At 39.1% G+C, this 131,424-nt stretch overlaps 15 protein-coding genes across 16 annotated transcripts; 7 read left to right on the top strand and 8 right to left on the bottom strand.

The window, feature by feature from the left end:
• Positions 1-5,736: 5,736 nt before the first annotated feature.
• LOC128470703 (phospholipase A2 inhibitor gamma subunit B-like) lies at positions 5,737-10,598 on the bottom strand. The gene is made up of 5 exons (XM_053452611.1): positions 10,466-10,598; positions 8,583-8,699; positions 7,779-7,928; positions 7,233-7,376; positions 5,737-7,064 (listed from the first exon to the last, which is right to left on the bottom strand). Exons 1-5 carry the CDS (start codon positions 10,515-10,517, stop codon positions 6,871-6,873), a joined length of 657 nt encoding a protein of 218 aa, XP_053308586.1. The 5' UTR covers positions 10,518-10,598; the 3' UTR covers positions 5,737-6,870.
• Positions 10,599-13,115: 2,517 nt separating this feature from the next.
• Positions 13,116-32,209, bottom strand: LOC128469745 (uncharacterized). The gene is made up of 16 exons (XM_053451544.1): positions 32,095-32,209; positions 31,363-31,476; positions 30,135-30,281; positions 29,346-29,507; positions 28,587-28,694; positions 28,202-28,321; positions 26,972-27,118; positions 25,060-25,203; positions 23,792-24,001; positions 19,378-19,518; positions 18,982-19,052; positions 16,069-16,156; positions 15,183-15,299; positions 14,403-14,552; positions 14,050-14,190; positions 13,116-13,445 (listed from the first exon to the last, which is right to left on the bottom strand). Exons 1-16 carry the CDS (start codon positions 32,168-32,170, stop codon positions 13,312-13,314), a joined length of 2,070 nt encoding a protein of 689 aa, XP_053307519.1. The 5' UTR covers positions 32,171-32,209; the 3' UTR covers positions 13,116-13,311.
• On the bottom strand, positions 18,418-22,558 carry LOC128470702 (phospholipase A2 inhibitor and Ly6/PLAUR domain-containing protein-like). Its single transcript, XM_053452610.1, has 5 exons — positions 22,450-22,558; positions 21,184-21,300; positions 19,945-20,094; positions 19,378-19,518; positions 18,418-19,052 (listed from the first exon to the last, which is right to left on the bottom strand). The coding sequence occupies exons 1-5, from the start codon at positions 22,517-22,519 to the stop codon at positions 18,847-18,849; spliced, it is 684 nt and encodes a 227-aa protein (XP_053308585.1). The 5' UTR covers positions 22,520-22,558; the 3' UTR covers positions 18,418-18,846.
• A 2,938-nt stretch (positions 32,210-35,147) lies between the features above and the next one.
• LOC128470706 (phospholipase A2 inhibitor gamma subunit B-like) lies at positions 35,148-37,968 on the bottom strand. The gene is made up of 5 exons (XM_053452614.1): positions 37,843-37,968; positions 36,860-36,976; positions 36,400-36,546; positions 35,948-36,088; positions 35,148-35,436 (listed from the first exon to the last, which is right to left on the bottom strand). The coding sequence occupies exons 1-5, from the start codon at positions 37,889-37,891 to the stop codon at positions 35,237-35,239; spliced, it is 654 nt and encodes a 217-aa protein (XP_053308589.1). The 5' UTR covers positions 37,892-37,968; the 3' UTR covers positions 35,148-35,236.
• Positions 37,969-40,090: 2,122 nt separating this feature from the next.
• LOC128470701 (phospholipase A2 inhibitor NAI-like) lies at positions 40,091-43,669 on the bottom strand. Its single transcript, XM_053452609.1, has 5 exons — positions 43,516-43,669; positions 42,684-42,800; positions 42,012-42,158; positions 41,391-41,531; positions 40,091-40,380 (listed from the first exon to the last, which is right to left on the bottom strand). The coding sequence occupies exons 1-5, from the start codon at positions 43,616-43,618 to the stop codon at positions 40,181-40,183; spliced, it is 708 nt and encodes a 235-aa protein (XP_053308584.1). The 5' UTR covers positions 43,619-43,669; the 3' UTR covers positions 40,091-40,180.
• A 5,837-nt stretch (positions 43,670-49,506) lies between these two features.
• Positions 49,507-56,042, top strand: LOC128469977 (phospholipase A2 inhibitor and Ly6/PLAUR domain-containing protein-like). The gene is made up of 5 exons (XM_053451794.1): positions 49,507-50,036; positions 50,753-50,872; positions 51,200-51,346; positions 52,230-52,373; positions 55,670-56,042. Exons 1-5 carry the CDS (start codon positions 49,997-49,999, stop codon positions 55,855-55,857), a joined length of 639 nt encoding a protein of 212 aa, XP_053307769.1. The 5' UTR covers positions 49,507-49,996; the 3' UTR covers positions 55,858-56,042.
• A 9,585-nt stretch (positions 56,043-65,627) lies between these two features.
• LOC128470357 (B-cell receptor CD22-like) lies at positions 65,628-71,854 on the bottom strand. Its single transcript, XM_053452233.1, has 12 exons — positions 71,731-71,854; positions 70,814-71,176; positions 69,825-70,181; positions 69,175-69,465; positions 68,723-68,977; positions 67,888-68,127; positions 67,523-67,613; positions 67,243-67,303; positions 66,992-67,101; positions 66,654-66,717; positions 65,807-65,952; positions 65,628-65,764 (listed from the first exon to the last, which is right to left on the bottom strand). The coding sequence occupies exons 1-11, from the start codon at positions 71,783-71,785 to the stop codon at positions 65,836-65,838; spliced, it is 2,004 nt and encodes a 667-aa protein (XP_053308208.1). The 5' UTR covers positions 71,786-71,854; the 3' UTR covers positions 65,628-65,764; positions 65,807-65,835.
• A 2,081-nt stretch (positions 71,855-73,935) lies between these two features.
• LOC128470595 (sialic acid-binding Ig-like lectin 12) lies at positions 73,936-77,393 on the bottom strand. Its single transcript, XM_053452479.1, has 7 exons — positions 77,285-77,393; positions 76,464-76,826; positions 75,762-76,118; positions 75,143-75,221; positions 75,006-75,048; positions 74,492-74,566; positions 73,936-74,266 (listed from the first exon to the last, which is right to left on the bottom strand). The coding sequence occupies exons 1-7, from the start codon at positions 77,337-77,339 to the stop codon at positions 74,135-74,137; spliced, it is 1,104 nt and encodes a 367-aa protein (XP_053308454.1). The 5' UTR covers positions 77,340-77,393; the 3' UTR covers positions 73,936-74,134.
• Positions 77,394-80,392: 2,999 nt separating this feature from the next.
• LOC128470458 (B-cell receptor CD22-like) lies at positions 80,393-84,871 on the bottom strand. Of its 2 annotated transcripts, none has more exons than XM_053452351.1 (6): positions 84,771-84,871; positions 83,388-83,750; positions 82,628-82,984; positions 81,771-82,067; positions 80,824-81,081; positions 80,393-80,673 (listed from the first exon to the last, which is right to left on the bottom strand). In XM_053452351.1, exons 1-6 carry the CDS (start codon positions 84,811-84,813, stop codon positions 80,402-80,404), a joined length of 1,590 nt encoding a protein of 529 aa, XP_053308326.1. In that variant the 5' UTR covers positions 84,814-84,871; the 3' UTR covers positions 80,393-80,401. The 2 variants fall into 2 exon arrangements, with proteins under 2 accessions (XP_053308326.1, XP_053308327.1); XM_053452352.1 differs by having other exon boundaries at positions 80,570-80,720.
• Positions 84,872-88,341: 3,470 nt separating this feature from the next.
• LOC128469744 (B-cell receptor CD22-like) lies at positions 88,342-92,466 on the top strand. Its single transcript, XM_053451543.1, has 8 exons — positions 88,342-88,387; positions 88,623-88,991; positions 89,447-89,731; positions 89,918-90,178; positions 90,537-90,633; positions 91,286-91,367; positions 91,846-91,929; positions 92,183-92,466. Exons 1-8 carry the CDS (start codon positions 88,345-88,347, stop codon positions 92,306-92,308), a joined length of 1,347 nt encoding a protein of 448 aa, XP_053307518.1. The 5' UTR covers positions 88,342-88,344; the 3' UTR covers positions 92,309-92,466.
• Positions 92,467-96,861: 4,395 nt separating this feature from the next.
• On the top strand, positions 96,862-103,590 carry LOC128469743 (B-cell receptor CD22-like). Its single transcript, XM_053451542.1, has 12 exons — positions 96,862-97,138; positions 97,500-97,796; positions 98,171-98,434; positions 99,075-99,335; positions 99,658-99,912; positions 100,359-100,622; positions 100,970-101,239; positions 101,523-101,616; positions 101,993-102,056; positions 102,153-102,277; positions 102,393-102,456; positions 102,794-103,590. Exons 1-12 carry the CDS (start codon positions 96,862-96,864, stop codon positions 102,929-102,931), a joined length of 2,373 nt encoding a protein of 790 aa, XP_053307517.1. The 3' UTR covers positions 102,932-103,590.
• A 3,142-nt stretch (positions 103,591-106,732) lies between these two features.
• On the top strand, positions 106,733-107,635 carry LOC128469741 (free fatty acid receptor 3-like). Its single transcript, XM_053451541.1, has one exon. The coding sequence runs from the start codon at positions 106,733-106,735 to the stop codon at positions 107,633-107,635; it is 903 nt and encodes a 300-aa protein (XP_053307516.1).
• A 4,246-nt stretch (positions 107,636-111,881) lies between these two features.
• On the top strand, positions 111,882-112,844 carry LOC128469740 (free fatty acid receptor 2-like). The gene has a single exon (XM_053451540.1). It carries the CDS (start codon positions 111,882-111,884, stop codon positions 112,842-112,844), a length of 963 nt encoding a protein of 320 aa, XP_053307515.1.
• Positions 112,845-116,412: 3,568 nt separating this feature from the next.
• On the top strand, positions 116,413-117,369 carry LOC128469739 (free fatty acid receptor 2-like). The gene has a single exon (XM_053451539.1). The coding sequence runs from the start codon at positions 116,413-116,415 to the stop codon at positions 117,367-117,369; it is 957 nt and encodes a 318-aa protein (XP_053307514.1).
• A 6,714-nt stretch (positions 117,370-124,083) lies between these two features.
• Positions 124,084-129,619, top strand: LOC128469738 (free fatty acid receptor 2-like). The gene is made up of 2 exons (XM_053451538.1): positions 124,084-124,094; positions 128,647-129,619. Exons 1-2 carry the CDS (start codon positions 124,084-124,086, stop codon positions 129,617-129,619), a joined length of 984 nt encoding a protein of 327 aa, XP_053307513.1.
• The last annotated feature ends 1,805 nt before the right edge of the window (positions 129,620-131,424 follow it).

Below are 131,424 nucleotides of genomic sequence, written 5' to 3'. Positions count from 1 at the left end.
ATTGCAGTCCGGGGAGGCTGGTCATGGGGCTGCATACTTACCTGACGTCACATTGCTCCGCCTAGAGCAGGGGCGTCCAACGTGCGGCTCGCGGGCCAAATGTGGCCCGCCGAACTTCGTGGTGCGGCCCGCGTGAGTGAGCAGGACCGGACTGGTCGTCCTGCTCACCCCCGCGTTCTGCCAGTCAACATGAAATGGTATATTACATGTGTCAGAATTTGGTTTAACAAAAAAAAAATGGGCTGCTCAGTCTTAAATGTCCGTGCCTATTTTTTGTCCCAGTCCAGGCCTGGTGGAGATGATCTATATATTATTAAGCGGTGCATTATTTCTGGCTTGGGGCAGCAGGTCTGGGGGGACAATCAGGCCCTCCGGTGTGCTACTGCTCAATGGGGATATTACAACTGGCCCATTTATGCTATGGAGGCTGAGCTCAGATCATGGAGCACCAGGATATGACATCATTTGTCACATTTTTCCTTATTGAGGATGGTGGCCAATGAGGGGGTGGCTGGGGGGTTCTAAGCCACGGGTTCTCAATGCCCACAGTATATACACCTCTGGGGTGCATGCATTTCAATTCAGTTCAAGTTCATGACTTAGTTATACAAAAAGGTGTCTTAGTTTCATTTGGGCCGTTGAATTATATGAGACAAATACGTTTCATTTCTCCAAAGTTCAGAAGCTCTGTGAGGAAGTGCAGCATTTACAATTATGCATCAAAGAAGGCTGGCCACAAAAGAGCTAAATCTTTTGAGCAGATGTTTACTCTCATCTATAGCCTGAGGACTTCAGTTGTGAAACTTTCTCTGTGGTTTCAGCACACTTCAGTTATACAAAAAATGTGTCTAGTTGTTATATTAAAATCTCTGAGGTTACTTACAAGAAATCGAAACTTTTAATTTTCGATTCCCTGAAGTTCAGAACCATCACCAGTAAAACGGAAACTTTTCAAACGTTCTAAAGTGTAGCATGTACAATCATGACCTGGTTTAGGAGGACAGATAGCATCAGGTAGACTAACCATATTGTATTTCCTTTACTTTGATATATGTTCATCACCATTTACAAAACATTCCGGTACACCCCTGTTAAACGCTAGTCTGCACCCCTATCTCATTTCAAACACCCCCCTGAATTCTTATTTTCGGTCAGTCATTAGTACAATATCGTTACATTATACAATAAAACCCCTCCAATGTAAGATTCCACAAAATAATTTATGAGTCTTGAAATTTTGCAGACAGTGGTCAAGAAGGGTCAAAAAAACAAGCCGAGGTCTGAATAAACACCAAGAAGACACCAAAACAAAGATAATACTCACTAGCCCAACGATTGGGTGCTGTGGGGTAAAAGCCAGGGTTTAATTACTCAAATTTGGTGCCAAATGGGAGATTGAAAAACCAACAACCTGTTTTGGTTGTGCCCAGGGGTATAATCCCACTTCTGCCACCAAATGTGACGGGAGGTCCTGTACCCCGACTGGATACACTCGCCAAACGTTGCTTCAAACAGTTCCAGTGAATTATGGCTAAGACCCTGTCAGGTACAGGGCAAGGTTAATAAAGATCTAATGGATCCGGGTGACACACGGGTGGGATTATAATCCTGGGCACAACCAAAACAGGTAAACACAACTGAAGAAGGAGTTAAAAGTCCACTGCAGCCCTGGTTCCGTGTTTGGTTTCTTCAGCCGAGAAGTACTGATCCTGAAAGGAAGTGCAGCTTGGGACACGTGTATAACAGAAAGACTTTGGAGGATATTTAGAGTCTGTGTCAAACATCATTCCGGATAAAGTGGGGCAAAAACATTGCAGATTATGCCGTGTTTTTGAAAATAAAAAAAATTTCTAAAAAAAGTTTTCTGTGGTGAGCATATAAATACCATGGGTGGGACATGGAAGAGAAGAGATCAAAAGTAGGCAGATCTTTAACGGTGCCCTAAGTTCCTGCTTTGGGGTTCAAGACACCCAACTCCTTGGGGAACCTAGCAAACACTATTGGGGCCAAGTCCTTAATGTTTTCAATGGTGACACAACTCGATAGTTAACCACTGACAAAAAAAACCTCATCTCCAAAGCCTTATTGGCACAAGTTTCCCAATAGTTTTTTTGGTGAATTGAGGAACTTATGGAAGTGGTGAAAGTATTTGTTAGCGACCCATCATTCGGAAACCGAGAAGAGAAAGGTAGCAAAAAGATACTGATGTCCTCTAAGAAAGGAACCAGCCCTTTTGGATGGAATCCAAGAACAGATAGATTAGTGATAGCAATACAAGACGCAACGAGCAGCACACGCATGATAAACACATTCATATTTCTGCTTTTCGCAAAGAATAAAGTTTGGAAAACCGATGGAACCATGAAGCACATTGCGATAAGATTCCGTTGATATAATTGAATCCTTTACTATAAATGCATCCTTTTTCAAAATCTAAAATAGAATTCAGTGAGCAAACCGTAGAGTATTTCCAGATCATATTTCATGAACCGGTTAAATTTTTGTTGAGGAAGTACGAATTATAAAGAAAACATCATCTGGAAGCCTTGATGGCATTACTAATTCATGTCACTCAAATGTGGGGTGGATGAATGATGCTACAAGTGGAGCTGTGAAATCGCGGTAAATTAATTAAGCAAAAGAGATTTTTGTGCACATCCAAATAAGAGTGTGGATGACAATTATTTCTTCCAAACTCAACCGATTTAATTGGTAGGATTCAAACTGCATAGCATTTGTCGTGATGATGTCATAAAGAAAGTGTTCTCATTGATCAAAATAAATAAAAATCACAATATTAGTAATGTATTTAGAATTTTGCTAAGATCACTAAAACAATTGCTGGTAATGAAGAGGTTGTGTAGTATTTAGTGCTTGGGATGTCTTTCAGAAAGATTAAGCAGCATTAAGCATGTAACAAACTTATTTAATTTAAATATTTATTTTGATTGCATTAAGTCATATTCTGCCGTCAGATCTGGCTGCCTAGTCTCTGCTTAGAGTCTTAGAAATGAAAAAATATAATATATATATAAATAATTTAATGTGTAGAAAAAACTTTGTTGACAAAAAGACAAAAAAAATGTATTGATCATGGGCACGTGACACCAGACCGTCAAGTAAAGTCTTTAAGTCTTTATGTATTTTTATGGATTTTGTTGGATTTTTTTTTTCCGCGATATGAAGCGCGGGAAGTTATTTCTACTCGTAATGGGTTGTTTTGGCTGGAGACATTTACAAATGAACTCCAGATTCACGGTAAACGTGAACCGCTCTTTTTGGTAAGTTCTGATTGGTCATCATCTGATTGGTCGACCCATGAGGAAGTGTAACGCAGAAAAGTTGAGAACACTTAGCATGTTTATAATTTTTATAACCTGGATTATATTGCCGCTTACTAAACTTTAACTTCAATCATTCATCACCTCCGACCGACCTTGAGAATATTGTTTTTACTCGTCAGATGAACAAGTATCAACCATAACAAAAAATTATTTATTATTATTATCAGGGGAGGGCTGGCAGCCTAAGGCCTGGGGGGCAAGTCTAGTCAAGTGGCCCATTGCGCCACCAAAGCGGCTGCGAGCGACATTGATAGCAGTCACTCCACTGGCGCCTAATGAAGTTAAAGCGGCCGGCGTGCACGCACCGCGACGCCCAATAGCCGTGCCTCAGCTCTTTATCCCACCCCTTTTAAGACGTGGGACAAAGAGCTGAGGAATGGCCATTGGGTCTGACTACTGCATGATGCAGGGGCGTACCTAGAGTATTTGGCACCTGTGGCAGATCCTGTATGTGGCACCCCCCCCCCACACACACATAGTTTCTATGGTTAGGCAAACATTGAAAGGGGTACAGCAAAATTGTTACCATTATATACTGAGGCACACATTGACGGTGGTACAGCATAACTGTTATCATTATATACTTAGGGATTATGCTGTACCACCGTCAATGTGTGCCTATACTTTGAGCCAGACACTGACAATACTGCAGTACAACCCCTATCACTATATACTAAGCCAAACATTGATGTGGTGTAGGCCTAACACTTCAGTGACTGGCTTAGTATATAGTAGGGATGCACCGAAATGAAAATTCTGGACCGAAACTGAAAATTCAGCATTCATTTGGCCAAAACCGGAAAAAAAAAAAAGTTTAAAATACTTTATTAAAAGTAACACACCAAAATTAGACAAAAAAAAAAAATCAACAATATTAATATATATATATATATATATATATATACATATAATTAACAGCAATCACAATCCTATCATGCCCAAGTTCTAGCATGTACTGGCTGACTTAGCATGATAGGCGTGTGATTGCTGTTTGCAACCATATATATCTATTAATACTGTTATTGAATTATTGGACGAAAAAAATAAAAAATTGATAACAGCAATCACACTCCTATCACACCTAGACAGCCTCCCTATGCCATGCTATCCCCCCACACTTCCATGCAATCTGAAACCCTCATTCACAAACATTCATCATAAACTACAGCACAACACCCATCACTCTCACACACTTACTAATATTTTCCTACCTTTCCTCTGGCACTGTCACTTTTCTTCCTCCTCTTCATTGTTCCTCTTCTTCTTCCTGTTCTGTGTCCTGTCCTTCCGGTGCGCGGAAGATGGTGGGCGCACCGCCACAGTTGCCGCGCGCACCGTTTTTGGAGGCGTGCCGGCACCCCTCAGTGAGCGGCACTCCAGGCGGACCGCCCCCCCCACCAGGTACGCTACCGGCACGGCGGCCAGTCCCGGTGGCAGCCGCTTAGTTTTTAACTTTGCGGCTGCCATGAATGTTCGTCTGCCAGCCGCCTGGCCAGCCCGCCGGTCCGGATTCAGGACGGCCTGGGGGGCAATTGCCCCCCGGCCCAGCCCGCCCCTGATTATTATAATATTGTATTTTTGCCATGCCCCTCTCACCCTTACCTGCTCTCCCCAGCTGTCCTCCTTCAGTGCAGGCCTTCCAACAGCTCCATGGAGTAGGCCAAAACTGCGGCCTAAAGTTCCAGCAAACCCCAGGGAGGACTTCCAGGTGTTGCTCAGACATCAACATAATGTTGCACACCTCTGGGGGGGGAGGTGAAGCTCGCCTCCACCATCAACTCTCCACCAATAATGTTCACACACATACATAGTGTACCGGGTGCTGTGGGATCACTCCTCTTTGGCAACCAATCCAGTGAGGAGCTTGTTCAGCACAGGGGCGGAGTAGATCCCTGCAGCGCTATAAAAACCCCTCAGACTGTGACCACTTTACAGTTTTCCAGAACTTTGGGTTCTGTATGTCCTTGGACTCCAGATTCCAGTTCTTTTCTGCTCGTCTTGCTAGATACTCTCTTTTGGATTCTCCGTTATTTGATCTTTGTCTCTCCTTTTGGACTACCCCGCCCGTCTGTTTCTTGAACTACCGTTTTCTCTGATCGCCGCCGGCCCCTGACCTATTGGACTGTTCCAGACATTGTTATGGACTATCCTCTGCTCTTACGCTCCAAATCCAATCCTGACTATTTTTTCTTTTGTACGAATTGTACTTGAGGTATGGAGGTACAGCTCCTGGTATATGTCACTGCCAAGCACCCCAATTTATTCCCGGAATGGCATTATAGAGATAAAAATGTTAATGTTTGCTGTGTTCTCTAACAACATATGTGAGAAGTCACGGATGTCCCACATACATCAAAGGTCACTTTAACAATGATATAAAAAAATGAATAGATCTTGTTTTAAACAAACATTTAATAATAATAAGCAATACAGTGATGCATCAAGTCTTTTAAATCAAGTATTTCAACCAAGACGTGCACATTTTTCAACATAAAAATCAGTAATTTATAGTAGGAAAAATAATTATGCGGAAAAAAATAACAATAACATTGAAAATCATGTTGTGTGATGACGACAAAAGCTACAAAAATTCCTGGCATATTTGATGATCTGCCAATCCCCCCCGCCCCTAGTACAGCAACCATGATATAAATAGTCAGAGTAACGACGACCCCCCTAAGGAACCAAATCAGACTTCAGCGGTCTTTTCTTTTTAATATCAGAACCACATGAACCAGTTTAGGGGAGAAACGAGACAACAAATATAAGGATTTTTTTTCGGAATTCAACTTGATTTACATTATTGTCGCTCCTGGAACACTGCCTTTCCATCTCGTTTTTACTTTGTTGGCCACCGATACCATATGGGTATGGATGTTCTAATTCCATAGTCGGAGAGCTACTTTTATTCTCTGTCTTTGGAACTGACTAGGGATGAGAACCGACCCTGGCGACCAAGGTCCAAGAAACCGTGTATGTTTGCCGTTGGATATTTGTGACATCATGCTACGTTCTGACATCACTTGCCTAGATTTTTGTAGCGTGCGACCTCGTGTATCCAGCAGGTAGATGCACACAGGGAGCAATAAAGATAAGTGGAAGGCACTAGCTTGCCATTTTTAAAGGTGTGCTCGATGGCCACTCTAGGCTTTTTCTTTAGATTATCTTGAGCTGACAATGGCCCTTTGTGACGTACAGTTAAGTAAATAAGATACATAACGTTACCTCATCTACAACCAGGGGATGACTAAGCGGTCCTGGCACTTTAAGGCCAGCGGCTGCCAAATGACATAAATACAAAGGCTGGTTGGATGTTACATTCTGGACATTTGCCCGGCTTCTTGAATGGCCAGACTGCCGACAACTCACTGATTACTCAGATTACGCCTCCTGCTCCATTTATAATTCAAAGGCCGATCTTCCACCTTCTCCCTCTCTCAAAATAAAAAAAAAACATTAGAAACATAAAAGCGATTTGTGAATTGATTGAATTCCGGAAGCAGCGGGGCCATCATTTTTTTAATTTTTAACACAGGAGTTTAGTCAGCACAATACCAAGAAGAAGGTTAAGGAAGACCCCGCCGAAGACGCCAACGCTTCCGCTGGTGCACTGAAAGTTTATGTCAACGCTGATCTGATCAGTTGTCACAGCCTGTCTCCCGAGATCGCAGATGCTTTTAGTGGCGCATCCACGTATTGCCGTAGAACTTGATACGGATCCTGTCGAAAACAAATACTGAATATGAAATTATCACAGAGACACCAATCTAAGACGAGACCAAGGACTGACTAAGGATTGAGTCTTTACAGCAGGAGAAATAGACGGGGGCCGGATGGGGCCGATCTGCGGGGAAGTTCTATGTTTGGAGGAAAAGTAATGTTTTTTACCTGTTGTTATTTTTGTAGTTTGAAGAAGACACATGTTTTCGTCTCCGGTGCACTGTATGGTATCACTCGTGTAGCACCATACAGAGTTTTGAGAACTGCAACTGCGACAGACCAATCCGTTGGTCTTATTATTATCAGCCGGCACTTTAAATAAGGACATCACACAATATATTAATAGTATTTTTGGGGGGGTTTTGCACCTTTTAAGAGCAGAAATATTCAGGAGCTGAATGTTCGTAAAAAGATACAAACATAACTACATTTTAAAAAAAAGGGAAAAATAAGTTTAAAAAAAAAAAAGAAGAAAATAATATAAAATGACCAATGTACTTTTTCATAAAGGAAAAAAGTAAGCTAAAATGTAAGATGGCATAAAGATAAAAATGGAACACATTTCTTAACAAAAGGAGCAACTAAGCTAAAAAATAAAATAAGATGACATAAAAATACAAATGTAACTATTTATTATTTAAAAAAAAAAGGAGAAAAAAATATAAAACATATTAATAACATACAGAGAGATTAATATTAAATCTTGATGCTTACGTGCGGGTAGTGAAGGTAAGCAATTGTCGGTAGAGCAGCAGCTATAGCCGATTCTTACGCGGCTGTTTTGGGCAAATCCCATGCTTCCATTAAAGGTGCACTGCTCCTTGAGAAAGCAGTCTCTAGAATATTCCAGGGAAGTAACCCCACCTGTTCATTACAGATGAAATGATTATTGTTAGCGACTTCTCCATTCTCCAGGGCTACTTTTAGAAGCCAAAACTTGCATAGCTTGAAGCTAGAGCAACGGGTGTTATACCGCAGTGGTTTTTTATATATATATATATATATTAATCACAAAATACTTAAATATGCAATCATAGCAATGAAGCACTTTTGGGGAAGCAGGCTGTCCCTTTAAATAAAATATTATTTTATACCCTCTGTTTACTTTCTGATAATATCACAAAAATACACATTTCCAGGTCATTTAAGGTGGAGGAAGGAAATAGGGCAAAATATATGCCCTGTTATGTTATGGGAAATGAGAAAAAAATGCTATTTTTTGGATAGAGAAGACAATGCAAACTCTAAAAAAAGATGAAATATATTCATATATTTTGAGGTGTAGTTGGAAGGTGCAGTTATGATGCCCCTTTTGCGCATGTGCAAACATTGATGAGAATAGCAGGCCAGTGGGAACCATGGGACTGAATCGGGTGTCTTGTCACATATTCTCAAATCTATAGCCTTTACTTGGACTTCTGTTCCACCAGCTCATTTTTATTGTGGGGTCCCCACGTCTGACACACACACACTGACACTCATGCCGTGTGTAGACCAAGTTATTGGCCTTGAACATACCTTCAGTAGTTAGCGTGTAGGACACTCCACAGACTTGGTCGGCAGGACAGGTGATGCTGGAACCGGTGCAAGAACTAGTAGTCGTGTTGGAACACTTTGTACAGGACAGAGAATAGCCTAAAAAAAGATAAACATCTGGGTTTTTCTCAACATAACGCACTTTTTTTACTTTTACAAACATATATATTTGAAGCTATAGGGTGATCTGTGATGCCCCTCGGTCTATACACAGAGCTAGGTATATCAGATACGATAATTCAGTATTATTTCACCCCTTGACTAAAGTTTATTAAGGCAGTCGGTTATTAATCAGGGTTCTATCCCTTTAAAAAGGATGCATGCACTTAAGTTTTACCTTCCAGAGGCTGAAAGGGACTATGGAGTAAAGTTTGCAGAGGAGTTCAGTGTTTCGACTTACAGATGTCACTGCATATCTCCAAGCTATGCTGGGTTTTGCAGGACAGTCCCCGTTTCTAGACACCGTCTTACAAACTGCAGACCACGAGTTAGTAAATGCACTTAAAGAGACACCGTCTTAAATAAACGCAAACTCTAAGTAAAGCTAAGTAACAATGTTACTATACCAGAAATTATAAGTATCAAATGCCCCAAATAAAATACAAAACGCCGCAGCTTTAAGCCCACTTAGAAATCCTATGGGAGGAGTGGGCTCCCCAATCTCTCTCCTTTAAATGAGCGGTCTAGTGTCTCATATTGCCCCACCCATGAGGAGGCTGAGGGTGAGTATAGCGCTCATGCACTTTTGTGAGCAGGGTCTGTGTTCAGCTCACTTATCTACCGCCCTCTCAGTAAAGTAAAACTTCCTTCCGTTCCATCTCAGCCTCTGATCCTCTAGTGTTAGATTCCGGTAACTTTTCTCCTCCTTTGAAATAAACGTCCCTCCTGTCCTTTGTTAAACCCCTTTATGTATTTAAATCTTTCTATTCTGTTACATCTATTTTTCTAGTAGTAGGACACGATCGAGAGAGCTCAGGGCTTAAAGATCAACCCACCATAAATAATTAAATAGCAATCCTCCCTTAGCCTGTAATAGAAAAACTATAGAGGTACAAAAACAGAAAAAACTAACAAAAAAAGACTCTTGCAGTTAAATCCGGCTAAATATGTGTCAAATGGCACCGGACTGAATATTTGTTTAAGTGAAGAAAGTCAAGAATCCAAATTTTTTTTAAATTCCTTTTCTAATTCTCAAAAATTATATATATATAGACCGATCGTATAAAATATAATATTTCAGAATAAATATTTTTGGCGTTAATTGTATTAAAGGAACATCAATCTATTAAAGTTTAGGCAGTGTTTGAATAGTTTAAAAATACGTTATAAGTAAAATAACAATATTTACTGATACTGCCCCTTTAAGAGACTTTATTGCTATTGTTAGTGCTGTGATAAGTGTTTCTAATGTTGGCTTTCCTTTACCCTGGATGGGCCATATGCCTATCCCATGCATGTATATATTCTCTTACGGTATTAACCTCTACCACTTCAACTGTTCCATATAGCTACCTCCCCCCTCAGTAAAGAAAATATTGTTTTTGAACATGGTCAGAACAATAGGGAACTTTTTCTCCAGTTGTAATTTTTTTAATTCTTTCTTTTGAAAAAAAAAAGTTTCTAGATTGGCAATTTTTTTACTACAAATGGTACAAAAAAAAAATCTATTATTGTTTTTATTCTTCTTCTTCTTATTATTATTATTATTATTTTATTATTATTTAGCAACATATTTTAAGACCTTTACAAAATGATTAAATCAATTTTGCCCCCCCCCGTATATTTCTTTTTGAACAAATGGAGAAGGTTTAATATTATCTCGTAATAATTGTAATTCAGTGTTTGCGTCGCGTTGATTTACTTACATGTGGATATGAGAGCGGACAGGGTGCAGAAAAATCCAAATACAGATCGCATTTTGAAGTTAGGAGAGTCGGTAAAAGCACTTGGTGATTTTCAAGTTCACGATGACTCCTGGAGAATTGAAGTGGATTATTATATACCGGTGTATATATATATATATGTTAGTGTGGGTGGGGAGGTGGGAGAGGAGGTGGCCTAAGTGGGGGTTCAAAGTAGGAAAGGGTTAGAGGGAGTAGCTGTGTGACATCTGAACTCGGAATGTGCATCAGCTCTGTTGAAGAATAAGCGTGCATTCCAGGTGTGGCTCGCTCGAAGGTGTATTTCGAGTTCTAAATCAGTTAGAAAATTTGATTTGATTTGGAGACGTGTAGCTTGAACTCCCGCAGGATACCGTGATATTTCATCACTGAGAACATAACGCGTGAACCTAAAATATATTTTTAGCGTTTGTGAAATTTTAAATCTTAAAAAAAAATATATATATATATATATATATATATATATATATATGAGTCTGTCGGTTGACTATTAAGGATGAGTTATGCAAAATCAAAAAATCTGAAATTACTTTTGTTTTAACTAGAGGAAAGACAAGGAGAAGCAACATGGTGGAGATGATGTATATATTATTAAGCGGTGCATTATTTCTGGCCTGGGGCAGCAGGTCCGGGAGGGACAATCAGGCCCTCCGGTGTGCTACTGCTCAATGGGGATATTACAACTGGCCCATTTATGCTATGGAGGCTGAGCTCAGATCATGGAGCACCAGGATGTGACATCATATCCTCTTTTTCCTTATTAAGGATGGTGGCCAATGAGGAGGCGGCTGGGGGGTTCTAAGCCATGGGTTCTCAATGCCCACGCTATATACACCTCTTATGATTTCCTTATGAATGATAGAAGGCTGGCCCCAAAAGAGCTAAATCTTTTGAGCAGTTGTTTGCTCTCCTCGATAGCCTGAGGACTTCAGTTGTGAAACTTTCTCTGTGGTTTTAGCACGCTTCAGTTATACAAACAAGGTGTCTAATTGTTAAAATTTCTGTTAAAATGTTTAAATTTCTGAGGTTACCTTCAGAAAATCAAAACTTTGAATTTCCCTGAAGTTCACAAGCATCACCAGTAAAATGGAAACTTTTGAAATGCTCTAAAGCAGGGGCATCCAACGTGCGTGAGTGAGCAGGACTGGACTGGCCATTCAAATCGGCCGCCCAGCTGCGAAGTTCAAAGCGGCTTTGAACGCGGCAGGCCCGCAGAAGGTGTTCCTCGTGGCAAGGAAAGGGACATCACACCAGAGGAGAGCAGGAAAAAGTAAAAAAACTAAAATTTAAGTTTTACCAATGGACATGACAGAAGTGTAATTTCTGCTAGCTTTTGCTACTGTGGCTGCTTGTGCATGATAGGAGTGTCATTGCTATATTAAATATATATGATTACTAATAGCGATCACACTCCTATCATGCTCAAGCAGCCAGTTCATCTGGGTATGCCTGGGCATGATAGGAGTGTGATTGCAGGTGACTCCGCTGGGTTTCTGCGTCCCCTTGACGGAGCAAGAGACGCTGCTGAGCAACACAGAGGGAAGTGGCAGGGCCCCTGCGGATGATTATTTCCGGTGGGTTTTGTTTCGTAATTGTTGCCAAATTAACCCTGTATTGATATGCATTATAAAGCTAAAAGGCCATATTTTTTCTCAGTGAAAAATGAGTGCGGCCCACGCACACACATACATTTCTGATGAAGTGGCCCACTTCAGAAAAAACTTGGACACTCCTGGTTTAGAGTCTTAGAAATGAAAAAAACATTATTTTGACACGCAGGGCGCCTCAGGCGACCTAGCCATTTTTTTCTTGTTTTACCAGAATAGCAAGTAGCAACCTGGTATTAAGGAGAATTGTATGAGGGGTGTGTATGTAAATAGGTATCACACATGTCAACCTATAAAGTAAAGCATGGGAGGTTGTGCCAAAAGAGCAACTTACTTTTGTGTGTTTTTTCTTTAATAGGGAGTTTGGGCCACACTTTTGTGTGTTTTTTTTTTTAATAAAAATTTAATGTGTAGAAAACACTTTGTTGACAAAAAGACCAAAAAAATGTATTGATCATGAGCACGTGACACCAGACCTGCACGTAAAGTCTTTATGTAATGTATTTTTTTTGTATTTTCTTGGATTTTGTTTTTGAGATAGCAAGTGTGAGATGTTATTTCTTTCTACTCGTAACGAGTTGTTATGGCCGGAGACATTTACAAATGAACTCCAGATTCATGGTAAACGTAGTAAAATCTGATTTGTCATCATCTGAATGGTCGACCCATGAGGAAGTATAATGCAGAAAAGTTGAGAACACTTAGCATGGCTTCTATAACTGTTTATCCTGGATTATATTGCTGCTCCCCAACTGTTACTAAACTTTAACTTCAATCATTCTTCACCTCCGACCGACCTTGCGAATATTGTTTTTACTCGTCAGATGAACAAATATCAACCATAACTAAAAATAAGGACTAATTAATATATGGCCTTCTATAAATTTCCTTATTTTTTATAAGAATGACACCAATTTTTAATCTGATTTTCGTTGTTTACGAATTTCTCACATAGATGGTTGACTAACCAAATGCCAAATATTTTCTGGGACAAAATGACAATAATGTTTTTTTATAATCGTTCTATTTAATTTGCAAAATCACCATGAACATTACACTAGTTTTTGAAATTCACAATTTCACTTGAAATCACACTTTTAGTATTAACAATTCAACTGTATATTATAACACAGGATTTTACCATTTATTTTTTTTAACCAGTACGATTTCCACAAATACTGGAAAGGAAATCAGAAAAGCCCCTTACCAATATTTTGTTCTAGTGCATAAGAAACTATAATCAATATTGAAACCGCCACTTGCCAAAGACTGACTTCCGATGCTGCAGATACTTTTTGTGGAACAACCGCGGTAGGATGTCTGAACATTAATAATTCCTGTAGAAAATAAAAAAATAACATTTTACGAAAATATATTAATAATCAGAAAAATAGTAAAAAAAGAGATAAACAAGCCAATAAGTGAACGGTTATGATTGAGGTACAATTATTTCAACAAATCATGACTTAACCCGACATTCGTACCTGCAAATATGTTTGTAATTTTTGATGGTCAAAATTGAATATTATTGTCAAAATAATTCAAGTAGTTCAGTCTTTGACAAGCCAGTAAAGGAAATGCGTGAGAAGGCATAATTATTGGGTGGAATATATTAAAATTTTTTGTAGTTTATACAAATTTAGCTATTTTGGGTCGCTGGCAAAACACTTTGACCAAATAGGTGGCTAGTTTGCGATTTATTAAATGTTTGGGCCAATGGACCTTTGCGAAGAGTGGTTAAATGATGTGACAGGCGGTAATTTCACAGTCGCCTCTTCCATTGTATTCAACTTGTTCAGAAAGTATTGGCGGTAAATTTTGTGACATTATCTTCATGATTGACTGGGACAGAAAAATAATTTGCTTTCTGAAACAACTCAATATGACACGGCATGAAAGAATCACCTTTTGTAGCATTTACAGGTGACAGTTCACGCTTACCTCTCAGTTTTGTGGACTGGAGAAGGCACATGTTTTCATTGCCTTTGCAAGCTATGGTGTCAGTGCTGGAACACCAGCTAGAGTCGACGCTGTAGCAGGTTCGACAAGACAGTCCGTTGGGTTCATCGTTGTTCTCGGGTACTTTGAATGAAGACAAATTATGAAATTTTGTGACCCACAAGCTTTGAGTGAAACAATATGCCGGAAAACCTAAAATTCTATGGAACTGTGTTTTCAAAATGCTAATGATGACAATGATTATACGTGTAAGGTAAGACAGACTATTAGTAGTGCTACCAGATGGTTGCCTCCCCCTAGGGCTTGTTTCCCTTCAGGGTGCTAGGAGCACTTACGTTCTGGCAGTTCTGGGACACAGTCATCAGTGAAGCAGCAGCTCATCACCATCTTTACTTTGGTATTAGTAATAGCAGTCACACTTCCTTGCAAATCACAGTGTTTCTTGGGCAAACAGTCTCGTGCATAAACTTTAAGTTCGGTTGAATCTGCAAAGAGTATGCGAAAGAACATTATTCTTCTACTAGAAGTAGTAGAAGCATGTCCAAAAAATGGTTATATTTTAAGGCAGGAGGAAAGAATAACGTTTGCTTGGAATTTTGTTCCCTATTGAATTTTTATTGGAAAAAGAAAATGGTCTTTACTAGTTTTCTGGAAAATTAAAACAAATAGTGACTCCTTTTAGACATCTCTAGTAGGTACCATATTATATATGAAGACACACATTATTGTATATGTTATGTAACCTCCGCATAAAACTACCCTAATGCATGTTGTTAATTAGGTGGCAACTGCATGGCTTCAGTTAAAAAATGAAAAAACTTTCAAAAAACTCCCAAATTCTAAAAAAAAATAATAAAAAATAAAATTTCAGTATAAAAAAAGCCAAATTTGCATGCATAAAAAAATGAATAACAAGTCTGAAAGTTTGCACATTATTTGACTTCACTTTTAAATTTTAACCTGGAGATGAATTCTTCCGACGATCTTTGTTTACAGGAAAAGCTTTGCTTCAAAAGACAGGCCGATACATCTGAGCTTTCAAGATAATCCGTAAAACTTTTTAAAGACAAACATGTTTTGCAATATTTATTTTAAAATAAAAAATAGCACCATACTTGCAGTTGTTACGGTATATGAAGCTCCACAGGCTTCGTCGGCAGAGCAAGTGACGCTTAAGCCATCACATGATTGAGTACCCATTCCGACACATTTTTGACAAGTCAGCGAAAAAGCTGTAGAAGAAATATTAGAGAATTAATGTCTGCTTTGGTCAATTTTCTGCTACTTCTATAACAACTATATATTTTCAGAAATGTAATTGAAATATAATAATTAATTAATTCCGAATTAATCATGCATCAGCCACAATGGCCACCAAAGTTAATTAGAAACCAAAATAAAGAAACCATATAGCCTTAAAATTAAATCCTTTTTTTTTTTTTTTTTTCGTTTTTATTTTCCCATTTTGGATGGAAAAAAAAAATAGTTTTTCATAGGAAAGTTTGTATTTCAACAACTAAATTATTCATTTGTCATTCATTTAAACAATTTTGAAATTCTTATAGTCTAAAACATTTATCCTTGTATTAATTAAAAAATATATATTCCTTAGCCCATACACAGTGGCTTAACAATCCGTTTGGTAAAGAACACAACAGAACTTACCCAAAAATTTTAAAATACAAAAATAATTATTTAATTATTTTTATACAAAAAAAATAATTACAAATACAATAATAATTAATTACCAAAACCCTGGCTAGGTCTCTGAGTTTTACCAAAAATTTGGTAAATTATTATTATTGTTATTATTATTATTATTACTATTATTATTATGAGAAATAGTTTTAACTAAACAGTTGGACAATTTTCAGTCATGTTACTTTTGCCCTATTTTCTCATTTTTTTACTTTAACCTTGATCATTGCTCAAAAAATGTAAAGACCCTAAATCCAAGCCCCATTTAGGTTTTGTTCTTTTAAATAGAATAAACCAATGTACCTGTATGAGCAAACACTGAAAAGATACACAGCAATCCAAGTCCGGACCTCATTGTGAAATTATTCAGTAGGTAATACTTAGGATGGTTCTAGCTGGAGCCTCTTCTACTATAACGAGCCTTGGAATTTATAGTAGCGCGAGGTCAATAAAGGGGGATGGACACATGTTCAACATTGTGAAAAAACCCAAAAACAAATAAATCAAGGTTCACAAACAGAAAATCAAATAATGTACTTTACCTGGATAAGGTTATGGACATCAGCACGGTACAAATAAAACTTTGGCTCATACTAGTGTATTCAGGGTTATCCATTTGATGATGAGGTGCACCAAAGGGGCTGATACAAAGTATATCTTAGCAGATCTGGAGCCGCCATTGTTGTCAGTCATGTGATATTGTGGGTGATTTCCCCTGCTTAATCACCACACCACACTGAGCTGATGCTTTATGGCAATGCTAATGAAGTCCGTTCCTCCATAGACTGTCATTAGTCAGAGAGTCTGGCTGGGTGATTAAGACTGAGCCATTCTATTGTTTCACACAGGAAGTGTGATAAGGAGTCGGGGGGGTTAGTAGATTGGGGGTCAGATAACAGAACGAGAACTCATACAAACGGGGCAAAAACTACATCTGGTTTAAAAACGATACAAACGATAAAAAACGTTTTTGAAAATTTATTTTTAATCTGATACCAGAAATAAATAATAAAAGAGTGAAAGTTCCCTTTTTAATTTATCTCTTGTGGTGTCACAAGGCAAATACATTGTTTGCCATAAGGGACAACCGGCTTCAAACTTTTGCCACTGTGAGGGGCTAGAAGACCACACGGGTTGTAAGTCATCACTTATTTCCACTGGTTTTCAGTCTATTTTGACATTTCGCTTAAAAATAGAAAAGATATCGAAACAAAGAAATATCTTATGTAGCATTTTTTGCCCAAACCAATATGTCTAATGTCCTTGTGAACAGCCGATCATAAATAAATACACATTATTTCCAAAGTACGCAATATAAACAATATGAACTTTGTATTTTTCCCTCAGAAACATTCTAATATTTGATTACTGAACGAAAACAGAGGCATTGCACTGGATGCAATGACCACACGATTACGTCCTACGATATTTTCCTGTGGTTCTCACTGCCAACTGATCTTAGGAGAGTTGGCGGGAGTAGGGTAACAAGGGGCACAAAGAGGCTTTTTCTACAGGCTTCTTTGAACCAATATAACTACACATAGATCTGGAGATAGTGACGGCAGATAAAGAACCAATTGGTGCATCTCGTCTCCTTTTTTTTTAACCCCCTTTTAGTTATTTGTGGAAATTTACAACAAAGAGCTGTCAATCAAAAAGAGAGAGAAGATGCCAGATGCTTGGTGGGAAATTTGTTCTAGAACGTTTAGACGTTCCCTCTTATTGAAAAGGTCTTGTAAAAGAAAGTATTCATCAAAGCTGCCTCCTTCAACAGTGTTTGTTAAACTATTCCATTTATGTCGAGCAGGCTGACCCAAAACCGGCTTATCCAGCTATAAAATGAACTGGATTGTATAAAAGAGTTTAGAAGGGAGAAGCCCTACTAACCCTACTAAGATGATTCCTATACCAGTCCATTCTGTCTATTATTTCCCCCCCGTTTCTCTTTTCCGATGGTCTGCCATCTTCTATGATGAGATAACACAACTGGGATATTATAAAACTGTCTCACAAAGTCAACACTCACTAGCCATGTTGGTACCATCTCAAGGGCGGTTTCCACCATTACACCATTATATAAGAATGTTTCATTTTAGTTATTTATGGAGACTTACAACAAAGAGCTGTCAATCAAAAAGAGAGAGAAGATGCCAGATGTTTGGTGTGAAATTTGTTCTAGAAAAGGTCATGTAAAAGAAAGTATTCATCAAAGCTGTTTTCTTCTACAGTGTTTATTAAACTATTCCATTTATGTCGAGCAGGCTGACCCAAAACCGGCTTATCCAGCTATAAAATGAACTGGATTGTATAAAAGAGTTTAGAAGGAGAAGCTCTACTAACCCTACTAAGATGATTCCTATACCAGTCCATTCTGTCTATTATTTCCCCCGTTTCTCTTTTCCGATGGTCTGCCATCTTCTGTGTTGAGATAACACAACTGGGATATTAACAAAATGTCTCACAAAGTCAACACTCGCTAGCCATGTTGGCCACCACACTCAGGTACCACCTCAAGGGCCGTTTCCACCATTACACCATTATATAAGAACGTTTCTATTAAAACCGAGAAAACTGGATTTCCACCCCTTTGCCCGGAAAGGAACGTCTCCAGATCCATGTCTTGCGATGACTTTGTTAAGATTTAAGTACAAATTTGACATTTTAAAAGTGGAAAATCCCACAGTTTATTATAGTTACACAACATACTAATTGCAACAGTAATAACGCAACATCTACAGGGAGATTTGGGTCATCAGGTGGTTAGGACAATAACGATATCAACCAGAAGTTTTACTAATAGAATTTGTTCAGTTATTTATAGTTTTGAGCAATTTGTTCTGTTTCTTGTTTTGGTGTGTTGTGAAATGTCTCCGAAATCTACGTCTGTAACCCGTATTCTAATTTATTAACAGGCATACAAATTGATAAATATATTTATGTCATTTTCGATATCCATATCCAGAATTCAATCAAAACAGCATACATTTTTGAAAATTATGAGAGTAAAAATTTGCCAAAAGTTTAGAATGCAATCTTTTGCCCAAGTTTCTGTTTAGGCACGTATAGTGATGAAGGGATTTGTCAGTGGCTAGAAGTAAACATCATTTTTATCAGCACAAGGGCAGCAACTGTTTGAAAGAAGAAGTCACAATACAGACCAAAGCCGCTATTAGTACACGAAATCTTAACATTCACGCTTATTCCGTCGGTAATTACAGATTCATTGCCGATATTGCAAATACTCTGAGTTGCGCAACCACGGAGGACTGACTGTTGTGTCAATGTTCCTGTGGACAAAAAAAATATTTATTGTAGATTTAATCAGATTGAAACAGGGTATCCTGTAATATATTACCCGAAAAATCGAATGAAAAAGTGCCCTGAAATTACAAAACCTTTTTCTTTGAGTGGGAACCAGATTTTTAATTTTCGTTTAATTTTTAGAAGTTTTAATTGTAATCTGAAAAAAAAGATTTAAATTTGGGAATTAAATTAGAAAATTAAAATGAACAGTGTGAAATAAAATGATGGATCCGATAGCGAAGTTTGGCGCCTGGAGTTTGGTAGGTGGAAGGATCCGGGGTATTGAGGCCAAATCCAGTGTTTAAATACCTGTCATGGAGGTTATTTGCAGGATGCACTTGGTCTCGTTGCCGACGCATTTCATGGTCTCTTCGGTGTCGCACCATTCAGCGTCGTTGGCTGTACAGGTTTTGCAGACCACTCCGTTAGGCTGAGTGCTATCATCTGGCACTTTACGTGAAGAAGAAGATCACAGTGTGAATTATCCTCATTACAGTTTTATCCATTTATAATATCCCGTGCTAAAAAAACCAATATGGACTTTGTGGGGCATTAGTGTTTTGGGATTTTTTTTGCTTCACCCTTCCATGCCTTGGTGTTCCGCTAGTTGCGGTTTATCAGCTGTGCATTCAGGCCTTCTGCTCAACCAAAGTCACCGCAAACTTGATCCTAGCAGAACGTGGAGTGTTAGGATGGACCATCAGAGAGGAGGGAGGCCTTCTACATGGTGCCGAGTGAGACGTGCCCAGGTGTCCTTATCACCCCTCTACACCATGCTGAGAGCCGGGATATAACATTGTGTCCCACCTCCCCACAAGCTATAGCCATTCGGGCCAGTAAGGGGGCTGTTAAGCTAGGGGTGCTTAATGGACTTACATACTGGAGCCGGTGGAATGCACCGGTCTGTGTCGCAGCATGAAATACCCTTTCTGGACTTCATTGTACGGCTGCTGAAACTTCCGGGGGCATCACAATAGTGCTGAGGCATGCACGTTCTGCCAAAAAACTCATTCTTCTTGATTCCACCTGGAGAGAGGAAATAACCCATTATTATTATTTTTATTATTATTATTATTATTACTATTATTCAAATTAAAAGACACACCATTAGGCAGTGATAAGCATGAGTTATTGGCAAAATATTTATTTGTTGCTTGTACCAAAAATTCTCACTATAAAGGGGCAACTGGGTATTTTATTTTCTTAAAATTTGCAAGAGTCTTCTGCCATAAGAGTTTTTTATGAAAACTTTTTGTTTTCTTCCACTGTTTGACCTGTGGTCACAAACGTTTGTATACTTTTAATACAAAGGACCGTGAATTTAGAAATGCATAGCTATCTATCACATGCACCCATGCATGCGCTTTTGCTTTTGGGTCATCACTCAACATCATGCAAGGATATGTTGAAGAGATGAGAGGGATGAAAGAGACAGCTGCCCCGGTGCAGCAAGGTGAGGCAGAAGTTGAGTTTCCCGGAGGCAGTATCCCTGCACCTCCTGCTTCTTTAAGCATATATGATGTGAGCGTGTGGTGGTCCCCCAACTCCCCAGGCACCGGGAGCCCTGGTTAGATCTTTGTGCTCCTTGGTTGCTTCTCGGAAATCCAATGGACTCAAAGGTCTGAAGAATGCCCAGAACCAGATTTATCTTCTCTGCGGGCCTAGGTATACCACAGGCAGCTCTACTGTAGCCCCTTCTGTCCCTCGGTCCTCAATGCTGCACGGCGCTCGGTGGAAATAATTTATGGCAAAGCCGGGAAGATCAGTGACCTCCATTGTAACCATTGCATTGAACAAAGGAACTCCAGGGAGGCTGATCACCCATATGAGGGTGAGGGGTTGCTTATCTCCCTGGACCTGCTGCCCTAGGAGTAGTTGACCCAAAATATGCCATTCTACATGGCGAGGGCAACACACCAGTCACACTAACATCTATCATCTGCAACCCTTGTGAATTAGAAATCTGGTGTTGCTTGTTTGCTTACCTGTGTGTGTTGTGATGCACAGAATACAACTCATGTTCATTTTGTGAGCACTGCTTAATAAAGGGGATATTTTCTCCTATTGTTTGTTCGGAGGAGAACATTTTAAGCCTTTCTGTGATAATGGACATACCTTCGGTGCTCACCGTGTGGGTAGATACACAGACTTTGCCAGAGGGGCACGTTACGTTGTTGCCAGTACAGAATGTTGCCCCTTTAACCAGACACACTGTGCACGACAGACAATTGCCTACAAAGTAATGATTGATAGAACATTATACTTTTGTATATTTGTGGATTCATCAATGATTAAACTTCTCCAAACCGCTTTTATGAAGGCTGAGTGTTACTTTATAATTAACCCCTTTTTAACCAAATACATGGAAGGATTCATCAAATCCTGTCCATTCACTTGTCTGCCTCATCTCCTTGATGTTTTTCACTCACATATTACCGTGTGTAGAAAAAGGATATGGAATAACCAGATGATGAGGAGCTTGTGTGGCGTACACTATGATCTTGAGACCTTTTCTTTTAATTTTGCAAAATGCAGACTCTGTACGGTTTACATGTGGCTGTAATTTCTGATGGGTGTATTACTACAACGATCTAATTGTTATGTATAACTTCAATAACCTTTATGACAACAATCATCCTGCGGAAGAGCGTTAAGGAAACACCTGTATAGAGCTAAACCACAAGAGCCCCACTTCCATACTACTACTACTGATTCTCCACTGCCACCTACAGGTAGCAGAGTGAATCACACAGTAACCAAATATGATTAGAATCATAGAATCTGCTGGCAGATCGGCCCCCATTCGGCCCCCGTCTAGTCTGCCCTGTTTTTCGTGCTGTAAAGACTCAAACCTTAACCAGTCGTTGGTCTCATCTTAGATTCAGGAGCCATATCCCTATCCCATGCATGATTAAATCCCCTCTACCACTTTGACCAGGAGGTTTTTCTCCCCTTATATAACGCTACATTGACGTTCTTATATCAAGTTCTAACCTCTATCATGTTGATCAGTATTGCTTCGGACCTAATGAAGGGAGGATAACTCTTGAAAGCTTGTCTTTTAAATATTATGTTAGTCCAATAAAAAAGGTATCACCACATACTCTGCAATACTCATGTCTACTTGACATCATGTCTACTGGACTAATACGGCTTCACCAATTTACATTATATCTAGATAGATAGATAGATAGATAGATAGATAGATAGATAGATAGATAGATATGTGAATTTATTAAGTGTACTGATCTCCTAATTGTAATATTTGCACAATAAAGACAAAACCTCTTCAGGAAATAATTACAATAATTGTTGAATGGCTGAAAAACTCAAATTACAAACGATAATCCTTTGTGCCCCCCGTAATGCAAGCGGACTTACTTGTTTTTGCAAGAGCCAAGAACGCAAGAAGTATCCCAAGACTGGATTCCATTTTGGAAGGATTCCGCATAACCTTGTATGAATTAAAGTTCAAATAATGAGACCTCAACCCTCAATGGTAAATATTAACTAGGCTTTCTCTTATACCAAATAAACGCCAAGGGTGGGGCCAAGAAACACGAACCAGGGAGCGAAATGTTAATTAGAACCTTTAAACTTTGAGAACGAGCAAAACATGTAATTTACAACCAGTAGTTATACATTTCTTAAAATGAAGCGAGAAATCTTAATAGACAATAAAGAAATATTTCAACATTTATTTGGGAAGTTCGGGTTGAAAGAAGATCTACTTGAAGTAACTCAAGGGATATGCATGATACGTGATAAGTGGTTGGAGAGAGTCATGTTAACTTTTTAAAAAACAAAATATAAGAACTTAATAAAAATCCATATATTGGCCATATCTGGTAGCAAACGAGTCTAGACATCTCAAGATGACTTTTCAATACCGAAGAAACGAGTTTGAATGGGAATCTACGGTTCCTGCCTCATCATCTAAATCTTCCAAAGTTTTAATTCTTGCTTACCATTTTTTATTATTTTTGTGTTATTTTCTTTATTAATGCTTATGAAGAGCTCCATCCCATGACTCTTATATTTCCACAGATTCAGATTTTGGCAGGGTCAACCCATCCCTTCAGCCTTTCGAGGTCGATAAATGAGTACCATCAATTGCGTAACAATTATTACTATTAATAACTACTATTAATTACTTTTACTTAGCTTTATCATTTATTATAAATCAATAAAAAAATACATAAAATTTCCTGGTCGAATTGGAGTCTTCAGGTAAATATTTCACACACGTTAAGCAGCATTTCTCTCCAAATTTTCATCGGTTACTCAATGTGGAAATGTAATTTCTTTAATATTTTGGATGACTCCTCGGCAGAGGTGACCTCATCTATGACAAGCCCAACGCATGGACTCTTTGAGAAACATAATCTACTCAAGGAGCAAATAGCATTTGAGACGAAAAACATTTAGCGCAACATGTATTTTATAACAAGTAATTGTACTTTTATTAAACTGATACAAAATATCCTAAAAGATATTTAACACATTATTAAAATGATAATTTGGTAAATTCGAGTTGGCAGAAAGTACATTTGAATTAAGATAAATTAATTTATCTATATATAAAAATATATTATTTTATTTATTGATTCAATCGCTTAAGAAGAAAGATATTTAATATTTGATTATTTTATATCAAGCATCATTACAGAATGGAGCCTAAAGAGATTGACTTATTTTTACCTTTTTTTTTTTATTTTCTAGAATTTCTCAAACGCATATTTAATCAGCATAATTAAAGACACAAGTGTACATTTAAATCCATGAGAAAAAGCAGCACTTGCACTACTTTTTGCTGGGCTGCATTCGAATGTCATGCCCAGCTTTAGGCTACTGGTGTTCACAAAAAAGCCGCCAACTTCGCATACAGCGGGCGTGGAGCAACCAACGATCACCTCCTGATTGATCATGCCACCTGCCACAGAGAGTATGAGAGACAATTACATAGTCATCTAACTTATCCCCAAAAAGAGTGCTGAGGATTATAGGTGGTAGAGCCACTTTTGTGACAAATTAGGACATTTACTTAACTAAACCCATTTGCTATATCATATCATGGGACACCTGACCATTACACCAACAGGGACTTTGATGACATTGCATTCTAAATACATAGACATTAATATGTAGTTGGTCCCCTCTTTACAACTATAATGGCTTCCACTCTTCTGGGGAGGCCTTCTACAAGATTTTGGGGAGTTACTGTGGGAATTACCCCCCATTCATCCAGTAGAGCGGTTTTGAGGTCAAGCGCTGATATTGGACGAGACGCCCGGCTCACAATCTCCGTTCCAGTTCATCCCAAAGGTGTTCAATAAGGTTGATTTCGGGGCTCTGTACGACTGGTCAAGTTCTTCCCACCAAACTCATCCAACCATGTCTCAATCAACTTTGGGATGAGCTGGAACGGAGATTGCGAGCTGGGGGTCTCATCCAGCATCAGTGCCTGACGTCACACTCTACTGGATTCCCACAGAAACTCTCCAAAATCTTGTGGAAAACCTTCCCAGAAGAGTTATAGCTTGAAAGGCGGGGCCGACTTCATATTAATGTCTACGTATTTAGAATGTGATGTAATTAAAGTCTCTGTTGGTTTAATGGTCAGGTGTCCCAATACTTTTGTCCTTATAGCGTATTTATGATACACCAAGTCAAAATTGAAAAAAGAAAAAATAAAGTACAATTTTATAAAAAATTATATGGAAAACACAGGACTCACAATTCAACAGAGAAATATATATATTGCTGCATGTGCAGGGCCATAACATCCCAAGCATTAGAGGACTCCGAAGGATTGCATTTCTCCATGAAAGTGTTTCACCTTATAACCTCTTTGTAAGTAACACCTGAACCCTGAGTGTGTGAGGACCATATAAAGTAAGGTAATAAATCACTGACTCGGTAAAAGAGTGACTCTATATGATTATTTCATACAGGTATAGAGAGAATAAGGTGTAAGGAAATATACCACACCATTAATGATGATCCGTTGGTTTTTGGCACACTGAGTCTCGCTCCCTGTGCAGTATAAGTCTTGAGAAGGATCACAGGTCAAGGCATTTAAAGCTGAGCAGCTTGGGCACTTCACTCCATTTTTCTCAGAATTGTCCACTGGCACTACAAGACAAGAAGAAGGACAAAGAAAACCAATTATGACCACCAAGAGCATGTCATATATATGATAAACCAGTATCCAGATTAGCAAACTTGAAGAGCAGGTCGATCTGGATGAATGTAGCCCATGGAACAGAGGGCCTTGACTGGAGGAGGTGGGCTTAGGATAATGTGGTTAAGGGACATTGGAAGGTCCTGTATAAATAGGCCCTCCATTTTGTCATTTCTAATCAGTTTTTCTTACCTGAAATAAGTTGGGTGACCAGGATTCTTCTCATCAGTGTCACAGTGGCGGTGTTGGTCAGAGTACGGTAGAGGGTGGTGTTAATGACTTGTTGTGGTTTTGTTTCCCATACATATTAAAAGCTGTGGCCAATTTTTCTCCAAACAGTTTGTGTCCGTGTGTTTATTTGGTTGGAGCTAATGGTATTGAAAATCTGGGCCCACAAAATCAAAGATTCCTTAGTCAGGTACATTTTGTGATTTCCTATCAGATAAAGGAATTCTGGGCTGCCATCAGGTGGGTACAATCAGTACTTACATTTGGGTAAATCAAGCATCGGGAACCAGCCCCCATGATTTATCACAGGCCCCCTCATTGACCCTCGTAGCCCGTTAGCTTGGACTGCCCCCTTTTTTTGAACCTAGTGGCCCTATTATAAACATGAGGTGGGGCAGCAGGAGGAACATGGGGTGGGATAGTAGAAGAAGCATGGGGAAGGGTGGTGGAAGGATCATGAGATGGTGGAATGTCGCATCATACCTAAAAAATGACTAAAACTCATTTTCATATCTATGTTATGCAAACGTCAAAGTGGTTATACACAATAAGTTACTGGCTTTAAACCTTCTAATTTTTAACTCATTCTGCTTAAAGGTTTTAAAGGTGTGGAATAAAATAAAATGAGAAGAAATGGGCCAAAATGGTCTGGCTGGTCAAAGAGAAGAGACTCTCATGGATGACCAGGAAGCAGGAGGACATGTCATAGTAAACCCTATCATTTAATGCAGACTGTCATAAGAGCTGGTGACATTTCCCGGCAGGCCGTCTCCCCTGGAGCCGGTCTTGAGGCTGGCCATTCAAATATACCTGCCAATGCAGATGCAGGGACAAAAGGGGGTTTGTGCCATTTCAAGAGCACATCTCCCATTCAAAGTCCCACTGCACATTTGCCAGTCAGTTCCGCTCGATACGACAACATATGCGGTACATCGAGGAAGGACAGGTGAGGGAAGCAATGTTTGAATTAATTTTAAGTCTTCCCAGTCTTTGTAGCCAAACTTTTTGTCAACTTTTCCTCCCATATTCTTTGAGTGTCGAATCTACGCCAAGGTAGCTCAGACTTCTTAAGTTTCCTTCAACATTCAAACTGGGCTCTACCTCTGATGTATAACTGAGACAGCCCCTAATAGACTGACCAATAATTTCATTAAAGCTGAACCTTTTGGTCATGATTTTCTGATGTCCCTGCCATATGATGCACTCAAGCCTACAGGTCTTGACTGTGTACTTTGGTCAACTGAAACTAGATGATCGGCCCCTGGATCATGGATCCTGCTCATGAAATCACTAAACCCCGTGGACTGACTGTATATAAAATGGGTATGAAAAAGCGGTCAAAGTTGACGTATAAAACTGATGATTGAAGAAAAAGATGGTTTGAATGGGAGGTCAGAATACTTTGAATTAATTTTGGGGCTACAAATGAACTCCTTAATATAATAATTATATCAAACGCCTGATCATTAGGGGGTTATAATAAACACTTACATGTTGGCGGTGCTGGGGTACAGTTGTCACTGTCACAGCAGGATGTCGCCATCTTGAGTTTACCCCCTAAATAGCTGATACTTCCGGTTTTAGAACATACGCTCTGGGGCTGACACAATCTAGTGAAAGTCGAATCCTGTACATTGCCTGGGAATAAAGGAAAGTATTATTTAATGGAGTAGGTTTGGTTTGACCATTTATTTTTTCATTCATAAATCCTATCCATTCGCCTTTGTTTTAGTTCATTTTTCTTTATACGTTTATACGTTTTCGTGTACATTCACTATGGAACTAAGGAACTTTTTTTCTAATTATAAATTAAAAAAACATATAATGTGTTATTTTCAACCGAGTGGGAATTCCCTTTAACCCCCGAAAAAGGTTTTAATTCTGATAACGAATTTTAATGAAATTGAACTAAATACAGTTAAAACTCCTACATTATTAAATTTATCCCTAAATGTCTCCTTTAAACAAATCTATTCTAAAAGGACTACTTTACAGTTGCTCATGTTAATATTTTTTAATAACTTTTTCCCAAATACCCAAATCTATTAGTGGCTTAGAAGATATTTTAATCAACTAATCATCTGTAATTCCCGTCTTGATTGTTTGACCATTGTATGTATTTTGATTTTTTTTTTTTTTACTATTAGTTTGTTAGTTTATTTATTTATTACCACCCAGGGGAACAATTTTCCCCGTTAGCCAATTCGCCTTCCTCTTCCTCAGAGGAGTGAAGGGACTGAAGCGAGAACAACGATTCTCCAAAAAAAGACAGTTTGGGTTGCTTCCAGTGCTTCGAAATAAGGAGTTTGAGGACAATTAGAAGGTGTATTGTGAATGTTCTCTTATATATATTTAGTTTGTGTCTAGTGTTATGAAGTAATATGGTCAAAGGATCCAAAGTCTATGTCCGCCATCGTCCTGATGGTAGCTATAACCCCTGCCACAATGGTTGGATCAGAGAGCAAGACCACCAAATGTGAAGACAATCTCCTCTGATACATCGGATCTCCAACAGCGGTCAGATATGGTCCAATATGTTTCATGAAGTTTGTGTAGGACCCTATACAGCTAAGAAACATTTCTACAGAGATAATTATTACATTTACATTAATATTAATAGTCAATATATCATGTTGTTTTAAATTTTGCTCGTTAAATGGACAGATTTCTTTTAACATGAAGCACAGCGATAGTTTCTGGTCATCTACAAACGTAATCTACCTCTAGTGACAGACTGAAGTACGGATGCGCAGACGTAGCCGGTGGGGCAGATCACGCTGCTTCCAATGCAGAATGTCCCACTCGTATGGCACAATATGCAGGAGCGAGAACTCAGAGCGACTATAAGGAAAATGAAAAAATTAATGCTTTATGAGATGAATGCTTTATGACATTCCTCCTATTATATATATATATATAATATATATGTATCATATGTTCCATAGAAAGCCCATCAAATTTAATAGAAACACAATTCGAATGCAGAGGAATTGTTAGGCTAAGCTATCCCAACTCACCTATCAGCAGGTAGGTAGACATATAACCACCATGATGATGATAATAGAGTTTTTTAAATATATATATATAATGTTATCATTCCTTGTACCTGGATTTACAGCAGGGCACAAAAAAGTATAAGTAAGCTGTTTTCCATCAATGTTCGCAGAAAAGCTGCCTACATCACAGAGGCTTTGAGAGAAGCAGCCACGAAATGCTGATGTAAATCCTGAAGAAATTAAATAAGACATGTAAGCGAAATACCACAAAATCATAAATTATAAGCAATACAACAAAGTTCTCAAAGAAATGCTACTTAAAAGGACTATTGAAGAAAAACTACCAGGAAAGACCAAGGGACACAACATGTGCGGCTTGGAAGAGAGAATAGAGAGAGCGAGGATATGATGGAACCATTTAAGTGGATATATATATATATATAAGTGTGGAACCACGAATGTTTCAATGTAACAGAAGAGGTTCTAATTAGTTGGAAATACCTATATTTCTATACTTACTGGGAAAAATACTCCACCTGCTGAAGACAGAGGGACACATCTCTCTGTTTATTTTTTAGTATGAACCTCAACATCTTTGTTTACATTTTAACGGAAAAAAGGAAGAATAATTCATCTATTATGTGCATGAATTGACTGATCCAAGGTCATGTTGGGCCAATTGCCAGTGGGCTAATGGGACTTGGCCTAGTTTAGTTGTAACTTTCACTGGGTCAGTTTAGGCTCAGGTAGGACTCAGTATGGCTTGTAAAGTGTGAGGAAAGGCAACCTAGAGCCTCATATGTTCATGGTCACATTTAGAATGGGTGAATCCACCTGCTCAATTACGCAAACGGAGCAAAATAGAGAACATGCAAAGAAACTTGCAATACCGTTATTTACTGTCACGGTGTGTTGAGCGCACACAGTCTCTATCCCGGTGCATCGCAGGGTTGGTCCAGAATCACAAGTAGAAGAAGAAGAAATGCATGTAGGACACGTCACTCCATTTAACTGAGAACTATCAGGTGATACTGTGAACAAAATAATAAGAAAGATTTTACAAATATGCGTTGTACACATGTATGTGTTTGAATATGTATCTATAATACTCTTTTGCTTGTACTTTTCCTATATTCTTCAGAGGTAGACATCTCACTGTCATCTTCTACAACCTGTTCTATCAAGCTACCATCTTCCAACACGTCTATTCCATCCATGATCGCTGAGTATCTTATTTTTGTCAAGGTCGCTGTTTCAGTTCTAAGTTCCAAAAATGGATTCTGACATAAAACTGAGACTCGCCTTACTGAATTTACCAGTAATTTAATTATATTGGCCACCTGTAGTGTACTAAGAGTTGTGTACACTAAAACTACATTTGGCATAATGGGCATCTCTCTTCTCCCTCTTCTCTATCAATGGTCTCTTTCCTCCTTCAATCCACATAATCCAAGATTTAGTTATAAATCCGGTTTTCTCCTGATAAACTAATAATACTGTTGAATTCTAAATATGTGATGATGATCCCATCATCACATACCATATATCATATATCGTTGAAAATAGTTATGCTTAATTATAAGTGAGACATGCCATATGTGTCTGATAAAGGTTTGTCTGTGTTAAGGTGTTTGGAGAAGGTAACAACACACACTTACATGGTGTCAGCGTTGGGATACAGTTGTCATTGAAACAACATGAAGTCCAAAACTTGATAGTAGAAGTTAAAACGCTGATACTTCCAAATACAAAACACTTGCTCACTGGTTGACACGATCTAATGACATCTAAAACCGGGTTTCCACCTGTGAATAACAAGTAGCAGAATTATTTTACAAACATGTAAATCATCCAGTGTCACAATAACAATATCACAAACCACCCTGCAGTTTAAATGTAAAGACAGGGTTCTCATGCCCCATCCCACTCCATGTTTCTCCCTCTGTCCTGCCCCATGCCGATCTCCTACCAAGCTCCATGCTAGCGATTGGTCCACCAGGCTCTAATGTCTGGAAAGGGGCCACCAGGCATCAATCACCAGAAGGGGTCCACAGGGCCCTAATCTCCAGAAAAGGGGCCCACGAGAACCCAGACTCATGAAGCATGCCATCAGGGTCGCGGGTAGTAGTAGGGAGCTTGGGACCATACCCAGGACCTCTCTGAGTTTCAGCCAGAGAATCTAGGCGAATCGGCGCTTCTTCAGTGTTTTAGGGTGGTGGTGCTAAATGTCACAGGTTAGGCATGTCCACTCCACTATTCTCTTCTCACTCACATACAAATTCAATGTGGTTGGGGCTAAACACAATGTGTTTGGAGCTAAACGCGGCCAACCCTCTCACGTGGCTAACTACACTCATCGCAAAACCAGGGTGAGTGTAGAAATCCATAGATATGTCTGTGACAGATCAAGGAGGTCAGGCTCATCTGCTTACCCAGACCCAATACACGGGTACAGGTTGTACCCCAGTGATGGCTTTTTGAATGCTTTTCAGGTTCTAGACCCCTGTGATACCTACCCACCAAACATTCTGAGCTCCCAGAAAAAGGGGGGATCAGGGGATGGAAGAGGAGGAGGAGTTCAGTTCTGACATTTTATTTTAGAAATGTCCCAAATATTTCTCACAATTTGAAATTATGAAAATATACCCAGTCTTTCCGGTTTAGCTTATCATGACGAGTGTAAGACTTAACCAAAAGGAGGAATTCCATGGATGCAACATGCGTCACACAAATAATAAGTAATTCTTAATTTGGTTAAATATAAAAGGCCTAAACAATGAACAAAAAAAACCTTACAGGATATTCTAATGTCAATATGATTGTTGCTAATTGTTTTATTGTGGCTAATTGATAAATGGACTATTGTGATTTTTGTATATAACATACCTGCAGTGGTTTTCATGTATGCAGATGCACAGACATAATCAGACGGACAGGTTACACTGTTTCCTTGGCAAGACAAAGTGCCTATGCATGATGTGCACTGGAGAGAGTACCCCACTAAAAATAAATATATCATTACAAGAAGGTTAAAAAATGTCATCAACGAATCCCGCTCTATTCACTTTGATATGGCCTTTTGGTTCGATCAACAAACTTAGAAAACATATCCGCATAGCTGATGGAAACTCCACTCACGCCACTGAAAACAAGTGTTTCGCTTATCCTTTGAAGATATTTTTTCGGTTTTCCTCGTAGTCGATGGTGCTCCAGAGGTGGCAAGTCTACAGTGGGAATGAGGTCCCAAATCTTCCTTTTCTGGAGCCGTATTTGGCACTGGTCGCAGTGCCATTTCTGGCCCTAACCCATGGCCCTAAAAAAAATAATCCCTCCACCACCAGCCATAGGCCAGGGCAATTTAAGTGAAAGATGTAAAAAAAAAAAAAGGGTCCACCATACAAATGGTTTGCCTACCATAAAAAATGCGCCCCTCGAGCGGCCATTCAAGTCAACAATTAATTAAATGCAAAACAAAGTACAAAATTATTGAGAATTGAAGATTATTCGTTGAATTAAAATAATAATAATAATTGGCAATGACATAAAATCTACAGATAGAGAAAGCATACTTATAAAATGAAGAAGCCATTTAAAACATTCTTTTAAGTATAAATTTACCTGGTAGCAAGGCAGAGATGGCAACCAGGATTCCTAGACCGTGGGGCATGGTGAAGACAAGTACCGCAGTAATCATACCGAGAAAACGTTGGACAGGAGTCAGGAGAAAACAAGCTTTTTCAGATTTTTAACTCCGCTTTTATACTGATCAGGACGAGGAAGGACAAGAAGAAAAAAAACATCAATTTGAAGGTAGAGGGTGGAATGTTGGAGAACAATGGAATCTATGCAAAATCTGTTGAATGCAACTGAAGCGATTTTTTTGTGCTTTTTTTTGTGTTCTTTGAATGTAACTTGAAAGAACTTTATCACATAAAATCTATAGGATTATCCAAGTTATACCGTTTCAAGACTAAGATCTCAGTATCCCAAAGGAAAAGATCTAAGCTAGATATCTCAAAATATAGACTGATTGACAAAAAATAAAAAAAAAAATGTTTTAATGAATTACTTAATTATATAACTACTAAGTTCCTGATTTTAATTAAATTATTAATTATGGTAAAAGCTGTGGCACTTAAAGGCCCCATCAAGCATTGTCAAATGAAGCCGTCAACTCCTCTTGTTCAACCCAGTCTATGTAATAATTTTAAATTGTCCTCTTCATCTCTCAGGCCAGGGATGTGGAGAGGGGAGAGGCACAGACTGGGGTCCATGCCTTTCCATAAGGACTTTTAAGAGCTTTCACCCCCACATCCCCATAGGCAGAAGATGGGAATGGGAGGCTTAGGTGCTCTTCAGGGTTTTTTTTATTTTTAACCTCCTCATCTGACCAATAGTGGGATGGGAGCTCAGCGGTGTATAGCTCAAAAGGTTTATTTCATGGTACATTAACCTCACTTTCCTCTTGGTCATAGGCATGTGGGGAGAATACGCGGGGGGGGGGTTTATAACATCCCATTCTGATTTTATTACCCTTCCATTGCACACTCAAGTGTATCATTGCCAGACATAACCCAATCGCCACTATTTGAATCACGATCCTCCCATGGACTCCAATGGCACTACCAATAGGTAAGATAATGATGGCGTCTCCAGTCAAGCTTGATACTGTCACGTTCTGCCCAGGCTGCGGAGCTGCATATCTGTCTTGCTTTAGTTTCTCTGCTTTGCTTCGATCCATTCCTGGATTTCCTTTTGCTTTGTTCTGATCTTCCATTCCTTGCTTCTGCTTCAGCTCTTTGCTTCAGCTCTGTTTCCTTGAAAAGGTGCGCCCCACCTGTGTGTTCTGTTTGTCAGTCTTCAGTCTAAGGTATGTCTTAGTGCTGTGTGTTTGGTTTACATGTCTGGTTTACGTGTTTGGTTTGTTTTGTATCTCTGTCAGCAGGGATTAGCGTTAGGCCGCACCGTCATTGGAGTACTTTGGCGTAGTGGTGGGCTAAGCATGCTATGGCCATATCATGTGACGGAATCTCCAATTGTTATCAATCAGTCTTAGGCTGGTTCCTATATTCATGTTTGTCTGTCTCTTATGTACCTTTGCCCTTCTTCCTTGTATCATCTGAGGATTCCGGTTCCTCTCTCCTCTCCCCATGTCCCAGTTAAGATTTCCTATCCTTGCTTAAAGGAGAAGCGTCCGAGGGTTCCGACTCCTCACTCCTTCCCCTGTGTTCCTTGCCTTCTTCCCTGTCCTTTGTTGTGCCCTGTATCATGTATATCTTGTCTAGTAATGTTCATTCCTTGTCTGGTTCACTGTAGTGCCCTGTAATATGTATATCTTTTGTGGTTATGTTTCGTGCCTGGTCTCCCTGTCCCTTGCTTGTTATGTTTCTGCTATACCCTTTGCTTAGCTTTCACACTCCCAGCCTGCAGCATCCTGCACGTATTCAAGTATATGTTTCATGCCTGCTCCAGGGTGCCTACAGTATTTCGCTTTGTTCTGGTCTTCATCCGCTGCCATATCAGGGCGCTGGTGTTTGGCTGCACAACCCTAGGTGCTCATCACCTGGGTGAGTGTGGTCACCCTGCTACCAGGCCCTGTCCAACTCCACTACTGCATTGTGACTCCTGCACACAATCTTTGGGCGCGCTGGGTCCTTTCATTCATCTGTTTGGACCCAGTCCGTGACAGATACCTTTGATTGGGCTCACATAGAAACAGAGATAGAACAGCTTTCATGACCTCAGAGGTCTCTCATTCAGAAAAACGTCAATTCCATTTGAAGAAGAGGCCACTAAGTGTCCGCGAATCTACCTCATTTACTATGTTGACCCAATAAAAGTTGTCGACGTCGAACATGTCTGATCTTCACTCTCTCTAACTCCCGAAAAGTAATACATTGTACCGAATGATAAATAAATAGTTAAACCAGAGTCCAAGGAATGTATTTGACATTCAAACCCTCCATTGTATGGGCCTTATATGCAGTAAATACATTTCTTGTCAGGTGTCACTCCTGTGCTTTTTGTAACTATTATCACAAGACATTCTTACCAGTTTTCACGTCCTCTTCAATTAAAGAATGCCTAAACCAATGTTGTTCCGTACTATGATTGAAAGCATTACATTTTCTGCGTGCCTTCTTTTGAGTCCTCAGAGCATCCCTAGGGTAGATCTAAGAGTACAAACTGTACAAACTTACTGTAATTTTCTTTACCCTAAAAGGGTAACCTATCTTCTTACAGGAACGACTTTTTCTTATTACAGGAACGATTTTTTTACATTTACTGTCTTTAACAGGGCAGGTCAAGTCCCTGCTTTCAGGCACAAATTCTCCAAATAGCTTCTACCGTTGAAGGAGGCGAGAATGAGTGTGCGTCTATCTGGGTGTTAGAGTGAGTGTGCGTGTTAGTGTATACAATTTTGAAATGTAGAATTTGAGAAATGTTACCACACACAGTGTTTTTTTTGTATATCATTGTTGTAATCCTGCCTAAAATTTAACATGTTGCTTTTAACTAGTAAGAATAATAATCTTCTATGTGCTCTGCATAGTAAATTGTGTGTTCAACATTCCAAAAGCGGAATAAAAAGGTAACGTGCTAAAACTAAAAGTGATTGGTTCCCCTTTATCACAATTTAACAGATTCTGTAAAAAAAAAAAAAAGCCACCTTTTCATTTCATTTTGTGTTGATAACACGTTCATTGTTACTTTTTATTAGTTGAATAACTCGAGTAATTAAACCAGTTTGTATGAATTACTACAAGAATAAAAAAGTCATCAAAACAAGGGAAATAATTGATGAAAAGTGAAATCCGCTGTTGAGACCGAGACTTCCGTTGCTGCAGAAGACTTTCATGTCGATATTTAAACCTCCAAAGCTAGATTGCTGGTTACCAAGAACGCTGCAGACGCTTTCGGTGGCGCAGCCGCGGATGGCTTCCTGTACATACAAGTATCCTGTGGAGTAAACGCAATGAAATGTCATGGAACTGTTAATATTTCAATGGTTAAATCATAGACCCAAAGCCTATAAGGTGGGGCAAAATGGGCAGGTACCCTTATGGCCAGGGTTACTTTAGGGGTCCACAGTAGTTGCCTCTTTGATCTCCCCAACAGCTGACATAGTCCAAAGGTGGAGGTCTGCCATGTCCTGGCACCCAACAGCCGGTTGCATGCAGATCATGGTAGAGAGGTCTGTGGCAATAGCAGCATCTAAGGTATTATGGGTCTGGATGCTCACTGGCAGAGCTTTCTCCGGGGCCCCTTCTGCAGAATCCTCTATATGCATTCGCAGCTTGGCCGAACACAACTCAGGACATCAGCCCCAGCACTGGCTCGCCAAATACTATTGGGGGGTCCAACAACCCCCCCATGCATGCCTAGGTTTGAAGAATGCATATTAAAGGACTTTGTATTAATATGCATTCATTGTTGAGCATACTGTCTGGGGCGCACACATTTACATTACCTGTTATTTTTTTTTGAAGACGTAAACATTTATTCTCCGCTCCCCAACACTGCATGGTGTCCGCCGTGTAACACGAGAGAGACTCGTCCGAAGCACAGGTCCGACACGTTAGGCCGTTTGGCTGTAGGGTATCAGATGGCACTTTAAAAAGAGGTGAAATACAGGAATATGAATTTCCAAAAAGTACACGCGCGTGATCAGAATTCAGGGCCGGACTGGGGAAGATGAACGACCCCCGATATTTAAGGTCAAAAGCCGCCTGATGACTAACTGGCTATATCTGCATCCCAAGTGATATCATAAAAATCCATTCAAGAAAGAGTCAAGCCAAGAGAAACCATTTTTAATTGGATAAATGGTAACCCACCCACTGTCGCTTTATTTCTCCCCCACCCACTTTGCCTATAGCCCCACCCACTTTCCATGGGACCCCACCCACAATCCCCACTTACACGCTGGCACGGTTGAGTTACAATCGTCTGTCTCGCAGCAGGCAGTCGCTATCTTCACCTTGCCGTAAAGGAAGGTGATGCTCCCGGTGACGTTGCACTGGCTTCTTGGTGCGCAGTCTTTAGTAAACACCGGACTTATCGCTCCGTCTAAAAAAAATGCATGAAAATAGCATTTTAACAACTTAAACGCTCGGAAGGGTCTTGTGTACTGAGAAGACCCTGCGAAGAGTTATACTCAAGTTACCCCAAGCTGGGGCCACTCGACTCAATTCTTGAGTTGAGTTGAGTGAATAGGACCCTTGGTTCAAAATGTTGGCCTCTTAGTCCTGATATGAAATGAATTGTGGGCACAGCTATATTTTTGTTATAATATACAAAAGATGTCACATCTATTGTTTGCTCGTACGGCACTGTCCCAGAACATTCTAATGCCACAAATTTATCGATGGACTCAACATACCTACAACGGTAACAGAATACGCGGTTGCACAAGCATTATCCGAGGGGCATGTTACACTGGCCCCCGTGCAAGACGGTCCAGACAGGGACATACACTTGGTGCAGGAAAGGGATTCGCCTGAAAAATAAAGGTTAGAACGTGGAAGATCAGTAGATGCTTCAAAGTAATCTCGTGTCGCAATAACCCAACTCGGGAGTCAAAAGTCAATGAAACGGCAATCGGATCATAGCCGTAGGAGAGAAGAAAAGGCGATAAACCTTTGGTGCATTTCACAACTTTACTTCCGACTAGGGCCTGGATGCAGAAGAAGCCCACCACTTCAAGACCACAAGACCGTCCATCGCAGAGGTGCCACCATCTGCCGCACGCTACAGTTTATTACTATTTTTAATATATTATTAAAATTATAATTTCTTTAATATATTTCAATTGATTGATTTAAAATAGTCCCCATGAACCTGTATTTATTATTTTTTCTTTATAATTTTTATTATTTTATATTTATATTTTATTGAATAGGCCCAAAAAAAATTATAGAGCCATTAGAAAAGCACAAATATTCTATAAATAATAAAAACCTGTATTTTGGTTTTTTAAATAGGGCGGATTTAACTTTTTTTTAAATGCAATAGCTTGTTTATTGTAATGACATACGTTCTCTAGGTTTTTTTTTTTTTTTTACTACAAATGCAAACAAAAAAAGGAGCTTTTTGAAGATGAATTAAACAAAAAAGACAGTGAAAATATGTTTATAGGGCAATATGAAATATCATGAAAACATTCCCAAATTCATTGTTTGTTTTTACACAGATATTCTATAAATAATCAAAAATAATAAAAAAAATAAAAAATAATTTTTTTTTTAAATTGTGCAGATTGTTTTTTTAGTATAAATCGTTGTTTATTGTAATGTCAGCTATGAATCTGACAAACATTGTCACGTAGATAACAGGTGGATGGTTTCTTAGTAAATAGAGACGTACCTGTTGCTGCCAGCGCTGCCAGCATGCACAGAGACACGAGAGCGTTCATGCTGGAAGCCGATGCCAAGGTGTGAGATTCTATCGAGCGGGAGCCTCATTTATCCGTGAAGCATCAACATGGGGAGGGGGTTCCAGCGGTGACAACATGGAAACACATATCTTGTAGCCGCACATCTTGCAATGACAATTTCCATGAGCGTTCCTTTGTTGCCTGCTGTAGATATGTGCAGGTTACTTTTATTACGTGTTATAAACGCATCGTGTTTATCTATAGGTAACTCCGGTACAGCTCAGCCTCCAGATAAAGCGCGCTGTCATATTTTCCTTTCCAACAAAGTACATCCCAGTGTTTTACTGTCAAATAGATTCATATTGCTTGATACAGTGAATAATGTATATGTATGTTTGCATATGTATGTAGACGTGTGTATATGTGTGTGTATATATATATATATATATATATTTATATGTGTGCGTGTGTATGTGTATGCATATCGGTATATATATATATATATATATATATATATATTGTGACACAAGGTCTGGTAAAGTGGTAGATGGCAGGTATATTAGACCAGCCTTGGCCAATAGTAGTCTGCTTTATAATATGTCCCAGGGAAATATGTTGTTTGTTTACAAACTGCACTACTGGCAGTTTGCAAAACCTGGTGAGGGTCCCTGGGGCGGAGCATCTGGAAGAGCAGGGTGGTCCAGCGCTCCAACGGCACTAATTGCTGTATGGATCCAGTCCAGAGCCTGCATTCTGGGCAGGAGCTCCACAGGTGTGGGGTAAGTAGCAGCTCACCTGTGGCTGATTAATTAGCAGGAAGAGGGTAAAAGGAACTGAGCCTGATTCAGAGAGGAGGCCACTGTTATGCCAGCTAGGAGAGCTGAGGAACTGAGGGGTGGTTTCTCTCTGCAAAGCCATATTGATGGTAACTTGTGACCTGTTTTGTCCTAAGCAAAGACTGTTATTCTGCGTACAACCGCTGCTGTTTATTCCTTTAAAATAAACATTGAAGCTGAGCTGGACGTGTCCTGGGCTTCATTTACCCCAGAAGACTGCGGTTACAGCCAAGATCCTTGACAAAAATCCCAAGGAAAAGGGAGGCCTGTCACAGTATATATATATATATGTAACCATGTGTGTGTGTGTCTGTGTGTGTGTATGTATGTAAGGCATTTCCGTCACACAACTTGGTTGTGCGTGAAAATCCCAGATGATCAGCAGTTTCTGAACTACTCAGACCGGCCTGTCTGGCACCAATAAGCAACATGCCACATTCACTAGCTATTTGTGTTAACAAGCAGTTGAACAGGCGTACTTAATAAACCGGCCAGTGAGTGTATGTATGTGTGTGTGTGTGTGTGTGTGTGTATGTGTATATAGATGGGAGAGCGGAAAGAGGATGAAAAATGTAAAAGGCAGGCAAGCAGGATGAAAAATTGGAAAGAAGATAGAAAAACATGAGAAAAAGACGTCAGCAAGCGAGATGGAAAAAACAGATGGGCAAAAGAACAAAAAAGACTGGGAGAAGAAAAAAAAGCAGAGAAAAATATATGGAAGGACTCTATCGTGCGGCTTTCTTCAGTTTTGTTGACGCTGCATAGATGTCGTTATTATTATTATTATTATTACTATTATTATTATTATTATTATTACTATTATTATTATTATTATTATTATTATTACTATTATTATATTATATTATGTGCAGATGGAAACTCGCTCGGCTCGACTCTCCCGATAACATCTAATGTGAACACCTGTAGCCTGAATATTAAACTTTGAACTTTGTTAAGTATATTTCCAGAATCAAATACTGTTGTTATCTTTACTTATTGATCCGTTTCCTAGTTGTAAAACTATCTTTAGTTCTCACCATCTAACGCATCTGTTAACGTATATTTGTTACTTGCCCTTATTTCATTTGTACAGCGCTGCGTAATTTGTTGGCGCTTAATAAATAAAAGGCATAAAATAATAATAAAAATAATATTGAAATAGTCGTCATATGTTATTGTTTTTCTTTGTCTTTATCTCTATATAATGTTAAGTTGCTGATTGTTTTCGATTGGTCGGGGCAGCCGTCCAGTTCATGCCCAAGTTTATTAAGACAAAGATAATTTGCCGAGAGAATTGTATATTTCAGTTTCTAAAACATTTACATCTAATATTTTATTTAAAAAAATATTCTGTTAATATTCTGCCAAAATTACCAAATAAACCAAAATTAAATAGTCAATTTGTACAATTATTTTTTTTATTTTCTATCATTAAGGAGGAAAGATGTAAATAAAGTAATTAAACTTTTATATAATTTGGAAGAATGCATTGTTAAAGAAACAAAAATTTCATTAAAAGAAGGGACATAATTGATGAAAAGTAAAATCCGCTATTGAGCCCGAGATTTCCGTTGCTGCAGAAAACTTTCATGTCGATATTTAAATCTCCGAAGCTAGATTGCTGGTTACCGAGAACGCTGCAGACGCTTTCGGTGGAGCAGCCGCGGATGGCTTCTTTCACAGATGCTGCTCCTGGGGAAAAGACATTTTTTTCATGTCAGTACATTTGTGAAAAAAGAAACATGGTGACATTTTGATATCAGACACTTGGTGGCGCTAGTGCTCCAGTGGTATGAGGAGAATTCTATGAGCTTCAGAATTTGAGCTTATTTTTTTTAAGATGTGGTATGTTTATGTTTTTTTTTAATTGCTAGTAGCACAATGTAGCACTGTTTTTAAACCAGTTGTTTGTTGTGCCCCATTATATGTTGTCTGAGACCAATCCATTAGACTAACACACTGACTCCTTACTATACTACCTGTGGGAAACAATAGAAAGGCTCAGTCTTAATCACCCAGTTGACTGATGAAAATCTATGAAGGAACAGACTTTATTAGCATGGCCATAAAGCATCAGCTCTGTGTGGTGTTTGAGCCGGGAAAGTCACCCAAAATATAACAACTGAAAACAATGGCAGCCCCCAGGTCTGCAGATACAGGAAGTTTATTGGAAAAAAAATAGATAAAACATAGGTTTTTGTCATGACTGGACACACAAATGGTATACAGCTCTGGGGGTTGTTACTGTTCACAGCGCTAGAGGTTATTACTGTATACAGTGCTGGGGGGGTATTACTGCATACAGCTCTGGGGGTTTATATTACTGTATACGGTGTTGGGGGTTATATTACTGTATACAGCGCTGGGGAGGTTATATTAGTGTATACAGCGCTGGGGGGTTATATTACTGTATACAGCGCTGGGGGTTATATTACTGTATACAGCGCTGGGGAGGTTATATTAGTGTATACAGCGCTGGGGGGTTATATTACTGTATACAGAGCTGGGGGTTATTACTATTACTGGGGGTTATGGTTGGGGAGAACAATATTTTCTCCCCTTTAAGTATTTATTTATTAACCATTTGAGACATTTGGTACAAATAATTTCCTGTTAGGGAAACATGTTGGAATGAAAGCTGCTATTGAAGAAACTCGGTCAGATTAAGGGACAGCTCTTATTATGATACACTTTGAAATTACCTGTTAATTGTTTCTCTAGCAGTAGGCATTTAGTCTCATTCCCCTGACACTGCATGGTGTCGGCTGTGTAGCAGTAGAGGGAGTTGGAAGAAGCACAGGTCCGACAGGTGACCCCGTTTGGCTGTGGGTTATTAGATGGCACTTTTTTTTAAAAAGAGGTAAAAGACAGAGATGAAAATGTGAAATATATGAACGCCTAATCAGTTATTTTAAATGATGTTATTCTAAATAATAAATATAAAAAAATCACAATAAATTAGAATACTTTTAATACGTCACTTTAGCGTCGCTGGTAAAAAAGTTCTCTATGGAGAATCTTAATTAAAAAAAACAAAAAAAATAATAAAAAAATGCCAATTTTCCATAGGCCGCTCTACAGACTAATTTTATCGGCATTGTTAACCAAAAAAATTATAGATAATGTTTTTATTTCCACTTGTGGGTATATCTGCCCCTCGAGTGGTGTCCGAAACATCCCATATTTTTTGTTAAAAAGACAAAGGAGATAATTATTTTTTGATTGGCTAAATGGAGATCCACCCACGGTTGTTTTATTCCCCCCCCCACTTTCCAGTGGCCCCACCCACTTTCCATGTTACTCCACCCACAATCCCCACTTACACGCTGGCACAGGTGAGTTGCAATTGTCTGTCTCGCAGCAGGCAGTCGCTATCTTCACCGTGCCGTAAAGGAAGGTGATGCTCCCGGTGATGTTGCACTGGTTTCTTGGTGCGCAGTCTTTAGTAAACACCGGAGTGAGCGCTCCAGCTAAAAACCGCATGAAAACAGCATTTTAGCAAATTATGCAATTAAAAATAACATTAATTTTAAAATGTTATTAGAAAAAATATTTAAAGGTTAAGGGACACATTATCTAAACATGCATTTATAAATCACACACTTCCTCCAAAGGCGGCGACTTTCATTAATTCTTGAAATTAGGTAAATCAAATTTCTCCTTCTGTATATTGGTGAGCAACCACTGAGGCCTATCTCAATTTGAATATTACATTTTTGGGTAAGTTCAACCATTGAATTAGCTGCGGAATCCTTGATAGGGTCTGCTGAGGACCTTGCTACGATTTTGACTTAATTTATCTCAAGCCATTTTCTTTGCTTTTTTTTTTATCACTTTATAAGTTGAGTTTAATGGATGGCACTCATGGGCCTAAAAGGTGACCACTTAGTACAGCTGCCCTGATTTTAAATGAGTTAGATTTTCTCTATTTTTGTTCCGAAGCCGCTGTCAACAAACATTCTAACAACAGATATTTATTGATGGGCACAACGTACCTACGTTGGTAACAGAATACGCGGTTACACAAACATTATCCGAAGGGCATGTTACACCGGCCCCCGTGCAAGACGGTCCAGACACAGACATACACTTAGTGCAGGAAAGGCATTCGCCTAAAAACAATAAAGGTTTGAACATGAAAGATCAGTAAATGCTTCAAAATAATCTTTAACCGTCCCAAAAACCCAAACAGTAATCATCCAAACAGCAAGCTTAGCACAGCCACTAGGGTGCAGAGTTCTCAAAAACTCCAGCATTGAAAAGGTTAAACAATCACACATCCAGCTACTACACACAGAGGTTTTGCTTGTTTCCATTGAAGATGTTAAGCACACACACTTCAGCATTGAAAATGTTAAATATTCACACACACACACAGAAATGTTAAACTGGCATTGAAGAGGTTAAATGATTTCACACACATCGTAGTTTTGCACTCCAACACGAATGAGGTTAAATAACCACCTAGCTGTCTACATTAAAGATGTTAAACACACACACATTTTTTTTACACTCTGGCATTGAAGAGGTTAAACAATTTCACACACACTGAACTTTTAAACTCTAGCATTGAAGAGGTGATATTTTTTTTATTCCAAATGCTAATAAATAAATAAAGGATGCCTTTGAATATAAATTAAACAAAAAATATTCTTTCTTATAGGGGAATCTGAAATGTAACAAAAGCATTTCAAAATCCATGGGTTTATTTTGAACAGAAATATTCTATAACCAATTAGAGCGGACGTTACAAAAGCCGTAATTTGTATCTAAATTGCAGATTTTTGTCAGAACAGGTGGATGGTTTCTTAGTAAATAGAGACGTACCTGTTGCTGCCAGCGCTGCCAGCATGCACAGAGACACGAGAGCGTTCATGCTGGAAGCCGATGCCAAGGTGAGAGTTTGAAGCGGTCGGCATGGGAGCCTCATTTATCCGCGGAGCCCCGACATAGGGAGGGCATTCCGCCGGTGACAACATGGAAACACACGGTTTGTGACTGTGTATCTTGCAACATCAATTTCCACAACACTCCTTTGTTACACACAAAAGATATGTCATTGTATATGCTTATGGATCGTGTTCATGGCGTGTCATAAACGCACCGCGTTTCCCTAGCAGAATATTTCCAAATACAGGGTAAGTGTCCAACCTGCACCTATGGCCACCATACAAACATACACACACACACGCTACTGTACAAACTATTTACATGCACTCTCACCCCCGCCATTGCGACATTACCTTCAACAGAGCAAGCAGTCAGTGCATACCCGACAAACACCTTTCAAAAAACACCTGTGGCATAAATATTGGGCATTCTGTCACACTATGACCATATGTTGCTTTGCCCCCCCCCCCAGTTTGGTGAGCCCTATTTCATTTTTCATGGCTGTGCTTGCTTACCATAAAGAAAAAAGGCTGTCAATTGCATTGAACTCCTTGGTCATGAAGGGGTTAAATATGCCATGAAGTAGCCTACATGATGTTTCTTGCGCAAACACCCCGGATTGATCGCGCCGTGGCGTGTAAGTGAAAAAGTGAATACACGACCAAGAAATACCTGAAAGTCAAGAGGTGAGGATTTAGTAAACATAATGATTCAGGTGACTGTACAAAAAAAAAAAAAAAACAACTTTACAGAATGAGTCACGATATAAGCATTTTATAATATTGTACTTTCCTTACCCCGAAGTATAAATAGTTAAAATTCTAAAATACTGTTCTTATTATATTATATTATATCTATTTACCGCAAAAGGCATAGGTGTAGCACAGGACTATAAAAACTAATATTTCAGGAGTGATCATTATTAATTTATTAATAAAATAAAATCCTGAATGTACGTGGTGGATTTTTGTATTTTTTGTATTTTTTATTGTAAAAATTCTTGTATAAAAATCTATCTGTGAATAAAAGCGTGCTGAATTTCTTTTTAACTCTATTTGCGAAAATGCTAGAATGTACGTGTTTCTCGATATTATACCGGTTTCTGTCAAAATCCCTAAATGAAATACAAATACTTTATGTTTATTATACATATAAATTGAATTTTTTAAAACTTTTTTTTTTAACTATAACAGAAAAATGAATCAATTTATTAGATTATTTTAAGTAATTTAATTAATCAGACATTGATTCGTTAATAAATAAATTAGCCCCGAAATATCTGCCAGGTCAGAATTCAAATTAATTTAAAGTTCAAGATGGAACAAAACAAAATTAAATTTAATGTTCTGTTTTATTTAAAAAAAATCTTAATAAAATCCAAGGGCCAAGCATTTTCACTTTTTTTCATCTTTTTTGATGACTTCTAACCCTATAGGCTCTTTGTTCTTAATGAAAATGATGTCATACTAGTTAGTATATTTACTAACCTGAATAAGAAATTGTTAAGTTCTGATCTTAACGATTTCTTATTCTTATATCATCAATATTCCTTTGATAGACCGGATGTAAGAGACGTCTGACATCTGTGTAAAACATCTGCAGAAGCAAAGTCATAAAGTGAGCTTTATTTAATGATCAGTGGAGAGAAGCCTCCTAAAAAAAATAATAATGATGGCATCCATCACGTCTGTCAATGGAGCATGTAACTTTAACCCCTTAAGGACAATGGGCGGTCCCTAAACCCATTGAAAACAATGCATTTTGAGCCCGTACATGTACGGGCTTTGTCATTAAGGGGTTAAATTCATCGAAGGTTCCTTATCTTTAGCACGCCCTAGAGCTGTTGTAATATATTTCTCTATGTAAATAGCCACAAGAACTGTCAACGAGGCTTCAAATTTATCGTACGCTTCGTGTGTGAGACATACCTGCTCTCGTTACCGTGCGGGGATACCCGCAGGCGCTTCCTTTTGGACAGTTGGCACTATTCCCGGAGCCGCTGATACCAACTGAAGCCAAGAACGCTGATGAAGAAAAAGGAGTGGAAGCAGAATAGAATGTCCTTCTTTACTAGATACAATTGTATCAAACGGATGAATTTAATAAAAGATACAATCTGGGAACTTTCTAAATGAAGGGAAATGAGAAATATTAACCCTTTAATAGCCCATCATGAAGATTCTATGTAGTGGCTCGCCAATATTGTTAACCTAATAGCTCTCATAAGGTCGTTATGGAAACCTCGATTTGTCATTATTTATACTTAAGTGAGTTGCCTGCATTCTAGTGAGGATATCAACCCTAACAGACCGTCAACAAAAGCACCAATTAGCAGTTATAATAATTACGTTAAAAAAATAATCAGTTATAGCTTTCCTTTAAGTTACTTCCATTATCACTAATTAATAGAGGCAAAATATTTTAATTGTGATTTATCTTTTAAAGTGCTTTGTTTTAAAAATTCTACAAAGTATCTCAAAAAAATATAATTAATTAAGTATATAATTTATTATTTTTAGTTAGATTTTTCTGCTTTGAGTAAAGTCATAAATATCATAGCATAAAATCAAAATGTAACATGTAAAAGATTCTAAATATTTAAAAAACATTTTTTTTATATGTTTAAACTTATAAAATATCAGATTGAGGTGCTTCGCACAATAGAGGGTGCAATTAATGATTTGTCCAAGTGGAACAGCACAAACGCCCCCCCCCCCCGTGTTAGGGCGCTGCGTGTTGTTAAATTGTGCAAACACCTAGTGGCCAAATCAGGAACTGCGCTTCCTAATATTATTAATTATTGATTTAAATAGTGTCAACATGTTCCCGTAATACATAATAACATATTATTACATTTTATACAGCACTAGAATATCTGATATCAAATATTATTTATATATATATATTGTTAATTATATATTTTCTTATTTATATTTTTATATTATAGTATTATATTTGTAACTTTGCAATGAGGAAAGTATGCAAATGCTTGCACTAAATACATATACATGTTAACTAATAAGTCAATTAATAAGTTAATTAACCAGAAAAATAAAAACTGCCCAAATGTATTTGTGTATTTTGACCTCGGGTCCTAGGAGGACCCTAGATTCGCACCACCCACCTGGAAATTTTTTTCAAGCTTATTGTTTCTTAATATATGGTATATTTTGCAAGCTCCAATTACTCAAGTTCCCTGGGGAAACTCTCTACGTTGCGCAAAGGGACCTACCCTTTGGAATGAGTCCAAGGCCAGAGCACTGGTCCATCGGACAGTTAATGGACCCTTCTTTTCCGCACAAAGAACTTACCAAATAATTAAAGATAGAACAGGAAAGTGATGATGGCACTAATACCCTTGGACTGCAGGTGATAACTTTTAGAATTTCTTTATGAGAACGAAACTATGAAATATACAATTTGCTTCACACCCCCGATGCCAATTAAACCTAGAAATTATAAGCGTTATTTAGGCAGTGAAAAATAAATATTGCCTCATCCTGGTGAAATGCAATCCAGATCCGTAACAGGTCATTAACACGTCCGAACAGTTGGAGAAGCTCTAAGTAGGACAGGATTAACAAGAAAATCACGGAATTCTGGATGACATACTTACTTTTACTTTGAATTTGTCTAGCCGTGATTTAGAAATACGTTTGCACCTGTAGAGGTATTGAATGATAATTCTAGCACTAGTTAATTCTATTACTGCTTGGGCTTTGGATATGAACCCTCAGGGCTGAATTTAAATCCCTTTGGCTCATCTTCTTGTAGACCAGTAGAAGTGGCTTTCTACAAGACAATCAAAATTCATGGGACGCTTGCAAGCTCCGTCATTACAAATTCAAAGTAATGTGACAAATGGACTTGAGGGTTGGTGGGCTGCTAAGATCAGTTCTTCTCTGACAGCCCAAGATGGTCCTTGCTTTACTCTTAGGCCACTATATAATTGTGTCACATGTGGCTCTATAATGCTTAATGTGGTCACACCAGGCAAGAGTTACATTTGAAATATATAAATGTCTTTGTGTAGCCTGGGGCCATCAATGAGGAACCAAGGCCAAACTTGAGTACGATAGGTGGAACTTGGCCAACCCCACTTGCTACCCTACTGGTGGGGATCTGATGGAAGAGTGGACGGATCTCTTATGATCCCAATCTCTCTTCCTCAAGGGTTAAACCAAATGAACCTTTCCTAATGTTCTCCTTTCCAAGTCCGCACTTGCCCATACGAGATTTCCTTAATGTCTAAGTTGACCTTTGCTCCTTTTTACTAGACACCAGGGCTTTCAAACCATGACCCACTCACGTAGCGATAGGCATGGATCAAAAAAGAGAGGAAACGTGCAGTGTATGCCCCAACATTTCATACCAAAATTAGTTCAGCTACTTATGCTCATGAAAGATAGCCATGGTGCCATGTTTCCTTTGCAGATAACTGGGAAGGGGTCACTTGTTCCAGAAAGTCTTCTGCAAATACTGGTGTAGAGTTCTATTTAGGATACAGAGTATCCGAATGTATCAACTGACTCTACACATACACGGTTAGGTAGATGGGATGTTTTGCCATTTTCACCAATGCCCCAGGGTGGTTGAATATAGTGATGGGTCCTGGAGGGGGGGGGCATTCCCCTTGGTCTAAAAAAGCAAGGAAAACCCTGTCCCGTTTCTCCTACTGTAAGTCTTTTACACAGAAGCGAAATACTGGTTTTAATGTCACAATAATGCTACCCAAGACGTGAAATGACAATTTGGTAACCTAGACAAACCAGTTTAGTAAGTGTAGATCCTAATAGCGTGACACATACAGACGAACACGGAAGAAAGATTGATTTATATTTGAGTCATGCGCAGGTACATGGCTGTAACAGGACCATCATGGAGTGGATATAATAATAACCAATCACAATATATATACATACAATGCTATATCTGACCTTCATGTGATCTTGTGTAGGTTGCATAATGTTTGTTGTGTGTTGTTGTGTAGCTTTGATTACAGGCAGTCACTATCCTTACCCTCAATGTGCGTATTAATATAGACATGTTATATTTAATGGTGCTGGGGTGGGTCCCAACAATGACATCATATGACTCTTTGAAGGGGTTATTTTTTACATTGCAGAGAGAGTGGTAGATAAGTGGAACAGCCTCCCAGCAGAAGTGGTAGAGGGTAATTACATGCATGGGATAGACATACGGCTCCTGAATCTAAGACGAGACCTTAAGGTTTAAGGTCTTTACAGCAGTTGTTTAAAAATCTTTTTATAATATACTTTTGTTATCATTAACCAGTTTTTTACTTGAATTAGTTACATCTGTAGCTCACTGCAGTTCCTTTTCTCCCATTGGCTGCTCGGGGTTCTAATTTAGAATCTTCCCACGCGCTTTCCTATTTGTTTACAAACAAAATTAGGGAAAGGACCATCTATAGCGACCCATTTCTGGCGGATAACTAAATTAGAAACGCAAATTACGCGCACTCAGTCTATACATAGCCTGCCGTACATTCTAATTTAGAATGCATTTTAACCCCTTAGTGCACTAATTATACTCCTTTAGCCAGAAAGGAACGTAGTACAGAGCTCTTAAAACACATATCCCTCTACTAAACCTTCTTTTACGTCCAAGGGGATTATTTTAGTAAACGGACCCATTCGATTCGTTATCAGCAAACACTCTATAGTACTCCACGGTATCGTCCAATCTCACAACGCCACACAGAGAACAACCAAGCACCCTGCTGTATTAAAGGTTAAATAAATCCACAAAGCTACGCTAGCTTGCCCAGACGCGACTTCTTTGGCACATCATGCATTCACCGTCAGACAGGGGTGTGTGCTTCCTATAGTTGAAAGAGTTGCTCACGTACTTTCTGCTACGCGGAGAGGCAGTCCCTACTCGTACTCTTTTTTTTTTTTAACTATAACATACACTTGTTACGTGACTTTCAAATTTAGTCCCTTTGGAATGGGAAATCCCGCAGAGCTCTCTGTGACCTCTTCTACAACGTTATCCTTATACGAGGCAGAGGAGGCGAACCTTCGATTCACATTGGGACTCGCGCATTCTAGAACGCCCATGAGAGTGTGACATGTAACAATTACAGCTAGAGTGCACCTGTCTACAAACTGTCAGCCAACTATACCGAGGTCGAGTTGGAGAGATTACGTCGGGATAGGGGACAAGAGAAGTGAAAATAAGGAAAGTTCGTGGATCCTGTGATGTGGAGAGAGGCAGCCGAGGGAGAATTCTCGGATTGAAAGCATCGCCTTGCTCCAGAAACCACACAGAGGGGTGAAATAAATTGGAAGCGGGCGGACGCGGCGGGGAAAGGTTGACTACGCGTCTGTAGGAGATCAGAGGACACCTGGACATAAATCCAGCTACGGATAACAGGAGACATCCCCTCACAATTATGTTCCTTATTGCAGTTTATTCTGCGCTTCTGGCCGCAGGTAATTATCCGGCTTAAACCCTTTGACTAATATCCACCTTTTTTTTAATAAAAAGAGAAAATCGTTTATTTTTGCGGTTAACGTAGCTTTTTTTTTATGTCTATCACCCTATAATTTGGCCCTTGTTAAAAATTTACTCCAACTTTTGGTTAGTATCCAAAATACCCCACTCATCAAAAAAAAAAAATAATAATAATAATAATAATAATAAAATATATATTAAAATATTTTGGTTTTAAATTAGAATCTTGATGTTTTTGCTTTCAAATAAATTCTCTTCCTGCACGGAATGAAGCAAAAAAAAATTGTAGTTTTTAATCAATCGCACGTTTTTTTGGAGGGGAATTTTTTTAAAAATAGGCAATTAAATTAAAAAAAATAAAATAAAAAAATAATATCTTGATTGAAGAAAAGATAAGTGAAGTTTTCCAAGAAGGGGATAGTCCGTGAGATTTCCGGTTCTCTGCCTTTCCGAGGTAGATAAATGACCGTGTTCTTTATGTAAATTTACATTTTCTAGTAATTCTTCATCTGATGTTTTTGAATTATTTTATATTTTATATGTGATCCTAAATGCAACCAGGGGAAAAATATTCATCGCCTTTGTGAATCTGGACCATATTTTCTTTGTCTGAAAAAAACCTTTTATCTAGAAAATAAGCGGGGGGAGGTATTATTGATCATCAACGTTACTTGACATTTTCGGCACATTTTAGGTCTAGCCCTGGAGTGTGAGGTCTGCTACTCGCTTAACTCCAACAGCTGCTCGGGTCACTACAAGACTTGTGATCCTTCGCATAACCGATGCATGGAGACGTTGAGACAGACCTCAATTGGTAAGTTCACATGTCAGTGATATTTCCATCCCCTTGGATTTTTTTGTGTTTAAGATAATTATCCAATAATTTTTGCTGATTTGAAAAAAAATCGGCCCCATTCGGCCCCCATCTAGTTGCCCGTTTCTCCTGCTGTAATGACTCAAACCTTAATCAGTCGTTGGTCTCGTCTTAGATTCAGGAGCCGTATGTCTATCCCATGCATGTTTAATACCCTCGCTGTATTACCCTCTACCACCTCTGCTGGGAGGCTGTTCCACTTACCTACATCCCTCTAATATTAATGTCTAGACACAGCCAATGTGTAAGAAACTTCTTTTTTTTAAGGTGATCTGAGGAGCGTGGTGTTAGAGAAATCTTGCGGAAGTGTTTATAACTGCACACATCCGGCCAGACTGACAACCCCGGGATACAGCATCAGCATTACTACTATATGCTGCGATACTGACTACTGCAACAACCGGACAATGAAGTGTAAGCCTTCTGACCCCCTCAATTCTAGCTTCACAATATTTCACATACAAAATATGTATTTATTGGGCGATATAATAAAAACCGAAAATAACAGAGAAAAATATAAAAAAAAATGGAGTCAAAGAGCATCAAAGAGCATTATTACTCTGATTATGTTATGGACCAGGTCCTTCAACATCTCCCCAAATTGTAAAGGCTCCATAGCCGGGATAGACTGGGCTGTTCCTTTAAGGCCAGTGGCCATCAAATGACATACGTGTGACCAGCAGCTGGATATGCGCGGCAACATGCTGCGTGAGAATAAAGATATAATTTATTCAGCTGCCGGCTACAAGTGCATCATTTGGAGGCCACTGGCCCTTAAGTACCTCTTAGTTACCCTCAGTCCGACATGGCTATGTAGCCTGCGGGAGCCCTATGGGCCTTTTTCCCCGTGTGCCATTTGACCAGTCCGGGCCTGCTCCAAGGAGGACCTCCTATAGTTCTACTACTGGAGAGACATCTTCATACCTGGGACCATTGAAGCTCCAGGTACGCAGAGCCCTCCATTTTTGGCGCTGGTAGGCGGTCCAGGTGACATAACAGGTGGACCACTGACGTCAGATGTGGGGCTAGCCCCACGCGCAGGAAAACACCATTGGGGAAGTGGGCAGGAGTGGTGCGTGAAGCTGCGTGAAGAGTTCCCAGGCATGGATCTAGATGTCTTCAGTGCACGTGGTCAATGCGGATCCTAGATGGACAATCAACCCCATGAAGTTTATTGAATTTAGCCATAATTTAACATTACTTCATTGGTTCCGATCTACAACGGAGGTGAAAAATGGTTTGTATGTAAAACTGGTTTCGTTGAATATGTCTTATTAAAATCTATTAATATTTTTAGGGGAAACGGCCAACACTACACTTAATGGTGTGAGATGTCCGTCTTGTTTCGCCAAAGATTCAGAGACCTGTGATAATCGAAAGACTATGAACTGCACCGGAATGGAAACTGGTTGTATTCAGTTTACAGTATCCAGACCCAGAGGTAAAAAAAACGTAATTACTTTATTAGATTTATCCCTTTCTATCTTTATGTTAGCATCTCATCACATCAACAGTCATATTATGGAACATGGTTGTCTTTCCGATCTCAATGGTGGGAAAGGCTTCTGTAGCTAGGGCGGGTTTTTGTGTACTTTTGTACCCGGGAAGTGTCAGGGTTTGCCCCAGAATCTTCACTTTTGCATAAATGGCTGTTTTTCAAGGTGTTTGGGCCTGGAGCGAATAGGCAGAATCTGAGAGTACTGGGATGAATGGGCAGATTCTGAGAGTCCGGGCATGAATGGGCAGGTTCTGAGAGTCCGGGGATGAATGGGAAGACTCAGAGGGTCCTGGGGTGAATGGTCAGATTCTGAGGGTCCAAGGCTTAATGGGCAGACTCTCAGGGTCACACAGTTTAGAGCTGGCTCCTAAACCCCAGTTGGCCCCTTTTGCAAGACCTGCTTGAATCCAGGTGTGTTAAATCCTAAAGCGTTTGAAGCCATCCCAAAACAATGTATTTTGAAGAAGAATCCTTTTGGGGAATTATTTTAATTCAAAACGTATAACATACGGGTTATATAATCATAAATCATATCCATAGATATCATTTTTGCCCCAACTGTTATCTTGTATCTAAAACCCGTCCACCACCGTGGCAAATGAAAGGCCTTCTACGCCGATGACATCACTGACTTTATATCGGTTAATGACTTTTTAGCTCAGCTTATCATATAAAATCTTATCTTAGCGTATCTTCGTCGGGAGGGGTTTTGGAACGGTTACAAAATAACAAAAGGACTCATGTATCCTCCGCATTCTTTCTTGTAGGTCGGTGGTTATCTGAGTTCCATTTTCGTAGGGTGTGTTTCTTATTATTTTGTCAATAGTATCCTGTTCTGTTTCTTAAATGTTAAAAAAAAACAAAAAAAAAACCCCAAACATTTGGTTAAATCATCAAAGGAATTGCCTTTCAAATTCTTCCAGAGAGGATCTGCCTGCGTACACACGCGTTATCCTGTCTGATAGGAAGGCATGTTCTCCCCGTAGCTTGTCCACATACGGGAACAAGGAGTTTGAGAACCTTAACCCCTTAATGACAAAGCCCGTACATGTACCGGCTCAAAATGCATTTTTTTCAATGGGTTTATGGATCGCCCATTGTCCTTAAGGGGTTAAAGGGCAATCTCTTTGTCTTTTATCCCTTTATGCTAATTTTAGAACACAGCCAACGACAAATAACCAGAAGTCCGATGCCACCGACGGGACTGAAAAATAACATTTTGGCCGAATTCTGGCAGCAGATAAAGGCTATTTGGAATAAAGCGAGGAATGTATCTTCATGAAGACATTTCCAAAAATCTATTTTATGTATCAACACAGCTTGTTTGCCTTCATCAGAATTCCTACCCCTTTTGTAATGTTTATTTATAATATTCGGGGTACATTGTATCGGGGAAAGAAGTCTCAACAACAAAAAAGAACAAAAGGATGGATCTTTACTATATGACGACATGGAAGGGCAAAAGATCCTCATCAATCAATCAGTTTGTCCATAAACATCATATCTCTTAACATCTGGCTGAAATAATAACAAACATATGTGATTCGAGAGAACTGGCAGGTCGGCCCCATCCGGCCCCCGTCTAGTCTGCCCGTTTCTCCTGCTGTAAAGACTCAAACCTTAATCAGTCGTTGGTCTCGTCTTAGATTCATGAGCCGTATGTCTATCCCATGTGTGTTTAATACCCTCACTGTATTACCCTCTACCACTTCTGCTGGGAGGCTGTTCCAGTCATCTACTGTCCTCTGAGATAGTAGGATGAATGGAGCCTAAAGATCTGTAAAAATGAACCTTAAACCATAAGATTAACTCTTCCATCTCTCTTTATTGCCTCTTTTTATTAAGTTGATCTAAGGAGTGTTAGAGAAATCGTGTGGAAGCAGCCTGGGGCAGTTTGATGCGTTTCCGTGATAAAACGCCATCACATTTATCATTCTCCTGCTTATCAGCCCTGCGTTCCAGAACAAACAAGTACTATTGTATTGTCGTTATGAGTTATGCTCGTAATAAAGGCGAAGGTTCTTTTACCTCTGTTGGGAAAATAATTGTTAGAAAAGGCTTCTGGGCACCCAACATCTTGAGGTTTTTGACCCACGTTGGGTATACCCCATGGAACATCTGGCTCATTTATGGAAATTAATTTGATCCATACTTCCTATACAATCAGAAGTTAAAATTACAAGTAGAGATATTTAGCCAATACCAGTGGAGGTCTTTTTCCCATAATATGTTCATTAACATGTCTCCCAATACCCACAATGCTCCATGAATAATATTCTTTAAACATACTCGGAATGCGGACGTTTGACGGGACGTGAATAGTTGTATGTATGACACGGGTCGGGCCTCGGCCTACTCCCAGCCCAAAATAATAGAACCACTACAAAAGTTTTGGAAATTCAATCTGTCACGTTCCCTCTGCCACAATGAAGGCCTTTCATGAACTACTCCCATTATTATTCCGTTAATAATAATATGCCTTTACATGAGATGTTATTATGTCACAGTCTTTCTATAAAGAAAATCCAATTGGTGAAATGCTTTGGAATGGATTGTTAAAGCCAGCACTCCTTTCTTTCCTTTTTTTAATATTATAACCATCATTGTGTTGAAGATTAGAGCAACAATTGGGTCATTTAAGGTTCAGAGGTGGTAAGCATAGAGGGTTATAATATATATAATAGAACACTACCAGATAATTGTGATATTAAAAAGGGAATTATTAAGACGATTATTATTCCTTTCCCTGGTTTCTGTAGGGGGTCGGGGTAAAAATGTCACAAGGTCCATAACAAAGTCAGACGAGAACTCGTTGAACCCAACAAGATTGGAGTCTTGTAGGATCCGCATGTGATTGATAATGTACAAGATGATGGTAATATCCTTTCTGGTTTCCCATCGACGAGGTTGTCCAAGCAGTGCCTAAATCGAGCTAGTCATCTAGGAAGAGATGTTGGTTGATAGAACTCCTTAACTCCAAGTGGTTTTCCATACAAGTTGGTTTAGCTGGAAACCATTCATCTCTGGACGGGAGGGCTGGAGAAGAAGAGCTGACCACAGATCTCCTTCAAGAAGTTCTATACTTTACATGTATTGTGCATTAAGGAATTCTCATGACCTCATTATTACACACATGGTGTTTGTGTTTGACTGTTTTGAAACATTCTTACAGCAATGAAACATAATTAGTGGGCTTATCACTGTGGGTTTTGACATTTAATGCTTGCGTCTCTCTCCAGGCTCCACAATCACCCTGGCTGGATGTGCGTCGGAGAGCATAGAAATGACACAAGGACAAGCCGCGTTCTGGGGGAACTCCATCAAAGTGACAGGATTTAGAACCTTCAACGGAGCGGAGTCTCTGAGGGCCGCGCTGCTGCCTCCAGCGCTGACATTTCTGGTCGTTGTGAAACTATTCGTACAATGATGATCTCACTCACCGGACGCAAACTCATTTCAAATCACATGCACTGATATCAAACTTTGAGAGCTATATTTCCAGCCATTATTACCTTTGCCTAAATCAACCATTAAATGCAAATCAGCCTTAAAATAATGAAATAACATGTTTTAAACCCATTCATTTTTATTAATAAAGAATTTTTATTTCCATTTCTGGAGGAAACCGTCTGTACGGGACCTTTCCTGGGTTACTTCCAAAGCCGAGTCATTTTTCCTTTCCATTGACTCTCTCCTTGCATGAACCCCACCTAATAACGTCTTAACAATTTTTATTAAAGAAGCAAAATGTTTATGATTTAAGAGATAAAAAAAAAAAAAAAAAAAAAAAAAAGTCACTTGAAAGTTCGTCCTATTTCCATTGGTCTGGTATGGAGGAAACGAGACATGCCGTTGGCTAAAATTCTAGTTCAGGCAGCCAATAGGAAAAATGGATTTTAGAATGGGCATGTGGATTGTGACCTTGTAGTACTATAGTTCTTCCATTAGGGGGAGCAGCTATACCCGCCGTTTTAAGTTATTCTTTTAGCTGACTTTATGAATTCTTTGATAATTTTGTGCTTCTCCAACTGTCGTGACCTTAAATGACTTATTAGGCGCCGTAAGTTTCATTATCACTGAGCAGAACAAAATGCGTGTTTAGAGTTTCTTGGGTGTTGTATGTCTTTAGACTTATTTTACAGCACTTTTATGTGGTAGTTACTATTTAGTTCTTTATGTGCCTAAACTTGGCTCTTTTTTGGGTTAAAAAATATAGGCTAATGAGTAAAGACTGGTCAATAATTTTCAATAACTTAACCGCAAAATTGAACTCTTTTAATGAACCATAGGAAATACTTTTGTGTTGGTTTGGTCACCAACATGGGAGGCGTTGCTTTCCCCCCCGTTTTTATTACTTCCTTTTATCCTCTCTCTTTCATAATTACCGTAGAACAGATAAAGGTGAACTGTGTTTAGTAAGTTTGAAATTGCCATACAATTCTTAGAATGGGGTGGCACAGAGATTTGATTTGTAAATAAACAAGTTCTCAGTAGTCAACGATCTCGCCCAACATCTGGTCAAAGCGAGTAATGACGGGCATCGGAACAACGGCCGTTCTGAGATTTAATCAATGCAACAGACACATAGAACCTTGTCGGCAGATCGGCCCCATTCGGCCCCCGCCTAGTTGCCCCAACAGAGGTCAAACACTGTATCTGCATATCAAGGTTCTAAAATGGAACACTTGTTGGAGCCAGAAAAGTGTTTTGGAGATCCCTTCTCCCATTGGTTGAGCTGATCCATTGAACACTCCCTTCCTTCTTGTAGCAACTTACGTTCTTAGACATAAAACTAACGTGGTGCATCACCTGAATACCGATCTACCAAACCCACCATTAATGGAAAATGTTGGGTGATTTATCTTCTAAGCTTCAAAGCAATAGGGGATTTTTTGTTTTTAGAAATATAATAAGAAAAGCTTTGCATAGCCCGACCGATGTCTTCATAATTCTCCACCGGTGTTTTGTGGTCAAAAAATGCCTGTTAATGTAAATTTTAAGCATCATTTAATAAAATTAACGATAAGGGCATCGTCGTCAAATGCAGCAATTTTATTTCAACGGCAGATATTAGGAAAGCGATCAGGGCAATTTAGAAACGCGGGGCGGACGTGTTGTATAAATAGATATCAAAGCGATAACAATAATTTCGCAGTTCATATCACAGCGTAACCACAACTATGTCCTCGTGTAACAACAAGCTATGACCTCGTTGCGATGTATGTCGGGCAAAGCGTTCTTCTGTAAGAGTTTCAGGTTTAGTCTTGTTTTAAGGTCTACAAGCCATCTGCCAAGCTATCCAGATATATAAACTTTGTCTTGACCATATAAGCTTTGGACCCCTCTACAAGACGTTTTGTTGTTGTTGTCGAATGAGAGGTGGGATGAAGATGTCCATAGGTGGTCTATGGTCATGTTTTCACACCCAAGAGAAATTCATCTCCAGAAACAGAATCCGGCCAATTGTTTTTTTTATGAAGGACTGTGGAAGAATGATGGATAGTTGAAGGAATGATTTAAAAACTATCTGGAGGTTCTTGTAACTGTGTACAAACTAGGCGAGGTCTGAGTAAACACTCCATGGATGATGGCTGGAGATTTTGACAGGCAACTATGATCCATGTGAAACGTGACCGAACTCGATGGGTCAACTTGAGGGCTTTCATTCAGTTCTTAGCTTCACGTTATTCATGCGTCTTCTATGTTAGCCGTGCTTCTGACGTTATCTTCTGACAAATGGGGTACAAGAAGGGTTAATGCTACGAACGTTCTTTTCTATTGGTAGGAAGCTCAAGGTCGCTTTGAAGAGCATGCTGAGATATCTGATTTTAGGTAAAACAGGTTGAAGGCCAATAAAGATTAAACCCAAATCATTAGACGCCATGTAGCTCATAAACGCTAATGTTACGTTTCTCAGGGACGGGAAACAATGTGACATAAATTATCTCCGGATTAAGATATCCTTCAGCCTCATTCATCGCACGTGAGAACATTCTTCCCAACGTCTCCAAATCAAAGCTACATTCATGCCTAGACAGAGAGCACAAATCCCGGCCCATGCAACGGGATCCCATGCCATGTATTTAAAGTCTTAGTTTTAAGACAAAAAATGGCTATTTTATAAAATCTGTATATTTTGGGAAAATCGTATTCTTTTTTTTTTTTTTTTTTTTTTGTCGGATGCAGAGAATCTCCTTTGAGTAGCAAAACACGGTGAACCGCAAACCACTCGCAGATGTAAAAGCCACAAAGAAGTCTTTAGATTCCGTGTGTTTTCAACAGATAGAAACACAGAACCTGCTGGCAGATCGGCCCCCATCTGGCCCCCCGTCTAGTCAGCCCGTTTCTCCTGCTGTAAAGACTCAAACCTTAACCAGTCATCGCCTTAGATTCAGGATGTCTATCCCATGTATGTTTAAATACCCTCGCTGTATTACCCTCTATCACCTCTGCTGGGAGGCTGTGCCACTTATCCACCAACCTCCGTAAAGTAAAATTTCCTTACATTACAGCCGCGGCTGTTTACCCAACAAGTATGTTTAAAGGTCAATAGAATTACCGTGTTTGTTTATCTTGGTCTTATTCGTTTTTTCTTATTTTCTAAAAAACGTTAACGGCCTCAACCTCAAGACAAGTATCGGCCCGGACTCGTTATAACCAACCCAGCCTAGTTCTAACCACAAGCCTTTGTGTTCTAGATCCGCGGGGCTCGTGCCAGGAACTGGATTATTTCACGGAAAGTTCTGAACTGCGGAACTGACCTCTTCGTGTCAAGAACAGCAGATCTTGTATGTCCGATTGTCTCTTAACGGTCTTGGGCCGAGGATCTGCGTGATTATTCCTCCCCGTTGTGTTATCTCCCTCCCCCTTATGGTTAAGTTGCTGCTTGTTGCTGATTTGTTGAGGCAGTCTTTGTAAGGGAGGAGGGGAACGAGAAGGGAGAGAAGTTCAGGACAGGTAATGGATTAAGTAATGCTGGCTCTGCCACAGGCTGCCTCCGATCCCAGCTGTGGTTAACATTAGTATTTATTGTTTTATATGGCGCCGTCATATTCCGTGGCGCTGTACAATGGGGTTTAAACCAAGTACCTCCAGAACAATTAGGCTTCCCGGCAAATCGATGCAAACGAGAAATTACATGAAATGAGATTAAATGAACGAAGTTAGGAATGAATTTATCATTTATTTATGATTATTAGTGAAATTTGGCTCTGTACCATCTGAAATTCGAGATTTTTAACACAAATCCATTTTTTTTCCTCCCCTGAGCTTGTACTTTCCGCAGTCAGGACCAGGCATGTTGGACCCCCCCCGGTATTTTATTTATCTTTAATACCGGGAGTCACGTTTCGCGGCACGCAGTATTGGGGCAGAGGGTGCATTGGCTGCCAGCGGCAGTCTGAATTATAATCAATTAACGTGTTTTGTGTCAACATGTTCTTTTCACAGAGAACCCGCCGGCAGATCGGCCCCATCCGGCCCCCGTCTAGTCTGCTCGCTTCTCCTGCTGTAAAGACTCAAACCTTAATCAGTCGTTGGTCTCGTCTTAGATTCAGGAGCCGTATGCCTATCCCACGCATGTTTAATACCCTCACTGTACCCTCTACCACTTCTGCTGGGAGGCAGTTCCACTTATCTACCACCCCCTCAGTAGAGCAAAGCCTCCTTCCATTATCTGTTATGTCATCGCTTGTTTTTCTAGAGAACTAAAATGCTATTCTGGAACGCCAAGTTAAAATAGCATTGCTCTGTAGCCGCCGGTAGAGATTTGGGTTAGGAGCGGAGCCCAGCACACGGGATAGATTCCAATTTCTAAATTTCTCCAAATTAGCTCATCTGTTTTTGAGCTCCGGGAGCCATACCAACTACCCACATAGATCAGTAGCAGATGCCTCCTCCTCCGGGCTCTGTCTTATTATACTCCTGAAATTCAAGGGATTCACATAACAGCCCTTCCAATGACCACGCCAGCTTAGAACGCCACATTGTGCGTACAACAAAGGGTTAAACATTGTATTCAATGGGTTTCTCATCCATGTCAGTGGGTCAGAAAGTTAGCGGGTCAGAGTTTAAGATGTAATGCAAGGAAGTTTTACTATAGTGAGAGGGTAGTGGGTCACTGGAACAGCCTCCCAGCAGAGGTGGTAGAGGGTAATACAGTGAGGGGGTATTAAACATGCATGGGATAGACATACGGCTCCTGAATCTAAGACGAGACCAACGACTCATTAAGGTTTGAGTCTTTACAGCAGGAGAAATGGGCGACTAGACGGGAGCCGAATGGGGGCCGATCTCCTGGCAGGTTCTCTGTTTGTGAAAAAAACTCCATTGGGTGAAATTTAAAAATAGACATGAAAGCCTCTAATGTTCTTTTGAGGGACTCGTTGCTGAAATCAGTTCTATTGCTGGACTCCGATAAGATTCGCTGTAACGTCCGCCGCTCAGGAAGAAGCCGACATACAAACAAAACGCACTCTTTATTGTTTCACGTTTCCTGACACATGGACAAACGAATGTTGCTTTATCAGGTACACAGGGGGGGGCATCCGAGGAGCGCTTGGTATTCCGAAAACAAACACATCAGTGTTCTACAGACATAGATACGGGACAATAATCTGAAGAGATTGGAATGTTCTCTGGAATCTGAGAATTCTACCCTCAGCCCAGTTGGACCTAAGTTGGGGTCCAGAATCTAAGACCCCTCCTAACGCTTCCACGTCACGTTACATCTGGTGCTCTCCAACCGCAAACCATGCTCAGATCCCAGGGATGGAGGACTTAGGCGAGGTTGGTGTCGGCGGCTGCATAGACCTCCACCTTTGGACCTTGAAGGCTGTTGAGGGGCCCTAAGGACTATTTCCCTGAGCCCTTACATGAAGCCTGGGCCCGGAGCAGCTGCATCTTCCTAATTAGCGGTTCCATGCTCTATAGAAATGATCTGACCTAGTCCAGCCTCTGGGATAGCCGTGTAGCTGCGTACCCTGAAGATACCTCCATATTTATTCAAAATGGCTGACGTTTCAGGCATTGTGTCATATATAAACACAATTTCTTAGTCACGGCCATGCAGAACCCCTCTAAGGCAATGGATATTTATTGGCAACAAGATCTATCTTCAAATGTATTCAAACTTTAGGAGTAAAAACATAAATTACCTTGAATATGTTTATCCCTAAAGGTAGATGGGTCTCCTGCCTAGAATTTGAAGTAGTTCTGGCCCATATCACCCAGGGTCTGCTTTTTCACATTTGTTATCCATTCCACCAATCGTCTCCCTACGTCTTGCCTAAAAAACTTTATTTTCATAATTTATTATTGTTCAGTTGTGTTCAAGGACAGCAGAAGCCTGCTAGGCCTCACCGGTCAATCAAGAATTCAGTGGCCTTCCGAGGAGGCTACGAAACCCTAATGTTATGGAAGACATCAAGAAGGTCTGAGCTATAAAACCAAGCTTTCACTCAATGGAAATGAAATCGAGAAATGAGACGGAACCCATCAATCACCAGCTCTGGGCGGCTAATTAGTCGCATACTTCTTCACGAAGGAAGTGGAAGCCAGCAGATAACAATAAAGACTAAGTGGGAGGCACGCATGAAACGTGACATGGCTACTGTATAATTATACGACGAGGTGTGGTCACAGTTTTAAATATAACTCCAGCCGACACAAGGAAACGTCGAGATGTTTTATTTCTTAACTCGAGGGACAAAAAAACTTCTTGGGTAATTAGAAGGTAACGGAGAACGCTTTGTGGTGGGCATCTGGCACAAACAAGATAAAATTAGGAAGAAGAATAGAATTTTAAGTAATATTTTTATGGACGTAATCTGATTTCAACCAATCAGAGAAGCCCCTTGGGATTGGTGCAGCTGAACGGACAGGGTGCATGTATGAGTGTGTGTGAGTGCGATGTGATTGGTGGTAGGTAAATTTGGAGGTCAGGGTCCGGAGGGGATATACTATAGGGTGTCCCTTGGGTGACCGAGATCAGTGCCACTTTTAGAAAGACGGGTAGCAGTTACCTGCTTGGCGCTGAACTTGTCTTTGATGGCTGGAGCATGGTCAGCATGGACCTGGATTTGCAGAGCTCTCAGGCCGGACGCCGATAGGACCATCCACCAGAATTTGGCACGATTTTTTCTCCAGGCTGTGGTGCTTTCAACCAATAGAGGATCAAGTGAGTATGGGGAGCTGAAACCGCATGTGTCTGGTGTGCCAGGCGGCCAATCCAGGATTGCTACATGTCATGCTTCCCCCATAATGCTCAGGGCACACCATGTTTCAAAGTACCATCAGAATGGGATGTGGACATGGACCTATCTCCACTAACAACTTTTAACCCTTTAGTTACAGCCACTGGTAAACCAAAAACCCAAAAATATTTTTATTGCACTTTTCAAGTTAGCTTGAAGTTCGTAAAATTTGTCAAGTTTTTAGCTTCTCACTTCTGGGCAAGCTGACTTGTAAAATGCATGGCTCAAATGACATGCGGTCGGGAGGGTAACATTATGTTTTTTAGTTATTGGAACAATGCTCAAGTTCGTGTAAAAAAAACATTCTTAAGAAAACAGAATTTGCCAGATGTTCCCAACTGTTAGCAAATAAGAGTACGTGGCAGTCTGCCCAGAAATGAATCTAGAAATATTAAAATAAAAATTGCATAACCTTGGATTCCTAGAATTTTACTTTAGAATGCATGTTTACTGGCTGAGGTTTCCATGGATATAATAAGCATACAAAGCAACACACCCCACAGTGACAACTTTGTCTCCAAACAGTTTTTCAGTATTACATATACCCCAAACAGCTTCTGTGTGCCATCTTAAACCCCCAAATAGCTTGTCAAAGCCCTCATTGCCCCCAAACTTGACTGAGCAATCCAAGCAGCTCGCCTGCGTCTGTCTCGCTCTATACAGACTGATTCAGCATGCAGGAAATGGATGTGATGTCACTTCCTGCATGTTGAATCAGGGAGACCCGCAGCTTGCAGCTTTTAAATGGGCCGGCCACAGGGGTCATCCCTAATTCAAAGTAAACAAATTATTTTTAGAAACAGCCCAGTGATTTCATTTATATAGAGTTTCACAGACAATGAGAGCAAAAAGCAATGTTTTGGTTAAAAAAAAGAAAAAAATTCGAATGTAAATTTTTTTTAAACCATAATGATTCAAATTTGCTTAAAATTGGTTGGAAATTGACACCATGTTGTTTTGGGATTGTGGAATAGTTTTAACAAATTGATAAATTAATTATTTAGAAAATATTATATGTATGTCACGTTTCACCATGCGCTAGCTGGACTTGTTCAAACTTTGTTGTTCATTTTCATTTGCCGACCACTAGTGGCCGCCCTTGCCACTCAGACCACTCTCGCTGATTATCATGTCCAGGTGCACCTTGCTACCTGATTATCACAGCCTTTATAAGCCTGCCCAACCCTGCAGTCTGGGCCTTGACATTGAAGTCAGAGGACTACCTGTTTGGTTCCTGCCTTGCTCCAGAACCTGCCTTGCTCCAGAACCTGCCTTGCTCCAGAACCTGCCTTGCTCCAGTACCTGCCTTGCTCCAGTACCTGCCTTGCTCCAGAACCTGCCTTGCTCCAGAACCTGCCTTGCTCCAGAACCTGCCTTGCTCCAGTACCTGCCTTGCTCCAGTACCTGCCTTGCTCCAGTACCTGCCTTGCTCCAGTACCTGCCTTGCTCCAGTACCTGCCTTGCTCCAGTACCTGCCTTGCTCCAGTACCTGCCTTGCTCCAGTACCTGCCTTGCTCCAGTACCTGCCGTGTGCCCCGCAAGTGGGCTTACCTGCCGTGTGCCCCGCAAGTGGGCTTACCTGCCGTGTGCCCCGCAAGTGGGCTTACCTGCCGTGTGCCCCGCAAGTGGGCTTACCTGCCGTGTGCCCCGCAAGTGGGCTTACCTGCCGTGTGCCCCGCAAGTGGGCTTACCTGCCGTGTGCCCCGCAAGTGGGCTTACCTGCCGTGTGCCCCGCAAGTGGGCTTACCTGCCGTGTGCCCCGCAAGTGGGCTTCCTGCCAAGTAACTTCCATTGCATATATATTGTTGTACCATCGCATTCAATACAACTCTTAATCCTGATCTGTTGTCTGTGGTTTATTCCTGCGCCTGTCTGTAACAACCCCCAGGCCATCATGCATCGTGGGGTACAGACAGAGCCCCTCGTATCCCCTGCACCTGGGCTCCTACTAGCCCTGCTTCCCCGGTTCATGACAATGTAATCCATGATTTTGGCAAACACCCCTAGAAACAATGGTATAGAAACACCATGACATCATATGTTTGATGATGTCATCTTTGAAGATCGCAGAGAAAGTCTATCCAGAATTATTTTTAGGCCTTTCATGCTAGTCCACCACATTTTACACGTACCAGGGGTACAAGAACACGCGAACAGGAAAGGGTTTATCCTGATTGAATTTGTCCCTTTTTTTTGTTAATTTGCCGTAAAAGAGACTTCAATGACTTCTCGTCTGTCATCGTAATTGAAACTGGGCTTTGTTCTGAGGATACGCAAGCGAAGGACTCGTTATCTTTCAGAAAACAAGCTAATTACAGCTCATTTATAACCGTTTATCCAAAAACAATGCGTTCGGTTTGTTGGGAAATTGCATAGGAAGTGAAGCAAGTTTCCTAAATGAGTCAAAATGAAATGAAAAGCACGTCAAAGGGAGCACGTATACGTTAATGAGCACCATGATTATCTTTACAGTGGTTTGATAGCAATGTTTAAACTTTGTATTCTTTCTTAGGCCGAGAAGGCCTATGGCTGCATGTCGGGTCGGGGGGGGCTGTAGTCGCTTGGCACTGGTACAAAACTAAAAAACGAATTTGGTGTGTACAGGTTCAGAGAGGCGAAAACACCATAAATTAGTGATAATTGGACTATTTGAATGAAAATAGCCACTATGTTACTCCTGAGCTAAATCATATGCCTCTCACTTGGCTTTAATGAGCTTCTGTTGTGGCAAAAACCTGTACTAACCAATTATATGTAAACAGGCTGTTCTGTGGTTACGAGAAATGCACATGTATGAGCAGTTTAGATTTTTTTTATCCCCCCGGGATTTGAATTGCTAAAAAATTTAAAAAGTTGGTGACTTGAGCTATAAATCCAGACATGAATAATTTTTTTTCAATTATTTTTAAAATTTAAAATGATTTAAAATGATTTTTAAAATTAACATTTTAATTTCAAATTGATCTTTTAAATGTTTAATCATCATATTGCAAGAAACAAGACATTTTCATACAGCCATACTTAAACAATATATAATTTTTTTTTAAAAATACATAATTTTTCCCCCTTCCTATTAAATACCTTCAATGAATCTGTCACAAAACGGAATCGTTTTTTTTTTACACATTAAGGGAAGTTGATCCTGTAATCGCTTAACGTCTTACGGTTGCATATTCTATGTCTTCCGTGGGTACGCCTCTCCGTGGCTCCTGCATTTCACTCCGAGGTCTGTGTTGGACTGATGTGTATATAATATCGTTGGTATCCTTCTTTTAATTTTTCAAATAAAAAAAAGAAAACAAAGACAATTAAAAGAAGAAATGATGGAGCATTATTATCACCAACACCTTCAAAACCACCTTAATCATGTGGTCTTGCAACCCTAGACAGGCCCGCAAGAGCATTTTACCCCCTCCACTCAATGTACTTTATTAGGTCCATCCAAACATCCAGGGTCCTCTCTATTTCTACCATATTTAACGCCTCTCTCTCTCTCTCTCTCTCTCTCTCTCTCTCTCTTCCAACCCAGCTTCTCCTATACGTCCTCTCTCCATGTAGACTTCCCCTGTCTCTATAACCTCCTCCATCCGACATTAGTGTCAGTTCTACCCTACAGGCAAGCAGGCAGCCACCAATGGTGCTTCCACCAGATTCTTTCCTACCTTACAAAGCAATAGAGGGGCACCAATGACTTATATTGCCCCAGAGTCCCAGAGCTGACCCCATGTAGTGGAATGACAAGGGCTAATCCTTGGTAATCTAGTAGCAAAGAAGCAATAGATCTCTCAGAAACAATGTCTTCTCATCAGAAACTTGGCCTAAGTTATTCCTGGTGGCCCTCACCAACGAAGACAATTGTAATTGAGTTATACTGTAGAAGGGGTATTCATTCTAATCAACCTCCCTACATAGGGCCAGAAGTCCTAGTATTCCACGACCCAACTCAAACAAAACATGGAGTCCTGCTTACCTGTGGCTGGGCATACAGTGTTTCCTGGTTGTTGGAAGCACCGCCATTTCTTTTGGCCGGACTTCTGAAATATAAGTGAACAAAGTTCACCGAATTCAAAGCAAAACAGAAAATGTGTACGGAAACAACATGAGGTTTAAAGATGGCCGACGCCAAGAGTCATAAAACACATTCTGCCACTCCTAAGTAAAGAGGACATGAAGAACATCAAAAGGGGGAGTAGGCCCTTGTTCAGTTGAGCTTACAATCCAATCTTGGGATCCGATACACTAAATATGTCCACATCTACCTGGAACACCTATCCAAGAGACACTCATACAAAGTGAATAGAGACTCACCGCACTTCTCCGACCCCATGGCCTAGGTGCTGGTTGGTGTAATGTGGCTCGGTATGGATGTTGCCGTATAGATGATCGCTCATTGCTATTTGCTCAGCGGCCGATCCATTCTGTAGAAAAAAAAAAGGGAAAAATACCTTTTCTGTGTTTTTTATTCTTTTTAAAATACCCCAAAGCTTATGTCCTCCTAGGCCTTTATACCTTATCTCACCCAAGACCAATACCCGCCGTATAACGCTGACGTATCTTACCTGACCACTGGTCACAGATGCTGGGATTTTTGAGCTGGGTGACTTTTGAATTTTCTTCCTCCTAAAATTAGATAAAAAAACGAAAATGTAAATTTGTTATTCCCCTTTTATCATTTAAAATAAGTTATTTTTCGTAGTAAATTAGTAATATTTTATATTGAAGACCAACGACTGATTAAGAGTCTTTACAGCAGGGGAAACGGGTGACTACATGGGGGCCGAATGAGGGCCGATCTGCCAGAAAGGTTCTATGTTTCTAGTTTTTTTTTTTTTTACATACCTGGAAAAAAAGTAGAGAAAAACCACAAACAGGAAAACGAAAAACACACCGGCTACAGTCCCGAGGATGACTGGTAAATCGACTTCATCGACTGGGGATAAATCAAAAAGAAAATGACGTCATTGTTATCTCATAAACAATGGGATAGACATATGGCTCCTGAATCTAAGACGAGACCAAGGGTCCAGAGCTCTCAGTCTTTGAGACTAGATTGGTCACGTGGTTCATATCTGCCGTCTAATTATAAGTCATTCTATTAAATAAAAAAAAAATATAATATATTATGCATTAGCTGAATCCTGAAATTTACACAAAAAAAAATCCAATAATATTGGATTGGTATGATATAAAAAGTATCTACTTACGAGTAACAGTGTAGAGTTCAGACCGAGGACATCCAACGTCATTGCAAATGGCACAACTATAACCATTCGACTGGGAGAGCCGATCTACGGTCAGAGTCTGCTCGTTCTCCTCGGGGATCGGAGAACCGGCCAGGTACCAGGTATAGTTTACCGGTTCCGGATTACTTTTCAAAAAGTCGCACACCAGCTTCATGGCGCTTCCGCGTCGTTCTGCCTTGACTTTGACTTCTTTGGCTGAATCTATAAAAATAAACATACGGATGGATCATATTATATGATTTAGAAATTTTACAGCAATTGTTATCATATAATAATATATTTATTTAAATATTATCACATGATCCAAATTCATTATTATTAATATATATATATATTAATATTATATTATTATTATATTAGATTATATTATTATATTATATTATTATTATTATTATTATTATTATATTATTATTATATTATATTATATTATATTATTATTATTATTATTATATTATATAATTATTATTATTATTATGTTATTATTATATTATTATTATTATTATATTATTATTATATTATTATTATTATTATTATAATTGTGCAAGCTAATGCTATGTAGAAATGTTAAAGCAACACATTTCAGAAGAAAACCCAAAGACGAGTTTAGTTGACAAATTGCTAATGTCAAGATCTTTACCCAGGCTTGGCAAAAGACGGTCAACCACAATTTCCACCGACACAGACAAGTCTCGTCAGACATGACGCCATCTACTCACGGAACCGCCATATTGTCACGTTGGATTCCACTGGTATTGGTGGTTTAGAATAAACATTTGAGACTTTGTGTCCTCCTTACATTGCACGGGAAGCTCCAGGGTGGCTGATTGTCCGCTCCCTACGTTGTTCTTTGCGATACAGTAATAACGCTCGTTCTTCCAGCTCACGTTCCAAGCTGTCAACTTCTTTGAACTTTCTTTTAACTTTTCCCCATCCTTATACCATTCGTAAGACACATCAGGATTAGCTGTAGTTTCGCAAAGTAAGGTGGCATTGTCCCCTTCTCTTATCTCTCCTTTGTCTTGCATTTTAAGAGTGGTGTTCTTCGGAGCAACTGATAGATAAAATGGTCATATTGTTAATAATAATCTTTGAAAAGAACTGTTTTGGTGAATATAATCAGCCTATTGAGGTTCAGTTACCTGAACTTACTGGCTGGTGGGACAGATAAATGGCTTACATGGAGATTTATTAATATATATTTTCATTTAAGTAGAAAAAAAGTTACATAAAAAACTAGTAGCTACTCACAATGTATATTTAGAAGAGTCCTTTCATTCTTAGTTTTCCCATTAGGATATGTAGCCATACACGTTAGGTATGTGTTATTATCCTCATACATCGGAGTATATATAATTTGTGATGTAACTCTCCAGGTCCCACTCGTGAGGGCTTCATGATGCACAAAGAGTTGCCCCAGCTTGTTCCATGTCAGGGTCGGTGGTCTGGAGGCGCAGGTGTGCTCTACAGAACAGTTTATAGAAACTGTCCTCCCTTCCAACATATTATCCGTTTCCATTCTTAACGAGATTGAGAGGGAATCTGGGAAGAACATGTCAAGCAAGAATAATTGCTTTTCCCCTCAATGTCTACGACGTAAGTCATAAGTCTTTTGGGATCTACACATGCAGATACTACTTCTGATAGGACATAAATGAACCATTAATGACCCCAGACATGTCTAACCCCCCAGGTATTCCTATCTGTAATAGTTTGATATTTGAGTGGATGTGACATCTTCATATCACGAGCCAGATTTCTTAGGAAGCCTTTAAGGTTAAGTAGCTTCAAAACTTTCCCATATGACCCATGACCTGTTGGCTCTGCTGAATATTATTTTCCTCTATCGGGGTATTAGTGGTAATCGGGGTAATTGTACGGAGCAAACGCAGATGACTCACCCGTGACGATGACCTGAATGCTCCGACCATCATTAAGAACATATGAATTTATATCTTCGTTGACTCCTGGATAATACCGTCCTGACTCTTTCACGTCATTCATCCTCAAGGAGCAGCTGTTGGTTCCATTTCCCACCAGGTAAGTGCGACCGCTGTACCCTGCCGCCACGTCCCACGGGTTTAACTTATTGTAAATTGGTGAATTACCGTACTCTTCATACCAGATCAAGTTGAAGTCTTTATACGCCTTTGGGTGGCTGAACGAGCAGGGGATCTCCACACAAGAACCCCTCAACACGTTAATAGATTTGGGGAAACTGAAAGACCAATCCCTGCAGGATGAGTCTTCGGAACAACCTGAAAGATACGAAGTATTTACATAAATAATAGCTGGTTATATGACTGCATGGAGAACGTGGAATTATGGCACTTCTTCAGAATGTCTTCTTTAATATTTTTATAAAATGTTATGCCAATAAAAAACATGGCAACCCAAATGACCAAATAACTCAAAATGCAATAAATGACGTTTTTAACGTGTCAGACATTATCGCTTTGTGTAATCTTCCTGCTCCTTCTTTCTCACCAGATCCTATCTTTTCTCTGTGGGAAACAATAGAATGGCTCAGTCATAATCACCCAGTTGGACACTCTGACTAATGAGTCTATAGAGGACTGTAATGGGCTATTTGATTATTTTATCTATACATTAATACAGTGTGTATAGCATGGTGACACGGACTACGGGGAAATAAGGGAATAATTAGCCGGAAAAGTAACATTGGCGACATTCTGTGTGTCTGATTGTAAAAAATAATGAAGCACATTTATATTATAATAAATAGTATTTCAGTTCATCCCCGTAACCAACTTAATGAACACTTTTTAGTTACCGGATTGTTATTTTATGGAGTATATGAAGCTATAATAACACGGCGTTGAGTAGTACGATCCTCTCTGCTTATGGGCTGCAGGAGGAGACGAGTTACCTGTGAAGGAAACCTTGACAATCTGACGATCTTGGAGATCAAAAGAGTTTATATTTTTATCTATTCCTGGATAAAATTCTGCTTCTTTCACAATATCATTAATCCGCAGAGAGCAGCTGTTGGGTCCGTCTCCCACCAGAGAGGTGCGTCCTCTGTATTCATCCTTCACTTCTGACGGGGACTTCTCATTTAAAGCCTGTGGGTATCCAGCAAATTGATTAATGTACCAGATTATATTGACGTCCCCGTAGCCGGCGGGGGAGGTAAACGAGCAAGGAACGGTCGCGCTGGAACGTTTCAGTACTTTCACGGTTCGGGGGAATCTGAATGACCAACTTTCACAGGCGGATTTGGAAAACCACCCTAAAAAAATGAAAATAAAATCAGCATAAATAGCAATATCAAACACTGGCCAACGGTCAGAACCAAGAAACATGGATAACATTCATTATTACGAGATAAAATACTACGTTCCTACAAGCGTGGGAAAGCAACTACAAGTTGTAAGATCAGGAAAGATTCCATTCTAAATTAATTTATTGTCAGGACACTTTGCTGAAAGTAAAACTAATAAATCATTTAACAACCAGGCACACTTTAAATAGCCTCATGTCATCCACAGAGCTCAGAAGGTCTCTCAAAGACCCAACGTAGAAGATCAACTAATACATCAATAACTACTTTACAGTAAATTTCCTATAAAAATAAGAGGCATCCAATCAACGTAAAGGAGAGAGGAACCATTCCAGGAGCCACCAAACAAGGTGGCACCATGCGGAGAACTTTCCAAGTCTACAGCCCCTATAGCGTCCATGTTTTATTCCCTCTGGTTATAAATACTATCCTTTAAAAGGAACAAGAGAGCTTTGAAAAGGCCGAGCCCAGGAGATAACCCACACAAGGAATGTTTCTTTTACCTTGAAGAATAAACATGGAAAATATCCCTTCTATAAAGACGTGGTGAAGGTTCATCTTCTGGGGTTGGATCCACTTGATCTTGTATCTTGGTGGTCAGCTTATCGTCCTGAGAAAACATGTATCTTGTATACGTACAGAAGGAAATCTATCATCAGAAAATATCTTGAGACATTTGCTTTGGCAGCAATACTTTATGAAGCAGTTGATATCTAGGTGGAATCTCAGGGTACGTTCTTTTAAAATATCAAAATGAAGAGACCCTGGGACATTTGGTGGAACTTGAAGAAGATAGATCCAAAATTTCCAATATATTTATTTGTCAAGATTAGTAGATCATTTATCAGATGTTCAAATAAGATATTTTTCAAGATCTACAGGAATGTTCTAAAAAATGAACACAGGTTAGGTGGCTACTTAGGGTCTCCATTGGTCTAAGGTCCCCCTGAAGATCATATGGGAAAGGTGAGACCAGGGTATTACGGTAACGTACCTGTTTTGAAGCAATGAACCTGCAACCAAGTATAGCAATCAGAATAAATCAATAATTATAATAATGTATGGATTTTTAACCAAAGTCTGCAGAGAAAAGTTGAATGCCGGACTTACCCGTCTCCATTGGACTTCTGGCTGCTACAAAATGCATCGAAGAGGAAATATGGTTTATCTTTACTTAACATCCTGTCCAACCACATTTAGAGAAGTGATTGCGAGTACTTCTTGCAGATATTAAGTTGATAGCACGCTGAGCATTTAGCAAGTTTAGAACGATCAGTGTGAAAATGCATTGCGTGATTAGGAAGAGCCCAGAAAGCTAACTTCTTCTTTTATGTGGTGCTGAATATTAAAATATTTAAATTCTCTCGATTTAGTAAATCGTTCCAGTAAACGAATTCCATAGAATGTTCTTAGAAATGGAAATGTTACATTTTGTATGCTTAAAAACCACTTAATTATTGAAGGTACATTGCTTGGAAGAAGACACATCTTGGACAACACTTAGTCTTCTCAACCGTAGTTGACATGTTGAAAGAATAAAAAAACAAATAACGAGCCGTTCAAACATAAATCAGAAGAAAGGTTTGTGTCGGGAACAAGGAATTTTAGGATTAAGAATTATGGAAAGAGCACAAAGTCCTGAGCTTCAATGAGCCAATAATACTTTGGACCAATAGGGATGGGCGCTGGAGGTTTGCGAAACCTTGGTTATGGACAGTTGAAGACCTGGGCTGGCCATCTGGTACACCGGGCACAAGCCCAGTAGGCTACTGGCCAAGAGCGTTACATGCTAATTATTATTTAATTCTTCATCATGTGGGCCTAATATCTGTTTTCATAAGATTCAGAGCCACACTCCACATCAGCATAAATAGGTACCGTCAGCCATACTGACGTCATCAGGCGGCCATGTATATCCAGGGGACAGTCGCTGGGTGGCTTTAGCCTTGCAATGCCAGGACCGCCACACCATCGCCAGTTTGGTCCTGGCTGAAGGTCGTACTCTGGCGGAGATCATGCTGGAGAGGAGATCAACTCATATAATAAAACATGTTTAATGTGACATATTTTGCATATGGGTAGCTCAGTGCTTGTTAACCCTTTTACTATCTATCGCACCCATATCCTATGGCTATAAGGGGATAATGGAGACCCCAAAACTCCCTTGCAGATCGGGCATAGTTCATTGACCTCCTTTTGGAGATCCCCTCTCAAAGTAATGTCGAGATGTTAAGGAGATAACAGCGTTATAAGGTTGATGTGAACGTTGTTGGGCAGGACATTTCAGGGTATTTGCAGATACACGTATAGTAGATGAAATTCAACAGACAGGGTGAAGAAAACAACATCCAGAGATTTAGGGAAATAAAGTACTATACTATGCTATATTTTTTTTTATTTTAAGGAGCCTATAGGTTGCGGGATAATACATTAAGCGGACCTCTCACTGGGCTTCGGATCGAACCCTTATTGTACACGCCAGCCGTAGCACCAATGACCTCATAAAGTAACTTTAAAGAAGTTATATTGTTGCAATTAGCTAAGCCGTTTGTAAAAGTGATCCCGGAAGCTACGCTCACGGCTACCGCTCATCATCCTATAGATTTGTTTAGCTGTCCACCCTATGGATTTACACAATTCGCCTTTTATCTGTGTGACCTGCCATCTTTTTATTTTTTTAATTTTTATATGAGATCTTTTATCAAGTTTTAACATCATATTTTAATAAGAAAACACTCTTTGTTCGATGTACATTTTTATTTTGTATTTATTGATCCTAGAGATTATTTATTTCAAGCGAATATATTTGTCGTGTTATCTCATTGTCTGCATGTAATATAATAATTAGCAATTTATATTTTCCCGATATCATATATATAAAAAAATGATTTCTTTTACACGCTCTGTTTATTTTTTTAAGTTCTTGGTGTTTGCATTTTCATGACTTATAATAATATCTTTCGGCTCAGAAACGTTTTCATACGTTGAAGAATCATCTAGAGGCTTTTCTTGGACGGGGGCTTTGCGAGGGACTCCAGGCTGCGACACAGAAATAAAAAAAAACAAATAAAATTCATAGATTAAATGTCAAGAATCCCTATTTGTCTCAAAAACATTAGGACGAGCTTATATTATATTTATATTAATTTATTATTACTTATATTTATTATATTATAAAGGATATTTTTACCTAAATATTATGACACATATAAAGTAATCATAAACACATTTTTTGGGTATAAAATAGCAATATTTGGAGGCTACCTTTAATATATCATAATCCAGACATATATCTGACTTCGTAAGATCTGCGTAGGTTGATTCAGTGGGCTGAGCAGTCTGGAAAAAAAAATACATACAATATATAATATACAGATGGATACAAATTGAGAGATATTAGGGTTTGTTGACTTAACCCATAATTGTTTTGTGATGAACTTATGTGTAAGTCAGGAGAGGTGAATGAAACCGAGCCACTCTTGGATTTACTAAGAGTAATTTCATGAAAAGCCACCTGAATGTCAACGCGATTCAACATGGCATGGCTTGACTTTCAAGATAAAGATTTCAATTAAAAAGTCTTGAATTTGGAGCTTCAGCTGTCAAGCCAAGTTTCTGACCCCCATGCGAATGGTTGCTTCTGGTCAATGACATCAAGCTGAGTTTCTTGAGGAACATCAGGATTTTCAACGTGATGCTTTGTTGCTAAACCTGTCCCTTTAATGGTTGGGTTTCATTCCTTTGGTTGTTGATGTGCTTACGTTAAACGTATCCTTACCCTCGTACAGCATGTCAGAATCCATGAACAACGGTTTCTCCACCTGACAAATACAGAAGATCATTTTGGGACGATTAACATCAGTGAGGACTTATTTGTGCTGAGATTTGGTTTTAAAGGAAAGCAATAAAATCTACCTCCAACAGATACCGACGATCAGTAGACACAGAACAAAGCAGACCACTCCAACCGTCACAAAGATGTACGTGTGGTCATCTGAAGGAGACAATACTCTTGTTTAGATGTTACATTAATTAGATGGTAGAAGAACATTTTTAGTGTGATCTCCTTTCATGTGTTCAAAAGCTTTGAGGAATCAGACACGAGGAGGTTTACCTTTGGGTAACACGTTAGAAGCTAAGTTACATTAAAAAAAACATTTGATGGACGAGAAGAACCACTAGGACCTATCTAGACGCCTAATCTTTCTCCTGTAAAGACTCAAACCTTAATCAGTCGACTGATTAAGATTCGAGCAGGAACAAACGTATTAGAGATTAGATGTGAACAAGCGATTAGGCTGCACGTGCACACACTACTACTGATAGAACTAAAACTGACCAGGAAGCCAATAGACCTTTAATAGTTAAAACCTTTATTTGTTTTCCATGACTCAGAAACAGTAACTACATTCTAGGTCAAAACTTTTCCCGATGAAATAAGAAATAATCTCGTTGACTCTGCTCTATTGTTTTCTTCTATCGGGGTATTAGTGGTAATCGGGGTAATTGTACGGAGCAAACGCAGACAACTCACCCGTGACGATGACCCGAATGCTCCGACCATCATTAAGAACATATGAATTTATGTCTTCGTTGACTCCTGGATAATACGATCCTGACTCTTTCACGTCATTCATCCTCAAGGAGCAGCTGTTGGTTCCATTTCCCACCAGGTAAGTGCGACCGCTGTACCCTGCCGCCACGTCCCACGGGTTTAACTTATTGTAAATTGGTGAATTACCGTTCGCTTCATACCAGATCAAGTTGAAGTCTTTATACCCCTTTGGGTGGCTGAACGAGCAGGGGATCTCCACACAAGAACCCCTGGACACGTTAATAGATTCGGGGAAACGGAAAGACCAATCGCTGCAGGATGAGTCTTCGGAACAACCTGAAAGATACGAAGTATTTACATGAATAATAGCTGGTTATATGACTGCATGGACACCGTATGGAATCAAAGCCCTTCTTCAAAATGGCAATCTTAAAATCTACAGGAAAAGTGAAAAAAACAAGTATAATGACCCAAAATCCAACAACTAACATTGAGGTTTGATTCTGGATTCCTTTGTTTTTTATTATTTTATTCTAATAAATAGTATTTCAGTTCATTATCATTTAATGACGTTAATGAACGCTTACTCATTATGTAATGGCTTATATGAAGCTATAATAAGAGACGACGTTTAGCAGTATGACCCTGTATGCTTATCGGCCGCAGGAGGAAATAAGTTACCTGTGAACGAAACTGTGACAGTCCGAGAACCGTGGAGAAAATAAGAGTTTGTGTTTTTATCTATTCCTGGATAAAAGGATTCCCTATTCTTCACGTCATTAATCCTCAGAGAGCAGCTGTTGGGTCCGTCTCCCACCAGAGAGGTGCGTCCTCTGTATTCCCGTTCCACTTCTGATGGGGATTTTTTATTGAAGGCCTGCGGGTATTCAACGCTGTCATAAATGTACCAGATTATATTGACGTCCCCGTAGCCGGCGGGGGAGGTAAACGAGCAGGGGACGGTCGCGCTGGAACGTTTCAGTACTTTCACGGTTCGGGGGAATCTGAATGACCAATTTTCACAGGCGGATCTGGAAAACCACTCTAAAAAAAATGAAAAAAATAGAACAAAAATCATGCAGACACAGCCTTTGGAAGTTTTTGTCACTTTGTCACCAAAAGCACTTAATAATATATGAATATTAGGGTTTTATAAGAAATACGTTGATTGTTAGGACACTTTGCGGGAAGACAATGGATTAGATCCACCAAGCTCGCCGGAGAGCTGAAGTATTGATGGTTGGAAGCCTAGGTTGAAGAGCCAAGCTCCAAAGATAATGTAAAGATTATTGAAATCGATAGGCTGTCGCTATACTACTACTATAATTCTTTATTAACTTGACCGAGACAAGGTGGCACCATGGGGACAACTTAGTTCACAGCCCTTATAGTGGTCCATGTTTTTTTTCTACTAGATATAAATACTATCCTTTAAAAGGAATAAGAGAGCTTTGAGAAGTCCAAGTTAAGGAGATAACCGACACGAGGAATGTTTCTTCTACCTTGAAGAATCAACAAAGAAAATATCCCTTCTCTAAAGACGTGGTGAAGGTTCATCTTCTGGGCTTGGGTCCACTTGATCTTGTGTCTGGGTGGTCAGCTTATCGTCCTGAGAAAGCATATCATATCTTGCATACGTACAGAAGGAAAACGTTATCATCTGAATATTATCTTGAGACATTTGGCAACAATACTTTATGAAACGGATCTTTGATATCTAGATGGAATCTCAGGGTACGTTGTTAGTAGACGTGAAAAAAGGCACCCTGGGACATGTATTGAAGGATATTTGTTAAGATTAGTAGCCAATTCATCCGGTTTTCAAATATTTTTCAAGATCCCTTGATTTATGGGAACTTTCTAAAAATACATTTCAAAGTTCTGCATGAATGACCTTTTTTTACGTTTTAATTTTGCGACAAGGAATAAGTGGCTGCTCAAGGTCTCTGCTGGCCGAAGGTCCTCCTTTAGATGATCTGGGAGAGGCGAGTATTAGTAGAATGAACCTCGTTTTAAACAATAAGCCTCCAATCACGTATAGCAATCAGGAGAAATCAGTAATTATAATAATACAGGGATTTTTTTTTAACGGAATCTTAGAAAGAAATGTAGAATCCTGGACTTACCCGTCTTCATCGGATCTCCGGCTGCTACAAAATGCTTTAAAGACAGAACACGGCTTGACTTTGCTTAATATCCTGTTCCACCACATTCAGAGAAGTGATTGCATTTAGTTCTTGAAAATATTCACTTGTGGTCAGAAGATCAGAAGTTTTGAATGAAGTATTTGCCTCTGTTTATACCCATGAAAACTATTGCAACGTACCCACTGGCATAACTACAGGGGTCCCAGCTGCGATGGGGCGCGCGCCTCTAGGGGGCCCGGTGTGACCCCTTCTTGTGTGTGTGTGAGCATAGATGCGTGTGAGTGGGGGGATGGGTATGTGTTTGTGAGTTTGGATGTATGCTTGTATGTGTGACATTCTGCCCTGGTTTCCTGGCTCCTGTATTGTGCATTCAGGTTTTTGGACTGTTCCTAGTTCAGCCTCTAGTGGCCGCTCTGCCTATGTTTCTGCTCTCCTCCTTTTGTTGCCACCTGGCCTCGTTACCTGCTGCCCTGCAGTATAAAGGGCTGTAGCTTCCTGCAAACTGGGCCTTGGCATTGTAGTAATAGGACTGTTTTGCCCTGGTCCTGTTCCTGAATTATTCCTGGCTTCCCTTTGTACCTGATTCTGGATTGCTCCTGCCTTCAGCCCTGCGAGTGGGCTTCTTGTCGTGTGCCCTGCGAGTGGGCTTCTTGTCGTGTGCCCTGCGAGTGGGCTTCCTGTCGTGTGCCCAGCCTGAGGGCTTCCAGCAGCATGTCCAGTCCTGTGCTCTGCCAGTGAGCTTCCAGTCGTGTGCCCTGCCGGTGGGCTTCTATTTCAGCATCAGCCTTGCCAGTTCCAGTCCCGCACTTCTGTCTGCTGTGCCTGTCTACTTTGCACCATGAATCGCGGTGTACAAACAGACAACGCTATCCCTGCACCGAGGCCCCTCGCTAACCTGCTTACCCAGTGTGTGACAGAATGTGTGTGAGCATGAATGTGTAATTGTGTGTGAGCATGGATGTGTACACGTGTAAGTGGATTGAGTTGGAGTGTGTGTTAGTGAGTATGAGTAAGTGTGTGTAATGTCTCTGTTTTCATATGTTGAATGTTGCAAAGCAGAAACAAGCATATGTATATATTTTATTATCGATCCCCAATATAATTCATTTTAAACAAAATATATGACAACATCACATTTTTATATTTTTTATGAAAGTTGTGCTTGGATCGGAATATAGTCTGTTTAGAAAATAGTCTGCAAACATTAAAATTTTCATGATAATGTGTATATATATATTTTTTATATTTTCTTTATAGATTCTCCTTTTTTTTGAACGGCGTTTGGTTTAGAAACGTTTTCATATATTGGTGAATCATCAAGAGGGTTTTCTTTGATAGGGACGCTGTGATTTATTCCGAACTTCAACCCCCCAAAAAAAATAAAAAAACACAATTAAATATATAGTTGAACATTTAAAACATTTGTAAACTTTTTCTATTTTTATGGTATTAATACATTTTTACCTAAATATTATGACACATAAAATGTATTAATATACTTTACGGTATAAAACTGCAATATTTAGAGGCTACCTTTAATTTATCATAATCCAGACATATATCTACTTGCGTAAGGTCTGTGTAGGTTGATTCAGCGGGCTGAGCAGCCTGAAAATATATATAAAAAAACCACTTTAATGAAGATTAAATATACGGATGGATGCATATTCAGAGATATCAGAGTTTGTTCACTAAACCCATAATTGTGTTGTGATGAACTTATGTGTTGACTTTTCATGTAAGTCAGGAGAGTTGAATGAAACCGAGCCATTCTAATTCATCTACATGTTGACTTGGCTTGACTTTGGAGCCCGGGCTCTGGTGCCAGCTCCTTATGCCAAGTTGTTTCTGGTCAACAGCATCAAGCTTTTCTTGTTTCCCAAGGAACATTTAAAATTTCAACGTGATGTTTTGCGGGTAAACCCGTTTCTTCGATGATTACAAGTTTCAATCTTAACAGTAGATACTTTTATGAGGCTAGGTTAAAAGTTTGTATCCTTACCTCGGTGTGGTGCGTCATAACTCGCGAAGCCCTAGGACGGTTTCTCCGCCTGCCGAATACAGAAGATCATTTTGGGTGGATTAACATCGGAAAGGTCAATGTGAGGACCTACATCTGTCAAAGAGCTTCAAAAAAATGGAATAAAATGTACCTCCGACAAACGCCAACGATAAGTAGACATAGAACAAGGCAGACAGCTCCAACCGTCACAAATATGTACATGTAGTGATCTGAACCAAATAGAAGAAGGTTTAAGTTGTGTGTACTCAACATGTTACATGAATGAATGGAACATACTAGATGGAACAGTTCCAACAAGACCCATCCGGCCCCCGTCTAGTCTCCCCGTTTCTCCTGCTCTAAAGACTCAAACCTTAATCAGTCGTTGATGGCAAGAAGTCAAGATAGAAGTAATTATGGTAACCTATAGTAACCACTTGTACACAAAGTAGAATAAAAATGACACAATGTTACTTGCTTGTTTCTCTGTGAGACTCGTGGACAGCGACCGGTCCAGACATGGAATTACCAACTCTATTGTGAACTGCGCAGGTGTAATTATTTGGCATTACTGGCGGGAAGCGTTCCACAGTCAAATGTTTCTCGGTGCCATTTGTTATAAGTGAACCGTTCAGATACCAGGAGTAGTGCGTCGGTTCCGGATTACTACTCAAAAAACCACACACCAGCTTCGTGGCATCTCTGAAGCTTTCTGTCTCGATCTTGACTCCTTTGGCAGCATCTGTCGGGATGAGAATCGCACTCAGATCAACGTTTGTTTCCATGTATCTGAACAATAAAAAAATATATTTATAATAAATAATGTTTATTTTTAGGCCAAAATCGGACAAGCTTGGCAGGACTGAAATATTATTAAATTACGGACGCTTACAGTGCACAGGCAGCTCCACCTTGGGGGAATCTCCGCTCCCCAGTCCATTCGTCGCAGAGCAGTAATACGTATTCTTCTCCCAGCTTACATTCCGTAATGTTAATTGAACATCGTTTCCTACGAATACGTCCTCGTTGTACCACATATAAGAAGATGGAGCCGGGTTAGCCAGGGAACTGCATATCAAGGTCACGTTGTCACCTTCTTTTATCTCCGCTACATCCCCTTTGATCTTGAGGCTTGTGTTCTTTGGAGGATCTGATGATGAAGACATACAAGCTCTGGTAAAGTCCCTTAGATGTCTGGAGTTCCTTGAGTTTCTCAAAGCTTGGATGAATTATTGTTTGCTTCATATCATTATAACATATATAATTCTTGGTCATTGGATCAGCCAGCCTTTACAAGGACTGGAAGGAGAAGAGAAAGAACTTCCGGACAGGATAATGCTGGTTCTGCCACAGGCTGCCACCAGTCTCAGTTTTCATAACTGACATTTTCAACTAAATAGCTCCAAAACAATTGCACTTATTAACCAACCAATAAAGCACATAGTAGTTTCAATAAATTAACTACTTAATGGTCACAGCTTCAACTTAAGTCTAGAAATATCCTCGAAACAAAGCTTTGTACCCTTTGTGTCCTTGTACCAAACAGATACCACAACATTTGTGCTGAATTTTTTGAATTAGGATATGTATCTATACGTGGCACATACATCTTATAATCGTCATAAGCTGGGATATATCTTATTTCTGCTGTAACTCTCCAGCGCCCTCTTGTGGAGACCTCCTGCTGTACAATCAGGATGCCATAAAGAACATGATCTTAAGAATTATGCATTTCAATTGTCTACAGATGTATTATTAAATATGTAGCATTCTATCCTTTTTTACCCATTGAGCTATTTGTTAAGGACAAAGTTACATGAAAGCATGGTGAGTACTCACAATTTATATTCAAGGGAGCCACTTCGGTCATATTTGTCCCGTTAGGATATGTAGCCGTACACTGTAAGTCTGTGTTATTATCCTCATAGGTCGGATAATATGTAATTTCAGATATGACTCTCCAGCTCCCCGTGGTGAGGTCTTCCTGACGCAGGTCCTTGAGTTGCCCCGGCTTGTTCCAGGTCAGGGTTGGAGGGTCGGAGCCACAGGTGTGTTCTACAGAGCAGAGGAGGCTGACTGTCTCACCTTCGAACATATTATACGTTTCTGACATGATGCGCGGCCTAGGAAATGAAGCTAAAGATAAAATTCAAACAATCAGCGTCTTATTTGTTTATGGGGCGTGTGATTGTAGCAGACATTTAGATCGGCCCCATTCGGCCCCCGTCTAGTTGGCCAGTTCCTCCTGCTGTAAAGACCCAAACCTTAATCAGTCGTTGGCCTCTTCTCAGATACAGGAGCCGTATGTCTATCCCATGCATGTTTAGATCATCTCGTTGTATTACCCTCTACCACTTCTGCTGGGAGTAGTTTTTTTGTCTCTTTGGCGTTAATAACTATGGCCATCATAAATCATTAAAAGTTTCTACTTATTAAAAAAAGTAAACCCTTTAAGCTCATGGGATAGGCATCTGGCTCCTGCATTTAAAATAAGACCAAGGATTGAGGAAGGAAGCCAATGGGGCTTTAATAGTTAAAACCTTAATTTGTTTTCCGTGACTCAGAAACAACAACTACATTTTAGGGCAAAACTCTTCCTGAACAAAATATTAAATAATCTACCCGTTGACTCTGCTGAACATTGTTTTCTTCTGTCGGGGTATTAGTGGTAATCGAGGTAAATACAGATAACTCACCCGTGACAATGACGTGAATGCTCCGACCATCATTAAGAACATATGAATTTATGTCTTCGTTGACTCCTGGATAATACCGTCCTGACTCTTTCACGTCATTCATCCTCAAGGAGCAGCTGTTGGTTCCATTTCCCACCAGGTAAGTGCGACCGCTGTACCCTGCCGCCACGTCCGACGGGTTTAACTTATTGTAAATTGGTGAATTACCGTTCTCTTCATACCAGATCAAGTTGAAGTCTTTATACCCCTTTGGGTGGGTGAACGAGCAGGGGATCTCCACACAAGAACCCCTGGACACGTTAATAGATTTGGGGAAACTGAAAGACCAATCGTTGCAGGAAGAGTCTTCGGAACAACCTGAAAGATACGAAGGAATTTAGCTGATTATTTACCACATAGGACACAAACAGGCCCAGTTGGCACACCAGGCAACAAACATAAGGTAGGATGTATCGAGGCGTCGGTCGCCAGGGCGACCTCCCATAGTCTCAGGTTCTTGACACCATTTTGCATTCTATGGATAGAATTCCGACAGATTGTCCCTGCATGGGATGGGATCCTGTGGTGGAAATCGTTGTGTTAGATGAGACACAATAAGTTGGAGATAGACGGAACCAAAATGTCTTTGAGGTTGGAAGTTATGAAAACCCTATTAATATATATACGACATTTTACCTTCTTATTAGACATTATATTATAAAATGTATGCAGACATCATTAAATCCAACGTTCTTATGGGCTGCTGGAGGAGATGAGTTACCTGTGAATGAAACCCTGACAGTCCGACCATGGTTGAGATAAAAAGAGTTTATATTTTTATCTATTCCTGGATAAAATTCTGCTTCTTTCACAATATCATTAATCCTCAGAGAGCAGCTGTTGGGTCCGTCTCCCACCAGAGAGGTGCGTCCTCTGTATTCCCGTTCCACTTCTGACGGGGACTTCTCATTTAAAGCCTGCGGGTATCCTCTACGTTGATAAATGTACCAGATTATACTGACGTCCCCGTAGCCGGCGGGGGAGGTAAACGAGCAGGGGACGGTCGCGCTGGAACGTTTCAGTACTTTCACGGTTCGGGGGAATGTGAATGACCAACTTTCACAGGCGGATTTGGAAAACCACCCTAAAAAAAAAGGAAAACCACTGAAAAAAGAGACATACTTCTTATGGAAAATATTTTACTAAAATTTTTTTTTAAAAAAAAATGTAAGATTCCTTCTTGTCCAAAGCCTTTCATCAAAATGCACCCAACCAGCGAGTAACATTTCACAAAAAATCCTAAAATAATAATAAATATTCTAATATATATATAATATATAAAATATACAGACATCGACAGTGATACAAACAAAATCTACTCTGTTACTTCCCTCTGAGTTTTTCAACATATAGTGAACTCCGAGTTTGGTGGTGTCGTCATCTAATCATTTTTAATCTTAAAAAATACATTTTTAATACATGGTGCTTTAAAGAAGCTGCCCCCCCACTCTGCTAAATTCACTCTCACTCTAAAAGAAAGAGAAAGCTTCCTGCACTTCTCTTTTCCTGCGGCGCCGTCTGTATTATTCTGCAGAGAGCCGGGACCAGGGGACTACTGGAGAAGATAGAAGAAAGAAGAAACAGAGAAGAAGAAACAAGAAGTGGAGCGAAAAGGAGAATTTTCCAAAATACATAAAAAGCAATAAAAAAAAAAAATTGTCCGAATCGTTTTTGGCCTCTGTGCACAACAACCGAATGGTTGTTGCCATAGAAACTGTGCGATTAATCCTTGAGAATGTTGTAAAATTGTCATGTTCCTTTTTTTTTTTATAGTTCCCTACAATGTTTGTACTTCCCCCTGAACAGAACAGTTTTAACATATTCAGGGCTTAGTACCCTATATAACCCGATAGGTAGATTAATTAATTAATACATTTCTCAATAATCTAAAATCTGATAATAATTGTGACAGTTGTTAAACTTAAATATTAAATAATTGATTTTTTGATGATTATATCCCGTTAAAATTCCCGTTGAGGTTGGATAATAAGACTTTGAAACTCTAGGCATGGCAGGCTGGCTCGCCAATTTTACTCTCAGAAAAACTCCAGATTCGAAACCTTACAATTTTCCAAGAAATTTGTATTTGATAAGTTTCTTTTACCTTGAAAAATAAACAGAAAAAAAAATCCTCTCCATGGTGTCATAGTTAATATTCGGAGGTTGGATCAACTTTGCCTTCAGCCTCTTGGTGGTCTCCCTGTCTTTAAGAACAATGAAAATCCGAAATTAAGTGTCCGTTACATCATAAAGGAACATTTCATTTATGACTTGGGCAAGCAATTAGGTAGCATTTTTTTTTTTTATGCCTTTTTATCAATTATTTTCTAATTTTGCTCTCTATAAAGATGGACGGCTGGATAAAGTCACAACACAAATTAGCAACAGAATTAAAATTCTCTTAACATTAAATGTGAATATTTAAAAATAGTTATTATTCCATATTAAGCTTTGGCTGATGGTTTTACTTAACCCCTTAATGACAATACATGTACGGGCTCAAAATGCATTGTTTTCAATGGGTTTAGGGACCGGCCCTGTGTCCTTAAGGGGTTAATAAACGTTTCACGCACGTGTTGAAGCATATATGGTATGATAAATATAAGCTGACTTACGTATAAGGCAATAAGAAGGCAAATGGAACTTTATAAATCAGTTTATTCCAGGACTTTTAACCCCTTAAGGACAATGGGTGGTCCCTAAACCCATTGAGAACAATGCATTTTGAGCCCATACATGTACGGGCTTTGTCATTAAGGGGTTAAATATTAAAGATGTTCTGAATGAAGTCATCCCAATCGAGATATTTCAATTCATCAAATCAGAGGAAAATATGAAGACGTCGACTGTGGGAATCTGAGAATCTGCCCATTTACCCCGAGACTCTGAGATTGGGGTAAGAATTCTAAGACATCGGGGTCTGCCTTAAATCTAGAGGGGATGGAGGACAAGTGAAACGCAAGCAATAGGGTGAGAGAGCTATCATAGGCTTGATGTATGATTTGGTGAGCTTGACTCGTAATTTATGTCAATTAAGAAATCCGACAAAAACTAATAAAAATGATAAAAAACAAACAAAAAAAGGCTTTACTTACCGGAATTCATTGAGTGAAAGCCTACATATGAATTGTATCAAAGGGGAAGCAGTGCAGAGGTTTACTTAACATTCTGTTGAGCAACAATAAGTGGTTGAAAAATGACCAAAATAATTCTGTTTCCTGTGGTCATAATGAAGTTAAAAAAAAAATAAAAACTTGAAAAACAAAACTTTGAAATACATTTAGTTATCTATTTTTGCGGATACGGAGAGGTGTTAATGGACAGAGAGACATTCATCAGAGAAATAGCCTGTAGTGCCCATGTAATAAGAAAGATTTATGCTATTTTATTATATTTTTTATCTTTTATTGTATTTCATCAAAAAGATATTAACTTCCAACACTAGATGATTAGCAGGAAAAAGGCAAGGTCTTCCTCACCTGTCTACCTGCCACCTGCCTACCCATTGTACAGCGCTACGGAATATGATGGCACTATATAACACAATAAATAATAATAATTATCTGTAAAACCCTCTGTTTATATTGTTTGGTTGCTTTCACGTAGAGCTCATGTTACAGCTGAACACCTGTAGGACATATGTGGAGACCCAGCATCCGATGGGATGCCACGTTCATGGAAACATCTCAAATATCTCGCTTAAACCCATCTAGTTTCCTTAAAAGATGATGTTTTAAGATGAAAAAAGAAGACTTATAGTTCTTTTCAACAGAAAAAAAAAATCACAACAAAGACTTTCACAAACCATTTTTCTTATCCATTAAAACTAGAACCAGATGTGGAACCTTCTTTATAACTCAGTTGTTCCAGATTTAATCTAGGTTTCCAATTTTCTCATTTTTAGGAGGCAAAATAATATTAAAGTTTAAAACATGTTCTCTTTCCTTTTTTTCTTCCCAAAATTTAAGTTTCTTGTTTGTTCTTTCATTGTTTTTTTTTTATCTTAAGTCCTTTCTAGAACCCGTTCCAAACTACATATTTTAAGTCAAAATAAATTGTAGCATTGAATGTGACATCCAGAGAGGAAACAGTTAACACTGTGCATCTCTTGAGAAAAAAAGTTGCAAAACATTGAAACATTTGCAAGAGACTATTATTGTGTAATCTGAGCGCAAACCGAAAGTGGGACAGCATATATATATATATATACATACATACATAAATAATTTGAAAATTACAGTTTCTGTATTACGCACAATAAGTAAATGCATGAATTGATAAATGTTTATATTTACGTTTATAAAAAAAAATATCTGAACCAGTATACATATTACTATAAATTAGATATATCACTATAATAATACATACTTGTTTTCATAAATTGTTTCTCGATTAGAGATTATATTTTTTCTGCATTCTTTTTTTTATAAATGGTTAATATTTGATTTGCTTGGATTTGGGATTGGAAAATATGACTCTGGCTCCCCCTTGAGGCTGAATTGTTATTTGCAGGCAGATGGTGTGAGTTCCCCATGGGTTTCCAAGGGTTAAGCGTAAGATATGATTATGACCATTTAATAATTATTGATTGCATTTATAATGTGGTTTAATTTGATGTTCTTTGGGGCGGGAGAAGAACACCCCAGGCGGTATATAGACAAAAAATGCTACTGGAATTAAATTAATTAAATACCATATAAACCCATATATAACCCATATTATATACCTCATCATAGGCCATGATATCATTATATTCTTCCCCAAAATAAATTAATAGAGAAAAGTTAAAATGTAGATTAAACATAACCCCCCCCAAAAAAATAATTTTGGATTGATAACCTATAAATAAGACGCACATACCGGGTACGTTTGGTACATTGATGCAAACTCAACGACTCTGACCACCCTCAGCCAAACTGATACAGATACACTGTCCACACTAATGTATAATTCTCACACACACCACTCTGAGCCAAATTACCACTCACACCACAATCAATTACATACACACACATCACAATCAAACACGACACACTCCCATGACAATCCTCACCCCTCCCTCTATTATCCTTATCCCACCATCCTCATACATGCCACCATCATCACCCCATCAGCAAATAACAAATACAACCAGTGTCCTACCTCAATGTGCTCAATGTCCAGGGGAAGGTCCCAATGTCCAGGGGAAGGTCCCAATGTCCATGGAAAGGTCCCAATGTCCAGGGGAAGGTCCCAATGTCCAGGGGAAGGTCCCAATGTCCAGGGAAAGGTCCCAATGTCCATGGAAAGTTCCCAATGTCCATGGAAAGGTCCCAATGTCCAGGGGAAGGTCCCAATGTCCAGAGAAGGTCCCAATGTCCAGAGAAGGTCCCAATGTCCAGGGAAGGTCCCAATGTCCATGGGAAGGTCCCAATGGTTAGGCTGAACGTGGCATCTGACAAACATTATAGTCTGCAAAAAAAAGAAAGAAACAGCACAATATTCTTGAAAATGTATTTCTTAATCTTATACTATTACCTGAAAAAAGGGGTAGTAGTAGCTGGACGATAGCATTACCCCATCGTGTTTCCTCTACGATGACTACAGAGTTAATTATGAAATGTTGAAATTTCCCATTTACTCCTTTCCTCCAACAAACCGTCCTTCATACGTTCCGTCTGTTGTGGACAGCACAGGGCATGTACCTCATAGGGAGGATCCTGCTGTTCGGCATTTTTATAGGTAAGAATGTACACACATTTCTGCCTTCAATATTTACGTCTTACTCTTCATTAATGAAAGGAAAAAAAGAGTTGAAAAGATGGTCATTTGTATTGAGAATCTGCATTTCTTCTACACGCAATGATGATTCCGGTGGGTCATACCAACGACACAACATATGTATGCACCGGGACACATAGTAACGTCCTTTATCTCCTTCTGGTTTGGGGAATCTAATTGAAAGCTCTCTTTACAGGTTGTTTTCTCCGGACGGTAGGTGATCAGCATGTTTTCTCCTTGCCGGGGAAGATGACCGCGGTGAAGGATTCTTGTGTGGTGATCCCTTGCACGTATTCCAGCGTAAATTCCAAAGATGAAGTAATCTGGTATCAATACAGACCACCAAATCACATCGAGATCTACAATAGCCAGAATCCGCGCAAGGCGCACAAGTCATTCCAAGGACGTACTGCTTTGGTGGGGGATTTGGCCAAAGGAAACTGCTCCTTGAAAATTGAGAAGATTGCCTTGTCAGACAGCAATATGTACTTCCCTTGGATTAGTTCTGGGAAGGACACCAACTCTTCTGTCTTACCAAATACCAATATTTTAATCCAAGTATTGAGTAAGTATTAAACCTTACAATGTTCATCAACCACTTTTTAATGCTCTTTACTGGGAGAACGATTATGGAATACAACGTAAGGTTAAAGTTTCAAGACATCAGGTGTGGGGTGGACCCAGGGGTCTTGAAAGCCTTTGTGGCGCCATATTTTTCTTTTGAAGGTTGGCTTACCAAAAACGCATCAACAACAATCGGCTCCATCATCTGGGGTTCCAACACAGTGTCCATAGCAAACGTTCAACATATTACTCATACACTATGGAACTTTACTGTCATTTGTACTGGTAGTATGTTGCATGTAAAGAATCCATATTGTATCGAGGCAATTGGTGATCTAAACTGGATACTATAAGGCAAATCCAACAAGAAAAACATTACGTAAAGTAAACTGCTTAAATTTGACTTGTTATGCTTGTGGTTTCTCGTTGACCTTTATAACTTAACATTCTCTGCAGCTAAGGCCAAAGGAGAGGTGAAACTTACTCCTGAACAAGTCACCGAAGGAGATGCTATTTCGATTACCTGTTCGGTCAAACATACATGTCCTTCAAGTCATCCAACATTCAAGTGGGACGTAAATGGTGATATAAGAAGAAAGCATGAAGCCTTGACACATGGAGAATGGAGGACCTCTTCAGTGCTAACCTACTCTCCAACATCCGAAGACGACGGAAAAAGTTTCACGTGCACTACTGGACCTTACAAAAATACATTTAAATCCGCCATTCTGATTGTAATGTGTAAGTAATTGAAGAAAAACTATGGTTGTAGCTTACTAAAAATGAAAGGCTTCGTAGGTTGGGTCGTCAGCTGAAACGCTACTCTTGCCTGCTGATGACCCCACCGACAAACTCTTCCCACCTAATGTAAGCCCGTCCTCTACAGATTAATCTGATAACCAACCCATTGTTTGAATGTTCTTTTAGATGCCCCCAAAATGGCTGCTGTCAACGGCAGCCACGAAAATGGTCAAGTACAGCACGGGGAGGACGTAACTCTTGAATGCGTTAGCACCAGTAACCCCCCAGTACTGTGGTACACGTGGTATAAGGACAACCAGTTGATTGTGAATCTCACAGATCCAAATCTTGTTGTAGAGGGAATGTCAGAGGCAAAATCCGGGTTTTATCATTGCGAGGCTTCTAATCACCTTGGAAAAGCGGAATCGGAGCCCGTGTCTGTAAACTGTAGGTATCGTCAAAAATCCTGGCTGCTTCTTTTGCTTTCATTTATAACAATGATTGGTCTCCAGTCGGTTGTTGCATTTTAAAGCCAGTGACCATGGTCTGAAACTAAGATGTCTTTTGATTCCTTCAAAACTCTACCAAGTCAATTAGAATTCTACTTTTCCATTCAAAATGTATAATTATTCATTTATTAACATAAATTAAATATTTTAAGGTCCTAACCAATGAAGATTATTGTTATGTTTCCCCATTTAAGCTTCAGGTTATTGTAACACTGTGTTGGGTATAAGACTCATCTAGGTGACCAATGCATGGATTCCATGGATGACAAATTGTCTTCTGCTCTTCCCTCTTTCAGGTGTTGGCTGTCCATCTGTGCTTCCCTTCATCTTGGGAGGCGTTATTGGAGCCTCCGTCCTTATCTCTGCAGTGATTGCAACCACTATCATGATACTGTAATTATACAATTATACAATTATACTGTAATTGTTTCACTCTTACGTTGTTAGGATTTGTTTACTGAAAGTTCCGGATAATGCAAGCATGGAACCCAGTGGTCACGACCATCAGTTGCGTAGTGGCTTCTAGTGGCAGGCAATGCGGCCTGTTCTGGAGTCCTATAAAGCTCCTAGATTGGTTATCTTATGGAGCTTGTTCTGACGTTGGTCCAACCGTAGATTGATTAGTCAGCGCTCACTTATTGGTATGTTAGCTCTAAGTTAGAGATTATTAATGATTTCCCCCAATATGATGATTGGTTCACACTTGGTGGAAGAGAGCAAGTGGATGGGAGCACAGAACTTAGCATACGAGCAAAGCTACCTTTGAAGCCTTTGAAGCCACAGGTTCCCACAAATATATTACTAGCATCCGTTATTGGATGGGGAGGCCATGCTTCGAGCTGGTTGCCTTCTTGCCCTCATTTACCTGCCGCCAAGCTAAGTTCAGCCCAGCATCAAGATTGAGGATCCTCATAAGATCCGTCTGTCATGCCGCCGGCTTTCAAGAGGTTGTCCTTCGCTGGAGGTCATCAATGAACAATGCGTCATACTCTGAACATTATAAAACTATAAACACTAATAATAACGATATGGGGTTTTTTCCCAGGAAGAAGTCAAAAAATACCAGCCCTCCAGTTACCGAAGATAAATCACAGAAAAGCTGTTCTAACGTGTACATGAATGTACAGGTCAGTGCGTTCATCGGGTGTCCAATGGGATTGTATTATTAGGGAATTGACAAGCCGAATTACGTTAAGGTCGGGGTATAAGAGCAGTTTAGATTTATGACAACATGGAAAAAAAATTCCAACACGGCCAGCCTCCAATCAAAATAATTAACAATCGCATCGGCCCACATAATACTTATTTCTGGGGTTCTACAAAGAAAAAAATAATTATGGAAACAAATCCTAGATTTAATGGATTTTACTCCATGGACCACGGGGAAACAAGTCAAGAAAATACTTTTTAGGAGGACAAGGAACGAAACGTCTGGAGCCTTTTTCAAATCTCACTTATGATATGCCCGTAAGGTCCCTTAAAATGGTCCTATTTCTAGGGAGGTCACTTCTGAGGTCAATCGTGCGCCTAAAAGCTAATAGTTATGGGCGAATTAGGAATTAAAAAAAGAAAAAAGAACCTAAATATTATATTATACACTTTCAGTTTTCAGGTAACTCAGTGTCGTTGGAGAACCCGTACACATCGCTCCAGAATCACTCCAGATGTCCTGACTATGATGAGATTCGGGTAACTTCCCCATTGGGATCCCTTTGGTTTTAGGGTATAAGTATACGGGTTTGGCCCTCATGTTTTCCATATATATATAGATATCATTGCATATAGATATGTTTTTTCTAATGATACGCCTCGTTATAATGTGTTGTATTCTGTAGAACATCAACAATGGCCGAGGGTCATTAAGCCACTATTTATTTATTTATTTAATATTAAAAACGTGGGTGCTTCCTTATGATTTGTGCTTATTCCCCGCGATTTATAGTTAGAGAAATCTGGCGAGAGTCCGACGTTACAAACGAGTCCCGAATACGAAGAAATCTTCCCGAATCAAGCATCGAGCGTCTGTGGGGCAGATGACGACCTCAGCGCCTGGAATTTCAGCAAATAAAGAACGTCTGTTGTAGGGATGAGAACTATTTGGGTCGGAAAAAGAAGAAATATATATATATCAGAAAAAAATTTAGCTGGAAAAGACCTAGTTTTTTCTCCTTTTTGGACTATAAGGACATTTTCTAGTTATCCGCAAAATGAATTTATCAATCACAATATGTTTGTTATTGTAAAATATTGCATTTTTCTCATTCTAACACATAAAATGATATCATGTATATGTTGCACTTTAGAACCTGTAGGAATAAGTATGTTTTTTCATTTTTTATCATTATATACAGGATTTTACAGCTTTTTTTTTTTTTTTTTTACCAATGCTATTGCATTGATACAATGTATTCAGTTAAAACATTCTACATTTTATGCATTGGAATTTAATGATTTCTCCAAAAATGTTCAATTTATGGCCTTTCTAAAAAAAACAATAATAATAAAAAAAACTGTAACCAGGTCTCAAGTTTCTCTGGTGCTTTAGAGAAAATCGGTCAGAAACGGGCAATGCTTTAGATTCTCCACAAGATGGCAAATTCACCAAATTAGCCTAAAGTACAAAGCGAAGCAGATTTTACCCATAAAGAGAGACTCTGAATTCCACGTGTCTGCGTATTATACAGATTCATGCGCTTACATGATACATACGTGGCAGGCCAAGGAACATGGCAGCAGGCCAGTATTGGCCATTTGGCACACTGGGTAAACGCCAAGAAGACCGGTGGCCAACAGCGGCACAGATCCGCTGCAGCGTGTGACCGGCGGCTGGATATGACCACCCGCGCGCTATGTGAGCATAAAAACCCAGCCATGCGTTTCCGTCCGTCGGCCGCGCTTACATTTCCACAAAATACCAAAAAAAATATATAAATTATTAAAATGTATGTTTTTGTTTATTTCACATTTGTAAAAACTTTTTTTACTGGGGACTGAAAAAAATGGCTAGATCTTTAAAAACCAGGAAAAAAACAGAGAAACAGTGGTTCCTTACCCCCATACCCCGGGGGGGGGGTGGGGGGGGACAACCAGGGTCGTAATAGTGCATCTTCCCATTATATAACTTGGTCGGTGCTCATTCATGAACGTCAACCTGTGACCATCGCGCATGAGCACCTTACTAGAGGACTTCACCTAGATGTGATACGTCTAATTATCGTTTAAATATAATGTACTTTACTTGTAAAACTTATAAAATAATAATAATAATAATTAATAACAATAATATAATGATAAATATTTTTTTTGCATTACTAAATGATTTTTTTGGTATCTCCAAAATTTTTAAAATGTTTTTATGAAAGCTAAACTGGTGCAAGGAACTGACTATGAAAGTATTGCCATGGCAACCAATGGAATTTTCATACACACTTTTTAAAAAATAATAATTTTTACCCCACAATTCATGAAATTGGTCTTGAAAAAATATGCATGATATTATTAATATTATTTATTTTTTTTTAGGAATGAAACTTATAGACATATATATGTACCGGGTTTGCACTGTAAGATAATACGGTCTTTAAAAAGCGAGTTTTAGTGATTTTTGCACTTAATTTCCCCAGAAGAAATCATCTTTTTGAAACAGGAAGTAAATGAATTTTGATTCCTGTAAACGCTACAGAACGATGCACTTCGGTTCATTCAGACATAAAAATAACGACCATCTGCTGTTATGCAAATCTCAAAAAATACCAGATTTACTTTAAAATACATATATATGACGACGAGCAGTACTTTTTTCTAGATAGGGCTGGTTCTCTTGTGCATAAAACTACAATTTTTTTTTTTTTTTTTAATAATTCTGATTGTGATGTCCTCTTGAGGACAAATACATTTTGACATCATCATCATTTCGGAATTCTCTGATTCTATTGGATATTTTTTTTACAGAGTACTACGTATGTTACAAAACTCCTCAAATTTTACTTTATAAAATTAGTATTAAAAAATTCAAAATTTAATTTCTTTTTGCTTTACTAAAAAAAAAAATTACCAAAAAAATCTTTTTTTGTGACGGAAAAATTACCGGAATTCTGAAAGTAATTGTTAAACAACAAAACTTTTTGAAGCGTAGAATTGAGTTTCATTATTTAATATTATCTGTAGTATTTTTAAGCACGAGCGGAAGGACTCGGGCAGGAAGCTCAGAGAGGAGGGCGAAGGAAAGAGCGTTCTGCTTCATTAAGAATAAGTTTGCTGCCAAGTGAAGAGACGGCATCCTATTATCAGACTCAACATAGAAATTAAGGTAAGAAATTCAAGTACTATTGTGATAAAAAAAAATCTGAAATTTTCTAAAATAGGGTCATATTTAATACAATTTCTTTCCTCATGTTTTATCCAAAAAAATGTTTTTTGGGTTTGCTCAAAGAATTAGAATTGGTTGAGTTAAAAGCTGTCGACTAGGGGGTTGTCCATCTTTTAATAAAAATGGCCAATGGCTTTTTTGGGTTTGATTCAACGATATTCTCAGATTTTGATGATAAAAAAGTATGTATTTTGTGCTATACCCTATTTCCCTATGACATCAGAGTGAATACCGAGAAAATTATATTTTCTTAGATTTTTTTTTATTGTCAATTGTTTGCAATTATATTCATTTACTTGAAGACACTTAATCTAGTCAAAATATATTTCCTAAAATGATAACAATTTCGCCTTTTACAGGAGCCAACATGATTATTAATTCTGGACAAATTAGGCAAAACTAAATTAGCTGCGTATGTTACATGGTAAAGGACTTGCTTTTAGCCTAAATTCATAAATAAGATATCTATCCGCTTCTTTTGATGTGGGTTTGCCCAGCGAGGGTCTAGTGTATGTGGTTTCAGCCGCCGTTGCAAACTGTCCTATTGGCCAAGAACTTTAAAATTCCTTTTCTTTACAGTAAAAAAGGTAATAGTTCATTTTTTTGAATGTAGTCTGATTTGTAGGGAACTTTAGTGAAACTGAAATTAAGGTATTCTTGAAAACAGAAAACGAGGTCCCGGCAGATGATGCTTGCAGGTTCTGTACGGCAGATGTGAGGAGCAACGCTTCTTCCAAGCTGATCTAGAACCCTCAGGCTTCTCTGAAGACCTTGTAAAAGTTCTAAGAGTCCCTCAAATCCTTCAGTCTTAATTTTTTCTGCTACTTCTTAATGAATTGAATTTGATCTTCTCAGGAGTGATCAGTATCCATCTAATGTACTTCTAAAGCAGTAAGAACGGTTTCTAGGTGGGACGTCTCCCTCTACCACCAAGGTGACTTCTCGATAAGATCTCTCCGTCATTGATTAGAATCGGGTGAAAAGGTGTGATTTTGTTCAATGAAGCGTTTCCCCAAAAATTGTATGGTTTTGCCTATTTACAAAATATCTGTGTTTGTTAATTCAAAAACTTTCCATTTTGTAATTTAGGTTGATGGCTAAAATCCTGTATAAGTGCTTGGCGGTCACTGGACTGTTTCTTCTTTCCAATGGTAAGAACATTTATGGATAGATAGATAGATAGATAGATAGAGGGATAGATAGATAGATAGATAGATAGATAGATAGATAGATAGATAGATAGATAGAGGGATAGATAGATAGATAGATAGATAGATAGATAGATAGATAGAGGGATAGATAGATAGATAGATAGATAGATAGATAGATAGATAGATAGATAGATATAGAGATAGATAGATAGATAGATAGATAGATAGATGATGGATGGATAGATAGATAGATAGATAAATAGATAGATATAGATAGATAGATAGTATATATCTATCTATATATATATTGAGTTACATTCATTTATGATATTTAAAAAGACTAATTGAACAAAAAGATTTCCCAACATATGCTTTTTAGTGTTATCAGCTATTGTAGATCTAAATGGGCCTATGGCTTAGAGATAGGAGAGACATCAGTGATGGTGGGGTGGATGTGGTGGAAATCAAACCATGGTCTACTACCTGAGAATGCTCCGGGCTTGACTCTGAGTCTCCGGGTGAAGCTCTGCTACCCTGAGTCTCCGGGTCAGTTTCTTCTTTCTTCAGGCAGGGGAGCCGCACATGCCTATGTCTACTCCTCTTTAGTCTTACGCCCACTACCCACCCACTAAGGCCTCTCTGGGGCTAGCCCAGCCCCCAAGCAAAGCTAGCCCCACCTCCCATGTGAAGCCACTGCCCTAGAAGAAGGAGAGCTCCGGGTAGCCACCTCTGGGAAGTTCCTAAAATAAGCAGATATGTAATGTGTTCATGATGTCATTTAGCTTTTTTTGTGTTCTTTTGTTCGTTTTTGGCAATCTAATTTTTCCAGGAAAAAAAATGTTCTAAAATAATTTAATAATAATATTGTGTTCTGGAATGTAGTTATTTTGTTAAATATATATATATATATATTAAATGCTCCGAAATAATGTAGCGTGTTATTTAATAAAGTACCCCTGTATTAATTTCTTTAGGATGCATCCCAAAAAGCATTTTATTAAACTGAAGTTGATATTTATTTTTAAATGTTTTGCAGGATATTTACATACCGTGAAAGTAGACTTTCCAAAACCGATTACAGCCTGGAGAGACGCATGCATCATGATACCGTGCTTTATCCGTCACCCTCAGATAGAAAAGTATATATGGTTCCAAAATCCAATCTATAATAACACCACTAAAGAGTACGAAGGAAAGGTCGTGTTTAACAGTTCATATGAGTCCCCTGAAAATCGAGTGCAGCGTTTGGAAGAAAAACTGGACAATTGCACAATTCTGATAAGAAATGTCCAAGAAGAAGACACTGGGACCTACGGATTGAGATTGTGGCTGTCGAATGAGAAGTGGATGGAAAGGAATCTGTCCATCTTGGTTTCTGGTAAGTTGACTGTGATACCCCCCCCCCCCCCAGAAATGATGGAAGGTATCAAATGTGGTTGACAAGTTCTAGAGGTTTAAGGACCCTACTGAGACTCCCAAAAATCACCCGAACCCATGCTTTGGGTTTTTTACCCTACTCACTGCCACCAAGATTATCCCTTTTGATGCCGTACCCTATCATCCCATACCCAACCATCCCGCCATATATACCCAACCATCCCGCCTACTCTACATTTACAGCGTATATTTCATTATAGTTTACTAACCGATAAAAACCCCAAGAATAATTTTAGCCCATTGGTTTTGGATGACTCAAGGTTATATGATAAATCATTTTTGAAGTTTCTCTTTTTTCACAGATATCGGACCTGATTTTAAAATAGAACAAAAGGATGTCCGACTAAAAGAGAACCAACAAGTCACATTGGTTTGCTCTGTAAATTATTACTGCCCAGAGTACCAGGTCAACTTATCTTGGACCGGAATCACGGATAATGATGCGAAAGCCGTCGTAAGTGTGGATACTAAAAATCTGCAGACCACGAACAAGTTGACTTTTAAGCCATCATGGAAGGATCATAACCAAACAATACGGTGCATTCTGAGCAGGCCAAGTTCAGAAGCGGAAAGTCGAAATATCACTCTGAACGTTGAGTGTAAGTCAAGAGTTTGATAAAGCGGAAGAACTTTAGGGAACCATAGTTTTCAGTGGAGGAAACATTGGGCAAAATGGGGTAGGTTTGGGAAGAAGTCCTATTGTGAAGAAGAGGAAATCGTTAGAGAAACACCAGGGAGTTGTATTTGGTCATAAACTGGGGCAGAGTATTACATCATCTATATTTGTTGGTGGAGGGTCTGGCCTAGTTATTGAAAACCACCTTTTCTGCCATTGCTCCACCACCGACGCCACTCTGAGTAAAAGACATTATTTAGCTGATGTTGTTGGTCGAAAGATTACAATCAAACAGTCAATGTTAATAACAAAAAGTAAATTACACAAAAATAAAAGTGTTTTTTTTTTTCTTTTCAGATGCTCCAGAAGGTGTTCACATTTGGCCTAACAATTCTCTATTAGTAATTAGGAAACCTGAAAAGGTAACTCTGGAATGTAGGGTGAATAGCAGTAATCCACCCGTTAAATACTTTAGGTGGTATGAAACTTTCAGCAGATCTGAAAAACTACTAGGGGCCAAAGACAAGACTTTTATCATCGACCGAGCCGGGAACTTCAAGTGTGAGGCTACAAATGATGTCAGCAAATCTATGTCAAAAGCCATATCTGTTTTTGTGCAATGTAAGTAAACAAACTCTAAAAATATAATTATATCACATAGTGTAATGAGAGGGAAGCCATTTTGAATCAAACAAATGCACCTTATAAAAGCTTTTGGCTTTCATGAAGCTTTCGAACTGCCCAAAGGCAGATGGAAAACAGTAATAACAATGTCAGTGTTTTTTAAAAAACTAAAAAAAAGGGTTTTACCTTCTCTGGAAGAACCCATTTTTTCGAAGGTCTGCTTCCTCTCTTTTAAAGCATGTTGGGGGCTTCATAGAGTAGTTTTATTAGGGCTGGATGTATCTGGTGGTGAACTCAACATGGAGTGGATTGGCAGCTAAAAGGATGGATGCACGTCCCAGTCAAATGCAATGGTAGTGGTCAGGGGGCTAACAAAAGAAGATCAGGATGGCTCATGATGTAAGAGAAGTGAAGCCATTCATCCCAATGGGTTATCAACTACAGCTTTTATCATATTCACTTGAACACAAGGTTTCCACCAATATGGTCCTTTTTTGCCCCACACAACAGGCTTTCCAGCTGTGCTCCTTCAACATTGATGTTCAATAAATCTCTTATGTAGACCTATCACGAACAAAAGGCATCAGGCATTTTAATAAGTTACGAATTACTAAAATATGTCTCTGTAACTCTACAGTTCCCCCAGAATCCGTAAAAATTATAAAGCCACCTTGGAGCATTAACGAAGGAGACCGTGTTATTTTAGAATGCTCTGCTAAGGCAATTCCTGATCCAACCAAATACATCTGGTACAAGAACGAGAAACGGGATTCTGATCACACCACCAAGCATTATAATTTCGAAAGGATAACGGAAGATCATGCGGGATCATATCAGTGTGAGGTTTACAATGCACTCGGGCAAAGCAAATCCGAATCCTTACATTTGGATGTCAAATGTGAGTATTTTCTTGGATCTTGGACCAAGATCAAGGTCAATAGATGGAGTGAAGTATGAAAAATAAAGAGAGATGATATGGAAGAAGAGGATGGGGACTTAGTAAAGGGGAATGATGAAAAAAATGAGGAGAGTAAAGGAATTAAGGAGAGCAACATCGGGGGATGAAAACTGGTGTTGGTCTGAATTTGGTCCCCCCAACACTGTCCAAAACAAGAAGCTACAAGCCCCCTTTAACCAAACGTATTTAGAATATTGGAAGATAGGATGAAAGGATTAATAGCCATGATTTATAATATCATAACGATAATTATTTTTTCTAGATAAACCAAAAAACCCCGAAGTAATACTTGATCCGGAAGGGACTTCGTTCACTGAGGGGCAGATAGTTACATTTCTCTGCCTTACGAACAGAAGCAACCCTCCAGTATTAAAAACCGAATGGCGCAAGAATGAAAAGGTCATCGATATATCTAAACCGCTAAAGCTAGCACCAAAGGATTCTGGGAGTTACAAATGTAGTGTTGAAAATGAAGTAGGTTCCACGGTCTCAAAAAGTATACCCATAACGGTCCTTTGTAAGTATTTTTCAATAATTACTGAGAAAACCCATAATCAGATTGTTTTTATAGGTATCACAGCCTCCATATATAGTTATTTGGGGAAATATATATTATATATATTAAAATATATATAAAATTATACTTTTTTTGAGCACTGCTGCCATTTTTTTTTTATTCTGTGAATAATATGTATTTAAATGGTCTTCCCCGATATAAAAATAGTATTTTAAAAAAGAGGAAGCAGACTCGTGCAGCGTGATAATTTTACAGTAAAGATATATATAACATATTAATATATATATATAATAAAAAAATCACAAAAAGTTTAAAAAAATTCTTTCTATGGCAACAACTTCTCAATGCGTCACATGACAATTATGTGTTCCTAGTAAAAAAAAAATTGAATGGGGATAAAGTTCACATAAAAGCTTTATATTAAATATTTTTTTCCCTTTATACAGACCGTCCAAATCAAGTGACAGCTGAAATTGTAAATAGTGACAAAATAAAGGAAGGTGAAAAGATTTCATTGAAATGCACAGCGAGCCCGAGCGAGCCTAAAGTCAGCGGCTACGCGTGGTACAAGGACGGGGACCTGTATCCGCAAACCAGCCAGGCGATCGAGTTTCAAAGCATAAAGTGGACGGACTCTGGAGATTACGCCTGCGAAGCGCAGCACGTCGTAGGAAATGTGAAATCTCAGACTGTGAACGTTAATGTTCAGTGTAAGTGAAGAAGCTCCACAGACAGGTATAATATAAGATGCCCAAAGAAACCTCCAAGGAGGTCCCATTTTATGTAACAGATGGAAATATTATTCAATGTAGATATGGAAGAGCTTTCAGGTGGAATGGTAGCTCCTCAACTCTCAAGTCTTTGTAGAAAGCTCCATGGAAGCTCCATGGTTCATGCTTGGTCCAGACAACTCAACTCAAATCAGTTCGAGGAATAAAATAGTGCCAAGTATTTCAAAAGGATATTTTTGGCCTTCTAGCCAACGATGGAAAGACTATTTTTTTATGTTGATTTTAATTTTCCTGACATGTTGTCCTCTCCCTTGGTTTATTTATAGATGCTCCGCGTCAAGTGGCCATTTCAGTAGACCCTTCGCAATGGGTGACGGAACACTCACGCGTGGCCATGACATGTAATGCAAAGGCCAACCCAGGTCGCCCAATGACCTATGAATGGTATCGAAACAATGTTTCGCTGAGAATGTACAGTGGAGTAGCCACACTTTCAATCATTAAAATACAGACGGCTGAAGAAGGACATTATTATTGCACGGCGAAGAACCAGGTTGGGATTGGGCGGTCCAACACTGTTTATCTACGTGTTTCATGTAAGTATGTTCCAGATCAGCTGGCCAACCTGGGGTTCTAGAGCAGGCGTTATTAGAATATTCTGTATATTTTTGGTTGGTTTAAAAACACAGGTGATGTAGGTGGAAATAACACATAATTTAAAGCAGAAGTATATAATCAAGAAGAAAGCCCGAGACGTTACATGCAGTCACTTTTTATTGTTTCAATGGGGGACTAAAGGGTTTGGGTTTTGTTCCAAAATACGTCCATGTCCTTAGATCAAAGCCTTTGGTGCTGGTAGACATGTGTTTTGTCTTTCAGATAGTGCCTTTACCATAGGGAAGTACACATCAACAGGTCTTGGGGTACTTCTAGCCATCATTTTATTGGTTTTGGCCATCCGGTTTAAAATTTGGTAAGTTGTACAGTTGAGTGGAGATACAATTGCACCCTATTATGCCCTTTACTTACAGAAGTTAAAGGATAATGTTGTGTGCCAAGGACCAGACTGTGAATAACTAAGCAGCCCTGGCACTTTAAGGCCAGCGGCTGCCAAATGATATATGTGCCGTATCAAGCAAAGCGCCACCCACTACAGGACCCACTCAGCTGCTAGAGTGTCAGTATGGGAACATACGCGACTCTATCGGCCTCCAGCCCACCAGACATTTGTCCTGTGTTCCAGGTGGCCTGTCTGGGCCTGGGTGTGCCAAACCACAAAATACTACTGATTCTTAAATACTGAATTATAATAATCATATTTAGAATTTTATTTGCTCTTTTTTTTTTAGGAGAAAGCTACAAAGGAATCCAACAGACGACATAAGTGATTCATCCTTCTTTGTCCTGAAAAAGGTAAATATAAATAACATATCCGTACGCGGAATGGCGGCATCACTTGGTGGCAGAGATATCCCAGCCTTATTCTAAATAACCTCTTCTCCTTCGCAGTCGCACAATGAGTTACTGGATGGTGGGGTTAGACAAAGTCCATCTGTACATAGCTCTGTAGAACATCTGGACTACTCCACCATAATATTTCAAGCTTCAAACGAAAGAGAAACCCAAGGACCCAGGTTTGTATTCCTGCAGCTCTGTTGGGTTTAGTGGAGGTAGCCATCATGGGCTATCAGCAGAAATCTGGGTGGTATTATCTGAAATAATGTATATTCTTGCCTTGGTTGTCTTTAGGAAAGGAAGAAACTCTCAAGATCCTGGAGTTATCTACAGTGTGGTGAGGAAGCCACATGGTGAAGTAAGTTTCCAGGTGGTACCAACCTATTGTAGGAAGTTCAAATGTACCCGAGGGAATTTAACGGAAAACTACAACCCGGGGTCAAAAAGAAAACAACTCGATATTCTTGAAAAAAAATAATCTTTTTTAATCTGATCTGAGGAATAAAAACATTTGGTGAGGGTTCCACTCAAAATGCAAGGTATAGGCTTAAGCTTGGACAAGACCAAGAAATGTTTGTGGTCCCAACCGCGAGTATGAATAACCTGCATTATAAACAACAAATATCTTTAAGGAAATATAAATTGAATTAGATTGTTGGAGTAATTTGGAACCTTTACCAAATTTCCATTCACAGATGCACGAGTATGAGAACGTTAAGTCAGCAAACAACGACCAGGAAGAGATACATTATTCGACAATCGTCAACCGGGCAAAAGGGGGGGCAGTGCGTCAAAATGATTTGTCTGTTGAATATGCCACTCTCAAGTGTTGAACCCAAACTATGTTATTTCACGGGCATTAATGCAAGCAAATTCTTACACGTGTTAATAATATTAACCCTTTGTGCTGATGCGTAGATTCTTCCGAGAATCCTGGTAACAAAGCAAAATCAGTTTTAGGCAATGGATGGACCATAACCCCAACTTCTGATACCTGGAGATCTGAGAGTTGAAGTCCATCAATGATCTGAGAGATGTAGTTAATCATTAGGTTTATCATCCTATAGTCTAATAGAAGCCATACCACTTGGGCAACAAGAAGTAGATGTTTAAGTGACTATGAGAAAGTCCAATTAAATAAAACCAAGGTAGAAGTTGATGAGGATATTAGGTCAATGGCTGAGGCACTGTTGACCACTCCTCTGTATTACATTATATTGTGTCATTGTGTGTAATTACAATATATGTGTTGTATATACGTCCAAATGCAAGCTTATGACTTGTGTAGATGGCCCTGGTGAATAACCCGGCCCTAGGACAGAATATGTCTTCCCATTCTATAACGAGCCTGACTAAATATTAGCCTTATAGAACCCTCGACTTGGGGGCCTCAGGGACAGACCTCTCCTAGTAGACACCGCCAAGCACCTCATTTTTAACAGGTGACACATGGGCCACAGTCTAATTTCCGAATCTCAGAGCCTGTGACCATGTCCTATTATTGTATTAACCTGATCATTATGATGTTTTTCATGAATGTAAAATATAACTACATGCGACATTTCATTAACAAAAATAAAAATTTAAAAACGTGTTTATGATCTTTTTTTTTTAAAAAAAACCCTTCAAAATATATTTATTGAGCTAAATTTATTAAGATAAATATTAAAAAATATTAAAAAAGGACATTGAAACAAAAGTTCACTATTTTTATCGATCCAGAACATTGAGATGCATTTTGTTGAGTGTCCCACGTGCAACAATCTCAATGGTTCTACGATGATAAATATAATGCTTTGCATTTGCCAATGTATATGAAGAGTCAATTCACAAAGGGTTAAGTCAACAGAAGAAATTTCAAATGAGGGTATTTTTTAATGTGTTTGAAGGACCATATTGCTGAAAGACCCAGTGGGGTCACTTAAATGATTTGGGAAGCTTACAACACCCAATGTCTGCCCCAAATTGTCCCCAACGTCTTAAATACACCCACTTTTGATATCTGCACTTTTTCGTTAAACTTTTACGTTTTCTAAATGTATCGACATCTACTTACATAGAACGGATAGCTTATGGAAATGCGGAATATTTAATCTTGAAATGTTTTTATATAAAGCTGGCTCCCGGACACATGTTCTAAGGAAGCAGACTGGTCTAAAATATAAATGAAGACGTGGATTTATGTCTCTAGTATTCTATAAACCGCAAAGATGACATGAATTTTAATTTACTATGAAGGTTAATTCTGAATTGAGACTGTAAATAATCTTCTAAATCTACGAGGTCTCGTCCTTTGGACTTAATAATTGAGTTTGTACCGAACTACCAACAAAAACTACATCAGAGCAATGTTTTCTTTTTAATGTCGGAATCAAACAATGCGAATGTTAGAAGTGTGTCTCTCTCTGTATCATCCTGTTATATCTTTCCAATCAAACTTGCTTCTGGCTCTCAACATAAAAGATAATAATGTCAGTAAATGGTTGAATTTAACCTTTATTAATACAAATTATTAAAACTATTACTGCTGTTAAAAATTATAAAATTAACTGCTCATTACTAAAGGAACAGCCAAGTCCTAAATACATATGGTGGTCCTTTCTTCACCGATTCCAATGCTTTTTACTGCCTGTAAATCGGTGCAGGCATTCTTTAGTTATTGGAGGTAGAAAATTAGATTTCTATCTCATTAAACTCCGCCCCCAGCTGCCCCTATTGAAACTAGGATGCATACGTAGGTACGCTTCTTGCACATGCTCAGTAGCACTTGCATTAAAGTCAAAGGCTGCTGTTGGCATATGTGCTAGCAATCCATCAGTGTTCATAATCATGTGATTCTGCTGCTTCTCGGTCTGATTACAGTGGGCACTGAGCTGCCATCGACGGCCAGAAATCATCTTCTTCTTTCTCAGCGTGATGACCTTCGGATATCTACAAACAGTGTTGTGTAGAATGTCACAGGCAAGGACGGCAGACCTTAACCTTTCAGAAACCACGGTTACACCATGGAGGCATTTTTAGCCGAGCCTTTCCTGCGAGTTATTGCTTTATGGCCAGGCGGCCGTTGCTATCTCGTTGCTCGGTTCCGAAATAGCTAATGGTGACATAATAGCAGCGGAAATTATGAGGAACGCTATCAAAGTCCTCGTCAAACGTGCAGGATTTTGTCACACTTCCCACCTATAATGACACAAGTGTTATCGTCCACGTCTTATAGGCTAATCATCCATGAACACTGAATAAAGAATGTATGGAAAGATGGGTATCTACTTTCATACCGTATAGGGTACGCTCTAGTGTGTTCATAGTCAGGACTTTCTTAATAAAAAGTATACTCCTTGTTTGCTCTGATAGGAATCACTGCGTCTTGTGTTATTGTTGGCCGATGTCTTCTGAGATTTGGCGCGTTGTTTATGGAAAGATAGTGATAGCCTTCAAATATTTTTAAGGAAAATTCCCTTAAAGGAACCTAGTTCAGGATCTTCATGAGAGGCTTCCGACAAGGAAATGAGAGATATGGTTTCTGATAACGGGCCCCATCCCTTCCGCCATTCACCGACATCTCTTAAGGCAGCGGTGGGCTGGCAAAGTGGATAAAGGACCCTTACCACGTAGGCTGATGACATCTTAAGAGACCTTTCTTGGTGGGATTCCATTATATAGAATTTTGTACAAATTATAGCGATTTTATGTTTCATTATTAAACCTGTAGAGGAAGGAAAAAAACACAAAGAGGGAATAAAGCTCTTGTGGGGACTTTGCGGAAAGAAGTAGGACAAGAGAAGAAGGACACACACACATCTTTGAAGCACGAGCACGAGCCACTCCATAGTTTCTGTAGCAGCTGTGCCTCGTTCTATGCCCCGTCCTTCAATATTTGGCTAGAAACGGTTTAACGGACACTTTAAATGCTTCATACGTGATCCTGAGTGCCACATGTTAATGTTCCCTCGTACCACGTAACGCTCTCTCCGTTTCTATTTTTCTCCATGATTGTTTTTCATGCGATAAAGAAAATATTTAATGCTTATCAATTCGTCCTCAGATCTCCTGACATATTTAACCTTTCGAGTGGCCGAAAAAGCGTGTACGATGTTGGTCTGCTGCCCTGTGTATGTTTTGCCGAGACCTAGAGAAGGTTAATGCGGCATCACAGTCAATTCTGGATTTATTGCTTTATGGATCCGCAGTTAACGTTAACTTATTCAGAGGGCCCGCTGAAGAAATCATTACTGAAGATCAGCAATCTTTCTGGACCATTTCCCATCCATTTAGAACAACAAAATACGGGATGTATTGGCTCTGCTCCATGTGTTTAACGCTCAGCTTATAGCCGTCTGCCAAAAGCATGAGATCCTTTATTCCTCGTTGAGTGCGTTAAGTGGTTTGATCGTTCTATCAAGCCGATGGGGTGTTGAAACTTCCAGAACCCTCTGACGGGTCTTTGTTGAAGGACACCGAGCCGCATCCTTTCCAAGAATTTTGGCGTATTGTTTTTAATCACCCTTGCAAAAGAAAGATGTCTCCAGCTACCTGTTCCGTGACCAATATTGGATGCCTCTAAAATGTTCGTGGTTAACCTGTCACTGGCGATTTACGTGATAACAATTATTTTAGGTCTGCCATCTAATATCATGGTGCTCTATATTTTCTTCAAGAAGGCTCGGAGAAGGTTGACTCCCAACCTTATCTACATGATAAACCTTTGCGTCTCCGACTTGCTGTTCATAATGGTTTTACCCATTAAGATAATCGAGACTTTTTTGTCTGCCTGGACCCTTCCTGCCATCCTCTGCCCGTTGTTCAACTTCTTCCACTTCAGCACCATTTACGCCAGCGCCTGCTTCCTCACGGCGGTGAGTGTTGGCCGGTACTTGAGTGCCGCTTTTCCTATCAAATACAAGATTTATAAGAAGCCCAAATACTCCTTCATTATTTGCATTACTTTATGGGCCATCGTCATCTTTCACGTCGCCTTCGTGTTTTTGATCGAGACCACGCAACATGGGAGCCTGGAATTTTTTCTCCGGCACCACGACAGCAAGATGACCTGCTATGGCAATTTCACGGCCGCACAGTTGAATCTGATCGTGCCGGTAAGACTGGAGATGTCCGTGGTCTTGTTCTTCTTACCGTTATCTCTCACCACCTTCTGTTATGTGTCTTGCATCAGAATCTTCATGAGATCCTACATGCACGTCAAGCACAAAAAAAGGGCTATCCGTGTGGCTATCACCACGTTGACCATTTTCATCGTGTGCTTCGGCCCATACAACATTTCACACGTGGTGGGATATATAAATCACGAAAGCGTCTCGTGGAGAGACGAGGCTCTCTTAACCAGCACTTGCAATGCTTTCCTGGACCCGCTTATCTTCTACTTCTTATCTTACCCTATGGACCAGGGCTTCTACCAGCTATGGAAAACACTGAAATTCAAGTACAGCATTTCCAAAAGGAAACTTTCCTCTGTGTTCATGAAGGTTCCGAGGGACGATTCCAAAGTGGGTATAAGAACTATTTCAGCAACTGTGTGAACAAAGCAAAATGCAACAGCCAATGCCGTAAATATTGCCCTAAAATATAATAACAATACATACAATTATTATATTTATTTATAACATCTCCACTGTCATACGGAGAGAAATGACTTGAAATTAGCAAAAAATAATGCTGCAAAAAAAAATTTGTATATATATATATGTAATTTTTGAATATTAATTTTTTTTATTGCTTTTGCATATTTCTTAATTTAAATTTTAATAATGTTTTAAAAATACGCAATATCATTATTATGTACTCAATCTCTAGACAGGGTTCAGTTAATGAGATGTAGGATCTACGCAAATCGGAAAAAAGTTCATTTTATTGTATTTTATTATTTTGTGACTTCATTTGCACTATGAGAGGCATCGTCGTAAGATGTAATAAATCCAAAATGTCTCTAGTTCTCAAAAGACGCTCATGTATTAAATCGAGGTTAGGAATGATAAGAGACATTTGAGTAAATATTTTGCTTCGATATTTGGCAGCCGCTGAAAAAATCATTAACATAAATTTTCAAAACACACAGAAACTCGATATGGAGACAGCACAGTAATGATTCGTACGGATTCCTGTCTGTTTAATGAAATGTGCTAAATTCATTGTAAATTTCAAAAAAAACCAATTGATTTTAGCTCATTAATCAATTAATAGCTAATATCAGCACAATCTGAATAGTTATGAATATTTACTATTTAAATCTTGATATTTGTCTACAGTGTTTTTGAAATATAAGATTATTTTTAAATTAATTTTGTTGTTGTTTCTTGATTTTTTCTTTTGTTTTTATTTAATATCACGTATTTTACATTGGATAGGAGATTGGGTGGTTTAATGTTATTTTGGCTGCCTTCTTTCATGAGGATTTTAATTCATATAAAATGTTGATAATCCAACTAGCTCAGCCTATGATGGAGACATGACCCCGACAATGTTCAATGATGCCATAAAGATAACTTACTGTCCCAAAATTTTAGGCACTAAGGTAGTATTTCTGTCCCAACTCAAGCTCAAGGCCAGAGATATAACCCAACTGGGTGGAAGCTGCTGAGGGTCCACATGAATGTAATCACTCAATCGAGTGCTCACTGAAAGGAACACTCAATTTGCTCATGAAGAAACTATCACAAAATGAAGAAGCGTGTTCTATCACAAAATGAAGAAGCGTGTGAACTAGAAATGTCTAGTTCTGCAGCCCACTACTGACCACAGCTTTTGATCTGGGAATTAAGTAGATTTCACCAAAATATTTCCTATAGTTTCATCCTAGGGGTCGTTCTACCAGGTGGTACCAAGTAGAACAAAGCAAGGACACAAGGCCTACTTTCAGCCGCATTGAAGAAAGGAGATCTGATTCTAATTCCTTGTGCTGATTTATGTTCAAAATAAGAGGCAACAAGGAATTCCCGTCAAAGGGATTTAATGAGGTTTATGTTAAAACGATGAGTCAACCAAGTGAGGAAGCAGATCGCATGATACATTTACATGCTGCTTTCTTCTGCAAAAGAAGCAAACGGGATTCTTTATACTTCGGAAGCTTTTAAATTCACGTAGGTAGAAAGGTACTGAGTTGTCTGACTCAACGTGGGCTCGGCCCCTGCCCGTAATAAGTAGAATTCTATTCCACCGTATGAATTTCTCCACCTTATGGATGACTGACGGAGCAATTGCTTAATGGCGGGTGTCTAATTTGTTTTGCCAAAGCAGTGGAAAAGCTATAAATTGAGACGGGAGTTAGAGGGGAAGCAATCGCAGGTATTTAAAGAGCAAAGTCCTTTTATTGTCCTTCATTTAGGCACGGCCAATAAAAGGTAACAATATCTGACAAGTACACAATGTTTTCCTTTCGCAGCACTCCGAGATGTGTAAAGTGTTGCTATTCTACATGAATTGGGTGTAATATTTATGTTATTATCTGGAAATTGAGCATCTAAAAGAAATTAAAGGGATAGCAGCACTTTTTTCAGGGATTGGGGCGGCAAATTTGCTCCAGACTGGCACACCGGGGCAAACGCCTGGCGGACCGCCGGCCAACATTGCTCCCTATATACCCGATTTTATAAACACAACTGAATGAGAATGAACTGAATGAGTTATAAGCGACATCTGTTTTTGGGCCACCTCTTGGGATTCTATTTGCGTTTTTTTTCCCTGGTTTTCTTCGACCGGAGACTCCTTAACACGCCTGCGTTTACAAAAGGGGCAAAGTCTATGACATAATTTGTTTAATTATGAGAAGAGTCGGTCCTGTCGGCAGGAAAAACTATAAATCAGCTTCATTCGCTAATATTATCGTTCCAATGTGTTTGTCTTCTTATCACCGGAAAGAAAGACGCTTCCGTGTTTTTACAGGAGCCTCCATCACATTATGGTTCATCATTGTTTGATTTAAAAAAAACCATAATTAAACCTTTTATTATTTATTATTTTTTGAAATCACAAATGAAGGAAAATAGTATTACCAAATTAAATATATATATGCCATGTCACGGCTTTGTGTCTGCAACAGTGGTATCGCAGCCTCTCGGACACAGAACAGCGATTGCAGCCCTGTGTGCTACCTCGGCTTGGTCTCCCCAACGACCGCCTTTTCCAGGGATGCCCATTTGCCCGGTACACCCCCTACCATCATTTTAATGACCTTCGGCAGTGTTTCTAAATATTCCTTACGGTAGAAACCACATGCCCTCGCCAAAAACAACAAAATTCCAGCTACCACCAAAAAAAATACTTAGATGACACTAGGTTCTCCAAAGACCATCGGAACTGGTCTGATCTAGAACCTTTAAAACATCCGAATAAAATACATTAACATAGAATCCTTAAACCCTCAATAACAACATAGAAACATCTGGAACCCTTAAACCATCCTGAATTGATTATATTAACCTAGAACCCTTGGACCCTCCTAAATAACATACAATGATCCAGAACCCTTAAACCTTCATGAATAACATACATTGATCTGGAACCCCCGAAACCATGCTGAATAGCACTCATTAAGCTTGAACCCAACTAAATAACATACAATGACCCAGAACCCATAAGCCTTCATGAATAACATACATCAATCTGGAACCCTTTTTAACAATCCCTAATCACATACATAGATCTAGAACCCTTAAACCCTCCTACTACTACTACTGATTTTGATACTTTGTTACCAATAAAAGTTGATGTAAATTAGTTTATGTATACCTCAATCAAGCCAACGCATTATTATTATTTATTGTTTTATTATTATTTATAATGATTTTTCACAAACATAATATTTGAGAAACAAAAGCCTTTCAACCTCAATGGGTTAAAAAAATTGTGATTATTGTTGGTGCCTTAGAGCCGACAAAGCTTTTTTTTTTTTACGGCGGGGACATAAAAAAAATCATTAAAAAATCATGAAAAGATGAGAAACTTTCCACTACAAATGGAAATCATTTTCAAATCCAACCATATTTTTATTTGTTTTAGAGATTTTTTTTTTTTTTTTAGTAACATTAAATAGAAATCTTTGTCTCTAAGATTTTTTTTGCGGTCAGAGTCAAAGTAACATCGAGATTTCACTCTCCTGCCGGGTTTAGGAGAAATCATTTTTACGAGAAACCTAGAAATTATTGCAATTAATGAAGATTTTGAAATAATACATTAATTCCACTTTCAAAGGTATGCTTTTTTTGTTTTATTTTTTATATTTCGTAGGGCAGAACTGCATATTTTAATACTTTTAAAACCTTTAGAGTAAACATTGTGAATTACTTATATTTAGCCAGTAAATCTCCTAAATTTCAAATTGTTCAAATTAAATGTTTTTTTGTATCATATATAACTATTAATTTTTTTTTTCAAACACCATAGTTTAGAGATTTTGTAATTATTAATTATTAATTATTGTAATTATTATTGATATATAGTTTTGTTACCAAACTATGCATATAAGTTTCAAGATCAATCAAACTGATGCAGATAAAACCAATATAAGACTAAAATTTGATGTCTCGGAATGTCCATAATTGACCCTTCGCTAAAATACATTTTTTTATTGGAAATAAGAATTTGTTTTTAGCTCTATGTCTGGAGTCCATCAAATTCTTGAAATAGCTCTAAAAGTTCAAGGTTCCGGCAAATTCCATTATTTTGAAGTTGAAATAAGCACCATTAGCTTCTATTTTTCTTCTGGAAAGATGGATTTTTCCGGTGATGGATATTCATTAATTTCATTTAATGTTCACAGCTCTTCTAGGAATGGATGCCAACATACAGACTCCATTAATTTTGTGTGTCTATATAGTAACCTTCGTGACTGGTGTGCCCTCCAACCTCCTGGCGTTTTATACATTCCTGGTGAAGGTCCGGCAGAAACCCAATCCGGTAGGAATTTTCCTCCTCAATCTCACCATCTCCGACTTGTCACTCCTCTTCTTCCTGCCTTTCAAGATGGCGGAGGCTGCATCGGGGATGCACTGGCCCATGCCTTATTTTCTGTGTCCCATAGTGGTCATGGTATATTTCTGTAGCATTTACATAAGTATACTGCTTCTAACGGCGGTGAGCGTGGAGCGATATCTTGGAGTGGCTTACCCGATGAGGTACAAAGTTTACCGAAAACCAGTCTATGCCATCTGGACTTGCGTTTTCATTTGGTTCTTCAGTGGCCTCCAGGGAAGCGTCTCCTTCATCGTCTTGAAATTCTTGCCAAGTAACGAGAGCAGCCAGGGCAAATGTTACGAAAAGTTCTCAGAGGAACAACTAAAAATTCTAATGCCATTCAGGCTGGAAGGTAGCCTGGTATTATTCTTCATTCCTTACCTTATCACGGTCTTCTGCTACGTTAACTGCGTCAGGTTGTTAATGTCCATGCCAAAGATCAGGGGAAAGAAAAAGTACCGAGCTATAGGTTTGGCGGTTGCCACCCTCTGTAATTTTACCATATGCTTTGCACCCTATAACATTTCTCATATCGTTGGTTTTATTCAGAATAAGAGTCCAAGGTGGAGAGTGTACGCTTTACTACTTAGCACGCTCAACGCCTGTCTGGACCCCATAATCTTTTATTATTCATCTACAGCTGTTCAGAGAGCCTTCTTGAAGAGCTTGACCACGACTAAAATGAAAATTTTTAAAGTTAATCCTACAAGTCTGCAACCTGAACAGAGTCAGCTCAGTGAGACACGAGCCACGTTGGACCTAGAAGAGACCTCGGTCTAAATTCTCATTCATCGTCGGAATCCTACGGCACTTGTCACGGAATACTCTTCATTATGCATATAAAGAAATATCATTAAATATAATAAATCGATAGGTAGAGATAAAAAAAAAACATTTCATAATTATTATTTGTTTTATGTTCTAGTATCTCCACGTAGAACCATTTGATTCTCTAAGCTGACCTTGGACATGTTCCAAGTTGATGGAACTTGGCCAAAAGTTACGACACATAGTACAAGTACACGCAGTAAGGATATTGGATCCTTCCATAGGAATAATTCAACTTTCTACATGAATGTTATGGCACTCTATGTGCTTTTTGACCTTTTACAGGTATTATTCAATAAAATATGACGATGGCAAATGTCTTTAAGGGCATTTAGAGCAAAATCTAATTCAGCCTTAGACCTAAGAAAGTTTCAGAGGATGCTGTCATATTTTTTCCGATGTCTCTAATGCAAAAATGGTTGATTTTGCTTAAAGGAATATCTATTGTCATGTTTTGTCATGTGGATGTATGTAAAATGCCAATATCCCCTTATAAATATGTTCAAATAAACTGAGCGTAAATGAATACTTGTTTTATTGTTTATTGAAAGTAAATAGAATATTAATCTAATTAAATACTATAACTTCTCTATATTCTGATAACAAATTGGATTAGAAATGAATCAGGGATAAACATTAAAGAGGAATGAGATGGGCGTTATGCCGCCTCGTGTTTAGGTCTGCTAGGGGGCGCCATTGAGCTCCATCCTGGGAATTCTCATTCACAACATAAAGCAGTTCTTTGGTTTCCAATAACAAAGCACTGAAAGCATATTGTGGTTGCCATTGGGTTGTCGGGGACACATTGACCAATTTCCATTCTTAGGGGTGAGGATGATTTTCATAATTCATACACCTGTCTATTTCCATAAGGATAGTGGCGCCATTGTACGATAATTCATCACAGATGCTTGGCGCAGATATTGTACTCGTTTATTACGGCCTGATGGTAGAAATAGTAGACCGTGTTATCGTTGGATACGCGTAGAATGCGGCATAATCAAATCCGTTATAAAACATGCAAAGTTTCCCTTTGTTTATAAGGAAATGCTTTGAATTTATAATAATGTTTATTATCAGATGAATCTCGTATTGTTCTGTCGGATCAACAGGACCCCACAGTATAGTACCCTACTAGGACCCACAACTGCCCTGGCATATGTATGTTAGTATGGGGGCCCACCATGAATTTTCATAGTTTAAAAAAAAATATTTTTATGGTCCAGGAACCAAAATTGATTTATTTCTAAGCTGTTTATGTTAATACGTTGGGTCTTTTACCATTATTATTATTATTATTATTATTATTATTATCTTTTATTATTAGTTTTACCCCTGACTTCTTGTAAACAACGCAAACACACAGAGATGTCGGTGTCACCTCCGTAAAGAAAAACAAAACAAAACAAAAAAAAAATGATTGGTTATATATTAGCCCTTTAATTAACTCTGTTTAACATACAAGAACATCATCAATCACCATGGCATGATCTCCCATACACCCAAAACACTAACACCCATCGTCGTTTGAATAATAACTTCACATTATAGGTGGCTCTGGGCGTTGTTACAGAGCTGACATCTCTGCAACCCCAGATAATAAATACATATGAATAAATATTAATTAAAATATTAATATCAATAGTAAACTGATGGATTATTGGCCCATGGAAGTCAGAAATAATATTACGCCGGGTATTACCCATTGTTAGAAGGAGATTGTGGTATGGTTATCGAGACGTATATTGATCGGGTTATCTTCTTGTTTAATATGTAAACTCTAGCCTTCTGTAAACTCAGAGACGATGAGATAGTAGCAATAACCTCGCAGCAGACCATTTCGGAGTCATTCGTATATCTGGACACGCGCGGTAGGTATGGGCTGCCATCTCCGCTGAGGAACCCGGTCAAGGATATACCGAAGACACCAGACCCTTCTTATCGCACGCGGACGAAGGAAGGCAAGGAGATGTCTGTGGGATATTAAAGGTCAGTATTAATTGTTTTCAGTTTTTTCTGCCAATTTTGTCCCATCTCAAATCAGCTTATTACTGGTTGTCAAAACATTAACTATTATTATTATTATTATCTTTTTTTTGTTGTTGATATTTTTATGTGCTTTTATTTCACAAAACAGCTCATTGCTAGTACCATATATCATAAAAATATATTTTTCCAATTTTTTTTCACTATTTCTATTTTCTTATTAATTTTGCTTGCATTTTTTTTCATTTTTAGTTGTTTTTTTAACTTACATATTCAATTGAATTTTAATTTTTTTGTTTGTTTTCTGCTTTTTGTTTGTGGGGTTTTGTCGCTTGCATTTTAAATATGTTTTTTTTTTACAAAAAAAAATAATTATATGTATATATAATTTAAGTCCTTTCTATATTTCACGTATTTCAATATCCACGTATTAAGTAGTCGAAGGATAATCCAAGAATTGGTCCGATAAATATCCTCTTAAAGCACAGATAATATGCTGAAAATAAAAGTTGTGAAAGTGGACAATATTAATTCTATGAAATCACCATATTATCAAGAAGTAATACCGAATGTGAATTTTTTTTTTCAATCCAAAAAGTTCCAATTTCGTAACTTTCGATTTTTTTTTGTTGTTGTTCAGAAAGCATTAATTGTTTTGTGTTTCTATGACGATAGAGGTTAGAGAGACAGAATTAAATATTTTTGTCTCATACTGGAAGTTACATAACGGCTAATTGTCCGTATTCTGCGAAAAATCGTTCTGTGGTGGAGTTAATACCCCGAGGCGGGCAACACGCAGACACCGCAAATAGATTTAAGTCCATTTTTTTCCACTGTTTTTCAAGAAAGTGATTGCTGAACATTCCTATTTGCTTTAGAAATAAAAAACACATTAGCAGGCGGTTTGAAAGTGTTATTTAAATTTAAAATGGTTTAGAAAATCACACGGTATTTGACTAAATTGATTAAAAATGACATTTTTGCCTTTAGAACTTTTGCCTTTTCTTTTTTCCCCCTCCCCCGATATTAATAAGGAAATATATTATCGGTTTTAATAAGGAAAATATAATTCTGTCAATGTAAAGGTTTATGTATTTAATTCATCTGTACAGAGAATCAGAAAAATAAAAGATAAAACAGCTTACTTTTATAAAAAAAAAAAAAAATATGGGCGTATCCGACAAATTTAAAAATGGTGGAAAACTTGAAGGAAAAACAGAATCACAAAAGTTCCTGGTGCCAATTTTTAAGGTAATTAATATCTCTGTCACAAATTATATGTTTAGTATTAGCACAAATCTGGTAATTATTAACCATAAAATAGAACGACAGCATAGATGTAAAGTTTTTCTTCACTTTGAGGGTGGTGGATATATGGAACAAGCTTCCAGAAGAAGTTCTATTGGTTAACATGCTGGCGTAAAGCTGTAAAAGTATACATATCAGTCTTTCATGTCTTTATTTTGTCCAATTGTTGATCGGCAGGTGAAAATCCTCGCGTTATCCGGATAATGAGAAGTGATTGATCCCAGTCATGACTTACTTTCCCGGAGCCGAGAAACTCTTCTTGACGGTCTATATCTTCACGTTTGTAACGGGGCTTCCTCTGAACATCTTGGCTCTGTGCACCCTCGTCAGGAAATGTAGCCAGAAGCTCGTTCCGGTGGACATCTTGCTTTTCAACTTGACCATCTCCGACCTGCTACTTTTGTTCTTTCTCCCGTTCCGCATGGTGGAAGCTGCAAATGGAATGAGGTGGCTCCTGCCCTACATCTTCTGCCCCTTGTCAGCGTTCATGTATTTCAGCAGCATATATATCACGTCCCTCTTCCTTATGACTATCAGCGTGGAGAGATACTTGGCTGTTGCTTTTCCTATCAAATATAAGCTTCTGAGGAAACCTATCTACTCCATAGTGGCGAGTATCGTCATCTGGGTGGCAGGCACAGCTCATTGTACCATCGTCTTCATCGTGGATCATTTTATGTCTAACAACGAAACGGTAGACAACACGGTTTGTTACGATAAGTTCTCACCGGCCCAACTCAAGGTCCTCCTTCCTTTTCGGTTAGAAATGTGTCTACTTCTCTACGCGGGACCATTTGTCATCACTGTCTTCTGCTACGTCAACTTTGTCAAGATCATATTATCCCAGCCTCGAATACAGAAGAAGAGGAAGCAGAGAGCCATTGGGTTGGCCGTAGCCACGTTGACTAACTTTGTAGTGTGCTTCTTACCGTATAATATTTCGCATGTGGTCGGCTTCATTCAGGGAGACAGCCCGGACTGGAGAGTCTACGCTTTGCTGTTGAGCACGTTTAATGCAAGTCTGGATCCTATCATTTTTTACTTCTCCTCTGGCTCGTTGAAGAAGATATTTTTACAGGGGCTGGTGCATGCGATAAAAAAGTTGCGTTTGGGAACCCAATGGACCCATATTTGTATTTCCCATTGCGAGAAAGAAACTGAGATTTCCAATATATCATCCTAAATTGATAAGCGTTCCTTAGGTAGATTAAACTGTCTAATACTATGTCTTATATCAAACTGCTTGGAATAAAATTGCGCACTAAGAAGTGTTTTCAGCCAGTTGGAGGCCAATAAGATAAGAACTAGAAGGTTTACACTAGAGAACCATAACTGAACATGAATAGAACTCTACAAAAGGGCATAGGCTGTAGCTGAGTCTCCGAGTCTCCCTTTTTGTCCTTTATGGTGACCCTTAAAAAGTCCACATATCTAGGCTACCTAGCCTGTCCTTTGTAAAATAATAATAAAAGAACTACAATTTCAGGTTTCTAATAATAATTTCTTGATACAATCAATTAATTGCTACATTTCAACCCATATTTCGCAAGATATCTTTACTGTAATTCATGTTGATGGGCACTAGAGGGCAGCAGTTGACCAGTATAAAAAAAAAAATCTCCTGTCAGTCAAAACAGATGGTTTCTAAGTAGATACATTTCTCAACAGTAGGAGGAAAAGGTTTAAAAGTAATTTAGATTGTTGTAAGGCGGAGTGGATGGGATAGTTGTACAAATTACTTGAAGAGAGATATACTATTTCATTAAGAAGTTGGACGAGATTAATTGGTGAGTACTTACTGGTAAAAGCTAAGGATCTTCTGAAAGTCAGATCTAACAAACTATATTTCGCGGGAATGTTATATCTTATCAAACTATCTCTTCAAGATCGTATTTTATATATATTCAAGCTTTAACATGGGGTAAATTCAACGCGACAGATATTGACTCTCTAATCTAAATGTCACAGCTGATGCCTCCTAAACTTTTGTTGTAATTTCACATTTTTTTACCTGTATGTTTTTTTTATGCACTTCGATCATTTTGGTGGATTTTCTTTTTATAGACTTTTAATAATAACAGGGCATGCGCCTGCCGAGGACAGTGTCTCCTCACTCCGCACCAAGGAGCTTTCAGTTCAATCATATCTTGAGTATCAAAAGCAATGTTGGGTTCTGTTTTACTATAAAATTCTAATGTTTCATTAACTGTTCCTGACACGTTTGTTATCAGAATGCTTGATTGAATTTGGTTGTTTTTTTGGGAAATGTTTGCACAAATATTTATTATGCTTCTATAGCTTTGAAGATCCTAAATGGGAGCTTCTCAGGCTCTTAGTAGAGTCTTTGGAAGCAGCCAATGAGAATGAAAAATTCTCCAGCCGCAAATTGTGATTGGATGTTGGACTATACAGATATGTACCAAAAAAAATGAAAGCAAGCCCCATAAAGAGGTTTATAGAAGCTGGGTCACTGGAAATGTTGTTTTCCTCTTTAATACGTCCCCGACATTTCAGGAGTCCAAGACCGGACATCTGTGTTGGGGGGGATGTGGCAAGAGGCAGAGAGGGTTGGGGGTTGATGCCAGAGGTAGGTGGGACTGGAGGTGTAGTCAGCCACCCCAAAAATTACCCCCCAAAAAACATCTTGTGGTAATCAGAGTGTGGAGTGGGGGCTGCAATGGAGGTCTGTGTTGTTACAGCTACCTGGACCATTCAGGGCAATCATAGGATCTCCTCAACTGGTCCATGATCCCCATTGCCGGCAAAAGTGTATATTGATTTTAGATATATTAATGATTGTAAACATTCATAAAAGTATTTTTTAGAATGTTGGGAAATCAACTTTAAAATGGCTTTTTTCCCCTGTAAAAGTCCAATTGCTCACCTCAGCCTGTTACTCTTCTTCACTTGGAACGTATCTGCTTTATATGTTTTACAATCTGCCTGTTTTATGTGCTGTAAATCCCTTTTCGGTTCTATTTCCAATCAAATATAAGCAAAAGCGAGCCTGTGTGTGTCTGTGTAATGTAACAACGAGACTTCATTGTCTACACTGTGGTCAATGCTATGCCTGATAATCATCGAAGGTCAATATCACTTTTTTGTGCAAATCATTTTCCTCTAATCTATTTCAATCAATTCAGACATTCTAAGGAGAGACAGAGAGAACGAGATGGGGAGGGTGTAACGTTGAATGATTACAAGAGAGAGAAAGAGAGAAAAAGAGAGAATTGAAAATTGGAGTAGATGGATGCTAACGGAGAAAGGAATTGGGACAAAAGTGGTTGGAAACCTGATATTGAACTTTCAGATCAATTTCAAAACAGAAGACAAGTTGTAAAAACACAAGTCCAAGATGAACAAAGGGGAAAGAGAAAAGAACGATAGAAGGAAGGGAGGGAGTCAGAGATTAAAATAAGGAGCTAATGACATCCATGCATCACTACCTCTCCATCCCTTCACCTGAAATCTCTTAATATGTTCATATAGTGGGACTTTTGCTGAAATGTCTGTAGAGCAGTTTATGGCAGACTGGAGTATTCTTTCTATAAGAAAAGGGTTAAAAGAAACAAAAAGTCTCGCTCAGCACTTCTCCCTGTTACTGATGACTCCAATGGCCAAATCCCAGTAGAATCCAACTGGACGTCTGCCAGCCACCTACTCCAAACATCAAATATCTCAACTAGACAAACTAGTTTGTGTTCATTTCATGCTATAAAGATGAGAATTCTCCCGACAGAAGGAATGGAAGACTTTACGGTGAGTATGTTGTCATAATAAAGAATCTATAAATTATGGTTGAATTGGGGCTTTATTATGTAATTAGGTATTCGTATTGGGACACAGAGAAGGTCAATGGATGCTAAACATGCATGGGATAGACATACGGCTCCTGAATCTAAGACGAGACCAACGACTGATTAAGGTTTGAGTCTTTACAGCAGGAGAAACTAGACGGGGGCCGAATGGGGGCCGATCTGCCGGAACATTCTAGATTTCTATATCTGAGTTTAGATATATATTTTGTTTTTACCCAAAATCTGTGGCACAAGTTACATTGTTGCCGGCGAGAATGTGGTTGCCGTAGCGACCCATCAATACACAGCAGTGACTCGCCCCGCTGAGGTTGAATTTATTGGATTCTGTGCGCGCCGGATAAATCATCCCATTTTTACTAATTAGTTCTTCGCTTGAAAAGCAATGAATTCGAAGTTTTTTTTTTTTAAGAGTGTTAGACCTTCAAAAAAAAACCCCAAAAAAACAGCAACTAGCAGAAGGAAACGCTCGTTAGTTTCACGCCGCGTTTAAAAATGGTTTATATAAGCAATCTGATATTTATGTGAGATTCTGTGTTTCTCTCTTCTTTTTTAAATGTAGAAAAAAAAATCAAAAAAAATATTTTTCTAAACATATTTTAGATTTTTTTTCCTAAAAATGATCCAATGATAAAGTGGAAAAATAGAAAAAAAATGAGTGATCTTTTTCTTTACTATAGTTTAGTATATAGTTATATAGCTAAACTTAGGACCTTGGCCATTTGCCGGCAGATCGGCCCTGTTGGCCCATCTGGTCTGCTGTAACGACTCAAACCTTAATCAGTCGTTGGTCTCGTCTTAGATTCAGGAGCCGTATGTCTATCCCATGCATGTTTAATACCCTCACTGTATTACCCTCTACCACTTCTGCTGGGAGGCTGTTCACACATGGTAATATCCCCCCTCAAATTATTCTTCTAACAGAATAGAAATCATGTCAACTAATCCGGTGAACAGAGTTTATCTGCCGGTGCGAGAGTCCCTTACCGGTAAATACCAGTCCCAGTAGAGCGCCGGCTCGGTGATTTGCTGGCAGGAAGGTGCGGACGGCGCTGGCGGCCTATGGGATTTCTCTTCGTACTCGCAGGCCGTTTAGGTTTTACATTTAATTAAGAGCTATGAGACCATTAAATCAACAGGTCAATACGGGCCGCCGTGTAATTAGTGTTTAATACGTAGCCATGGCAACCAATTTCACTGAACTGTGAATCCCACGTCACCCATAATCTACCTGTCCGCCGGACAAAGTCTGGAAAACACAAACAAAAAAAAAAGTGTTTTCTAATCTAACTCTTTACGGCCCAGAAGGCTTCTGATTTTGTTACGGCGCGGAAAGAGTTAGCGATCGGTTATTCCGTTAACATGACATCTGGACGCTTGGTAAACATTTAGAAAATGGCCGTTTGGAAAACAAAATGACTGAAATTAGATTAGATTTCACCCAGTCCATCGCATGTTACGAGATAAATTGGAAAAAGGGAGAGAATCTGTTTCTCGGTCGCGCTGTTCAGCAGTTAATCCCCAAAGAATAATCCTGCAGTCCACACAACAAACGGAGACTTTGGCCGGCCTTCCGACAGAAGCTCAGCATTTCCAGTAGCAGACACCCCCCCCATTGTGTATCCACCCCGGGTGCGTGATAAGTCGCGTCGCACGTAACAATAAACATGAAAGCATGGCTTGTACGAGGGTTCAGAATGTCAAGAGGCTGCTTTACAGACGGGCTGTTTGTGTATACAAAAATATGTTTGTAGTAGCAGCCTTTATCTCACTTTTTTGGACTATTTCCACCTGGAATGTTAATTAGAGAATGTTTTTACAACATGCCAAAAACGAGATCCAAAAAGAAGAAAAATGGCTGGAAAAATGGATGGAAAGATAGATAGATAGATAGATAGATAGATAGATAGATAGATAGATAGATAGATGATAGATAGATGGATAGATAGATAGATAGATAGATAGATAGATAGATAGATGATAGATAGATGGATGGATGGATGGATGGATAGATAGATAGATAGATAGATAGATAGATAGATAGATAGATAGATAGATAGAGCTAGATAGACAGATAGATAGATAGATAGATAGATAGATAGATAGATAGATGGATGGATGGATAGATAGAGATAGATAGACAGACAGATAGATAGATAGATAGATAGATAGATAGATAGATGGATAGATAGATAGATGGATAGATAGATAGATAGATGGAGGGAAAAGGGAAAGGCAAGGCAAAGGAAGGAAGGAAGGAAGAACAAATACATTTCAAAAAGGGAAGAAAGGAAGGAAAGAAGGAAGGAAGAGGAAAAGAATGATGGCAGGAAAAGGAAGAAAGGAAGGAAAAATAAATAAAGAAAAGGGAAGAAAGGAAGGAAGGAAGGAAGGGAGGAAGAAAGAAAGAAAGGAGAGAGAAGGAAGAAAGGAATGAATGAAGGAGGAAAGAATAAAAAGGACAGAGGGAAGGAAAGAAAGAAGGAAGGAAGAAAGAAAGGAAAGACGGAAGGTAGGAAATAAAATAAAAGATATTAATAATAATAATAATAATAATAATAGAAGAACAGGTTAGGGAAGGGAGGAAGGAATGTACAACCCTCTAGCATGGAAAGGGTTAAGCATTGTTTTTTGAGTCATATTTTTCCTTTTAAGCTCATTTTTTTGTCCTGGTGGTGTTTTTACACAGATGAATATATATTTGTTGGTGCCTTTTGTGTTCTCTGGAAATGAAGTCACGTGGCTGGGCTGTTGTAAGTTTACTTAAGTGACCTGCGGGCAGCAGAGAAAGAAAAGGCAGAGCCTAGAGCCAAGAGCATCGCGAGGCTTCCCTCCCCGCGGGGAGCAAAAGTGGAATGATCTCCCCTCGTTTATCGGCGCAAAGATGAAAATAAAAGCACTTGGTGGTAACGAGCTCTTCGGACGAAGGTTCATCACATAACTTCAGCCATACAGAACAAACAGAAGTAAAGCGCAGAGTAAGCGGAGCACCGGCCAGCCCGGTACATCATTAGGAATCTCCGTAGAGTATTCGGTGGCACCGAGTTCCTCATCACCGGATGCCTTCTACTCGACTCTGAACTCACTATACACGATGGCAGAGCCTTCCCAAACGTCATTATCTGAGCAGCTTGGGTATGTTATAAAATCTTCATTTTTCATCATTTCCATTTTTTTTTTTGATTTTTTAGAACGTTGTATCTGCCTATGCCAGTAAATAATGACTTTATCGTGCAGAATGGAGGCACCAGAGTTATTATTGATAGGGTGTTTGTGATTTACGCGTCATTATTTTATACAGATAACAGAAAAAGCTGAAATCCGACTGAGTTCTGAGATTTCTTTGAAAAGGGGGAGCTAATAAGTCAATCGCAGATACCCCCTTTCGTGAATAGATGGCAGAGGGGGGTTTAATTCATGATTTGGATCTAACACCTGAAGTCTTCTTTAAGTGTTCCTGGAAGTAAGGGGTCTGGCATCTGGCCACCGGTCTGAAAGGGTTAATTATGCTATGAATCGGGGCAGTGGTTGGTTTTATGGGAATTGGGAGCTGTCCAAGCCATCGAGTTCATGTTAATTTTATTTTTCGGTGTCGCTGTTCGAGGTTCAGATAAGTCATCAGATTGAAACATTTCGGTGTTAAAGTGGGGAACGCTTATCGAATTCAGACATCTGGCGGTGTGGTAAGGGGCGGTTGCGTTTAGGGAAGTCTAAGAATGCTTAAGAACTAAAGTTTGGGATTTTGGGGGAACTAAAGAAAAAAAATAAACTATTTCTATATCTTCACAATCTCCCCCCACCTTTTTTTCAGAAGCGTAGAGTGTCTTTTCAGAAAGTTTTTCATGTGAAAACAGAACAAAAAGTACATTTTTAGTAGGTTTGATCTTGATCTGTTTGGGGGGGGTCATCGGGTGCATTTGGGGCTTAATGGGTTAATATTATTTTGCACGTTACTTGAAAGGGCTTTGGGGTTAAGAAGAAAAAGTAAAGGGGATTTAAGTTAGGGGGGAGAGGAGCGTGGGAGAGCTCGGGACGTATCATTTCAAACATGTTCCAGCTGTCGGGAGGAGGATGCCGGGAGCATGTTTGGAAGGTGAGATAGGGTTTGCTGAAGCACAATCTTGGATGGTGATTGTAGGATCATTTGGGAAAGATCTTGACCTACTGACTTAGTGGATAAGTGCGACAGATGGACGGACTCCAGGAGAGATGAGAGTGAATGAAGAGATTTTTTTATGAACACAGATATGATTTTTATTAAAATAATACCGGAAGATAGTCACGAGACGCTAGAAAACCAGTATGTGGTCTAATGATTCATAAATATCGACTTTTGGCCGGCTTTTAGGTCATACAATGCACAGACAGTGCAAATAGGTTTGTATCACTTCCCTTCTTCATTCATCAGCAGATCCCAATGCTTTCTCGCAGTGAACCGGTCGAGGTTTCATCAGCAGATCCCAATGTCGACCAGATCCTCGGTAGACCGGTCGAGAACCGGAATTTGAAGTTTTATCGCCAGATCCCCAGTAGAACGGCAGAGAACCGAAAGCCACAGCTTCCATTGCCTTCTAGTCAGCGTGTTGCCATGAAATATTGTGAATTGTCCCTTATTGTCCCTAAACATGTTTCAAAGGCTACTTAACTCTAACAAGGTTGCAATGATGTTCTTCAGACCTGAATTCTTGGTAAATAGACCCCGGATATCTTATTATAATAGATGCCACCTAGGTTTGCACTCGGTTGGCGTGCCGCGTCCTTAAATGATGAAGGCGTATGATGTCATATCCTGGAAAGAAGGAAGGGCTAGCAGAGGCTTCGACCTAGAGCAGCACCGAGGGGTTAATACGCATTTGGTATACGCGTCATAAGATTACGCCATACCAGCTCTCATGCTTCTTCCCATATAAATAACGATAGGTTATGGCTGTACCTGACGCATTTTACATTTTTTTTTCAGCCGTGCAGAATTTTAACCCTTTAAGCAACTTAATGCTTTAATTCCAATACAACCTTTTTTTTTAATGCCCAGAAGAACGAGCTTCTTCACTTGAGAGTTCAGTTTTTTGAAATGAAGTATACAGAACAGAGAGAGGGGACACTCCAGCTTTATCCCGGCGCTATAAACAAAGCCCTTTTGCGGTGAGAGTCTGTATATAAACGCAGAGGATTTACTTGACATTCGTTTAAAATATCCGCTTGGGTCAAGAAGAGCCTTTCCCAGTAAATTTCCGAGGACACTTGGCCGGTTTGTCGTCGCACTTGGAGGGGGGCCTCAGTGGTCCGCAGGGGCTCCCTGGAAAATGAATTATTTAACGGTAAAAAAATCCCTGCGAAAACGTGAAATTCAAAAGGAAAGAAAAATTCTTAATAATTCATTTATTAATTCATTAATTAATCATTAATTTCTTAATAAAGCTTTATTAGAATATCCCTGAGAAGCGAAGTTAGCGAAAAGCGCGTCGGATTTTCTTCTTGCTTTCGCGAATATTTTTAACAGCGATCCGAATTTCGCACCTTGTTTCTTAGAGATTTAATAAAACTTTAAAGTTTTAATTTGTTTTTTTTTTTGTCCTTTTGAATTGAATTAATTTTGATGAATAATTAAGTTGGATACGGTGGTTTGTTGTGGAAAAAAAATAATTAAAAAAAAACCTTTTTCTCATCCGTTAAAAAAAAATGTGAAATTTTTTTTTTCTCATCCATAAAAAAAAAAAATTAAAAATTACAATTTATATATTAGAATTATATCATTTTACAGAGTTTTCACCAAGTTTAAGTCCCTGGTTTGTTTTTTGACCATTTTTAACAAAACTCCCCTGGCCCACGCTCGATGCAGAATACGGGAATGTTAGGGGCGGGGCTGCGAAACGCAACACACGCTACTGGGACTTTCCTCTCGGAAATCGGGACTGCTGGTAGCTATGCAAAGTATTTATAATCAAAGCAATAAAATAAGAGGAAGTCAAAGAGAAAAGAAGCAGGCGCCGGGTCACATGACGCGTTAGAAAAAGTATAACCTAAACAGAGAGGAAAGGACTCTTTTACTAAACTACTATGTATCCATTACACAAAAGGGTAAAAGAAAGGGAATGCTGCGGGGTTTTCCATCGTAGGTGTTCTCTATTTACACAGCTCTACCCTTCCGATTGGACGGGGTGACCGGACTGTTGTTATCTTTTACGATAGGAATTACTATTTAAACATGATTACACCGCAGAATGTACAGCCCGTGTACACCTGCAGTCTAACACGGGCCGTGTATAGACATAAATACAGTATATATACAATAATTATTATCATTTATTGTTTTATATAGCGCCATCAAATTCCGTAGCGCTGTACAATGGGTAGACAAGAAATAACAAGTAGCACATATATATATATTTGTATTTGGGAGGGTATTGACATTATAATGGGGGTTTATTCACTAAACAGAGAGTTGGCAGGAGAGTCATAGAGTCACCTCGCCTACATCACTATTCACGATGAAGGGCCAACACCGACAGGTTCCCCCTGGCATAATGTATGGTCCAATGGGTGATTAAAATATACATTATACAGGGCCATCCAAGCCCTTCCTGCATTAGAAGCTGATGGGGTTGTATAGTGATGCCAAACACTTGCGGAAAGTAGAAGGTTCCTCCTTGGAGAAACGTCACCGGGAAACCCCTCGCGCCCCAATATGATTTTCCGCCGTATTGACTCATCAGAGAACGTCCTATAAAACATAAAAGTTTATATTTAGAGTACTAAATACCAGCGAAACGATGTGTAATGCGTTTCATTTGACCACACGGTGACCACGGCGACCACTTCTTCTTTCTAAAACAAGCTACAAATACACCGGAAATTTCCATAGAGCTTTATATATAGAGATTTTTTTTGTAACAAATTATATTGTTTGAAAAAATGGCTCGTCGGAATCCTAGTCATTGTAATATTTTTTAAAAAAAATATTATAATAATAACATTTTTTAAAGATCAGCAAACTCATTTAAGGGGGATATTAATGTATTTTTTTTTTGTTACTATAAAAAACAGTATTTTTTCAACAATTGGTCGTGGGACATGACAAAGGTAACATAAATGCTCGTGTGCTCCTTGACTCTTGTAAAAATACTTATTAGGCCTGTTGGAGGATCTGTGAATGGGGACTCTTAGCCATCTTGCATCCAAAAAAGCCAAACTTAGTTGGATGGGCGCTCGTCCCCGTTGGCGGTGATGTCCTTGGGTTTGGTAGCAGAAAGATCTCTGGTGGCTTCTGGTCCAACTTCTGGTCCACAGATTTTGGCCGTTGGCTTTTGACGTCTCGGATTGACCTCTCGGTATAGCCATTTAGGGATTCGTGGAGGACAATGCTCAAGGACCCAAACTTTTTTTTCATACAAAGCTTTGGACACAGGGGTCACTTAAGGTGATTCCCATTATTTACTTCTTACATCAACCAAGCTGGGAAAACATGGCGGCGGCCGAGTCAATCCACGTAACGTGGACCGCGTTAACATTCTATTCATCATTCGTCATCTTCGCTTTGAATCCAGGGTTTGCTTTGAACACAGAGGGAAAACAAAAATGCCACGAAGGGGGAAATCCGGTAGTATGTCCTTTCGCCGTGATTACATCGGAGAAGAACTCTTCCTTTTTGACCTACATCCTTCAAGAAGAGACAATGGAGCTCTCATTTATTATGTGATCCCATCTCCCCATATTTCAATGGGATAACAGCTGTGTCAATACATTCTTTACAGAGAAGCCTTGTTAAAGGAGCCTATTATACTCCAGAGTAACAGATTGGGCCGAGTTATCAGTAAATAGACTTTGCCAAGGGCTGATACATGATGTACTGCGTTATCGTAACTGGTGTTGACTTTACTATTTGCCCACATGGAGTAATCTATGTCGCTGCCATCAAAAAGGAAAACCTAATATCTCAATTTCATGCATAGGGACGATGTGAATGAATGGACTATTCATTTACTTCCCCCGGATCAGGAAGCGAAAATAAGGAGATTAAAAATGCACCTTGATGCTTTATATATATATATTTATTATTATTATTATTTATTTATTTATTTTATGAAAAATGAGTATCAAGTTTTGTATTTAAACCTAATTCATGATCTATAATCACTAGGTCTTCTGACACATAGAGTCAGTCTGAGATCTTCCATTTGATTTCTTTACGATGCCTCAGATAGAAAATCCTAAAAATCCCCCCAAAAATAGATTCTGACTTATCTTAATAATGATTACAGATGATATTTGCTTATTTTTTAATTGATGACATCATCAAGCTAAGCAACGGCGCATTTATTTCATGGGTTTTAATTTTATCATACATTATTACATTCCACAAGATTCTATTTTCTCTTTTTCCTCAAAAGCCAAAAAGGGGCTGAAGAACCAATCAGCTTTCACCACCACGGGAGCAGCAACTTAAACAACAGGAGAGAATAATGTTGGAGATCCAGAGAACAGGAAGTTAAGATGGCTGCTCCCTCAGTATACACAAAACGGAGGGGTTCTGAATAAATGACTTATAAGATGCTGATAATGTTTCTACCTTCATGTGCTATTGGTCATTGCGTCTTTTGTTCATTTTGTTAATTCTGGTCTTTTTCTCTTTTTTTTTCCTTCTTAAGGAGCAAGCTGGATACGCCAACCCACAGTCGTGTTATCCTGGCCGTCTACATTGTGACTTTCCTTACCGGGCTGCCTTCAAATTTGTTGGCTTTCTATACATTCCTAATCAGAGTGCGCCAGAAGCCGGCGCCGGTTGACATTCTTCTTCTCAACCTGACCATCTCCGACCTCATCCTCGTCATGTTCCTGCCTTTGAAGATGAAGGAGGCGGCGGCCGAGATGATTTGGGACATGCCGATGTTTCTCTGCCCCCTCACCGGATTCTGTTACTACAGCAGCATTTACGTCAGCACCCTGTTCCTGACGGCCGTCAGCGTGGAGCGCTACCTTGGGGTGGCTTACCCTATAAAATACAAACTCAATCGCAAGCCTAAATATGCTGTAATTGCCAGCGTTGTGTTTTGGTTGATGGCTTGTGCCAACTGTAGCGTGGTTTACATCGTCCAGTACGCCATTCCGAATAACCAGAGCGCGCTCAATAACTCCAAGTGCTACGAGGTCTTCTCTCCCCAGCAGCTTAAGATTTTGCTACCCGTTAGACTAGAGTTGGGTCTGCTCCTGTTTTTCATCCCGTTCATCATAACCCTCTTTTGTTACATAAACTTCATCAAGATCCTGACGTCTCTGCCCAATATCCAGGCCAAGAAGAAGCAGAGGGCCATCGGCCTAGCCCTGGCCACCCTTGCAAACTTCTCCATCTGCTTCGCCCCGTACAATATCTCCCATGTGGTTGGATTTATACAAAAGGCGAGCCCTAACTGGCGGGTCGATGCGTTACTTTTCAGCACTTTCAATGCCAGTCTGGACCCGGTTGTGTTCTATTTCTCTTCTTCCGCGTTTCAGAAAGTATTTTTCGACTGCCTAGAAGGCGTCTTACTGAAGATAAGAGCCGTCTGCCATTGTCAAAGGTTCTGGCCGCCCTCGCTGGAAATACCCTTTCATGACCATACCGTGGATAAATCTTCTGACTGAGACATTTTGAAGTATATTGTATTTTGATACTTGCACTGAACAACTTTTCTACCCATCCTTTCATTTTTTTATATATATTTTTTTTTGCACATAGAACTAGATTTAATTGAGATATTTTGCCGTGGCATATAAAAATGGGGGGGGGGGGTTCCGAGATTCATTTTAAATGGCCACTTGGTATATCAGCCAATCAGAATACAGCTAGATTTCAAAATATGGTCGCCGACCAAAAACTATGAAAGTGAGAAACAAAATTGAAGGAGACACGGTTCCTTCAAAAACAAAGAGGGCCTTTCTTCACAATAAGTGTAGTAAAACTCTGGAACGCACTACCAGTAGAGGTGGTGTCCAACCGTACTGCGTAGGTCTTCAAAAACAAACTTGATTGCTTTTTGGCAAGAAAGGTTATTTGGGGAATGTTTTAATCTGACTGTTGTTGGGGTTACTACGTCACCATTCAATATCTACGGTCCAGCTAAAGACTCCATGTTTCCAAGTCAAAAAGCCATTGGACAGACCTTGCTTTTCGGCGTTGAGGTAATGAGCCAAAATCGTTAATGATCAAGAACAATTTAGCTATTTTTTTAAATACCGAGGGATGAAAAACTGGAAACTTTTAGCACGCACTTTCAGAAACAAGCCATTTTTAATTTTTTTCCCCTAAATTTATCGCTTTTACAGTAAACGTCGAGAACCACAGACCAGCCTTTTGTAAATAGCTGTTCTCCCGGCTCGCTGCATAGGGAATTGTGCTATAAATGTGTATATAATTGCAGCTAATGGGCTCAGGCAGAGTTAATAGAATTAAAAACATGAAAGAGAAATCGGCTGAGATAACACACCGGACACAAGATATTACAGCGTTGAAAATAAATTCGAATTACGCTACAACAGCAGAAATGCTTGATGTCCGTTACCTAAAATTACATTTTGTATAATTTATGTAAACAAAAAAAAATCATATTTCTGATAGATCGCACCCTTCCGCTGCTTTTCGGCCAATCAGCATGCGGGGAAAAGATAATTGGCTGAAAGCACCTGACCAAAAAATGATTGTTTTGTTATCGTAGGTCCGTATTCTAGGCAGCTTCTTAGAATTGCCGACGTGTTCTGTGACCTCAGCACACGGGTGCAAGGAAACCAAAACATAGAAATAAATACTCTGTATCGACAAAATAATACATGTCAGATTGTATGTCGCAATAATAATAATAATAAAGTTACATTGTTGCGCATAAACAAGTAACATAGTATACAGAACGTGTAACATATATATATATATATAAAACGTGCTACCTATATATTTGTGTGTGTATGTAAGTATGTGTGACTGTGTGTGTGTGGCCAACAAAAAAGCATCATGGGTAATGGCACCGTCGACTGGCCCTATACGTACAGATTTCAGTCTATACCTTCTACACCTTAAATAGTGTCTATTTAACCCCTTAAGGACAATGGGCGGTCCCTAAACCCATTGAAAACAATGTATTTTGAGCCCATACATGCACAGGCTTTGTCATTAAGGGGTTAAGAAAGACATAGCAAACAATTTGATATAAGAATATCGAAGTATATATATTACTCTTTAAAACCGTTGTACTTATTTAAAATACAAAGTGCTAAAAAATATGCTAAATGTTGTGTTTTTGCAAATAATGCTTCTTCAAATCCTGAATATTTACGAGGAAATAAAGCTATTTTTCTACATTTCTGCCTGTGTTATTTTTTCCCTGTCTAAAGATGTTTTTCTTTCTTCTTTCGTCTGATTAATGGCGTTATATATGGGAAAAAAGGACTAGACTGGT

The sequence above is a fragment of the Spea bombifrons genome, chromosome 12, assembly GCF_027358695.1.
Source record: "Spea bombifrons isolate aSpeBom1 chromosome 12, aSpeBom1.2.pri, whole genome shotgun sequence".
In the NCBI taxonomy this organism is placed as follows: domain Eukaryota; kingdom Metazoa; phylum Chordata; class Amphibia; order Anura; family Pelobatidae; genus Spea; species Spea bombifrons.
This window is presented reverse-complemented; position numbering and strand designations above follow the sequence as displayed.

Bases quoted from the DNA above. Each gene is read 5' to 3' on its own strand.
- LOC128469739 (XM_053451539.1), top strand. From the start codon at position 116,413: ATGACTTACTTTCCCGGAGCCGAGAAACTCTTCTTGACGGTCTATATC.
- LOC128469977 (XM_053451794.1), top strand. From the start codon at position 49,997: ATGTTCCTTATTGCAGTTTATTCTGCGCTTCTGGCCGCAG. The intron at 50,037-50,752 runs GTAATTATCCGG...GGCACATTTTAG, and splicing joins TTCTGCGCTTCTGGCCGCAG to GTCTAGCCCTGGAGTGTGAG. The intron at 52,374-55,669 runs GTAAAAAAAACG...GTCTCTCTCCAG, and splicing joins TACAGTATCCAGACCCAGAG to GCTCCACAATCACCCTGGCT.
- LOC128470357 (XM_053452233.1), bottom strand. From the start codon at position 71,785: ATGAACCTTCACCACGTCTTTATAGAAGGGATATTTTCCATGTTTATT. The intron at 68,978-69,174 runs GTGAGTAGCTAC...TTTATCTATCAG, and splicing joins GACTCTTCTAAATATACATT to TTGCTCCGAAGAACACCACT. The intron at 66,718-66,991 runs GTGAGTCTCTAT...CTTATATTTCAG, and splicing joins CATGGGGTCGGAGAAGTGCG to AAGTCCGGCCAAAAGAAATG.
- LOC128470701 (XM_053452609.1), bottom strand. From the start codon at position 43,618: ATGAGGCTCCCATGCCGACCGCTTCAAACTCTCACCTTGGCATCGGCT. The intron at 42,159-42,683 runs GTACGTTGTGCC...TGCGGTTTTTAG, and splicing joins GTATTCTGTTACCAACGTAG to CTGGAGCGCTCACTCCGGTG. The intron at 40,381-41,390 runs GTAATTTCAAAG...TCTTTTCCCCAG, and splicing joins GCTAGAGAAACAATTAACAG to GAGCAGCATCTGTGAAAGAA.
- LOC128469744 (XM_053451543.1), top strand. From the start codon at position 88,345: ATGTACCTCATAGGGAGGATCCTGCTGTTCGGCATTTTTATAG. The intron at 89,732-89,917 runs GTAAGTAATTGA...ATGTTCTTTTAG, and splicing joins CGCCATTCTGATTGTAATGT to ATGCCCCCAAAATGGCTGCT. The intron at 90,179-90,536 runs GTAGGTATCGTC...TCCCTCTTTCAG, and splicing joins GGAGCCCGTGTCTGTAAACT to GTGTTGGCTGTCCATCTGTG.
- LOC128469740 (XM_053451540.1), top strand. From the start codon at position 111,882: ATGGATGCCAACATACAGACTCCATTAATTTTGTGTGTCTATATAGTA.
- LOC128469745 (XM_053451544.1), bottom strand. From the start codon at position 32,170: ATGATTACTGCGGTACTTGTCTTCACCATGCCCCACGGTCTAGGAATC. The intron at 29,508-30,134 runs GTAAGTGTGTGT...TTTTGTTCACAG, and splicing joins TATCCCAACGCTGACACCAT to TATCACCTGATAGTTCTCAG. The intron at 19,519-23,791 runs TCTAGAAAATAA...CTTCACGTAAAG, and splicing joins TAAATATGCGTTTGAGAAAT to TGCCAGATGATAGCACTCAG.
- LOC128470702 (XM_053452610.1), bottom strand. From the start codon at position 22,519: ATGCGGAATCCTTCCAAAATGGAATCCAGTCTTGGGATACTTCTTGCG. The intron at 21,301-22,449 runs GTAAGTCCGCTT...ATTACTTTGTAG, and splicing joins CTTGGCTCTTGCAAAAACAA to GCAATTGTCTGTCGTGCACA. The intron at 19,519-19,944 runs GTAAGTCCATTA...CTTCACGTAAAG, and splicing joins CATTCCACCGGCTCCAGTAT to TGCCAGATGATAGCACTCAG.
- LOC128470595 (XM_053452479.1), bottom strand. From the start codon at position 77,339: ATGAACCTTCACCACGTCTTTAGAGAAGGGATATTTTCTTTGTTGATT. The intron at 76,119-76,463 runs GTAACTTATTTC...CGTATCTTTCAG, and splicing joins TGTCACAGTTTCGTTCACAG to GTTGTTCCGAAGACTCATCC. The intron at 75,049-75,142 runs GTAGATTTTATT...TGTATTTGTCAG, and splicing joins ATCGTCGGTATCTGTTGGAG to GTGGAGAAACCGTTGTTCAT.
- LOC128470703 (XM_053452611.1), bottom strand. From the start codon at position 10,517: ATGCGATCTGTATTTGGATTTTTCTGCACCCTGTCCGCTCTCATATCC. The intron at 8,700-10,465 runs GTAAGTAAATCA...ATCTTTTTTTAG, and splicing joins GTCCGCTCTCATATCCACAT to GCTATTCTCTGTCCTGTACA. The intron at 7,929-8,582 runs GTATGTTCAAGG...TGTAATGAACAG, and splicing joins CTACACGCTAACTACTGAAG to GTGGGGTTACTTCCCTGGAA.
- LOC128470458 (XM_053452351.1), bottom strand. From the start codon at position 84,813: ATGACACCATGGAGAGGATTTTTTTTTCTGTTTATTTTTCAAG. The intron at 82,985-83,387 runs GTAACTCATCTC...CGTATCTTTCAG, and splicing joins TGTCAGGGTTTCATTCACAG to GTTGTTCCGAAGACTCTTCC. The intron at 82,068-82,627 runs GTGAGTTATCTG...TTTTATCTTTAG, and splicing joins CATTCACGTCATTGTCACGG to CTTCATTTCCTAGGCCGCGC.
- LOC128469741 (XM_053451541.1), top strand. From the start codon at position 106,733: ATGGTGCTCTATATTTTCTTCAAGAAGGCTCGGAGAAGGTTGACTCCC.
- LOC128469743 (XM_053451542.1), top strand. From the start codon at position 96,862: ATGATACCGTGCTTTATCCGTCACCCTCAGATAGAAAAGTATATATGG. The intron at 100,623-100,969 runs GTAAGTGAAGAA...GTTTATTTATAG, and splicing joins TGTGAACGTTAATGTTCAGT to ATGCTCCGCGTCAAGTGGCC. The intron at 101,240-101,522 runs GTAAGTATGTTC...TTTGTCTTTCAG, and splicing joins TGTTTATCTACGTGTTTCAT to ATAGTGCCTTTACCATAGGG.
- LOC128470706 (XM_053452614.1), bottom strand. From the start codon at position 37,891: ATGAACGCTCTCGTGTCTCTGTGCATGCTGGCAGCGCTGGCAGCAACA. The intron at 36,547-36,859 runs GTATGTTGAGTC...CATTTTTTTTAG, and splicing joins GTATTCTGTTACCGTTGTAG to ACGGAGCGATAAGTCCGGTG. The intron at 36,089-36,399 runs GTAAGTGGGGAT...CTCTTTTTAAAG, and splicing joins TAACTCAACCGTGCCAGCGT to TGCCATCTGATACCCTACAG.